We start from the raw sequence: 144179 nt of genomic DNA on the forward strand, positions 1-144179 counted from the left end.
CTTGTGGTATGTCACTGCAACTCACAGTGTGCTGTCCAATCTAGCACTGTAATTATGTCTGCAATATGTCATCCCACTGTTTTATTAAGCAGGTTCTTTCAAAATAGTGAGGTATATTTTATGATCAGTGAATCCCATAGGTACACAACTTATTCCCCTGCTCCTTTTGTTGTGAAGTGAGTTCTTTGTTCAGAAATTATGTGTGCTAGTTGTCTATTGCTGTGTAACAAATGAAACTCAAACTTGTGACTTAAAACAACATTTTTCTCACAGTTCTGTGCATCAACTGGGACCAACTGTGTGGAGTTAGGGATATGCAATTATTAGCAGATAATGACTGGGGTTGCAGTCATTAGAAGGCTCAATTGGCCTGGATATTCAAGATTGTTTCTTTATTCTTGTCTGGTGTCTTGGTGTTCTCTTCTTTTCTCTTTATGTGACATCTCCTACTCCAGGGCTTTTTATAATATGGTAATTTCAGGAATTATACACAGTAACTAGATTCCTAGAAACAAGAAGTCTGAGCACAGGCCAGTTAAAGGCATAGCATCAGTTTTTCAATATTAAAATGATCAAAACACTTGCTAGTTTTAAGGGAATTGAGAAAGTCTCATGAAGTATCAAGTTCATCTTGCAGAAGAGAATGTGGGATAGAAGATACTATTTTGCCTATCTTTAGAAAATAGAATCTATTACCAGTATTAAATAAGGCACCATGAAAGTAAATATGGTAACCAGTAATTTAGGATAGTAGAAGATAGGTCTTTGCTGCTGAAAGTTTGGGCACCTAGCATAACTCTGACCAGATGAGCTTGGGGGTGGATGGATGGAGTAAAAGCTGTGTTGTTAAATATAGGTATGTCTCTGACTACTTTCTTCATGAGTTCCTAGAGTAAGCATTATTATGGCTAGGGAAAGAGACTATTAGCTATAGAATGGAACATTTTGTCCTCTTGATTACCAAGGACTTTATTTATAGAACACAACACCAGAATCTACACCTATTCAGAGAAATCTTATCTCTTCCCCAAATCTCTTTGTCATCAATTTCTAAATTTTGATAATTCTTATATAATTTATTCACACATATACAAGTACCTGACTATCTTACCAAGCTATTTGCCACTGTGCATAAATCAGTATAGATCAACTCCTCTTGCTATGTCTTCTTCCAATCTAAACAAGCAACTAGATGCACATTCTGACATTTTGCCCATTTGGAGATTTCCCTTATCAATCTTTTAGGACCATTAAGAGTGAGGCTGAAATGCTAAAGTCATCCTCTTTTGGGTAATACCAAAACATTTTGAAGAAACATCTGGAAACAAGACAACTTTTTTTTTTCACAGTTCTAGGTCTTGTGTAATTCTCCATGAGGCCATAGGTATGGATATAGATCAATGCAGTACAAGTTACTACCATTGGTGTCTGAATCACTTACTCATGCAACTTGTGTCTTTGAGAACAGCTTGAGCCTGATCTCTATCCCACTTACAGAGCTGTGATCCTATGAGTCAGGGAACACCTTTAGCTTACATGACTACTTGGTGTCTCATAGTCAGATATTTCCCAAGGAACCAGCAGCAAGCACAGAACTATTTCTCAAAAGGATAATAATTATCAACAGAGGAAAGCTGGCTTCTTCCCCACAATCCTAAGTGCATTGGCATGACATTTTTATTTTTTACTGTGAGAGCATTCCTATCTGCTATTTCAAGGCACCATTTGGTCTGGTCTGCTGAGTCATATAGCCCAAGATTAGCTTGCATGGAAGCTTAACCCTGCTTTAGGTCCTCCAGTTGCTCTGGAATTCTTTCACAACTATGATTTACTCAGTAAAAGACTCAAAGAACATTCAACTTGAGTGTATGTCACTTCTGAATTCCAACTGGTCCATGCATTGTGATAGTGTGCAAGACGGAGAACTTCCCCTTCGCTTGGTAGAAATACCATGCCATGCCCCAGGCTAATGAATTCCTAGAAACTTCATTTAGGTGTTCCTGAATGTTTTAAAGGCTTATCTTCCATCCTGTCATACATGTGACTTAGCAAGGAACCTAGGGTGTTGCTACTTGTTGTACATGTAGTCAAATTCCTTGAAGGAATAAAAGACTAATTACACATTCATATAGTTCTACATATATCCATATAACTAAACAGTGTCTAATTCAATATCTTTATTCTTCCATAGAATGTAAAGTTCAGAAAGGCTGGAACTCTATTTGTTCCATGCAGTTCCCTGTGCTTTGCTTTGCATAGAGTGGGCTCTCAGTAGTTGAATGAATGAATGGTTGGAATGTATGTATGAAAGAAAAGAGTGATAAAAATATAGGGATAGATAGACTAACCATGATATAGTATAAATGTAATAAGGTAGCAGTACAGGAAGTCCCCTAGGAATTTAGCCAGAGGAAACTTCAGTCAGAGGAAACTTCCTAATCATAAGGAACCTTGAGGCTATGTTTTGGCAGTTGAAATTTTTTTTTTTTTTAGTTGAAATTTTTTTGAGAAGTTCCAGAGAGCCATTGGAAAGGTTAATGCTTCTTTACTGTTGAAATCTCTTTCATCAAGGACATTCTCATCACTTCATACTTTTAGTTGTTCATGTCATAAATTCACACACATATCTTTACATACATACTTACGAGTTTTATCAGGTAATAAAATAAGAGAATCTATTGATCTTTAATTTTTTCTCCCTAGTACCTAGCACAGTACCTGAACATAGTAAGCATTCAACACCTGTCAAATGGACAAATAAAGGACAGTTAAAATGACACCTCCACCTGGAAGCATTCTTTGATCGTCTGTGCTGGAAATGCTCTCCTATAATCTTAAACTTAATTGTGTTCTGCATGGTCTTTGACACTTTTAATGTATTGCCTTACAGTCATTTATATAAATCTCTTTTATCTTTTACTAAGTCGGAAGCAGTTGTCAAATTCATTTTTGCATTCCAAAAAAAATAATACATTTCCTTGTATGAGGCAGATAATTAATACATATTTTTTTGAATTAAAAAAAGAAAATGTATTTCTCTTTTATTTTTAATGCCATGGGTAGCAAAGAATTATACAACGAGAATAATAATTCTTAAAATTTGTCATCAGGTTGTTGAAATTTCTATAGATATATTTTATTCCAAAATTTTCTGTTATTCTCACGAATTGAATGAATGTGTAGAGTACAAGAAAACTTGTTTCAGAAAAAAAATTATCAATAATTATGTCTTTTCAGAGTCATTTTTAATTAAGATATTCACAAATCATAAAATTAATCCTTTTAAAGTGTACCATTTATTGGTATTTAGTATATTCACATGGTTGTTTATATCACCATCATTACTATCTAATTCTGGAATATTTATACTACTCTCCCACTCCCCATCGGATGCTTCCTTTGTCTCCTTAGACTCTGTTCTTGATTTTTAGTTAGCTTTGTGTTTTAGTCAGCTTTTTATTGCTGTGACCAAAAGATCTGACAAGAACAATTAGAGGAGGAAAAGTTTATTTGGGGGCTCACAGTTTTAGAGGTCTCAGTCAATAGAAGGCCAGCTCCATTATTTGGGGCTCCAGGTGAGGCAGAACATTATGGTGGAAGGGTGTGGCAGAGGAAAGAGGCTCAAGACATCACATCAGCAAAGAGACTTAGGGAGTCTCCACTTGCCATGGAATAAATATATATCCCAAAGCCATGCCCCTATGACCCACCTCCTACAGCCACATCCTACCTACAGTCACCACTCAGTTAATCTCTATCAGGGGATTAACACACTGATTTTGGGGGGGGGGCTCTCATAACCCAATCATTTCACTTCTAAACCTTATTCCATTGTCTCACACATGAGCTTTTGGTGGATATCTCACATTTAAACCATGACACTTTGTAATCTTTGGCTGAAAGTGACCATAATGTGTGGGATAATAGAATTTGAGGTAAATAGGTCTTTACTGAAAGGTTTTAATGTTAATCTGGCAGGAAGTTGGACCATGTTTGATTTTTGCTGTAGCTGTAAGTGCCAAAGGATTCTGTTTCTTCAAGTGTACTTGTATTTTTTCTCCCTATTATCTTCAAGTTTCCCTAAGAACACCTTCTTAAACAGAATCTGTGTCTTGTAGCTCTTTTGGTTGAAATTCTTTGGTATTATACTGGAGCCTTGTAGGTGTGGTAGTAACATATTACTTTCTCTAGTTTTAATGGACTATTTTATTTGATTTAATTTTCTCTCCTATTTTAGCATATTGTATTAGTTTGTTAAGTCTATCATAGTGAAAATACCACAGACCAGTTGGCTTAAACAGAAGGCTCCTGAAACTAGCAGTCCAAAATCAAGGAGCAGCACTGGTTTTCTTCTGAGACCTGTCTGCTTGCATGCAAATGGTTGCTTTCTTGCTGTATTCCCACATTTTTTCCCTGCTGTGTGTGCACATCCACATCATCTGTGTGTCCAAATTTCCTTTTCTTACAAAGACATTAGACACATAGATGAGAGCACACCCCAATTCCATCATTTTGCCCTAGTTACCTCTTTAAAGGCCCTACCTTCAAATACAGTTAGATTCTGAAGTACTGGGGATTAGAGCTTCAACATAAAGAAATTTGGGATGATACCATTCAGATTATACCATGTATCAATTGTAATTTTTAGACTTAAAAAAAAGGTTTTTTTCCTAACATATAGCATATGTATGTAGAACTAATGAAAGTCCATTTCCAAGTGATTCTATACTGTTGCAAGTGTGCTGGTATCTCATAACAATGTAGTCCTAATTCCTTCCTCCTGTGCCTTATAATATTGCTGTTATTCATTTCTCTTATCCATAAATGATAATCACTGAATACAATATAGGTACTATTACTTTAAATAAACTTATCTTTTACATCAATTGAGTATAAGAAAAACAACAGATTTATTTGAATTTCATAGTTTCCTTCTCGAAAGCTCCTTCTTTTTTATATAGATCCATGATCCTGACCCATATTTTACTGCTCTCTGAAAAAAACCTCTTTAAGCATGAAAAATTCCAGACATTTCTATTTAAATGAGAAAGTCTTTCTCAGCTTTGAAGGATATTTCACTGGTACAGAATTATAGGTTGGTGAGTGTTTTCTTTCAACACTTTGAAAATTTTGTTCTACTCTCTTCTCACATGGTGTCTGAGAAAAATGTGATTTAATTCTTCTCCTTACACTTCTGTAAGTAAGATGCTCTTTCTCCTTCCCCAGTTTTGTTCAGAATTTTCTTTTTGTCTTTGACTTTCTGTGGTTTGAATAGGAAATGCCTAGGTGTAGATTTTTTGTAATGATTCTGTTTGGTGTCCTCTGAGTTTCCTGGACCAGCACTTTTGTGTCTGCATCAGTATTGGAAAACTCTCAGCCATTTTTATGTCAGACTTTTCTGTTTTTTGTTTTTCTTACTCCTTCTGGTGTTCTCATGATGCATATGTTATACCTTTTGTAATTATCCCAAAGATCAGCATAATATTCTAACTTTGTAAAATGCCCAAGAAATATATTTTCTCAAGAATAAAGGAAACCCAAAATTTGGATTGAGGAACCTTTGTTCATTTGTTTATCTACTTATTCACTCACTTAATCTGTATCTTTGTTGAATTTCTACATTCCATCAGTTTTCCACATCTTTATTTAATAGGGTGGCTTTGTATGCATTATATTTCTTGAGCATTTCTCCGCAGTGACAACTTCATCACATGGGTAATGAACCAGGAATTAATAATTCAATTTTTTTATTGTTCACTTCCAGGACTTAATAGAAACTTTCAATTGGAAGAAAAATCATGCAGAAGCCTGCAATGACATTTTCAGCTTTTCTACTAGAAGAAATAGGTATAGAATTGATGATATTATTTACTATTAATGTGTTTTGTTTTTGAAGGAGAAGCAGCTTCTCACAAAAATCCATCAAAAAGTAAAAAATATAAATGACCATGTAACCTGCAAAGATTTTTTTTAATGATGAAGACATCCAATGAAGGGTAAATATGTTTATGTATTTTAATAACTTACCATTGAAAGGACCGGTTTAAATGAAGGAAATGAACACCACTACAGATGGCTTAATTTTACCCCCTGAACATGGTTCTTTTTGCCATATGGAGTCATGCATGAACAGCAGCTCATTCTCCAGTCTGTAATAATCCCACCAAAAGGGAAGTCTGAACAGGAACAACATGTATTAATAACAAATACAAATACAGAATTGCTAAATATTTTGACTTATACTCTTGGTTCCAACTTGCTACATGGGGACAGCTTTTAATATCTATGAAATCTATAAATATTCCTCCATTCTGAGGTTAAGTCACATGCCTAAAAATGGCTGTGTCTGTAGCCAAGAAAAAGAAGTTTGATTTTCTAGTGTTGTACTTTTCATAAGAATAGCCATGCAAATTTAGGCCTATCTTGCTTTGTACAACAACATATCTCATTTATCAATCTACTTCAATCCTTGTGTCTTCCTTTTCCTAATATTTAAAAAATGTTTTTATTTATCTATTTTTATGTCTGAGTTTATCCCCATCTCTTGTACAAACAGCGTACATATAAGAAAAAGTCTGAAAGGATACATAAGCTCCGTAATGTAAATAGTATTTATCTCAGAGGTTATTGTTAGATGTTAATTACATAATTGAACATAAGTATGTTATGTGTTAATGATATTGATGAAGATATTTAAAAGATGAAATACTTGCCTTCTTTCTTAGGCAGAATTCTTAGCCTGTTTCCCCTGTTCTTGATAAGATTGATAATATAGGTCATTCTTCCAGGCCTCACCCAGGAACAACTTTCATAATGGTTTTTCCAGTACACAAAAATGACTTTGTCAATCCTATGCTTAAAAGCTTTCAGTTGCTATTTTATTGTTCACTAAAAAAATATTTGGATTCTTCCTCCCAACACAAAAGGCTTTCATAGCCTATCCCAAGCTACTGTTTTCAGAGTTGCTCCTTAATGTCAGCCCCTGTGGTAGGATTGCAAAGAAAATGAGAAATGGGTTTTATAACCTTGGGGAATTCACAAATTGTGAACTGGTGCTGCTGCTCAGTAGCTGAAATGCTCTGGTTAGTACATAGAACAGGAATCATCTTGTCATTTCAGAATTCAGAGTAATTATGTCCAATGAACAATAAAGTCGTATTATTTGTTGCCTATTTAAGTGAAAATAAGGAAGGCTATAATTGCCCTAGGAAAAAAAAATGGTTATTTGGAAAGAGAGCCTTGAAAAACACTAGTATGAGAAAGAGACTCTGCTAATAGTAATGCCACCCTTATGTCTGCAGGTGGAATGATAAATAATGATATCCCATATTGTCTGGAGCTTGGGAATCTACAGACTTTTTTTATACAAAAAAAATGCCATCCCTAACCCACCTGTTTTATTTAGCCCTCAAAACAACTCTGTCATATCTCACTTCATGGGTTTGAAAGGAGAATGAAGAAAATAAATGACTGATTTAAAGTTACACAGCAAACTTAGTCAGAATTTCCTCTGAATTTAAATTGTATGATCATCATGGATAAAATATTAGTTTTATTCTCTGATCTAAGAGCAGGGAAGTGAAAAAAAAGTAGGATTCCAGTTTCTGGAACTGGAGCCATCATGAAGAAGCCTCTTGGAAATATCTGTCCTCCTTAGTGGGACAAAAACCATGGCAAGACAGGGTACTCAAGGAGGCTCTGGGATGAGGCTTCACAGATGGGAAGGGTTGCCCATGTAAAATACATGGAAAAGCATGGTCAAGAAGCACAGAACTGCAAAAACAAACAGTCTTACGTAGAAAAGAATCCGTCATGCTATGGGACCAGAAACGATGCCACTATGGTTAGTGTGAAGTGATGGGGGAGGTGTGGGTAGTACCAAATGGAGTTGGAGATATAGGCAGGATCGCATTTATATGTAAGGGCTTGTATGCCACAGAAAGAATTTAGATTTTATTGCAAGAGCCATAAGAAGCCATTGCAATTATTTTATGCTGGGAGATGACATACTGTGATTGTTGCCTTCTGATGACTTTGAGAAGACTGGATTATAATAGAAATAGTGAGAAAAATTAAGTCTATTGCCAGATAGGAGATAGGAATGATTGCCTTCATTGGAGAAAAATGGGCCAAATATGGATATATTTTGAAGGTAGGATGAATTGATTTACTAAGGAACAGTATGTTGGTCGTGTGATGATGAAATACTTAAACAAGTGGAAATATTGAAAATAGTAGGGCCGGGGGTTGTGGCTCAGTGGTAGAATGTTTGCCTAACACATGTGATGCCCTGGGTTTGATTCTCAGCATTGCTTGTTGTGTCTATCTACAATGAAAAGTACTTGAAATATTGAAAATAGAAGGTTATTATGTTATATTATAACTATAGTTGGAATGTTGTACAATAGATCTCTTGAATGTATTCCTCTTATCTAAATGAAATTTTATTTTTGACCAACATCTCCCCTATCCCATCCCTACCTTCACCCTCTGGTAATCATCATTCTGCTGCTATCTGTTTCTATGAGTTCAATATTTTTAGATTCTGAATATAGTAAATGTAATTGTGGAGTTCAGGAATTTTTGTTGCTATAATAAAATATTTGAGACTATGTACTTTTATTTAAAAAGATCTATTTAGTTCACAATTCTGGAGATTCAAAAGCATAGAGAGAGATATCACATGACAAGGCAGGAAGCGAGAGAAATTCAGGGTCCAGGCTTACTCTTTTTATATAACATATAATTGCTTAAGAAGTAATTCACTCTGTGAGACCAGCATTAATGGCTGAGGGTGGTACTGTCCTCTTATGACCTATTTATACTAGTCCTCATCTCCCAAAAGTTTCAATACCTGTCAACTTCATCATGCTGGGGACAAAATTAATGGAATACAAACTTTTGGAGAACCACTTAAACTATATTCAAATCATAGTAGGAAAAATGTCTATGTTGGATATTATATCTAAAGATGATATAAAATATTGGTTTAATTGTCCCAATGAATTGTCTGTCACTCTATTTGGTGTCTTTCTCTAATGAACATTTAAAATTTTCTCATTATCCTTGCCCAGATATTTTACCCCAAGGCCTCTGATACGTCCTGCAGAGGCTGAAATCACAACCTTAAGATTTTCTGTGTCACTGGTTCTTGGATTGCTTCTTTGTTTATAAAATTTTTAAAAAATTGCTCTTAGCAAAATTCTGGTGTATTATTGTGACTATAGTTGGCAAGAAGTAGAATGAAAAGATGGGCCAAAAGAGGGGTAGGGAAAGAATCTTAAATATAATACTCATAACAAAAGGAATACGAGGAATTAGCACACCCAGTTACTGCTGGAAGGATTATAATTTTTTACAAGCTTTCTGGAGGGCTCTTTGATAAAAGATCAAACTCTTAAAGATGTGCTTAGTTTTTAATCCATAAGTTCAATTTCTACATTATTATATGGAATTCATTTTATACACATGAAAAGATTTAGTTATAAGAAAGCTAATGGCTGCATTTATTATAGTAAATAATAGGAAATAACTCTACTCAATCAAGGATTCTCTTGTCATTAACTATTACATCATAAAATGTTCACTGACATGCAAAATATTAACATTGTTGATCAAAGAAAGTTACAAGATGTTGTATATATTGTGATTGCATAACAAAAACTAACAGATTGGAAGGTTTAATACCAAAATATTACTGTTATTAGCCAGGTGCAGTGGCACATGCCCGTAATCCTGTAATATCAGCAGTTTGGGAGGCTGAGGCAAGAGGATTGCAAGTTCAAAGCCAGCCTCAGCAATGGTGAGGCGCTAAGCAACTAAGTGAGACCCTGTCTCTATAAATAAAATATACAATAGGACTGGGGATGTGGCTCAGTGGTTGAGTGCCCCTGAGTTCAATCCCTGGTACCTAACAAAAACATCAACAAAAATACCACTGTTATTGGTATTGTGATTTTTCTTCCTTCCCTCCTCCTATTTTTCTTCCTCTCTACCTCCCTATCTTCTTTCCCTCCTTCATTTCCTCTTTTTCTTCCTTCCTTTCTTCCTTCTATGATGTACATATATATAAAACATAGATAAGATAATTTAACTTTGAATGATAAATTCCAAATCAATAGAATTGGGATCTCTGATAAAGATGATGACATAAATTTTAGCAACTGTGACAAATACCAAAGAATTGGCAATGCAGGGAGAGTAGACATTCATATTTAGCGAACAATTGTTTCATAAGATTCCCTCTAAATATATTTGTTGAGATATTTAGATCCCAAAGTTTTGAAAGTAGACGTCTAGACTGCACCAAGTTTCCACTAGAGTCAATCTGACTTGGGTCCTTTCACAAGGGAAATGAAGGAGAACAACAAGCAAAGAGGGATGTCGTGGAGCTAATTGAGCCTGTATAGATGTTGTTTGTTCCCTTCAGTACAAGACAACCCAGAATAAGGGTCTTAAAAAAACTCCCCTCAGAGAAAAATGACTGCTTCAGAGCCTTTCCCTCCAATAATCCATCTGTCTGTAGAAGCTGGAAGTTTGCATTTGAAATTAGATTAAAAAAAAAAAAACAAACTCATGAGGCATATTTGGAGACCTCTGGAAGCCACCATTGCTCTGTACCTTTCTACCTCCTTGCTTTTCTTATGCTGCTGTCTCTTCCAGGAATGCCCTACACGATTCCTGGTCCCTGGTTAAGAACTACTACCATACATGTTTATCTACTTATAAATTCTAGCCATGAGCAGAAGACAAAAACTTGATATTCATCCCCTAATAACCCCTACTGAACCAATCTGAGAAGCACAAAGTGCGTGACCACTGTGTTTACAAGTGTCACTTATAAGCTCAGACTGATGGGAAGACCAGACACATACTTCTTAGGTAGATTAAACATGGTCTAACTATCTAAATGATCTAAAAGGAACTCATTAAAATGAGTTATATATACATCACAGAGATCAGCTGCATCATTCAGAAAGATGGAGGTTCAGTCTTCCGAAATCCTCACCACAGTGTTCATAGTTGCACTGGACTACATCTGAGGAAAGCTAATAATCAGCCCTTCTAGAGGTTTAATGGCTCTTCTTTTTACATCTTGGTTTACATGCACAAGGCTATATCAGTTCTCTAAGTTTGCTAATCTTAATTTGTGCTGGGGACCACTTCATTAGAGCCAGGAGCACCAAATTTAAACCAACTTTTTACTGTGGAAATAAATGAAGACCAACAAAATGAGAACAAGCAAAGGCCATTTATTGAGAGCTTGCTATATTGAGGGAGTCAGTCACCATCATTTGCACTTTGTGAAGAGACTCTAAGTTAGGCATAGGAGTGGAGAAAAGAGAAGGTTTAAATTATGCCCTAATTGGAGGCTGCTGGCATGGGGAAAAGTAGGTTAGGAACAAAAAGTAAGGAAACTATCAGTTAATAATCAAGTCCTGGTCATTTGGAGTTGACAGGATTCATTGTCCTCCTGGACTGTCACTAGAGTTAGCAGTCCGACTACCCTACAAGTCTGACTTACAGAGGCTGACTTTCTGGGCTAGTTGATTTTCTGGCAATAATTCATAGTTCACTTCCATATTTAGTTTTTTAATATAATATATGTATGTATGGTTACAGGAGGCAATAAATACAGTATAGTAAACCCAGGCATGAACAGTCCCATTTGTCACCTTTGGTCTCCCTGAACTGCTGCATCCTGGTCCAAGTATACTTAAACTTGGCATTCAGAGCAAAAATAGGCGTCTTCCTGAGGCATCTGAGAGTCAAAGTCTGAGATCTGCTATAAAGCTTGTCTAGCAATTGGAAAAGTAATATTGGCAGGAAATGGAAGGAAAACAGAAGTGACAACTGTTTTTTCTCTCCCAAACCACCTTCATGGTCATATTTCATCTACAGATCTTAATGCAACCAGTGTGCAAGTCTTTGAAACTGCTTTCTAATGCTCTCAGATTTAGTGATTTAGGACTGTGTCATCCAAATAAAGCTATTAGTGCTGCTGTAGTGACAAGTCAGGCAACTCACTGAAGGGCTTGATTATGATCTATCATGACAGTCAAATTGCCTTTAGACAGCATGTCACATGCAAGACTCAGAGATTCTTTCTGGGAATTGTGGAGGTACTGCTATATTCCAGGCGTGGGAGTTTAGACAAGGAGGAAGCAAAAGACACTTCAGATAAATGAACCAATCATCTTCTCTTGGGTCTGGTTTGAACGGGCAGAGAGATTGATTGTCAACTATTGAATTGATTTTTATCCATATATTTTAAAAGGTAGCATTTGATGGCTCTCAGCCTCCCTCTCCCACTCCTCTTGTACAATAATGAAACTTTAGCAATATTTTCTTACCATTGATTTAGAAACATTTCTGCTTTCATTACCTGAGGCCATAGTTTTTTTTTTCTTTAAGCTATCAGAGATGTATGAATATATAATATATAATGAGATATAATAACCAAGATAAATGATTTAACCTCACCTGTGAAAACAAGGTTAACTATTTTCTATCTATAAATGAACTCCATCCTAAGTAACTCTTGAAGGCAGAGTACAAAAAGATAACCCAAGATACACCAGGAAAACACAAATAATCAGATGATATATTGTAATAATAATATCAAATAAGTATAATTCAGGTTCAGAAAAATTAAATGAAACAAAGGATATAATTTTATGTTGATGGAAACAATTAAAATGTTGGCAAAGATAGTGAGAGGTAGACTCATTTACTCTGCTGGGAGTATAATCTAGTAAATTCTTTTCAGCCCTTTTCCTACTATTGTCAGTCATAAGGGGGTCTCTTCTCAATGCATTTTCTTCTCATTGGGCATAGTTTCTTCACCTCAGGATTTTTTTTTAAAAATATGATCTTAAATATGTATTTTAGTCTCTTATTGCTGCATAACAAATTATCACAGATGTAATGGCTTAAAGCAATATCCATGTATTAGTTTACAGTTCTACAGGACAAAAGCCTGAGAAGGCTTTCCCTGATTAGGGCCTCAACAGGTCAAAATCAAGATGTAAAATGAACTGGGCTCTTATCTGGAAGTTTCAGATCTGACTTTCCCTGTACCACCAGCCAGAGTAAACTCAACTCTCAAAGAGCTCACATGATTGATTAAAACCGCTTGGGGTGACCTGTCTTTTGATTAACTCAAAGTCAACTGGTTAGTACTCTTAAATTACATCAGCAAAATTTCCTCTGTTGTGCAATGTGACATAATCATAGGGTGATATTACATATATCTTATTCATATTCCCTCAGATTAGGGCAGAAAATCTCAGGGTGGAGGTATGCATTTCAGAATCCTGCCTACTACATTACTAAGGCTTCTTTCCACTTATTATCACATGAGTCTCTCTCTCTCTCTTTTTTTAATATTTATTTTTTAGTTATAGATGGACACAATATCTTTATTTTATCTTATATGGTTCTGATGATCAAACCCAGGGCCTCACACGTGCTAGGCGAGCACTCTATTGCTGATTTCTCTTCAAATATGTGGAAGGATATCATGAGAGAACGAAATAAGACTTATCTTTTGTCTTGCAGAAACTGAACCAACAAGTGGATCTATCAGGAGGGTTCACTCAGCTCAACAGAACATAGAACTTGTACAAATGGGAATTGTCTGCCTTGGAAATAAAATATCCCTCCTGTGATCATGTAGATGCAGAAAAATATCCTCTGCATTTCAACTTTAGCTAAGATGCCCAGCCCACATGAGTCTCTTTAAAAAATATTTTTCATTGTAGATGGACATGATACCTTTATTTTATTTATTTATTTAGGTAGTGCTGAGGATTGAACCCAGTGCCTCACACATTCTCAGTAAGTACCACAACTAAGCCACAACTCCAGCCCCACATGACTCTTAAAGGAATACCATTTCTCAGCATCCTTTACAAATATCTTAGTTTCTCACTTAATTTTACCATATTAGAATTTTGTTTTCCACATGCCTTTTGGCTTTCCAAAATTTTTCTTGATGAAAAGACCAAACTGCAGGTTAATGTAGCCATGTTCACACTGAAAGTTTCTCTGATCATTTTTTTTTTTTCGGGGTGTGTGTGATGCTGGGGACTGAACCCAGGTCCTTGTGCATGCAAGGCAAGTACTCTACCAACTGAGCTATATCCCCAGCCCTTCTTTGACAATTTTTGATGGTGTTTCATTCCTTTACTGGACTGTTTTATTATTCCAATGTTTGTTTCTTTTGAATCCCCTTTCAAAGTTATTTTACATTCTGTGCCTAATAATTGATATTTCAGAGTTAGGAAAAGAGGGATCAAAATCCATTTCTGTGGTCTTGCTCACCCTAGCCTGTTTCTCTCTACATTGGGTAATATTGTCTGGTGAGGTATCATTTGTTAAATTTAATTGGGAGGAATCCTAAGAGCCTAACTTGGGGATATTTTGCTTCAGAGAAGATTTGTATTTTCAAAGCTCCTTCAGACATCCCTGGCTCAATGGTATAAGTCCTTGTATCTGCTAGAGGTTAAGAGCTTGGTCTCCTGGTTGCTCTGACCCTAACATTAGCCTTCATCTGTCTTCTCCTTCTTCCTTCTTCCTTTCCTTCTCTTGCTTCCATTCTCTCCTTCTTTCTCCCTCCCCGCTTAGTCCATGTTTATAAAAGTACAGGATCAGGTGTATGGGAGACAATGTCTCCACTGATCTCAATGTCATCAGTGTAAAATCAGTGCTCTTTTCTGAGAGATATTTTTAAGGAGGTCATGACCAAAGTGATGCTGCCCAGCTTGGAGCATCAAACCATAACAAAGACACAGAGCAGCCAGATTTGCTTACTTTATGTGAAAAAAAAAGAGGAGGTTTGTGATTTCTCTTCAAATATGTGGAAGGATATCATGAGAGAACGAAATAAGACTTATCTTTTGTCTTGCAGAAGCTGAACCAACAAGTGGATCTATCAGGAGGGTTCACTCAGCTCAACACATCATAGAACTTGTACAAATGGGAATTGTCTGTCTTGGAAATAAAATATCCTTCCTGTGATCATGTAGATGCAGAATAAATATCCTCTGCATTTCAACTTTGGCTAAGATGCCATAGAAGTGCATAGATTCAAGACTGGCTAGTTCCATGACTCATATTCATTTTCTCTCTCTCTCTCTCTCTCTCTCTCTCTCTCTCTCTCCCCTCCCTTTAAATAAGAAATTGTAGCCACCTGGAACAGCTACTTATCCCACATTCTGACTATGTGAAAGGAAACTTTATGTTATAGTATTGAATAAACCTTTCAAACCAGTGAATCAAAGTAATCATTAGCTTATTTTACTTCCAAACTAAACCAAGAAAAATAGGCAATTAATTTTTATGCAAAGTATTCCTCTCATGCATATATACATTGGGATAAAATGAGATGCATATTTCTATAATAATTGGTGAGGTTCAGTCAGAAATAGGGATTTGGTTTCTCTTAAAGTAGAACAGACAGTGATAAATGAGAAGAGATAACATACCATAAGCCATATAATGAAATCTAAAATGTGTTTCAGGGTTCAGGTATTTAAAAAAAAAAAAAAAAAATATATATATATATATATATATATATATATATATATTCTTGATAGAACTGGATACATGCTTTAGAATATTTTTGTATAAGACATTCAAATATTGTTAATTTTTTCCTTAGAATTTTATTTGAAAGAAAAATATACTTGTTCTGAAATCATAGCATGTGGGGAAACAAAGTATTTGATTTTTCACTGTGGAATGTAAGTTTATGTTGAGGTCTGGGGTTGTAGCTCAATGATAGAGCACTTGTGTAGTATGTGTGAGGCACAGGGTTTGATCCTCAGCACCACTTAAATATAAGTAAATAAAATAAAGGCATTGTGCCATCTATAACTAAAAATATTTTTTAAAAAGTTTATGTTGAAATGTTTTAGGAAACTAGATACTCCTTTTCATCTCTGGATTCTACAGTGACAATAGAACTCTGAGGAAGAAAGACTTGATTTCTCTAGTCCTTTCAGGGACAGTAGACACATTACAGGAGATAGTATTACCCAGAGAAGGACAATAAGCCAGACAGAGAGGATGGGAGCAAAGAAAGGCACATTGTAGGACAGATGTTCTTTGAGACATAAGGAAGATTTGATATTACTTGCTAAAGCAAAGGAACAAGAGACCCAAGCTTTCCTTCCTTCCTTCCTTCCTTCCTTCCTTCCTTCCTTCCTTCCTTCCTCTCTTTCTTTCCTTTTTAATGCAAGTCTTGGAAAATTAAATTGCATCATTTCATAGGAAGTTAACAAGGGAGGAACTTTGGAAACAGTGCTTGTTGGCCAACTTCCTCACACCTTAGGTGGAAAGTCATAACACCCAAAGGATAGAAAAGTTACAGGAGCAATGGTTAGGCTGAGGAAATAAACCTGTAGTTCTAGAGGCCAGATTCCTGCAAACTGAAGATTATATATACCTACACACCCCCCAACACACATATATTTATGTGTACATATGAACATACATATTTGTGTATAGTGTCTGTAATAGAAGAGAACATTGCTTGCAATCAGAAAATATGAATGTATATAATATTAGCTTTGCCTCTTAACTAGATATGATTCAGTTAACTTATCTTAGAAATGGAAATGACAATATATATGTGATGGTTAATTTTATGTGTCAGCTTGACTGAGCTAAGGGATCCCTTATTTCTGAGTACGTCTGTGAGGGTGTTTCTAGGAGAAAGTAGCATTTGAGTCAATGGGCTAAGAAAAGAAGAACCACCCTCATCAATGTGGGCTAGCATCCTCCAGTTCACTGACAGCTCAATTAGAACAAAAAGGTAGAGGAAAGGCAAATTCTCTCTTTCTGAGCTGAGACATATATCTTCTGCCCTCCGACATTACAGCTCCTGAAAGTTCTTCAGCTTTCATATTCTGAGACGTACACCAGAGGCCATCTCTGGTTCTCAGGCCTTTCATCTAAAACTGAATTACTGGGTTAGCTTTCCTGGTTCTCCAGTTTCTGATTGTAGGTAGTAAGACTTCTTGGCTTTTATACTTGCATAAGCCAATTCCCACAACAAATCTCCTTTTATACATTTATATGATTCTGGAGAACCCTAATGACTATGATAACCCCACGTATATTTTGGGAGGGCCAAGGAAGAAAAAATACAGTGATGGATGAGATGTCTTATTGTTATTGACAGGGGGAATCTGTTGTTTGCTTTCCCCTTATTCTGGAATAGCATTCTATCTTTCCCTTTAGTCCAATCTCATGCTTTTGGTTTAGATTGTCATCCCTAGAAGGGAGCCTATGACCCAGACCTAGCTAGAAGTACTGCATCACTCCTGGACCTAGTGATTTTTTTTTTCAGAGTAGATCATAAGAGTCAAGTCAGGCCAATTAGCATCCAGGACTTTTTGTTGGTTCTAGAGGAAAGGGAAGCACTGCATGCTACAGGGGGAGTGAGGGGACAGTGCATGTCAGTGGCCATCTTCGGGAGGGCTTGAGAATTAGCTAACTCAAGAAAGAAAGCAGAACCAGGAAAGAGTAACAGCATTCTGAAGGCATCTGTCAGCCCTGGGATTCAGATGTGCTTAAGCCTGATGTATCTGGAACTCCCAGTCATACGAGTCCCCAAATCCCTCTAACTGGTTTAGTTCTATTCTTTGTCATCAAGAGTATACTAGAGAAACTTTAACTAGAAATCATTAGTGTTACTTGGAAAATTCCTGAATTAAATTTACATTAAGGCTATTAGGTGACTACATGAAATTCCACCATGAAAAGCAGGGAAACTTTCAGTTCCTTCCATAGGTTTTTCCTTCTCAGATAAGGTCAGAAGGTTTTCTAGCTTATTCCCTGAGGAATTCCCCCATTGAACTCTTTTCATGAGAACTGCCAATGGGTAGCTAAATCATCTCATTCTTGCTGCTAATAAACAAGGAAGGTGACAAAAAACAAAGTAGTAATAGGGAGACTAGGAAAAAACCAAGGGCTCAAATAATTTCTGAAAAATGGATATTTACTTCTTTGAAAAGCTAAGGATATCCAATTTGTAGGATATTAAAGTAGTCCCTAATCTATTTATGTTAGAGCATGTCATTAATATCTAGGACATTGAAATTTTATCATAATAGTTATGGACAGTTCTGCCAAAGAATTTCACTTATTGCCTGGATTAGATACTGAAATAAGAAAAATGTTGAATTATGGAATACTGTATATTTAATAAGTTTATCTCCCCCATGAGTTCCAGAAAGAATGCCTATTACAGGTTGACACTTAATCAATACTAGTTAATGATAATGGTTTGAGAGCAAGTGGATGTTTGGTTCACAGTCCAAATTAAAAGCACAGAGGAATTGCATCAAGGTTTTAGAAAAGGCTGTCAGTAGTTATGGATAGTTAAAGGAAAGAAGATTAAAGTTCTTGCTGGAGTTGAGTTCGTAAGCCTGAACTTATTCATATAAATTTTGGCCCTTGGCTTCTAGGTCATTATTTTTCTTTTATGTTTTTTCATGCAACTTTGAATTGTGTCATATTTCATTGGGTGTCCAGCACAAGATTCTGCCTCCAAAATTCATATTCCTTCTCAAAGCAGTGGGGAAGAAAACAGGGAGAGACCAAAGGAGGAGAGAGAATAAAGGGAAAGGTGAAGAAAAGAGGTCATGGGAGAGACAGGAAGAGTGGGGAAAGGGAAAGAAAAAGGAGGAGGAGAGAAAAAAAATAGAAGTCTGGTGACATAGTGAAGGATCCGAATGAATAATAACTTCTTATTTTGATATAACAGGTGGACTCCAATTTTTTTAATATAACATTCAAAAGGGTACCCATGGATGAGTATATGGTTGGTGACAGGAGGTCCTTATTCCTGGAGAACTAAAAGTAATTCTTGATTATGATATAAATGCTTGGTTTTTAGCTTTTGAGTATTATACAATATAATACAAAATTATAATATATTTAAACAAGATTTGACATAGAGATGATAGAAATTAATTTTAAGTCATTTAAAAATTTTGTGTCTTAACTTAATTGAAAGACATCTGGCAAAGAGAAATAATTTTAAAAATGGGTTTTTGGGGGAGAACATCTGCTGGTGATTTCGGAAGGTCCCCAGCAGAGTTTTTCTGGGTATTGGGCACATGCATGGTCCTTAGGACAATAATGGAAAGAAGGTGGTGAAGAGGTTTTCCCCTGGGGCCATTTATGTCTAGTTTTTTTTTTCCTTTTTAAGTTTGCTGTCCTGCCCAGTTCTTGGCAGGCTTTTCAGGGATCTGATAAAACTAACAAGGAAATTTAGTATTGAGAACATAGCTCCATGGTAGAGTGTTTGCCTTGCATGCACAAGGCCCTGGGTTTAATTCCCAGCACCACACACACACTCCCTGCCAAAAATTACAATAGACTCACATGACATATTCCCATTTATCCTACAGAAAAATCCTTTTGTCCACCTGAGCTCTATTGCACTGAAAAGGGTTCATAAATGGAAGATATTGCTTAACCCTACACCTCAATGGTTTGATGAAGTTTGAGGAAAACAAGAATAACTCATGTTGAGGACCAATGGTTTCATATTTATAAAACACAAAGCTTAGCTATAGTTTTGAAAAGAGTCTATTGAATACAAAACCACTTCATTAACACTAGTAACATATCCAAATATCTTGCCAACATTTTTCTGATTCAGACGTACATTTCATGTTAAAATATGTTAAAAATCTTTCCTTTGATCTGCTTTGGTCAATTGTGGCAGCACAGAACTAGCATTAATTTACTTTCCATTTTCTGGTTGTTTTGTGAGACATTCTGGAGAAAAAAGGGAAAAGAAAGAAAAAATGATAAAAGTTATATTTATTTAAATAAATCTTATAAACAGATACAGCTTGAAAAGCAGTATAGAGAACTGTATATAATTATAAGCACATTTTAGTGTAGTTATCCAAATGATAAAGGAAAATTCATGATATATTAATAATAGCAGCAGGAGATGACATTCAATCGAGGGCTGAGCATTTATTACGTATTATTCTACCTGCTTTTGGTGTATTTATTATCTTATGGAATTCTCACAAAGACCCTTTGTAATAACTGCTGTTCCATTCCTATTTTATTGATAAGGAATCAAGAAACCAAAGAGTCTACAGAATGTATTGAGGTATACACAGAGAATGGAATGTATTTGAATTTGAGGATATCAGAATTAATCTCCTACATTCTAGCACAAGGATGTTGAAAAGTATTTGGTGGACACAAAGGGCAATAAATCTTAAAAAGTTGATACAGAAAAGAAAGAAAATAATAAAGAGGCATACTCACAGACTCAAATAGCTGTCGGCTTGGTTTAAGGAATTCTAAAATAAATGCTATGTCTGTTTGCTTGTTTTCTTAATTTACTGCTCCTTGATGTGCTGAAAACTTTCTAATCTCTGTAGTACTCCCCTCTCCCCCACATCAGAAAGAGTTTGGCACTGGGCAGCTTCCAGCTTTCAGTCAAATCATCTGTAAAGATCTATCACCTTATTTGCGCCTATATTATTACCACTTTAAACATAAGTAAAATGAATACACAAAAATACTAGTAATGGTGGTAATAGTTTTGGAGCAACAGCAATATGCTCTGCTTTGAACAGAATTGAACTTGATGTGGATCTTATTGATTTTTAAAATTAACTCTATTTTTCTTTTTCATTCCTTCAAAAAGAAAAGGGCTAAAATAGAAGTCAGCACTCTGCAAGCACTTAGCTTGTGTCAGTGAACTATTTATTTGGTTTTAAATAATGTGGTTTAACTGTGGCTGTTAGTGAAGGATGGACTTATACCACAGGCGCCCACACTCTGCACCACAGGCCACAGAAAATCACTTAGTAGTTGTGTGTAATCAAATTTGTGAAGTCTGATCCAGAAGGGTGCATGAGTATTTATAGGAACATTGTAATAAATCTTCTATAAATGAGAAAATCTATTATAATATCAATTATCTCTTAGTTCTTAAGTTTGTGTGTTTGTGATCTTAAGGTCAAACACTTCTAGAATCTGTGGAAGCCGAGGAAAATCTAAGGTGGTAAAAAAAATAACATTTGTTCATTCGCTGAATGCTCTGGAAAAAAAAAAAGCCATGTTCTAAGTACTTTGCTGGTTAGAAATAAATAAGTTTGATGATGTTCTTAAAGTGCTCAGTTAAGTTTGGGGAGGAGAGTTTGAATGTGTCAAATATTATTTTCTTGGGAAGTAGAAAATGAAATAAGCACCTTTCTATAACACAGCTATCCAATAACTTCTTGAAGGCAAGAACATAATCTTTTCTGGAATCTCCTTCCCACATATGGCACATAATACAATAACGTGATGAATTCATGCTCTCACAAAAAGTCAAAAGTTACAACAAGGAGAACTTGGCAAGTCTCGGGGAGCTGAATGCCAAGTCCTAAGTTGTGCCCAGAGGTGGAATCTTCCCACCTCACCTTCTGAAGGGACCTCAGATTCTTGTGTCCACCCTACTCCACGGTTATATTCTCTCCTCTGTTTTTTTTTTTTTTTTCCCCCCAGAGGACCATACTAGTGCTCAGAAAAGTTTAGAAAGGCTGAAACTGGAACCAAGCTTATTGATGCTCAACATATTCAGCTGGTTTCCATGATTCTGTGCCTCTTTCACAGGTTGGCAAGCTGTGTAGAAACAATTTAGGATCGGAGAAGGTGTTCTCTTGCTTCCTTTTAGTCAAACTTTGTAAGCAGGGTGGTGGCTACAGTTAATGGAAGCTAAAAAGAACTCAGCAAGGATAGTGGAAACAGACCCACTCAGGGCTCAGGGACTTTGCGCCCCTTACCTCCTCCTACCACTCCTAGGATTAGGCAGATCAGTGACACCGCAGATTGGCAAGCAGCCGCCTCCCATCCGTACCAACTGTCTGGGAAACTAGAGCTCTTAGGTGGGAGGGATCCGCCCCCCCATTGACTCCGCCCTTCCATTGACCCCGCCCCAGGTTGCTTAGGAGATGAGAGACGCCGAATCTTGGTTTTTGTAGCACCAGGCAGGACCTGTGCAGAGGGAAATCCTCTGTACTCACAGCGGCCATGCGGCTCGGTGATAGCCCCTGCCTGGAGTGGTACAACGGTAATCAATACTGGTTTGAGGTCGGACCCACGGACTTGTTCGAACGCAAGGGCTCCCTGACCCTCCGGTCCTATCACAAGAAATATTCGAAGCCTGTGTTGGTGCATTCCTGGTGAGCAAGCTAGCGGCAGTTTTCGGGTGCTGGGGAAAGGGAGAAGTGGAGTAGGGATGGAACGGGAGAGGAACAGAAAGGGAACAGTAGAGGAAAAGGGGAGAGGAAACCGAGTAACAAAAAAAAAAAAAAAAAAAAAAAAAAGTAAAAAAAAAGGTTAAAAAAAAGGGGAGAGGAAGAGAAGAAACAGAGTAACAAAAGAAGGGGAGAAGAGAAGAGGAAGAAGGAAAAGAGAATAAAGTGAGAGATTAAAAGTGAGGCAAAAGAAAGAAATGGAACAGGGTAGAAGAGACAGAAGGCCAAGGGAAACAGAGACCTTTCAAAGAGCTATGAACAGGGTGAAAGTGAATTGGGCAGCAGGAGGAGAGGCGAGTCTCTCCAGGAGTAGGCATACCCCAGGCCCAGCATATGCCAGGACCTGCTGCTGTTCTGCTGCCCTGCTCCCGGGGCCATCTGAGGATTCACAGCATCTGTGCAGAGAAAGCAGCCAGTGGTTTCAGAGGCTTGGAAATCACCTCCAGGACAAACACTTATAGAAGGCAGATGCTATTAGAAAGCTAGAGGTTCAGGCTGGAGGGTTCCAGGGAGATGTCCACTAGGGGACTAGCTTTCCTGGCTGCCTTTTCTTAGTGGTTTGGGGTTGTGGCACTGGAAAGAGGTCCTAAAGTATCCCCCAGGCTATTTACTGACTGTTCTAACCAGAGGTGGCCCACTGGAGTCTCCCACTGGGTAAGACCAATAGACATAGTTTGTTTGGCATGTATTCTGCTACATTTTTTTTTCTTTTTAAAGAAAAAGAAAAATGGCTATATTCAAAGCTAGGAAATTTGTGACAAAATCCAGGGTTGTGTTTTCTCTTGAAAAGTTGAAAGGCTGAGCAAGAAAAAGATTTCATTCCCCTGGGAACTAAGAATGCACAGGAGCTGAGCATTTTGCCCTTTAAGATGGAACTTTTTCTCTCTCTAGGAACCTTTACTCAGATTGTTTTTGCCTGATTCCAAAAGGCGTTTGGATTGCTTCCTGTTCTTTACAGTTTGTGCTTAGAATTCATTAGAGATTCTCTTCTTTTATAAAATATTGTAGCAACCACTAGCAACACCAAGATGTATAACTGGGAAAGAAGAGAAGTCTTCCTTTCTTTGTGGTCAATTTTCCTTCTATACAGTTGACAATAATTGTTTTTGAGTATTTGGAATATTTTGGGAACTGGACAGAAAGAAATGAAAATAAAAAATAAATTGTGTTGACTTTATGCTTTTGCCTTTGACAGGAGATGAATGATTTTTTACTCTAGCCCTACTTGCTTCTATTCATTCATGTGATTTATATGATAACCTGAAGTTTCTGTCTTGTGAGCTTTCTGAATCCTACTTCCCACTTTCCTACAAGCTCCCTCCTACCCTTTTATTTCTTATCTCTGAAATGGACTCTCTTTACTTTGAACTCAGTGTGAGAGGTTAGATAGATTTGGAATCCAAAGCTACATTGGAAACAGACAATCCTTTTTTTAGGTTCATAAAGTGCTTACTTCATGGCTCTCAAATAAAACACTTGGCTTTTCTGTGGTTCTGTTACTCCATAAGTATTTGGGTCATAATATAAATCACCACTAGAAGTTATTGTTAAAGAGCAAGAACTATTGCAAAGGGACACTACTTCTGCTCTCTTCTGCACTATGATTGCTTTGAAAAGCTGCCTTGTGAACATCATAGACATCAGTAGCAAAGCCACAGAAGAACATTAATGTGAAAGAGGAGAAGAACCTGGTGAGGGGAGATGGTAGCGGAAGACTCAGAGTAATTCCAGTGCTGCTGAAAATGTCATGCTGTTGGTTTTAGAAGGAAGATTTGGGAGCAGGAAGACTTAAAATATTCAACTTACCAAACACTTATGTGTTATACATTTTGCTACATGTTGGCGACATAGAGATAGGAACACACTTTTATCAATGAGATAATTTGTGTAAAGCATTTATCATCATGCCTGGAACATAAGTAGTAAATATATGAGAACTAGTATTATTTATTTAGCATAACATAATGATTGTTAAGCTTGGACTTTAAGTTGGAATACTAACTTTGCTGCTATTGATGTGGCAAGTGACATGACCACTCTGGGCCTCTGTCTTTAATGGCCTCTTTCCATTAGAGTGTGTGACACACACTTTAACATATAGTCTGGCAGATAGTAAGTGCAGTGAAGGTTGTATATGTGTTCAGTTTCACCTATTTACTAAAATCTGTAACTCAATATCAAGGCACTATTATGGTCACTTACAAACATGGCAGAGCAACAACAACAACAAAAAAAAGCCAAAATCAAAATTTTTTTCCCAACATGTGTTCCCAACTGAGGTTAAACAAAGCCATACTTTGCATTCTTATTTCTGCTCTCATACTGTAAACATGATCTATTTAATGCTATTTTTCTGCATTTCTTGTGTGTGTATGGTTTTATTTATTTGTTTTTGTTTGTTTGTATATGTGATGTTGTTGTTAAAACAGGCTTTAAGCATTGTACCAAGGTGCTGGCTAGAATGCCTAAGTGCAAGAGGGCTGTGATAAACTTTACAGAAAAAACATGTGTGGTAAATATGCCTTGTTCCAGTATGGGGTATACTGCTATTGGCTGTAAATTCATAAATCAACAATATATATTAAGTTGTTTTTAAAAAGAAATGCACATAAAGCAAGTTTATGTATTGATTGGTCCATGAATATATTGTGACTAGAGGTTACCAAGTATCTAATACTATTTCCTCTAGGAGAAATGGTTCAAAATTCACTAATGGAGTGTTGGTGGCAACTTTATAAAACATGTAAATAATGAGACTCGACTGTAAAATGTGAGAAATACTGACATTTTCTGCAGCTGGGCTGTACTGCTAACATACATCTTGTTTTTCTTCCATGTCCAACCAGTCACCAAGATCTGTGCTAAAAAAGCTGCATAAAATTCAGAGTATGTAAACTCTTGGAAGAACAGTGTCCTTGACCATTTTGTTTTTATGCATTTGGGTCATCATTGTTAACTTTCTAGTAATTTATTTTATAATATATTAAAACATTAAATTTTAATGCCTTTTATTAGTGGTCTTTTGTTTAATTGATAAACACCTGATATCTATAATAAATGCATCATTTAGGTGACTTCTCAACTGAACATTTTCTGAATCAAGTTACTGAACCTGTATATACACAATTCAGTCTGTAACTGGTTTACAATAAGCAAATTCTGATTTAATTCTGATTACACAGCTTAAACATTTGGATCTTTTTCTTTTTATCTGGTATGTAATAGAAATCTGCTTGACTTCTCTATATATTTTAAAATGGTTGTGTATGATGGACACCATAAAGTGTCCATCAACACCAGAATGGTTGTTTAGGGACATCTCAGATCTATAATTGGAGATAAGACATTGCCCAAGAGCTCTCTCTTTTAACCAGAGTGGTAAAGCCATTATCACACCTGAAGCTTCTGAATGAGAGTTGAATTTTCTAGAAATTATCCTTCACTACTCTTTCTGTAGCATTTATGGAACTTTATCCTCAGATGTTTCCATTAGAAACTGAGAGGAAATTAACTTGAGAGGAAATTTTCTCCTGGGGTATCTTCCCACTCACTGGAATAATGGAAAAATAAGAACCAGAACAATTTAGACTTTCCCTTAATGAATTCTCTTGTGATGCTATTCATTCATTCATTCATTCATTCATTCATCCTCATCTTTTCCTTGGCCAAACTGACAGTCAGTAGTAAGTGATAATAATTTAAAGCAAAAAAAAAAAAAAAAAAAAAAAAAATCATTCAGATCTCCATGGAGACAGTTCCTGCTCTAGTCTCCATGGTGACACTTAGTTTTAAGGACTCAGGTTAATTTTATGTATTTGTAATTTCAATTACTTTTCTTTCTTGCTAAGCCTCAAATTAAAGAACCTGGGTATTTTATTTTTCACACCTTCCCTCCTACCTTATAATAGGAAGAAAACAGAAAGAGAAAGGAAAAAAAGGAAGAAAAAACATGATAATTGTGAGGGTAAACTCATAATTCTAAAGATTTTCACAAAAACTCACTTGGGCATAGATAATAAATTAGAATTAAAGGTGAAAACTAATCTTTTCTGTGAAGCTCTTCTGACTTCTATCCTAATGTGCTCTTTAGACTGGGAGCTCATAAGTGTTTAAAGTACTCCACATTCATTGGAGAACCCAGTTCCAATCATTAGCATACTTAAATAGAAAATGGTGTGGATTTTCTAATTTGCTATGTCATTCTTCCAGTATTTGATGAATGATTTCCTTCCATACTGATTTAAAGTATTTAGAACTGCTCACATCACTAAGGGCCAAGACAGAGTCATGTATATCTTTGCTATCCTACAATCCTATCTCCTTATGCCTCCTGCAGACACACAAGAACTAGAATAAAAACAAAGCAAAGCAAAACAAAACAAAACAAAACAAAACAAAAACAAACAAAAAAAACCCTTACTAATGACACACTGCAGCCGCTCCCTTTGCTGAAATTCACAAGGACTTCCTTTCTTATCAAGCCTCCTATATTTAGCATGTACTTGGGCTTCAGTAGAAAGCTTAGTTACTCTTATTTTGTGTACATTTGAGACAGTTTGGTGACAGGATTTTCTTGCACACAGCATATAATTTAAATTGAAGGGAGAAGGCTCTCAAGGGCTTTTTAAGTCAACAGTGAGAAGTGAAAAGAGTAAGCCTCTAGATAAGGGATAAGAACACTGTGAGTGCTCACTGACTTGGTATTTATTCAATAATGAACATATGAGCTGGTAGAAAGAATACAGACAGAAACCCAAACCATGCTAGAGCAAAAACTTATCCATATCTGTATATGTGTATACACATACATATATTTATTTTATTTTTAGATGGGGTCTAGCTATGTTTTCCAGGATAGTTTCAAACTCACTAACCGCCTGCCTCTACCTCCTAATTAGCTGGGACTACAGGTGTGTTCCACTATGCCCAACTCCTATATTATGTTTTAAGAAGACCCTGAGGCAAAAGGCTACAACATAACAGAAGTCCATAACAATACCAGAGTCAGTTTCCATAGTCACGATCATGATGTGACAGGATGTATATTGGCCACCTCTGTATCAGTTGCTTTAGAATGGAGAATTTGAAAATGGGAGCTAGGATTGCACTGCTCCTAGTTGCAGTGTGTGACATCCCACCAGGGGCTGATAGGTACTTTTTGAGTTAATAGAGAGAGAAATGACATTTATCCTTTATAGAGGTATTTTTATTTCTTAACTTATAAAAGTTCCAAATTACAATATCCTGTGGGCTTTTAATATGATGAAATAGTAGAGTAAGGACATGAAAATATATTCACTGTCTAGGGGATAGCAGAATAAAAAAAAAATTGCATGCAACTCAGATGCATGTATAAAATTTATTTTCTGAAACTAATCCTTATAACTTTTCAACTGCTGGTTACTACAGAAAAATTCAACATGCCAATTAAAACTTATTTCTACCTCTTCAAGTTTAAGCAGATTGCTTTAGGTTAAAATTGTCCCTTTCAGAACAGTGCCCACTCTTTCCGAGTCCTTCCCTCCTCCATATTCTCCTTCCTCCAGTGCCATCTGTGTGTGAGAGCGACTGAGGTTATGTGATATTGTATGGGGGTGGAGGGACTCAGGCCTCCATATCTACGTGTAGTCCTTGTTCACGCTTACCTCAAACAGAGCCTACTGCTGTGCCTGCTGCTTGTGGATTTGTGGCTAAGATTGTTGTTTTGTTGAGGCCCGGGTGTCCCGGCCTGCACACTCAGTCCTTCTTGGCTCTTGCTGGTACTGGAGATCCCTATGTCAAGCTCATCCTCCACCAGACCCTGACTTAAGACTAGTCACCCCAAAGCCACTGTGGTATGGACACCACATCCTTCAACATGGTGGTCTACAGCCACACATAAACAATCAACTCAGCTTCCAATGAAGTGCCCCAGAAAGAGGGTAAGTGTAGGCCTTGGTGTGCCTGGGATAGTTTACTTCCATTGGCCTGAGACATATCAAAAGCCTCTCTTTCACTTCCTAAGTGCCCTTCTTCAGAAGATAAATCATAAGGTCATCCTAGCTCTGGTTAATAGAAGCTTAAGAAATTTGGTGGAAGACCTTTTTATTTCTCAACAACCTGTGACTTTCAAGAAAAATATCGCACCCAGGACTCAAAAATTTTATTTTTTTTTTCAGTCAGCAATTAATTAGCAATGCTTAATTTTTCTTCATTTCTTGTGAAATGGTCCCAACTCTTCCCAAGGCAAAGGTTATTTTAAAGGAAGTTCAGCGGAGTATAAAGATCAATATTGGAAAACGTAATCTCATTCCAAGTAGGTCTTAAAACACGCACATACTGCAGCCTTTGCAAAAAAAAAAAAAAAAAAGTCTATCTGCATTAAAGAGACTGGAGTGATATCTACCACATAACAGAAAATCTTTCTTACTGGGGTGGTGGATCACTGGACTTTTTGTCCTTTTATTCAGTCTCTCTTTGCTACTTCTACATTTTTCTATAAAGAATCTATATTATTTTCATTGTAAGAATAAAGTCAAATTACTTTAAAAATTTAATATCACTTTCTACAGCTTTCCCCTTGAAGCAAACATTCTCTAAATGATCAGAATGTAGACAAAATACTTCATTTCCTTCAGAGTCTGACTCACTCTCAGTGGCTTATTATGAGTCTTTTTAAAATATCTTTTTAATTGCTAGTTTAGGTTGGGTAAAAAAGATGATGCTGTGCACATTCATTTGGTTTAACCACCCTTTATTCTTGTCTGTGTTCTATAATGGTAGATTCTATGCCATGGTTATTTTTAATCTAGTCCTACGCTTTTATTCCTCAATATACACGTATATTACCCACAAGTGCTTTTGAATGGAGTAGTTTTTTAGGAGAAGCACATTATTTTCTATTTTTTGAGATAATATTCAGGAGACCCTGCCTCCTTTTTCCCTGTTCTCTTTCAATGTTCTCTTTTTTGAAATTCAGATTCCAATCAAATGCTTTCCTTTTTTTTTTTTTTTTTTGGTATCAGGGATTGAACCACTTAACCACTGAGCCCCATTCCCAGCTCTTTTTATGTTTTATTTTGAGACAGGGTCTCACTAAGTTGCTTAGGACCTCCCTAAATTTTTGAGGCTGGCTTTGAACTTATGATCCTCCTGCCTTAGCTCTGGAGGCACCAGGGTTATAGGCATGTGCCTCCATGCCTGACTCAAATACCTTTTTAGAAAACCGGTGGTTCTAGAATTGTGTTGCCACAATTTTCGTGGGAAGGTTTTCTGAACTTAGCTGACATTTACGAAAGTAAGACAGTTTTGCATGCAAGGTGAGCCCTTGGAAGGCAGAGAATCAGAACAGGGATTTTGCCACTGGGCGCACTGGGATTAGGAAACATCATTGCTGTGCCTAAGGGACTCTGCCTCAAACTAGTACCCTACCCTTATGACTGTCCAATAGTTGGGCTTTGGAAGCCACCAGAACCCTTTTGGCCATTGTAATGCTCCTACAGTCCTCTCAGATAGTCTCAAGGACATTTCCACCAAGAACCCCTTGTTTTGCCTCTCTGATAATCTCTTTCTAGGTAAGGGTTTGGGAGTGAGGGAGAAGGGGAGAAGAATGTAGGGCTTAGTGAGACTTCCAACAAGGGAGAGGTTCAGGCTATGGACATCCAGATACCCAGGCTCAAGGCTCAGGATTTTTTGTTTGTTTGTTTGTTTGTTTTACAGCACCAAAACTATTATTAAATAAACATTCCTGAGTTTGGCTGGTACCCTCTCCTTGGTACCATTTCCTTTTGGTACCAAACTCTTTTGGTTGCTAGTGACAGATACTCAGCTTGCACTAGCTTAAGAGAGTGAATTAACCTAAGATATTCATGAATGGCTGATCATTGGGTAAGAAATACAGAGGTACAGCTGGGCCTTAGAAACAGCCAGACAAAGGGATGCAAATGCTAATAGGACTTGCTGCATTTCTCTTCTTTCTTCATCTTATCATGGAAGACTATAAGAAACAAGGCTACTGCAGTTGAAGTTCACACCTTACATCTTCATCTCACAAAGAAATTTTGGCTTTAAGGTATTTTTCAGTTGCATATCAAAAAACTTCAGGTCAGATGCCCATTCCTGGGCCAAGATTCTATTTGGAGTCACCTGACTGAACAAGATCAAATGGAAACATGGCACCTGGCACCTGTCCAATAGTCATGGAGCAAGGTGGATATACCCAGGGCAAGAAGTGCTCAGGTGGTGATCCTAGAGGTAGTACCAGAACAGAGCAAGAATTCCAAACTCCAGATACCCAGTTTTATAGCAAAAGTTTAATAACCCATTAATACGTGGGCAATTTCCTATATTTGAAATTGTTTTGACTTTAAAGCCCTACTCAGTGCAGGTGTAAAAAAAATGAACTTAAATGTAATGGGCAGAAAAAAGAAATCTTGTGTAGAGGTTAAGAAAGCATATTTTTGTGGTGCTTTGAAAGTTAGTTATGAATAAATCTGATATTGTGTTGTTTTTGATAGACACTAATTATATATTGCTGTTTCCTTTGTTTCATTTTGAAATACAATTAAATTTTAATTGTTATTAGTCATGCTGTGTATTTTCTTTATTTTGATTTAACTAAGTTTTGATGCATTAATAAGGATAATTAATTGGCAGAAATATGATATGTTTCTTTAGTGAAGATATTAGATTCCCTAATCAGATTGTTCTAGGTTCAATTAAATGGAAGAATTAATATAATGTCATTAACGTATTGCAAAACAAATTTTAGTGCAAATAATCTAGCCTCCTTTTGTAGAAAGTGATAGGAAGAATATTTTAAAATTATAATGTAAGAATGAATAACTTGTCACAATTTTTAAACAGAAAAACTCTAAATTGCTCAGCTAGGAGTCAATCAGAAGCATTAAATGAGCTTTAAAAAAAACCACTAAGTGTTTTCCTCCAGTATATTCTTTCTAGATAAAAATATCTTCTTTGAAAAGTATTTATTAAAATACATTTATTGGGGAATAAGGTATAACTCAGTGGTATAGTGCTTATGTAGTATGTGTGAGGCCTTTGGTTGGATCCCTAGAAACACACACATGCACCCACATACACATATCACACACACACACACATGCGCACGCACACACACACACACACATACACACACACACACAGGTTGAAAACACATTTATAGAGCCATTGCTATGTCAAAGGCATTCTGCTAGGTCAGGAATTTTACAATGACCATCCTCCCTGCCCGTAAGACATGGAGGAGGGCTAACTGAGTGATTATAATGCACTGAGTCATTATAATGCACTATGAAACAAGTTATGATTAAGAAAAAGAAGGATATTCTGGAAGCATCTGGAGGAGCATTTAACTTGGCCTGTTGGACCAGATCAAATTTTCTAGAGGAGGTTCATCTAAACCATAGGATCCACAAGGAGAACCAAAGTGTGGTATGTTAGTTTTCAACAGAGGGCAGTGTTGTCCCTTCCTCCAGAGTCTTTCATTGGTTATGACTGATATCCTGTAATGTAGTGTACCATTGCATGAATTGCGACTCTTAGTCATGGGGGTGACCATATCATCTTAATAAAATTTACCCATCTATGCAATGCCTAATTTATGTATCTGTAAACCTACAATCAATGAGTGGAAACAGCAGAGGTATTGTGCATTTAGTTTTCATTTCTTTTAATATTTTAAATTATAGGTGGACACAATATCTTCATTTTATTTATTTTTATGTGGTGCTGAGGATTAAACCCAGTACCTTACATGTGCTAAGCAAGCAATCACCACAGAGCTGGATTAACTAGTTTTCATATATCTATTCATAGTAAGGGTAAGAACAGCAGTAACATCCCTAATAAATCCCTAATCATTTATACAGTCACAGAAAGGGATTTCCCCACTCATTATTATAAAAGATCCTGAGCATTTGGAGCTCTTGCTCTCTTTGCAGGGATGCATGCCAATAGAGTAACCACCAGGCTATTGCAGGTGATCTCCTAGAGGTTAAGATACTGTGACTTCCCACCCAGACCTCAAAAAATGTGCTGTGTGAATTGTTAGAAAAATATATTCTGGACAGATTACATGTTTTTTAGTTGAGATTTTTCTTGACATTAAACAGTTCTTGACATTAAACAGTTCTAATATAAGTTATTGGATGTGCTATCTTTGGTTGGTTGACACTTACGTCAAAAATCAGTGTGGTGAATGTCACAGGATAGGTCTTCCTCGTTGTCCCAGATCCTGTCCTGCAACTCTGACAAATAAGCTTGTCAAGGCATGTCAAATGTCCTCCTAGATATTTAGGCACAAATTGGAACTTTTCTTCCACTATAAACCATCTAGGTTGAATACCGTCTTGGGTAACAATTCTTTGCTCTTTGATAACTTCCTCTATTTCTTCCTCATAAATCATCTATTTTTAGACTTTTTGTCTCTACTGGGGAAAGTTTTGGTAAATTTTTTTACAAAGTTCTTATGTCATCTAACTTTCCAAATTTATTTGCACAAAGTTATATTTATAGAAAGAAGCATTCGATGTGTTAAAATCTTCTTCTATGGTTTCTTCAATGGTTCTATTTGTCTATTTTTTGAAATAACTTTATTAAGATATAATTTACATACCATAAAAACTTCTTTTTCAAGTGAAAAATTCAATGGCTTCTAGTATATTCACAGACTTGTGGCTCCTTATCATAATCAATTTTATAATATTTTCATTATCTCATGTAAATTCTGTTTCCCTTAGCTTTTACTTCTAAACCTCTTAAAAGTCCTAGGTAACTGATAATCTATTTTCTGTTTCTATATATTTGTCTGTTTTGGATATTTCATATAAATGCAATTATACAAAATATGGTGTTTTGTGACTTATCATGATATTTTCAAGGTTTATTCATGTTGTAGCATTTATCAGTATTTTATTTCCTTTTATTGTTTGATAATATTGTATTATATGGCTATTGTATTCCTCTCTTTTGTCTTCACTCTTTTTCTTGACTTATTAGATACAAGTTTATACCATTTACCTACTCATTTATTTCTTGATTTTACCTTTTTTTTTTTGTTTTCTAACTCATTTAATTCTGTCTTTATTTTAAGGTATTGATTTGCTTGTTTTTTTCTATGTTTGTGAATTTGATGTTTACTTATTTTCCTTGGTCACTTTTAGCATGATATAAGTACTTACAGCTTTGAAATTTTCCTTGGCTACTGCTTTAGCTATATTCTATGGATTCTTATAAGTAGTATTTTCATTTTTCTGTATTTTTGAGAAGTTCATCAAGTTGAGTCAGATCTATGACTCAAGGTATTTGATAGAGTGTTTAAATGTTTCCAGATTGAAGAAAGATCTTTCAAAATGTCACTAATTTCTAGTTTTATTGCATGGTGGGCAGAAAATATATTTTTCAAATATATTGAAATGTATTTTCTTAATTTTTATGAAAATTCCATATACTTTGGAGTTGAATTCTCTTTCTCTTCCCATATAAATTCTAAGCTCACCCACTTGCCCTAGAAAATGACTCAAATTCCATCTAGACTCAAAAGTCTCAGATCTGCTGCACATGCCAGAATTTCTTTACCAAGTCTAGATGTAGTTCTTCTTAGTTCAAAAACTTATGAGGAAAATATTTCATGGCCCCAGTTTATGAAATCTCTCATTTCTCTTTACTTTCTTTCTTTATTTTTAATTAAAAAATTTTGTAGTTGTATATGGGCAGAATGCCTTTATTTTATTTGTTTTATTTTTATCCAGTGCTAAGGATGGAACCCAGTGCCTCACACAGGCAATGGTCTGCCACAGAGCCATAGCACCAGGCCCTCATTTACCTTTACTTTCTTTGTGCATATCAGCCAACTATGTTCTGAATTCACCTCATTTTCTTTATTTGTTCTAATTAGTTATCCATGACAGTAAAATGCATTTTAATACATCATACATAAATGGAGTATAACTTCTCATTCTTCAGGTTGTACATGACGTAGAGTTCCACAGGTCATGTAATCATATATACACATAGGGTAATAATGTCCAGTTCATTCTAATATCATTCCTATCCCTATACTCTGTCCCCTCCCTTTACTCCCTTCTGTCTAATCCAAAGTGCCTCTATTCTTCCCTAGCACCCACACCTGCCCTTTATTGTGAATTAGCATCCGCATTTCAAAGAAAACATTCAGCTTTTGGTTCTTTGAGACTGGCTTATTTTGCTTAGCATGATATTCTCTAGTTCCATCAATTTACTGGCACATGCCAGAATTTCATTCTTCTTTAAGGCTGAGTAATATTCCACTGTGTATATATAGCACAATTTCTTTTTCCATTCATCTGTTGAAAGGCACTGAGATTGGTTCTATAATTTAGCTATTATGAATTGAGCTTCTATAAACATTGATGTGGCTACTTCACTGAAGTATGCTGATTTTTAAGTCCTTTGGGTATAAACCCTAGGAGTGGGATAAATGGGTCAAATAGGGGTTCCATTCCAAGTTTTCTGAGGAATCTTCATACTGCTTTCCATATTGGTTGCACCAATTTGCTGCCCAACCAGCAATGTACATCTCATTCTCTTTTAAAAATACTTTGTTAAAAACAGCCAGTAGCAATTCACACAGAGAACTAACAGTTTTCTAGAAATCTCTTTTCAGTCTCACTAGGTACATGGGTTGACTTCTGATATATCATTACTACCAAATGTTTGACTTTTCTAATTTATTTTCTTCTGTCCAGCTTTTGGCCAATGCCATATATTTTATATTTTTGTTATAGCAGTACCTGTTCTGCTTCTGGTATAAATTTCTTTGCTACCCTGGGCTAGGCTGAATTTTTGATAACCAATAATCCCCCAAACTCAGTTACTTATCACATGAAGGTTCATTTCCTATTCCTACACGTCCAGTGTGGTTTTTAATAGGGGTCAGGCACTCCTCTGGCACTCAGGCTGATTGAAGTCCTATCGTTGCTATGGTCTTAATGTTCCCTCCAAAACTCATGCTGAAATGTGATTGCCACTGAGATAGTGATGGGAGCAGGCAGCTCTAAGAATGGTCATTATCTTGGGAGTGAGTTAATTATGTCAAGAGTGGCTTTGTTATAAAGCAAGTTTGCTCTTCCTCTCATGTGATGCTCTTTTTTACATTATGACACAGCAAAAAAGGCCCTCATCAAACACCAGCACCTTGATATTAGACTGCACAATCTTTGTAGCCTTTTCTCTGTATTTACTTTGACCAATACGTTTCTTTATAAATTATTCAATCTGTGGTATTCTGTTAGAGAAGCAAAAAAGCAGGTTAAAATAATCATTTAGAAAATTCTCTTACTCTGACAGAAGAAAGAGTTGAGCATTGCACAAGAGCTTTCACAGTCTTACCCCCAAAATGGGGCATATAGTTTCTACTCAACTTTTTTGGGGCCAGAACTAGTTGAGTGGTCCTACCATGTAAAAGGACTGAGAATTTAGCCTTCTGTATTCCCAGGAGAAATTGTATTGGTCAACATCTGTCTCATGCAGAAGATTTGTAAAATTACCCTTCTAGGGTAAACTCTGGGAGACTTTTATGTCTCTAACTTTCAAATCAAGAACTTCTAGCCCTAAGCAATTGCCCATGAAAAATGTTGGCAAACGCCCTGCAGACATGAGCAGGTTTGGTGCTTTGAAGTTCTGCTTATCACTCTGGTTATAGAATTTCATTCAAAAATTGTCCTGGAAATTCTCCACTGGATTTTCAACTTTTTTTTTTTCAACTCTTAAATGCTTTTAATGTGTTGGAACCTTTAATACAAATATTTTGACTAGCATTTTTTAAAATTGTTTCTGGTGAAAGAATTTACCTGCATAATCACAGGTGATTTGGTTAGCACTCCCAGAGATGGAGCCTCTGGACTCCATCACTGGTGCTTCTCACCATAGCCTCTTTCAACTTGGCTTTAACTGGACCCTCGCTGCATTTGGTAGCCCTTGCATGTGTTATAATCTGGGGTTTTCTCATTTTGCCAAAAATTTAGTTTACTTTTAGTTTTTCCATTTCTTTTACTGCTTTTGCATGATTTCTTAGAAGAAAAGGGAAAAAATATGCATGTAGATGTGTTTGTAATGAGTGTTGTAAGTCTAGATTCTATCATCTATGAAGAAAGTTTGTTTCTAATATAAATAAAATTAATTGCTCTTAGACCATATAACCCTTGTGTTATTTACTCAATATTCATGGCTCATGGACTCACAGAAAGGTGCATTTAAATGGCAATTAAGCTCACATAACATAATCTTTTAATGTTATTCTGGGAGTGATAGTAAAACTATAGAGATAGGAGCTTCCATAGGTAATTAGGTGTTTGTTTGCTTTTGGTTTGCTGCAGGGAGGGGCACTTGGTTTCCATGTCTCTCCAAGCCAGCTCTACTACCAAAGTGTTCTTTGACTATAGTGATTATGGAAGTATAATACACTTAAAAAACCCCTCTCTCTTTAGTTCCACTCTTTCGCCACCAAGTGTTTTTTAAGATGAACATAATATCTTTATTTTGCTTAGTTTTTTTTTTTTTTTTAATGTGGTGTTGGGAAATGAACCCAGCATCTCAAGCATGCTAGGCAAGTGCTCTATCACTGAGCCACAACCCCACTACCCAGAGTGTGATGTAAACTGGTTTTGGAGGGATAGATCTAAGAAACCACAATAAGTGACCTAGAATTTGAAGGTAATTTAGATCCAGTTGTCTCAACATAGGGGACAGAATGTCTTTATCCTTGTTGACCAGGATAATTCTGACTGTGACACTCCTGGTGGACTTAGTATTTTATTTCCCTCTTAAAGTGTTCCAGGTGGGAATTAATTATATCATCCCCCTTCTTGATACATGTCCCTTCAGCTGCTTTCAAATCACGTGTTCGGGGCTGGGGCTATAGCTCAGTTGGTAGAGTGCTTGCCTCACATGCACAAAGCCATGGGTTCAATCCCCAGCACCACACACATACACACACACACAAAAAAAAACACAACAAATCACATGTTTGGCAGTTAATCAGACTGGCATTTACTTAGCTGTTAAGGTTGACAATGTCTCCAACTGATGTGTTCCTTTAGTTTCTTCCCAATATTCTCCATAGGGGCTACCATTTTTGAAGATTTTCCATAACAGAAAATTCATAATAAGTTGATAGGTTTTAGTTACATGCTGCTTAATAATTTATCTATAAATAATTTATCTATCTTTGTAAAATGTTTTTCTTTTGAGTGAAGTTTAACCTTTAAGTTCTGTGGCTTTGTGGTATAGATGCACAAATCACATACAGCATGAGACATATTGAAAAACAAAGTCCCTTTTCAAAAGTTGAAAATGACACTATTTCTCCCAAGAACATAAGATTTTCTTTATGACTCTGCAAATATATCTAAAAGTCTTCCTTTGCCAGTTTGATGAATATGCCATCAAGTAACAACTTCTTTGGCATGTAAATCTTTTGCCTGGGAAATCTTTAAAGAGGATTGTTAAACATTTCTTTGCAGTCTTTGCTTCTATTGGTTTTATTCTTCTAATGTGTCAGGGAATGTAGCTGAATCTCAAGGGTAATTTTCTTTTACAGTTTTAGATAGCAGATGATTATAAAACCTAATAGAGAAGTTATCTTTCTCTTCTCATTTGTGCCACATTTACATCAGAAAATACAATAGCTGACAGCCTGGTTGTGCACCACATTAATAATTCTAAGATTTAAAGTTAATATATTCTGCCATCTGGAGTCTTAACTAAACATTTTTAACATCTTTGAAATCTGCAAAGAAAATTTGTCTCTTGTTAAGTAACCAGAAACTAGAATCTGGCTCAGATTTTCATTTTTCTCGTGTCAGATATTGATGAGATTCAAATCCCTTGTAACAGTGTGATGCATATGTATATTGAGAATTTTCCCAATCAGCTAGTCAATTTATGATTCCTCTGGAGACAGGTTGGTATTGCAGAAAACCAGCTTCTCTCTTTGCACAACCATGCCCTCTTTATGTGTGCTTTTGCAGACTGGCCCAGGATACTCTTTGTTTTTATGACACATTTAAAACTCTCACTTTCAGTATTTATACTAAGGTGACAGCAAAAAAAAAAAAAAAGTAAAAATATTCAATCAATCAAGAAAAATTTAATGAACGCTTACAATGTGTTAGACTATGCTAGTCACTGAGATCATAAAATGAATAAAAAAAATAATTTCTCTGTCTAAGAAGCTATCAGTCTAGTGAGGAGGAGGATGTGTTAATGGATAATTATAACGCAGTGTGAAAGATGGGGTAGTAACAAAGATGTGGGTCTAGCATACCTCAACTCCACTTCTCCCACAGAGACATGGGACAACAAAAACCCTAGATGTGTCCCCTTTTCATTGAGGAGAATCCTATGAACTAACCCCACCATATCCTCCACCAGGGAGCTGAGCCTCTCTGGCCTGTGTTAGCCTGAGGGGAGATATAGGTCCTGTTGGCCCATAGCTCTGGAATTGAGTTTGTTCAGTCCTGCAACTCACTTGCCCATCTGGCAATACCTATATTCAAGAGGATATATGCAGAACCCACCTCTCCTGGAAGAAAACCCAGGCTTCTAAAAAGCTCCAGAGACTAGTTCAGCAGATTCCCTTGAAGTCACAGCTTGGGACTATACCATGTTTGGCCCCAGGTGGAGACAGGAAAATGAAGGTCTGGAGGGTCCAAAAGAATGTAGGTTTGGGGGTTGGAAGTGATTTACTACCCGTTAGTTTGGGTGTTTGTCCAGAATGAGACAAGCTTGTGCTGGTCTTTGTCCTATTGGTGTCTATTGCAGATAACTCTCTTTAAATTGTTCCAATTAGCATTTCAACAATAGGGTCAGAATTTCAGATTCCATTTTATGCAGTTTGAAGCTTGGATTCTCTCCCATCACCTTGTTCCACATTCCTAATTCTATGAATAATGTTAAAACGCAAAATTATAATAGATTCAGTTTAAAGGTCAAATTGGCTTTTATTTGTAATTCTAGAATCAGGCAATATCTTTCTCAATATCTTTCTAGGAGGTAGAATAACTGTTCCATTGAGCTGAGCAGAGGATTGTTTTTCTAGGCAGAAAAGAGTTGAAGAAAACAAAAACAGAATAAAAAGCAGATGAATCATTTCAAAAGTTACTTTCCTTATGGGGCTTAGACAAAGGGGACTCCCATGTAATGCTGACTCGGGTGGACTTGGAGTCCTCCTGTGTTTTCGGAAATCTGGCCGTTTCAAAGTTCAGTTGCATTATGTAGTGTTAAGCACAAGTGAGTCCATTCTAGATTGGCCTGGTCTGCTGGGGTTTGGTGCAGAGAGCTAATTCAAAACAATGGACTCTCATAAACTTTGCTTAAAAAATGATCATACTCTTTCTCTCATAGAAGGTTAGAGAAAACAAGTTTCATCTACTGGCCTTTCATGAAATCTTGGGTGAGGATTTATCTTAAGAAAAAGCCATCTCATTCTGCTCTGGGCTTTGATAGAAAAAGACTGTCAACAGAAGAAAGCCTGTTTCTCAAGGAAAATTCTGGTGCTATAGACAAGAAACCCCAAAGGCCCTCCTTCCAGCTAGAATGAGACCCTGTTCCTACCACCAGACCTCTAAGACACCATGCTTCCTCGGTAAGCAGCACAGAATACCTATATCCAAGCATCTTTGGCCTTGAACAAATTCTGACCAGCTCCTGTCAAGTTCATATCAGGATGAATTAACATCTGCAAAACACTGTGGACTTGACCAGTGATAGTCAATGAGGACCTTTTGACTAATCCAAAGTGATAAACCAGCTGTGATGACAATGTAGCACATTTTTCATATTGCTAGATTTATTCAATTTGAAGGGCGGTGGGATTGTTTTTACTGATATTTTATCATTACAGATCTTTTTATTAAAGGATAGAGGTGATTAGTTCATTTTGAATATTTTTGTCAAAACAAAAAGTTGGCAGCCTTATATTGGTCCCATCCATTTTAGGGGGAAGTTTGGCTGCTTGGTGAAGCACTCAGGTTTGGGAACCACTGATTCAAGTGTCTGAGGTGCCACTATTCTCCAGTGCTTTCTCAACCTCAGTACCATTGACACCTGGAGCTAGCTATGTGTGTGTTGTGGGTCGCTGCCTGGGCATTTTAGGATGCTTAGCAATATCATTGGCAGCTACTTACTAGATGCTGGTAGAAAGCTACCCAATTCAGCTGCTACAACTGAAAATATCTACAAATGTTAACAAATGTCTTTATTGCTTGAGGTCCATGGAGGGTATGGGTACAAATAGATCCCCATCCCAAACTCAACTGAGAACCACTGGTCTAGAACAATATTTTTCTAGAACTATGGTTTCAACCTCTTAATGTATCGTGAACTTCAATTTAGAGAATTACTGGAAGCATTAAAAATGAGAAAGGAGATGAGAAAGAACAGTCTTTTCAGTAAGGGAAAACTGGCTATCCACACGCAGAAGAACAATACTAGACCCCTATCGCTCACCAGTGGCAAAAATCAACTCAAAATGGATTTAACATTTAAATGTAACACAAGAAACTTCTAGAAGAAAACAGGAGAAACATTTCAGGACATTGAAATGGACAAGGATTTTTTTTTTTTTTGGACAAGACTCCAAAAACACAGGAAACAGAAGCAAATGTAGACAAATAGGATTACACCAAACTAAAAAGCTTCTACACAGCAATGGAAACAAACAGATGATGAGACAACCCACAAAACGGGAGAAAATACTTGCCAACTAAACCTCTAAGAAAGGTTACTATCCAGAGTATAAAAAGAGCTTTAAAAAAAACTCAATAACAAAGAAACAAATAGTCTGATTTGGAAAATGGGTAATAGATCTAAACAGAATTTCTCAAAAGAAGACATATACATGGCCAACAGATATATGACAAAATGTTCCATCTCATGAATGAATCCCTAATGGGAGACCAGGAAGGCAGAGGATACGTCCTCAGATGTAGGTGGGGAGAATCAGTGACAACGAAGATGGGGTTTTTGGTGTCACAGCACCACACAGAGATGGAAGAAATCCTGAATTGACCAAGATCAAGGTTTGCCCATCTGGCCCAATAAGAGCTTGGAAAGGAAATTAAGTTCACTTATGGAAAAAATAAAGTTGTAATTGTTGGGTACTAGATTTTGAAGCCTGATTAGTAGTCACTAGACACAGATGTTCATAATGCTTCATAGCATATAAGAACTTTTTCCTTTATTTTAAAATTTTAATTCTTATTAAAAAGTGAAAAGATATTGTTATTATTCTTGTAATCATTTTACAAACGTGAAAGTGAAAACATGGAAAAGTTAAGTGACCTTCCTAAGGTCATACAGCTAGGACCTGGCTTAGCAATGACTCAGACCCATGACTCTTCATTCTACCACTTTCTTCGCTAAGGACTTAAGTGAAAGCTTCCTGTTAGTTCTCATATAATGTTGTTAGGTTACTCAAAACCTTTTAGTGTTTGCAATCTGATGCTCAAATATGAGGACAGAAGAAGGCTCCCGTGCTGGCACTCTGCCTGCTGTGCCACCCCGGGCCTCCGGGCTGTGGGTTCTATGGCAGCACTCTGCTCTCATGCTCTGAGGTGGGAGCCAAGGCAGGAATGTGTGGAGAGCTCAGGACCCAAAGAGCATGGGATTGAGAGTCTCATGATTTGGGTGCTGGGTGCTTCCACACTCACCACATTGTAGACTTTTCTTATTTCATTGCCTCTGCTTCTGACCAGACTGTAAGTAACTGAAGGTAGGGACTCCGTCAGGCTTGCTCCTGTTACATCCCCTGCACTGTGCAAAATACCAGGCAAGTTGTGGTATCTTAGTTCATTTTCTGTTGCTGTAACAGAATATCCATGACTAGGCAATTTGCAAAGGAAAGAAGTCTGTTTAGCTCATAGTTCTGGAGGCTGGGAGTCCAAGATCAAGTGAATACATTGGCGAAGGCCTCGTGCTGCATAACGGCATAAAAGCAGAGGGGAATTGAGAGGCAAAACTCCAAAGGCAGCCTTGTCTTTACATCAGTTTGCTCTCTAGGAAACTAATCCAGTCCCTTGAGGTTGAGAATTCACTCACTGCTAGGAGAGAAGCATTAATCCCTCTTCATGATGACTTACCTCCCAGTTGCCACGGTGACTATCAGATTCCAATTTGAATTTTGGAGAAGATAAACAAACCGAAGCTCATAGATCCTTAAAAATATTTGCTGGATGAACAAATTGATGGATGGATGAATTCTTGGTGTCTCTTACACATTTCTAATCATGCATGCCTTAATAGAAGCCCCTTTGCCTTGGGATTGAACCCAAGGGTGCCCTCCTGAGCTATATCCCCAGGCCTTCCCCTCCCCCCACACCCTCTATTTTTAGACAGGATGTCACTAAATTGCTGAGGCTGTCCTTGAACTTGATATTTTCCTGCCTCAGTTCCCCAGTAGCTGGAATTACAGGCATAAAACTACACAGAGCAATAGGGCCCCTTCAGCGGGAGGCTTGGTCTTAGCTTTCTTTATTTTACCTAACAAAGTTTTATGAAAATAGCAGTTTCTAGTGGCAGCCAGGACACACCTCCTTTTCATTCATTATCCCAAGTTCCTCCTTTTTCATTATTCCTAGCCGCTCTTTTGGTCAAGACGTTTGGAATACTTTTTCCTCTCTTCCATGTACACGCACATTTTAAGATTATTTTTTTTCTTTTTTGCTTATGTTTAATTGTCAGCTTTCTCTAGATGTTCTTTAGAAGCAGGGAGTAAAGGTTATAAATCAATATGAGCAGATACTTTGCTATCTCATTTTGGAAAAAATATAATTAAAATTCATGGTAGAAAGAATTTCTAAAGTGGCAAGTTGCCTCTCCAAGATATTACCATGTCTTATTTTAGAATTTACTGTCGGTAACTAATCTACATTATTAAATAAGATTCAGTTCATTTGAGTTGCTGAATAATTACTGTGTTGGATAAGTAGTGCTTTTGCGATATTATTAGTTTTATCACATATGCTAAGTTGCTTTTTGGAAGTAGCCTCAGCATTACTTGAAAAGAGTTGGAAAATACTTTATTTGTCACAAATTCAATAAATTTGCAATTAAAATTATGCCACAAATATGGTAAAATTTCACTGGAGAACTTAAAAAAAAATTAGTGCAATGCATGATAAATAAGACTTATCCTTTAATGGACTCCTATTTTTTTTTTCCTTAAGGCAACATGACAGAGAAGCTTTTCCCAAAGATTATGATATAGAGGGTCCTGATAAAATAAAAAGGCTGTGTGCTTCAACATATTGTCGATTTGGAACTGAGGAACCTCCAGTAAGTAGTTGCTGCTAATTTCTTTAAGTCTTGTATCTTTCTCATAGTGAAACATGAAAATATAAGGGAAGGAATATTTTTTTTAGCGCTACCTCTAATCAACAAGATTAGCTGCTTAGGTTGGTGACTTAGACACTGTGCTTCAGCAAAATTACCTATACAGATGTACCTAATTCATAAGGTTTGGGGGGAATTAAATAAAATAAGTAAAGTACTTAAAATAGTGCCTGACTATATTAGTTACTTTTCTGTCACTATGATGAAGTACCTGACACAGGCTATGTATGAAGTAAAGAGGTTTATTTGGCTTATGGTTCTGGAGGTTTCAAGATTAAAATCAGGTAAATCCATTGATTTGGACCTGTGATGAGGTTGGGAGTATATGTTAGATCAAGCAGTCACCTTTTGAGTCAGGAAGCAGAGAGAAACTGAAGTGGCACCCTCTTTCTCCACAGAAAAGTCTTAACTGGGCTTCCCCAGAAATCTTCACCATGGCTGACTTTAGGACTGTCAGCAAAAGAGTCTCTGCAAAAGAGTTCAATGTAGATAAACTTCCTATTTTCGTGTTGCCCTATCTTACTTGGCCACTGGCCGAGAAGATACCAGCACTCCAGGTGCTAGACACCCCTTACTAGTTTTTTACAAACATATACAGTATAGTAGTTTGTAGAAATGTGCAAATAAGGCCTCTGGCCTTGAGCTGGGTTTCACAGAGATGTCTATATTTTTAAGATAAGTTACCAATTAAGGTTCCATGGTAACAGCTGGCAGGGGAGGAAAGAAAGGGGAGAAGAAGCTCTCCCCTTCTCAGGAGTTGTTCTTAAAGGGTTAACTTGACCAAAATAGTGAAAGAAAAAGCTGCTTTTATGTGAACTTCTGCAGACTGTGACTTCAGAGCCCCTTCTCTTACATGCTGGGTATAAAACTCTGAAACTCCTGAACTCAGGGTCCAGGGGATTAATTGATTACAACAAAAGCTGTGCCCTTTGAGCCTGGCTGCAGCCAAATAAAACTGTTTCCTGCTGTCTTCAGTGCCTTGAACTTGCCTCATTTGTCCCTACAACAAAACTGTTATGGGATGGATCTTAAATGTCCCCTAGAGAGTTCATGTGTTTGGTTCCCAGCTGGTGGTACTAGTGGGAGGTGGTAGAAATTTAAGAAGATGAGCCTCATTGGAGGAAGTAGATTATTAGAGGCATGGCTTGAAAAGTATATTGGGACTCTGGTCCTTTTTTTGGTGGGGGGGCAGGGGACGGTTTTGGGGCTTGTACTCAGGGGCACTCAACCACTGAGCCACATCCCCAGGCCTATTTTTTGTGTTTTATTTAGAGAAATGGTCTCACTGAGTTGCTTAGTGCCTCGCCTTTGCTAAGGCTGGGTTTGAACTCAGATCCTTCTGCTTTCTCTTCTTTTGCTAGCCTGCTGGGCTGCTATGAGGTGAACTGCTTTTCACTGCCATACACTTCCCACTGTGATATTCTGCCTTGGCTTGGGCCCAAAGTAACAGGGCTGAGTGACCAGGGACTGAAATCTCTGAAACTGTGAGCCAAAACAAAATTTCCTCCTTTTAATTTTTTCTCAGGTATATTGTTACAGAAAGGGAAAGCTAACTAACACAGAGACTGAAAGGCTGGGGTTCCCCAATCCCTTTTTCTTCTTCCTCCCCCTCCCTCCCTCCCCTCTCCCCCCCTCTCCCCCTCCCTCCCCTCTCCCCCTCCCTCCCCTCTCCCCCTCCCTCCCCTCTCTCCTCTCCCTCCCCACTCTCCTCTCCCTCCCCACTCTCCTCTCCCTCCCCACTCTTTCCCTACCTCTCTCTCTTTCTTTCTTTTTCTTGTTACTGGGGATTGAATCCAGGAGCTCTTAACCACTGAGCCACATCCCTAGCCCTTTTTATTTTTTGAGATAGGGTCTTACTAAGTTGCTGAGGCTGGCTTTGAATACCCCTGTCCCTTCTGATGGCATTCCCCCAGTGACTTCCACTAGGCCCTCCTCTTAAAGATCCCCAGTGCGTCCCAGTACTGCCATCCTGGGGATGGAGCTCTTAATACATAGGCCTTTGAGGGATGTTCAGTATCCAAAATATAGCACTGGCACATAGCAAGTGCTCAAGAAATTGTTATTATTATTTTGATACTGATATTGCTCAAAAGCATCTTGCTGGCTGCTTTCTTTGCCCTCCACAATAATCCTGTGAAGTGGCACTATCATCTCTTATTTTATAGAGGAGAGGAAAGAGACTCCTAGATGTTAAGCAACTTAAAACCAACACAGGTAGGGACTGGAAAAACAGGAGTTTGAACACAAGTCTTTGATCTCAAATCATTTGTACTTGTCTCAAGGTAGTGAAGTTGCAAGAAATTAAAACATGCTATTGATATTCTGATAATATCTTTAAGGTCCATTTACAAAAAAGCACATGCATTGCAAGTAATTCCTGTTTGAATTGCTGTGAGTGAGTTACTGCTTGGTTACTTGATTGAGGCAGGAGCTCAGCTTCTGAAAGACTCCCAAGTTGCCTTCTACAATGCCAGCAGCTTTGGAGCTAGATGAAGACCCAATTCAGCCTTAGAGGATGGCCTCTGGGCCTGAAGAGAAGGTTATTTGACAAAGATGAATGTGAATGTGCTAAGAAGACTGGGTTTATATCATTGTCTGCCCCCGAAAGGCTGGGCTACTCTCAGACCAGCTTTTGAAGTAGTGCTGGCCTAAGATTATCCATTTTTCAACACTGGAAATTGTTCTAGAAGATGCTTTGTTTTCCAGGGTGAGAGGAATGAATTTGCTTATTGTGGTAGTAATGTTTCCTCCCTTTCTCTTATAGTTAGAGTGGACAGAGAATGGTAAGAACAACCTGAAAAATAGGGATTTATTATAAAGTTATAGCTGCCCAGATATAGAACAAGGAAATTTATCAAAACCAAGAGAGGTCTAAAGCAAGACATTTTCCTTAATACTACACTTTCTTGGACACATACACAAACATATTGTCTTTCTTGGAATCTTTATCTGTGCTCAGGATTTTCTCTTGCCCTGTGGCTTAAATCTCAGGAGCAATCTGAGATTTGTCAGTTTCCACCCAACTTTCTTTCCCTTTGCACCAAGCTGCCTTGCTGGTCATTAGCTAGCATGTGAAGTGTTATGCTCAACTTAGTCAAGAGCCACCCTGCTTCACTCCCGCTCCTCCAAACCCATGCTTTCTTGAATGTGGGGCTGTGAGCAAACAAAGAGAAAGCTGGCAAGATAGGCATTGTCTGACATGTAATTAGGGTCTTTGGCCTTTAAAAATATTTATTTTTGCCAGGCGTGGTGGAGCCTGGCAAAAGGTGTTGTTATCCCAGTGTCTTGGGGAGGCTAAGGCAGGAGGATCTCAAGTTCAAAGCCAGCCTCAACAATTTAGCTAACAAGGCTGTAAGCAACTTAGTGAGACCCTATCTCAAGATAAAATATTAAAAAGTCTGGGGATGTAGCTGAGTGGTAAAGTGCCCCTGGGTTCAATTCCCTGTACCAAAAAAACAAACAGCCCCCACCCCTGCAAGACAAACAAACAAACAGAAACATTTATTTTGATTTCTACCTGGCTTCTGGGTTGTGGGAGAAAGTGAGATGAAGTGAAGTGTTGAAACCTCAAATATTTCTTCCCCCAGATTTCTATGCATTATAGTAGTCAAGCACTGGGTTTTTAGGAGGATGCATCAGTAGAGAGTAATGTTTACTTTTTCTATGTCTTTTTGTTGATGCCCATGAAAATCATGTCCTTCCTCTACCAGGTTTAATATATGTATTAGAGAGGAAGGGAACAGATCAAGGAGTGACTGTGTCAGATAAAATTGCTATTCTTGCATCTTAACAATAAGTTACATTTTTCTCTAATAGACTTTTTGTGCATTAAGTACTGTTCCATACATCTTCATTCTTGTTCTTTGCATCCGGGCTCTAAAAATTGGCAAGAAAGATATTATTCTTCCAGTGCTAAACCTAGACTTTCAGATCTTATCCAAGGTTCCAAAGGTACAGAGAAGGAGGGGTGGGGATACAGGTTTGGGACCTCCAGGCCTTCATACGACGGATGGATGAGTCCTTTTCCCTGTCACAGGTTCTGATAGAGGCCTACAGACTAGAACATTCATGATAGTTGACAGGAACCACACATCTAAAAGCAAGAAGCTGAACTACGTAGGCAGAAACTCCTGAGAGACTATCAGCGGGGTTAAACCAGTACTTAGCTCTTATGTTCTTGAAGGGTAGGGTCTGAAGAGTTGAAACAGGATTTATTTAGTTTTGAGTTTCATTCCCTTCTTTCCCATCTGAGAAGAGTTATCAGGGGAACAACTCAGAGAGATTATTGTGTGTCCCAGAATTTAGAGGACATTAGAAAGAGAGGTCAAGAGAGTCAGGGCCACTTAACACTGTGCCTTTTTACCTGATGTCTCCCTGTTTGCCCAGTTAGAATAGAGAGCAGTAGAGAGAAGCACAGTTGGGTAAAGCTCTAGCGGCGCAGGCCCCCAGGCCTAAAGCCACACCAAGCTGGGAGAGGGGGAGCTTGCATGGAACCCAGTTAGAAGCTCTGATCATTTCACGGGACTGGTAAATTTCCTAAATAGAACAAGATCCTCTAGCCCAGAAAAGCTATGAGACCAGCCTAGGATTTCCATCAAGCCAAAGAAAAGAACTAGCTAAGCATATGAGATGAGGGGCAACTTGTTTAAAATGAAGTTACTTCATGATTGCATCCCAGTGATGCAACTGGATCAACTCATTAAGGCAGTTAAAAATGCTCATCTCAACCTTTGGACAACTCTTCAAGCAGGTACCATATGTGACCCATGTTTGTATATATCACTATTCAAGGTTAAACAGCTAAAAAGTATTTTAAAAACTAAAATAAATTTTCTTCCTCTATCACTTAAATACTTTCCCAAACTGCCTCTTCACAACTAGTCCAATGGTTTCTTTACCCTCCACACTGCTTCCGGATAGTTTGTTGATCTGGCTGGAGTATAGTATACTTCTCACTTTGTATGTGTTGAGGTTTTGATTTCTCCTGCCTTAGCTATAACTTTTGTCCTATTTCCTTGAGTTACATCCACACACCTGCTGGCTAGCCCTTTCCCATCTGTTTCTCTTTCTAGTTGCCTTCTTAGCATTTTTGGTTTAGCAAAATTAGCAATTTGGTCTTAGCAGTCAGATTACTGCTGAGTGGCTACTTCTTATGTTCACGAGCATAGTATTTCTGTTTAAGTTATTGAAAGTCTCATTACACTTAAATTCTGCAGCAGGGGCTAATGTAAACTTCATTTATTTATAAATGAATGGGACTCTCTTTGTCTACATTTTGGCTAAAACTCCAAAAGATCAAAAATGAAATAATAATTTCACAAACCAAAGTGAAGTATTGGATCACTTAATGCCAGATCCTCAAATATGATGATACCATTAGGACCCCACTCAAATGAAGGATATAAGAGTATTAAAAAGTAAGAAGCCAAAAGAAGAGTTTGAGTGACAGTTCTGCCAAGCTCATCTGTAAAGCTTCTTGAGTGCCTGGTGATAGACACAAGGCTCTGGTGAGCTATCTAAAGAAGCAGAGCAGAAGGAGGCAGGCAGCCACATGTCTGCCAGAGGTTGAACAAGGATGTATGGATATGTGGGCCCAGATGTAGCTCATGTGAGTCATATGTGGGCCATGAGGAAGAGAAAGAGACCAGGGAACAGTTTCACAGCTTGCTTTCATTGTATGTGGGAAGAGGAGTGAATGGACTTCCAGGGTTTGAGGTTGGATATTTAAGTCCAACCAGAAGCATCCTGTGTCATGGAATATGCCATTGAGTCTTCCCAGAGAGTATGCCAAAGTCTACCAGAACATCCCAGGTAAGCCAGTTTCCATCAGTGTCAGGGAGGATCAAACATAAACATGCCCACAGGAAATCAAATGAAGATTGCTTTCTGCCCTGACTGTCTCTATCTCGTCTTCCTCATAACCCCACACTCTTGGCATCATTCCCCTAAGGAGACAGTGGGAGGTGGAGAGTAGGGAAGAATTCCAAGAGGGACAATTGAAAAGAAGCCAACTATGCTCCCCTATTCCCATTATAGTAGGCTAAGCCAGAGCAAGCCCAAGGTAGAGGAATGAAAATCTTCAACTTTAAATGAAGTTTGAAGTTTTGAGTATTACATGAGACTAGGCATTCTACTTACCTTCATGAGACTCTTCTTGGACCAAAACAGCCAGAAAATTTTTCCCATTATCTGAAGGTAACCAGAACATTCCTGGGGGTTTTCTGATATTGCATCAAAGATAAATGAGCAAGAACTAGCCTCTAGGACTGACTGTGGAAGAGCAGTTATAGAAGAACAGGTTTGTTTTCTGATTGTACCTTACAAGTACTTACAAGTCCTACTTGCTCAGTGGGCCAGTTACCCATTTGCATGTTAAAAAAAAAAAAAGCTCATTCTTATTTCCCCTGCTCTATTCCCTTTCCTTAGTTTAGTTTTCTTCATAACACTTACATCACTGGACGTTTCTTAGACTTTTTTAGTTGTTAACTGTCTGTGTCCCTTTACTGGGATACATGCTTCATGAGAGTAGGGACTTTGGTCTGTTTTGCTCCCTAGAAAAGTGACCAGCACATAGTGAGTGTTCAGTATATATATTTATTTATTTTTTTTGTGGAATAAAGAAAGGAGGGAGGGAAGGAAGGACAACATTCAACAAATATTTATTGAGGGCCTATTGTTTTGGCAGGCATTATACTAAATGCTAGGGTAAGAAACAATTCCAAACAAAGTCCTTGTACATAAGGAACCCACAGTTCATAGGGAAAATGAGGAGATAAAACCATAATGCCAAGGGGTCTAATGGGTGCTACGATAAAAAGATCAGGGTGCTGTGAAAGGCACCTGAACTGAAATGAGTTGGTTGAGGTTCGGGGATGGCTTCCTTTGAACTCCTGAACTGAGTCTTAAAGGAACCCTTTCTTGACACAATCTGGGAAAATGCTGCTTAGGTTTTGATGGTGAGATAAATGGTTTCCTACTCCATGGTTCTAGAGGTTTCAAGAGGCCAAGTGGACCACAGAGGATCTAGATTCACAGGGGAGAAGTAGTTCAAGGCACTAAGGTTTTTCTCTGATTGTCTATTAGTCTAAGTGATTATGAGAAATAGCATTTTGAATTATGATATTTGTTTTGGTATTTATTTGGACTTTATTAAAATGATATAACTCTACCAGAATGAATTCAGTGCAGAGTAAAATTATCAGGAGCACATCCATTATTGTTTTTTCAATTTGTTAAGCCTCTTTCCTAAGCATCCCCAATGCCACCAAGGGCTGGTGCCACAGTCACTGGTTGACCCCTCCTTGCATGTGAGACTGATGTCAAGGTGAGGGCTGCAAGAGGCTGAAGAGAGACCATGTCTGAGGAAGTGGTGCATGTTGAATCCCTAAAATTTATGACCTCAATCATAAAAAGAATTTTAAAAAGTCAAACTTTTTGGAGAAGAGAGTAGAATGGTGGTTACTAGAGGCCGAGGGGACAGGGAAGTGGAAGAGATGGGGAGAAGATAGTCAACTAGCACAGAGTTGTGGTTAGATAGGAAGAGTAAGTTCTGATATTCTATTGCACAACAACATGGCTATAGCTAATAATAATTTAAATTTTAAAGAGCTACAAGAGAGATTTTAAGTGTCCTCACTACAAAAATATAAAAAAAGTAATCTGAGGTGTTGGATATGCTAATAGCCTGATTTGATCATTGCACATTGTATGCATGAATTGAAACATCATATTATGTTCCATAAATATATGCAATTAGGGGTTGGGGAAATAGCTCAGTTGGTAAAGTGCTTGCCTAGCATACACAAAGCCCTGGTTTCAATCCCCAGCACCACCAACACACACACATACAATATGTGTATGTATGTGTGTGTATATATATATATATATATATGTATATATATACACACACACATATATATATATATAGTTGATTAATATTTTGTCAATTAAAAATAAAACAAAACTTTAAAAAGAATAGTTACATATAGGCCTAAATATGAGCTGTTTTGTAGATAAAATAGGATATTTTGAAATTAATGACTCTAAAAGGAATTTTAAAAGATATAAATATACTAGATCTAAGATATTAGATTATAATGTACTTAGTTCAGATATTTTTCTTTGATATAGTAGAACAGTGATTTAACCAGTATAATCTTAACAGATGCTCCTTGAATTTGCATCTAAGTACCTGAATGGAGCATATGGATCAAGTTTTTATAGATGGAATAATTTTCACTGCCATTTTAACAGTAAAATATTTAGGGGCAGAGGATTGCTGAGAGAGGGCTTCCTTTTCTTCCTGTCTCCATAGTCTCTGAAGTTGGAGTTGATGCCATCATTTTGAGCATCACTTCCTGGAAGTATTTTGGATTGTCTTTCAGTATCAGCATAACTGCATCTGCCTTTCCTGTTTCAGGAAATTCTGTATAAATTTTGGCCAATGAATGTACTTTGCTACATCTGTGGGGTCATTTATTCTAGCAAATATCTTCTCTGTCATTTCTAGGGATTTGGGACAGGAATGAAAGCAGGCCACACACCCTTTGAATCCCATCATTCTCTTTGCTGCTGCAATTATATGTCACTAATCATGCCCTAATTTAACTCTTAGGCTAGATATTAATTTTTCACATATATTAGTTTACTTAAGCAGGCATAACTGTTATGTTGAAGAAATGAAACTTAAATGGCCCAATCATGGGCATGTGCACACATGTACACACACACACACACACACGCCCATATTCTTTGCTTCCACTGTCTATTTACACTGCTCCATAGAGTTAGTTCTTCCTTTTTCCCTGGATAAGATCTTATACAGATACTATAATTTCTTTAGTCACTCTGAGGTAATAAAAAGCCTATTGCTCATATTTCAGTAATTAAATATCTCATCAAAATGATGATTTCATTTAAGGTTAAAACTTTTCTCCTCTACCAGCCAAAGCCTACTTCAGGCCAGTGAAGTCTGCAGAGGGAATTGGGAGGTGAAGGACAGGGTGAGGTTTGTTGATTTTCTATTTCTCCACCTGTTCTACTCTTTCCTTTCCCCAGACACTGGACAGCATGAATGTCCTTTTGTGATTATTTGTCTACTATTCATTATGTAGCCAAGACTGTTTTGTGACAAGAAATGGGTTTGTTACTTAGAGTAATCAGACAAAAAAAAATTGAGACTTGCTCAAGATTTATTTCTTCTAGGAACAGAAATTTAACCATCCTATAAAAGCTTGCTTGAATAGGCAGTGGGGAGGAAATTGAATTAGTTTTTTATTATACCTAGCAAGTCTCATTTGTTCAAAATAATGATGGTTGTATTTGTGGGGAACTCTCTGGGATCCTTTAAGACTCTGTGTGGCACTACTGAGTTAACCTAGATATGAAAAGAGGACCAGTATTTTCAAGGGCAAAACTACTGCTGAGAAATAAGAATGGCCTTTTTGATGACTTTTAAAGAGCAAGATTGCTAACAAAGTCTTGGGTGTTAACTGTTCTTGCAGCCGCTGATTTTTTGTCAATTATACAAAAATGCTATCCTTGGAGGAGTTGAGCTATTTGACACTAAAGACTTTTCTTTATTTTTGACTGAAGATCTAAGATCTACAATCTTCAACTTTACTTCAAAGTGAAGAGACAAACTAGTTAGGTGGAACATGCAAAGCATTTCGGCAGAAACTGAATTTCTTGGTCTTTCATTAACCTTGAAGATAAAAAGACAAACAATCAAAAAAAAAATTTTTTTTTGAGAAGACCTGGACAAAAGCATTTAGAATGTGTCAGAATCATCTGGAGGGAAAGTGCAGGTTGTGATCTCACTCCCAAAGGGTAGAGACAGGAAAGGTGTTCCTTCACTCTAAACCTGAAGAGTTAGGCCCTCACAGGTATCACCTAGGACTTGATAAGAGTTCCTTGGAGGTTGGGGGATTTGATGGACTGGGGTCTCCCTCATTCATGCTTGCCAAAAGACTATAGGCTAGAGGGTTTCAGAAGCAGCCTGTGGCATCCGAGGGAGAATTTGACTTGGCAAGTCTTACACTTTTCTTCAGTATGTGTCAGAGGAGTCTTCTTTTGAGGGGGCCAAGAAAGATCTGTCAATTGAAAGTTATCTAAAATGAAGCTTTCCATGATTTTTCCAAGAGGTAAGTCATCCTGGGGACAAAGATGCTGGCTACCTTAAATGTATAACTTGAGAGGAAGTCACAAGCTACTCTTCATTCTCTGTGCCAATTACCCACGTTATGTGTCTACTGGGTTTTCTTAAATGCAACACATATTGGGGTGGGGGGCGTTCATTCTAGAAGTTTAGAAACTGGGACTTAAAAAAAACCTGAGAGTCAAGAAAACAGGGAATAAGTGATATTTTGAAATGCACTGCCTATCCACATTTGATATTTTTTATATTACCATTTGACTCAAGCTGGATTTTATTATGCAAATTGAATGGAAATTTTAGTGATATTTTATGAGTGTGTGCTGTGTTAATTTAGCTATCTCATGTACCAAATTGCCAATCTCCAGTTTGTGATGTGTATATATATAAAACCCAAAAGACTTTTAAACATATGGAAGTGCTTTTATGGATCACCCACGCTTACGTCAGGTTATGAACATTTCTACACCAAAGTGATTTTCACATTAAGCTGGTGTAGGATTAGGTTTGCCTACATATACCAGAAACCAGAAATCAACAGAGGCTGTTCACATTAGGTTTTATTCTTTCATGTAAAAAGCATGGAGGATATCATCTTAAACCTACTATGAAGACTGGCACTGTGGGAATATATATGGACAAGTGAATGAATGAATCAGATTGGATGGGACTTGTACTTTCTAGCTGCACATTGCTTAATTCCTTTCAGCCTCAGTTTTCCCACCTGTAAAATGGAAATAAATTATGTCAAGAATTCTTTCTTTGCCCTCCTGTTCTATTTTCTAGCTTTCTCCACCAAGTGCCAAGAAGGATAACTTCTGTAGATTATACCCGTGAGCTTCCTTGCCCTCTAGCATTCTGTGGGGGATTGGCCTGCAAGAAGCACTGGCAGGTGATTAGAGGAGGGAGAAGAATGAGTGTGACTACTTATCCTGTGATTTCCTCCTACAGGACCATGATTTGGTGATCATTGTGTGCCTGTTCTGGAAAACCACAACTATTAGATTGCACTATCTTTATAGCTGTAGGTTTTTTTGGGTTCCGTAACTGCTCTACCATATGGCTCTTCTCTATGACTATTCTCAGAGTACTTCAACATTGTTGAGATCTTAATGTTCACCATACTTTTATAAATGGATCCTCATATTCTCCTCAGTTCCCCATTTGATTGGTCTTTTTCTTCTGAGGCCATGATGGGTAAACAAGTCACAGCGTTGCTCTTTGTATTCAGTGAAATAATGCATATACTAATGCTATTATTATCTATTTCCTTTTAATCCTGCATTATTTCATGTTTGGCAATATCTTGGCTGCACATAATTTCTGAAGGGTCAGTGGATTTATTGAAATATTTTACTGTTGAAAATGATCAGAACATAGCTCACGTCAAATTTTCAATTTTATACCTTCAAAAAAAGGTGGATGCTAATTGTTTCCCCAAAGATATTTTTTCTTCCTTTGTTGTTAAAATGTATAACATGAGGTCCCATCCAGGCTCCCTTAGCATTGACTGGTGAGTGGTGAAATCTTAGAGGAAGAATAGTTCACAGCTGGGAAATTGGGCTGGGAGACTAATGATTTTGTAGGTTGAGGTTTTAGAGAACAGTGGTCAGAGATCGGTGGTGTAGACCAGGGATCCAGGCCCAGTGACTATGGTTAAAACTATTTTGAGTTGGGTAGGATCCTAGTTATAGCAGAGCCTTCTTGCTAACTTGAAGTAGACCAAACCTCTTGGACTACAGCTGTGATACTACTGCAATTAGAGGCTTCAGGTTTCTAAAGAGTGGTAAGCCTTTGTGTGAAACAAAAATCTAGTGGGATTATTGTGTTCTGAGATTTCACTGAATGTTTGGGAGAACCTAGTCTTTGGGCTCAGGTAAAAGAGTGGGTTCTTTTGGTGATGAGTTCTGGTTCTCTGCTCTGAACCTCCAGATTCATGATCTAGAGGTTCATATGGGTGAAATACTGACTCCTTAGCACCATTTTTCTTCCCAAGATTCCTTAGATGCTACCTGTGATGCTTCTGCAATTGGTCTGAAAACATCAGTTTTCAGATTATTCCCTATAGTAATAATTGCTTGATATTTATCAAATTATCCTCCCTAATAAGGAATGGATAACAATGATGATGATGACAATGATGATGATACCCGAATTCCTTTTTTTTAAAAAAAAAAAAAGTTATTGCAACAAATGTTTTCTTACTTAGGGAAGTTAAATATACCAACCCTGAGAAGGATAAAGAAGGAAATAGAAAGTAGGTAAAAATTAGTATTTAGTTGAATGAAACACTTTCTGTTTCATAAAAACAACTAATTTAATTTTTATTTTTCAACAACACATAGTAAAAATTGCTATTTTTAGATATTCATGATAAAATAGTTTATGGCTATCTTATTTTTTAATATGAAGGAATCAATAACTAAAATCAGAATGCACTTCAATGGGAAAATATTTTAGTAACTGGACATTTTTGGTGATTCATTCATTTTTCTTACACGTGGCTTCTATTTTTCCAGATCTGGATATCAGAAACACACGAAGAGATGGCACAAGGTTTTTCAAACAAAAACTTCGTTGAAATAAAGAGCAAGCCCTTATTAAATGAGGAAACAATGTGCTCTGGGATTATCGAGAGGTATTCTAAGTACCTTCTTTTGTTTATGGGGACCTGAACATGCAGGAAAGGATTTGTATTAATAGTAATGTAGATGCCCCTCCTATTTTTTTTTGCCTCAAACTTTCTTCTCATGCTCTACCCCTTCTTTGGAATTCCTTTTCCCTCAATGGTTTACCAGTCAACACTTTCACATGTTCTTGGTCCAGGTAAAAATCTCATTTCCTCTTTATACATTTTCTGACTATCTAGGTTTGAACCCCACTTTCACAAATGTGAAAGTTATTTGGTGCATACAATCCTGTTTGTGTACCTATAAAATGGGAAAGACTAAACTCTTCACCTCAAAAGGTGGTCCAGAAGTTTAGGTGAGATAAAGTATGCAATGTATCTAGAAATATTGCCGGAAATGCTGTCAGAATTAGGTAAGCTGTCATTAACCAGAATTAATTGCTCTGGTGTCCCTGCCATTGGAGTATGTTATGTCCTACGTGAGAGCTGGACTTGTATTCTAGTTGTTTATATGCATGCAAGTCCTTGCCAGTGCCTCTTCATGGAAGAGCATGCCATCGACTTTGTCTTTTATTGTTATTATTGGAAAATGCAATCAAAGTAATGACAAAATGTTAAAATTTCCTTTTACTTAGACATTTATTTTTCAAAGTGGATAAACATTGAAAACATAAAACCCTGTAAAAATAATTGTAAACATTCAACCCTAAATTCATTTTATACAGCTTTGATAATTTATTTATGGCAGTCTGTCACATATTATTAAAAACTGCCATCCCTTCTTGTATACAGGGATACAGGGTTGCCTGCAACAGATTTTGGGGCTCTTTTTACCAGACATCCACCAGATTGGAACAAAATGTAAGTAGCCTCCGAACTGCTGCAGGTTGTATAAAATATTTATTGATCCAGAGGAGTGAAGGCATGAGGGTATGCCAAGGTCAATAAAATGACTGTTACATGACATTTTAGATTTTCTTTAACAAAAAATTTTTGTCAATCAAGAGGTATAACATTAATAATAACAACAACAATAATAAAAGGAATAATGCAAACCAATCCTCATTATTTGCACATCTGTATTTACAAATTCTCCTAACTCTCTAAAATTTACTTGTAACCTTCAAATTAATACTTGCGGTACTGATGCGGTTACTTGCAGACATGGGCAAAATGTTAAGTCACCTGATGTTCACACTTTCAGCTGAAGTAAAATATGGAGGTGATCTGCCTTCTTGTTTTAGTTCTCATGCAGTAAACGACTGTCTCTTCACAGTCTATTTAGTGCCATGCTTTTCTAACTTTTATGCTTTTTGTTGATCTCGTCGTTAAAATGTCCCCCAAGCATAGTGCTGATGTGCCATCATGTCCCTAAATACAATAAAGCAGTGATGTGCCTTTTGGAGAAAATCCATGTGTTAGATAAACTTCATTCAGATAATGATGATAGTGCTATTGGTGGCGAGTTCAATGTTGATGAAGTGACAATATATTCTAAATAAGATGTCTTTAAACAGAAACACGCACAAAATAAGGTCATATATTGATCAAGCAGTGACATGTCATGACCAGACACTTTCAGGAACCTAACCTTGTATTTCCCTTAAGAGCAATGGTGGTTCAATGCTTGCTAATTCAGGGTTTGCAACGACCTCTTGGAGCACTACTGTGAAAACAGAATGGACTGTAGAGCAAGAGATTGATACATTTTTACTGATAATAGAAATTATTTTGGGAACAGTGTTAATTACCACTACAAAAAAGTAAATTTCTTATCCACTCATCTTTCTAAAGAACACATACACCTGTAATATACAGGTAAGTGATATGGAAATATACTTACAAACATGACAAAATTCTTGATATTGGATTGTGTATTACAGGATTGTTGTGAGAACTAAGCAAATTAAGATATGTAAAACAATTAGAATAGCAACTGTGACTTCAGGACAATTTTCTTGATTTCTTTCATTCTTGATTCATTTTGTTTTCTCTTTCAGAAATTTTCTACTTGGATATTGGGTTGCTTGGCCTGATTCCTCGGATTTTCTTATCTTTTTTCTCTCTTTTTTTTTTCTTTATATCTTTAGTATTTACTTTGCTCTCTATTACTTCAATGCTACTAATGAATTTTGTTTTCTGAATTATACTGTTGTTATAAGATCCTTTTGGGGTTTCATGACCACAATATCTTCCCTTAACCATCAGGGACGGTTAATGATAGTTTGTTTTTCTTTGAATTTCTTCTCACACATAGTCTTCACTCAAAGCTGCTTTTTCTTTAGTTTTAGTTTTTGTTTGTATGGCATGTACCTTTGATGTGAGAGGCATTTTCCTCAGATGGCTGGGCATCAGTCCTTGGTTTTTGTTCATAATTAAACAATAAGGCTGGGAACCTATGGGCAAGCGTCATTGGAGGAATCTAGCTGGGTCAGCTTTTCAAAGCAGCCTTAGTGTCATAATTTCAGGCTTCCCTCTTAGACTGGTCAGATTACCAGAGGAGGAGCTCCAGGGGAAGTTTACCAGGGGAGGTGCAATTGCTCTGCAGTGGAGGGGAGGACCTTTGGAGCTCTCACTGCTTCTTGAATAGCTCTGCCTCAGTCACCCTTTGATATCTTAGAATTTGGCTTTCTACTACCTTATCCATCTTCCTTTATGCTTCCAAAATTTGTTTCTCTCTTCCTTTCTGTTCTATCTATTCTTGTGGATTCTAAGGTTCTAATGAAATTTTTGAGAAGCTCTTGAGGAAAGCAAGATTTGATATGCTGTTCAACTTTAACTCTGAAGTTGGCCTCCTGCAGAGGACCTTCCCATACCTAACACCCCTATTCCCATGAATTCATAGACCCCTCTTCATGGCTGTTCATAGCGCTGTGTGCTTCCTTTATACTAACACTATTTATTTGCTTTTGCCATTACTTCCTTTTTTTGTGTTTCTTTCTGAATTCAATGCTCTGAGGGGCAGGACTGTCACAGTTCCATCCCCAGTGCCTAACATAGTGCCTGACCCATAGCAGGTACACTATGATTGTATTTGAATGCATAAGTTAATTACTTCTGATGTTGAACAACAAATTATAATAAAAGGGGGGTGTATCTAATTTCTTATTTGATTTAGGAATTTGAGACCTGGAGAACACAATGATGTCTTCAATTCTATTTTGATAAATGCATTAGAAGACATGGTGTTTCAGAAAACCAGCCCTTATTATTAATTGGAACTGCTAGAACTTCTTTGTGTTATTTGATTTATGAGTATTAGCAAGGAAATAAACACATGAGCACCTTCAACTGTCCTTTGCTAATTCCATAAGTAATTCTTTCTTTCAGGTAATATACACTAATTAAAGGACAGTCCACATAATAGAATGCTGTGGGGGTTTAGAATCTGCTGTCTTGAATATTAAATATTCTTTTGCTTCTTGCCAGTTGTACAGCTATGGAAGTTAAATGTCAACTTTAAAAGGCAATGAATAAGAATGAGTTTGCTCAATGGACCAAAATAATGTGCTTCAACTTATAAAAGAAAGGCTGTAATCATAATGTAAATTTAAACTTCAGGTTACCTCTTAAGGAAAAAAAATCAGAAGAAAGGTATAGCTTTGTTATTAAAGAGACATTAGTCCAATGCAATGATCTTAATTTTTTGAGATAATATCCATTATATTGTAATGACACTAAACTATTTGTTTCTTTTTCTCATAACTCAGTCTTTGGTCCACTTACTTCACTTGGGACCAAGATGGAGAAGACACAATACTTACACAAATTGGTGGTACATATCTCAGTGAAACAGATTGAAAATCAGAAGAACTAGAATGCTCAATACCACTCGTAACTTGTCACTTTGGTCAAACTTGTCACTCCTGACTTTCACTAGAGAAAAGGGCTCTGTGAACAATTTCTTCCTTATATGCCCCACATTGAGATATATGGAAAAAATTTATAATATAGGGAACAAATAGGCAGAGATGAAAATTGATAGCAAAGTCTTAATATAAGATTTATAGACTTTGAGTCTGGATTGAGCTCATCTAGAACTAGATATATTGTTTCTCTTGAGGGTTGGCTCCATTCCCAAGGACTTGACATTGGCCAGTGATGGAAAAGTTGAGTCAAGGAGGTTCAAAAATCTCTTAGTAACAGTGCTCTTTTGATCTCTGATCTGCTTGCCTGTGTAAGGAGTCTCCAACATACATTACTTTTACTATGTAGATGTAGACAGTCAAAACATAGAAAAATAAAGGGGAGGATGGTTTCCTTTAAGGCATATAGGAACAATGGATGGAAATGTGAATAGAGTGAATGGGCTAACTTAAGCGTCTTTCCTTGCCCTCTTATCTGATTCTCAAGCATCTCAAGTAAGTTTGACTCAATTTTGAAAGACTTTTTATGAGGCCTAGAAAACGAAATCATAACTTATCAGAGGGGTTCTATATATCTGATTATCTAATACAGAATAATTTCATGATTTGTTCAGACCCAGATAGTCATAGCTAATTCATTTCAGGAAGTAAGGTTTTCTGTATAAAAGTGTCTGAATTGTATCTGTGACCATTAAATGAACAGCTAGAGACAAAAACAATAGAATAAACAACAACAAAAACCATATCAACAGATTCAATTTTAAAAGGGAAATTTAGCAAGAAATATAATTTTATGTGAGGTCTTATTTCTCAGAGTATTAAATATTGATTTGATAGTAACTTAAATATACTCATGTAATCTTTTGTGATCCTAGGATAAGGGTCCACAGAAGAAGTCAGTTTTTTTTTTTTTTAATAGGGAAAACCCCAATTCTGGTAGAGGGTATTTGCCATGGGAGAAGCAGTTGCTTAGGAACCGGGATCAGTTTAAGAACAGTCGGGAATACTGAGCACTAAGCACCCACTGGAGAATGGAGAAATAGCCAAGGTAGACCTCATACAAGGTCAGCCCTAAATATTGTATACTGTCATTTTTTTACTGAAACTTATTGCCTTCTGATGGTAGTGATCAGTGTATATTTGTTAAAATTTTATGATTTTAAGTGTGTCATGTTTCCCAATTCATCAAAATACTTATATGATTCTCCTGGTGGGAGAAGAAACAAATTAATATTGACTGGATAACTTTTTTATCACTGGATAACTTTTTGACATTGTGTGTTTTTTGAAAGAGCACAGTATGGGAAACTAGGAAACCTGGGATCCACTTCTTGGCCTACGTTAAAGCTACTAGGTGACCTTGTGCTGGTTAATAACTCTCTCTGGACTCCAGTTGTTTCCATCTGGAAAATGAGGGGATTGGATCAAATGATCTGTAAAGTCCTTTCCCATGCTAAAATTTTATGGCTCCGAGGAGCAAGGCATCTATGGTCGTGTAAATAGGCAAGTTAAATGAGGCCAAAAGTAGTTCAGGCAGTTAAGTTTTCATTGTTGGCAGACAGCCGTCATCCATAAGTGTGAGTGGAGTGGTCATTTCACAGTAGCCACAGCACGCTGGGCCACAGTTTATTCCTCTCACTGGGGCATTTAGCATCTGTAAAACCTCTGTACTTTTCAAAGGAAACATACTGCATATAAGTTGTTAGAGGACCCCCGCCCCTTTTTCAAAGTACAGTGCAAAACATTTGTTTTCTTTTCTACTTAGGCACTCCTATGGTGTTTTTCTCTTGGTGGAACACTAGTCAGTTGTTATGAGAGGGACCTGAATTCCATTCCCGATTCTGCATCTTATTGCAGGACATTTAGTTTTTGTGTGACCAGCTTTTTTTCTTTGGGGCCAACATCCTCTCTTTCCCTCTGTGTAATTCAGCTAGGTCATATGAATGAAGGGCTGATTCTGTTCCCCATTCCCATCTCCCCATAAGCCCAAGTGTTGGGTACCTGATCCAGGCCAGGCCAATCAGAGAACATGCAGGGGTGGTAAACATGGAGCGGAGCATTCCTCCTCTACTCCCAGATTGCAGGTTCAGAAGATAGCTTCCTTCTGGGGGAGCATCTGTCTGTGCATTGAGTTATGCAGAGGTATAGAAAAGGAATGATCTGATGACCTCCTGCTTCTGTGAGCTGGTATTTTTCTTTCTTATTCAAGTTTGAGTTGGGTTCCTGTGCTTTAAAACTATATTAGAAATACTAATAAAATCAAATATTTACATGGAGCTTATATGTGTCATATTTTTATGTTCCCTACAAGAACTTTGTAAGTTGGTTCCATCATCTGCATTCTGTGGAGGATAAAACAGAGCACAGAGAAGTAACATGTCCCAACTCTCATAGCTGGTATGTGATAACAAGTCGGAATTTTAACTGAGACAGTTTAACATTAAAACTCATGATCTTAGACACTCTTGTATGCTATCTTGCCAACTAGGAGACCTAGGATACATACTTTAGTTCTCTGAATATTGCTTTTCTCTATAAAAATGGATATAACAATTACTACATTTAGGCAGCTAGGTCCAGTGCACTTTAGCATTATATACATATGGTATTTTATTATGGGAATTGGTTCATACAATATGGAGGCCAAGAAGTCCAAACATCTGTTGTCCACAAGCTACCAGGAGAGCCTTTGGTCATTCAGAGTCTAAAGGTCTGAGAAACAGGGGAACTGATGGTATAACACCCACTTCAACTCTGAAAGCATGAGAACTTGTGGAGTAAAGGGCTGCTGATATAAATCCTAGAGTCCCAAGAACTTAGAAGCTCTGATGTCTGAAGGCAAGAGAAAATGGATGTCTCAGCTCAAGAAGAGAGTGAAAATTTGCCTTTCCTCTGCCTGCTTGTTCTATTTGGGTTCTCAGTGGTTTGCATGGTGCCTCAGTAGGTAGAAGTAGGAGGAAATGACAGGGACATCAATATCAGCACAATATGATATATATTTTTTAAATGATGGTTGCTCTAAAGAATGGAACGGAATTTCCCAGAATGGTCGTAGTCTTTCCTCCTTCCCCACTGCAACATAGATATTGTGTGGGCCTCTGTGACTGGACTTGTCTTAATAATGGATGCTGTTCTACTGCTTCCAGCAATGAGATTAATTTCAAATTAATTTCCTGCTTATTTGAGTCTCTTACACAGATTCAGATGCCTAGATGGGACCATGTGATTTGGTGAGTAGATGTCACTCACCTTTGTCATGACTGCCAGGGTGTTGGGTGAGAAAATATCTGTCTTGCCTCTAGACACAACAGAAAAGAAACAGCTGACCTTTAAGCTTCTTCCAAGTTTAAAATTAATCCACTGTGACTCTTTGGCTTTGGGTATATCATCTTGTCACCACTTCACACATGTTATCACTGGTGTTTTTACAGGTATAGCTACTTTAACACCATAACTCTAATGATAACTTGAATATCAGACTTCTTTCTCTTTCTCATCTTACAAAACACCTTTAGTTGTTCTTTATCTTGAAAGTTGTCTCATAGCTGCACCTGTTAAAGGTCGAAGAGGGCATATGTGACAAATGGTGGGAGGTGCTGGGTGAAAGCCAGCTGTCTAACGTCCAAGCATCCTTACAGTGTGGCATTATCCTGTGAGTTTATCAGCATCTGGTCTTCGGTTTTGCATTTCCAGAAAGATCATTTTATCTTTGCTTCAGAATTTATCTGACTCATGGAGACTGACTTGTGCTCATTAAACTCATAAGAAAAGCCAGAATTCTAATTAGTTAATTTATAATGAGAAATAAAAATTTCAAGCACACTAGACAGTCATGTCAGCCTAATAAAAGCATTCTCTCTGTGTAAAAAACCATATGGGAAGCCAGATTATAATCAGAATGTGGTTCAGTGTTTGGAATCTGAGCCAGGGGAGTTGGTTATATGATTATAGTGATTAATGACCTTAGACTCTGATTGTAATAGGACTCTTTCAGTTGTAGGTGACAGAAACACATCATCATGGGCAAAAGAGGGGTTTATTAAAGTACTGGAATGCCTCATGGAACTATGGTGAAATCTAAGGTGAAACCTGGCTCCAGGGTTGACTGCAATCAGGAGTAAAATACCTCCAGGATTCTCTTCCTGTTGGCTCTATTTGCTCCCTCCTTTTTGCCCTCAGAGTGCCTCATTTTTTCCCATTCGTCCTCCCATTATCAATCAGCAACCACTTGTCAGAGAGAACATTCAGTGTTTGGTTTTTCAGGATTGACTTACTTTGCTTAGCGTGATATTCTCAACTCCATCTATTTACCTGGAAATGCCATAATTTTATTCTTTTTTAATGCTGAGTAATATCTAATGGATGTGAAATGGTACTTTATTTTGCTATACTTTGCATTTTATTAATTATTGGATTTACAACAGAATTTTAAGACTGAATTTATTTCCAAATAGTAATTAGCCATACTGGTTTTTTACATTGTGAATTGACACTTAATAGCCTTTGTGCATTCTCAACTGAGATTTTTGTCTTGTTGATTTGTGAAAGTGTTTTAAAATTTATTCTAATAAATACAGGTACTGATCCTGTTTTGGTTAAATTTATAATGAATTTCTTCCTCCAGTCTATGACTTTCCTTGTAATTTTATTTTTGATGTCTTTTGATCAACACAAGTTTTGAAGTATTAGTCAATACTTCAATATTAAATATCAAACTATAAGCTTTTTTAAAATTACACACACATACATATACATGTATATGCACATATACATGTATATGCATGCACACGTGTAAATGCATTCACACGTGTATATACATATACGCATATACATATATGTATACACACGTGTCATGCATATATACACGTGTATGCATATATACATATGTAACATGCATAATATATGAATTCATATGTAACATTTTTGTAAGACTAACCAGTTAGTCCAGTACCATTTGATCCACCCTTCCCTTGCCAATTAACAAAGTCATTCTATCATATGCCAAGTTCTCATATTAAACAAGTCTATTTCTGAGCCCTAGAGCTTTATATTCTACTCTGTTGGTCTATTTGTATATTCTTGCACTGATACAACACTGTATTAATTACTACATCTTTATGCTATGTCTTGATATCTGATAGTGGGAACTTAACCCTCATCTTCCTTTTCAAAGTCATCTCCTCTGTCCTTGGCATTTTTATGACTCCAAAAAGTTAAGATTTTTTTAACAAGTATCATGTAACACCTTGCTTTTGGGTTTGGATTTTCTGTTTATTTAAATATGCTGGATTTTCCTGGACTAGCAACAACCATAGGTAATTCTACCAAGGGGAAATAAGTTTGGGCAGTTTGCTCAGTATTTTAGTTTAAGAGTGCCCTCTTCTGTTAGGATATTGAAGTCAAGTTAATTTAATTGGTGACACTTAACTGGATGGAGGGTAGAAGGTGGAGGGAGGAAGGAGGAGGGGTACTGATAATGTGGTATCATCTTACAGTTCCATGATCTTTAATTTCTGGTATTTGATTTTTTTTCCCACCTTCCCAATTGCCCCCATTTTCCCCAGAAGCAATACCTTCCCTCTACTGCTCTTCTGGTCCTTGGTACTTGGCAAATCATGGTCCAGATCCTCTCATTTGAGACTATTCTCAGTATCTCCCCACATCAGGGAAAGATGCTCTCTTTCTGGAGAAGATGTCATCTGTGTCCTACCCCTGCCTCACAAGGGACCGACTACCCTCTGCTCTCTTCCATGTAATCCTGCCTGACTCTGTCCCAGCGTGGGCTTTGATCTGACTCTGCACGTTGATTGTGGATTGTTCCGCCTGCCTACATGTAAATTGAAACTTGTAATGTCAAAAGAAAAAAAAATTATAACAAATTTAAAGGTCTTAGTTGGCTTTTACTTGCAATTCTAGAGTCAGGTATCACTTCATCCTATAAAATAAAATGAGCTGGAAAGAGGAGGTTGGTTTTATAGACAGAAGGCTGAAGAAACAAAGAACAAAAAGTGGGTTGGTTGTTTCAAAGAACAAAAAGTGGGTTGGTTGTTTCAAACTTGTTTTCCTTGCAAAGGGTAAAACAGAGGGACCTCTCCCTTGTTATACTATCTAAAACTGGTTTTCTAGGAGAGATATGGCTACCATCTCTCTCTCTCTCTCTTATTTCTTGGCGAGTCAAATAAACAACTTGGTTTTGGCTTGGTGGCATGGAAACTCAGCATGAGATTCCATTTTGATTTGTTCTGTTGGGCCTACTGCCAGAGCTCAATTCAAACCAATGATTTCTTATATATTTTATTTAATAATATAATTTTCTATCCTCTATTATGTTTGAATTATAGGCATGTGTATGATTTAATTTTCTTTGTTGTTGACTTGTAAAGCTTGGAGGATATAAGTACAGATTCAGATTTAAGCAACCAAAGGGCGAAGAAATGTGTTAAAATCTTCCTCTATGATTGTACATCTTTCATTTCATCTTTGTGATTCTGTCTTTTTATGCCTTATGTATTCTATACATCATTTATATAAGTTTATTGACTTAGGACTATTATATATCATCTTGGTGACTTGTCCCTTTAATCAGTTGGTAAAGATCTCTTTAACTAGTAATTTTTGGCTCTAAGTCTTATATTTGCTGTTAGTATAAGAATATAATTTCTTTTAGAAAAGTGTTTTATATATTTATAGATTTATTTTAAAGCTTTCTTTGAAAACAATTTAATGTTGAGAATTAAAACACATATTTGGACATTCAAAAATAATTTGATGTTCAATTTCAGTCTGAGAAAATGTCTTCACTAATGAGTTTAACCATTTTACTTTCGTGTGGCTGATAAGATATTTTATGATTTTAATTTGTCCTATGGGTGGAAATCATTTTTTTCCCAATTCCTTTTATTTTTTTCTCTTTCTGCAGATGATGTCATCTGTGTCCTACCCCTGCCTCAATCTTTTTTAAAGATTGGTTTTTCTTTTTAAAATCTCATTTACCAGTTTGAAAGTTACACATCCAATTTTTCTTTTGACAATCAGTGCTCAAAACACTGGTGTGCAACAGGAGTCACCTGGCAGGATTGTTACACTACACTTGCTGGGCCCCATCCATGGAGTTTCTAATTCAATGGGCTTGGGGTAGGACCCAAGTGCATTTGGCCCTCCATATCCACAGTTTCCCATCTGCATGTTCAACCAGCTAGACTGAATATATTTTTAAAAAGTGTGTCTATACTGAACATGTACAGACTTTTCTCTCTTCAGTATTCCCTAAATAATGAAGTATAAGAATTATTTATGCATCATTTATATTGTATTAGGTATTATAAGTAACCTAGAGATGAATTTCAGCTCATAGGAGGATGTGCACAGATTATGTGCAAATACTACATCATTTTAAATAAGGGATACAAGCATCCACAGATTTTGTTATCCACTGGGGTCCTGGAACCAGTTCTTCTGCAATACCCAGGGATGACTATATTTGCATTTTTGTCATGTTCCCTGGTGCTACTGTTGGGGACAACACCTGGAGGTAGGAGTTGGTGGTCATCACCAGATTAAATACTAACAACTGTAGCTGATAACCCATTTGAGTTGGACTTTGTTATTTTAGAATTCTTGTTAAAATGTCTTACTTTCCAAAGAAATTAGGTGGTTTCCTTGACCATTTAGTCCTGTAATATTGCCAGGAATAGAAGTAGGGTTGTAATTGCTTATAGGAGAAAATTTCCCCTTATCCTAAGCTCCAGGAGGAGACTTTCTTGCAAGTGTCTCTGGGCTGGGACCTGTGGTTTCTCTGGTCTCTTTTATGTAGAAGTGCAGACTTTACAGATTCTCAGCTGCAAACTGGAGTTTAGCTCTTTGTCTCATGTGAAGCTAAGGCTGTTTCTCTTGACCTGAAGTTAAAACTCCCCCTCCAGGGCTGGGCCAACAGCTTTTATGATTTTCCCTTGTAGTGAGCGTCCTTTTCATTTCTCACATCTCTGTGTTTCCCTTTTGAGCTTGGCTAGGCTTGTCCTTTTATGTGTGTGGAAGTGTTCCATCCAGCATTTCTGTGTGTTTAAGGGGGTAGGGGCTGGGTATACTCAGAGTTCTCAGTTTACCTAGTTGTCTTCTATTATCTCTTCAGCTGTCATCCTAAAGAGAATGTGGAGAAAAGGGCCAAAAAGGTTTCAGAATCAAGTAGAGAGTAGTAAAGAGAATTCCTGGAATGCAGAACACCTGAGTTCAGGGACTTGGGAGTTGGTAGCCACAAATTTTATTCACATAGAAGAGTAGTAGGTGGTGCTATATTGAAGTAATGGAAGGAGGGATACTTGCTGGTGGTGGGTGATGCTATAAAAAGAGCCTGGGGCAGTTGTGGGGTTTAAATATTTTGTTGGGGCCAGTCTATCCTGATGTTTTTATTTCATGCAAAGTTTATAGCACTAACATTTTAAAATTTATTCTTTTTTGGAATCCTTTTATCAGATGTTGACTTATCCCTTTTAGGTATACAATGACAACATACGCTGAAGATTATGTTCCACCACATGATTATCCGCCACGTGTGAGTACAAGAACCACAATCTAAAATTTATGTACTTAAAATGACAGATTGCATCTAGTATAAACAGTTGATCTTGTGAAGAAAAAAGAAGTTGCTGAGATTTATGATGTTTTATATTTATTTAGATATATTAGCTGTTTGTGAAAGTCAATAGAATATTTTATGGTTATAATTTATTTTTGGAAGCTTATAGATTTTAGGGTGGAAAATATTGCAGTGTCCAAAACATATTAATCACTTTCTTTCTCATCTAGTTTATTGCTCCCATCTTAAACTTAATTTATTTGGAATGAGAACCTACCTTTTGTTTGTATCTTATGGACACAAGAATATGTGGCTTAATTTAGCTCTGGGAAATGTGTATGTTGATTTTTAAAAAGTCCGGTTCAAACTTAAATATATTTGTACTTTAAGAACTATACAGTAGGGCTCAGTTGTATAGCTCAGTGGCAAGGTATTTGCTTAGCACGTGTGAGACCTGGGTTGATCCCCAGTATCAAAAAAAAGAAAAAAAGAAATTATGCAACAGAATTAGCTTTGCTTAGAAGTTTTAACCAATAAACATGAGATAGAAAAAAGATATTTAAATATTGATAAAAAGAAAAATAAGACATTGTTATGTTCAGATTCTGTGATTATCTACTTAGGAGAACCAAGATATTAAAACTAAGGAATAATTAGAATGAATGAAATAGTTTTCCTTCATATCAGTACTAACCAGCTAGTAAATTATAAAGGAAAAAAAACATACTAATTATTACAGTAACACAGATTTTAAAATACTTTTATGAAAAAATATTTACCAAGGTTAGTAAAAGAAGATGTGATGTTTCATCTCCAAAGAAATCAGAGGCTACTTCTCCATCAAGAGGTGATTGATTGTCCCTCTGTCTCTTGAATCTGGACTGTCAGTTGACTGATTTGGTTAGTAGGGCATTGCAGAAGTGACCCTGAGTCAGCTGTAAACCTTACCTTAAGAACAGGGCTTCTGCCTCTTGAAATGAATTACCATGTAACAAATCTAGGCTACTCTGTTAAAAAGAGAGGCCATAGGGAGGAACACCCAGGAGCTTGTCTTAGAAGTGAGCAAGTCATCTTGGACCTCCAGCTTGTATGAGACTGGACTCTGACTCCAGCTAACCCTGACGGGAAACCCCCGAGAGAACACAGGGGCAGAAGCTACTAAGTTCGTTTATTTATTTTTTAAAAATCAAAAAATAACTGAGACAGAAATCTTGAATGAAAAAGAATAGCTACCATTTAAAGGAACTGAAAATTAATAATAAATTAAATTTATAAATTTAATATAACTCCAGTGGTTTGTTTTCCATCAGAATTTAGGATTCTAAGAATTACTTGAAGAAACAAATAGATGAGAATAAAATACATATAATAATTTTAAGGAAGTAAAAGACTTATAATATTACCTTTAGTATATATTATATTCTTATTTTAAAATAGCATTCAAACCATAAAAACAGCAAATACAATAGTTTAATATATTGATAAACTCAATACATACAGAACTCATACTTATGGCAAGGAAAATGTTAAAAACTTTAGAGAAACAATCAAAGGACATATAAAGGTAACTTACAAAAGTATGAAATATAATTAACTAATAAATATAGGTTATAAACCAATTTACAAATAATAAAATACACGAGTTACAATAATAAGATTTTTTTACAAAATATTGGCAATATTTTTAAAAATAATAATCCTCAGTGAGGTGAAAAATGGCGTGAGATGTGTATTTTATCTGTTGCCTGGAAAACTAAATTGTTTCAATCTTCCTGGAAAGGGATTTGGCAATATGCATTAAGATTCCATTTGACCTAATAATTTTCCTTCTAGAAAATCTCCCAATGAACAATTAATCAAATGAGAAACAAAAATTTATATCAAAATATGCTAATTACTTGGGAATATGTAAATATTTCTATTAGGAATGGTGTTAATTATAATCATATGATGAGATATTGTGCAGTCTTTATAATGTCCATAGATAGTTCTTAGTGTCTTAATAAATCTTCATTGAAGGTTAAAAAAATTAAGATGTGAAATTATGTATTAAGTTTACCCTAAATGGTTAAAATATAGAGGAAATTTAAAAACTGAAAAAAATGTTCAAATACTAGTAAATTTGGCCATTGAATGTTGAGATTCTAGGTGATTTTCTTCATCTTATTCCTTTTTAGAATTTTCCCATACAATAAGCATTATCATTAATAATTAGAAAATCATAAGGAAGTATATTATTTAAATATACACTTCAGACCTATTTCCTTACTTATAATGGCCTTATCTCAATCCTTGAGCAAAAGGAAGTTGCATGACACCTAACTAAACACAAAAGGGGCTGGGGCTGTAGCCCAGAGGCAGAGCGCTTCCATAGCGCGCGTGAGGCACTGAGTTTGATCCTTAGCACCACATAAAAATAAACAAATAAAATAAAGGCATGCTGTCTATCTACAACTAAAAAATTAAAAGAAAAAGAAACGCACAAAATTCAAAGAACTAAATATAATAAATTTAAAGAATGTGAGCTTTATTTTCAGGGCACATCAATTTTTACCCATTATATTTTATGTTCCTGTTTTTAATATTTTCAGCATTGTTTCTAATATTTCTCGCTTTGCTTGTTCCCACATCAGTAGCACAGCATGCTATAGCAGTTGTTTAGATTTATTGCAGACTTCTGTTTGTTCACTTCTAACTTCCGTGCCAGAGTAAATGATTTCAAGGCATACTTTTAGCACTGCTTCTAATATCCACATTTAATGAGTGCTTGCATTATATTGTTACAGGATACAAAAAATATTTTAAATTATAATAATTGTAGATGGTTAAAACCCAGCAGTGTAGTGATGGAACTCTGACAATGAAGTTACCATGCATGAAAATGTATGACTCACAAAATATTAAAAAAGAGCATATTTGTTGACTTCCTAGAGTCATGGCATGTGGCCTTAGCAGAAGTTAGTTTCACTACTCATTCATCCTACTATGTTTGCCATTATGTAATTCTGGAAGAAATATGAAAGCATTTGGATGCCTATTATTTCAAACATGCATGAACCTATCCTTTAATTTTCATATTATGTTCTGTTACATTTTCTTAATTCACTTTTATATAAAGTGGGAAAGAATTATTGGAGATAAAGGGAATGCAAGTTATCATCTCATAGCTCTAAATAAAGACAAGGAAAGATAGATAAAGACAAAGAAAGCTAATAAGTCATTTCCAAGGAAAGGAATGGAAAAAAAAATTGTGAGCTGTATCTTCTGAACTCCATTTCTTAAGCTGGAGGCTTATTAGCTCATCTCAATTTTGCTTACAGATATCTTCTCTTAAAAGCTTCTCCATATCCTAAAGAGCTAGGACAGAGATTAAGTTACAGAGAAGGTATATTAGAGAATGGGTCCAAGGCTGATGGATTGATGTGCAAGTCCTTAGGACAAGGCAGCAAGCTGAAGATAATAGTAGAGAGTTTACTGACTCTAGTGAGATAAGCAAGGAAAAGAATTAGTTTGGCTCAGGGACTGGCAAGCTCAGGAAGTTAAAAGGTCAAAGACACAAAAATATAGATTAAAAAAAACCCAACAACTACAATATGAGAGCAGCTACAGGAGTGAGAGAGCTAGAAGAGGTCATGATTGGAGAGAGGTGTAGAATTTACTCTATTTCAGAGGTAGGACAGTTCTGGAAAATGACAGAGGATAAGGTGTGGCCATGAGAGTGAGTTTCTAACATGTATCAAATTCATTAATTTGAAAAAGTGAAGGCATGATAAACCAGGATGTTGGCTAGATCCAAAGTATGGATGTTGGAAATTAATATACAAGAGGGCAGGACAGAGGGCAGGGCCAAAGACTGTGAGTCAGATGACCAGCCCCCAGTGAACTTCAGCAGCACCTGAAGTTCAGAAAGCATCAGAAAGTTGGTGGCTCTTTCCAGCCATGCAGCTATCAATCATTCAGTCACAAGTATAAAGCATCTTTTTGTCTTTTTTACTGGAATTGCCTTTTGAATTGTCTTTCTAGGTGTATGAGTATTTCCAAACCAAAAATTGTTGTATAATCTAGTTAATTTATAAGTAGAAAGCTGAGGAAGTTTTCAATAATTATGTTTTAAAAGTTAGCCTGCATTCCAAATGGACCTCAGCACTGCATGCACTGTCTTACAGTAAAGAAAAGAAGCTGTTCTGTTTTAGAGTTATTTATAACAAAAGCAGGATTGGCCTGCCCTACCCCTGGGTCTCTGTGCACTGGGATGCACATAGCATTGTTAAAATACTGTATTTCTGTGCTGATTGGAAATTATCTGTGATTTGAAATCCTCCAGGATCCTGCTGGCCCAGACCTATCTTGGAATCTCTGCATTCAGCAATGCATGATGATTTTCCTTGGCCTGAAACACTTTACCTTCATAGGCGCCTCCCTCCATTAAAATAAATAGAAAAATATATTTTTGATTGAGTTGGTATAAAGACAAATATAATTCACTTGGATTTTTTCCCCTGGGGGGGACATTTAAAGCTTATTAAATAAATATATATTTTAGGCTCTATTTCTCATTAGCATTTTTGCAGAGAACCCCCCCCCCCTTTTTTTTAAACACTGCTTGAATCCTTGCCTATTTGTATTGTGAGGTTTTTTTGGTTTTTTTTTTTTTTTTTTTTTTTTTGATACCAGGGTTGTGAGCCTCGGGGCACTTAACCACTGAGCCACATTCCCCTGCCTTTTAATTTTTTAATTTTTAGATAGGGTTTTGCTAAATTGCTTAGGCCTTCCTAAATTGCTGAAGCTATATTTTAATTTGTTATCCTCCTGCCTCAGCCTCCTGAGCCACTGATATTACAGGTGTACCACTGTGCCTGGCTCTGTATTGTATTTTTATAGCTGTATTTGTGAACCTGTTATTGTTAACCTTCCTGAAATTGTTACCAATGTACCTACCAGTAAGTATTTTTGCATAAAACTAAAGTACTTAACACTCACTTTTTCCTGGGAAGTACTTTTTGACTTTTATATCTTATTTTAGGCAAAAATTTCTATATAATAGCTACTATCAATGGAAAACACAGCTCTTGCTCCTTAGGAAGTAAGTTTATTCAGGGTCAAATATGAGGGACCGGGGCCTGGGAACATACATGTTACCATACATAATATGTTTTGTAATGGAGAAGGTTACATGAACAAAGAAAAAGTCATAAATTGACATATTTGCCATTACATGGGTGGGGGCTTCAGGTAGGGGGCTGGAGCAGGGCAGGGCATTTCTTCTATAGGTTTCTGCTGACATCTTACAGCCTTCTTAGCTATAGGGCTGCTGGAGGCTAGGAGTTGCTAAGCTTAGTGATGTAGTCCAAGAGTTTTACCTAGTGATTATTAGGAAGTTAGTTCAGAAACAGAGACTGGAAGATCATTTTGGTTCTTGAGCTGAAACATTTCATCTTTCCACAATTACAGTGTGTTCTAATCAACCCAGGCCAGCCTGCAGGATCTTTTTTAAAAATTTCACTTATTTATTTTTATGTGGTGCTAAGGATTGAACCCTGGGTCTTGCATGTGCAAGGTGAGTGCTCTACTGCTGAGCCACAACCCCAGACCCCCTGCAGGATCTTTAATATAGAGGGGCTACTTCAGAGAACTTCAGTACACACTGCCATTGGTTTTTGGCCCTGAGATGTTTGTGGATATTATATAATCACCATGATTTTCTAGTTTAATGATCATTTGGTAGAGTTTGTTTTTTAAAATGGCACCTGCATTTTTAGATTGTGGTAAAATATACATTAACAAAATTTACCATTTCAACCCCCTTTTCTTGTATAATCCAGTGGTATTAAGTGCATTCCCATTGTTATATTCTTTTTTAAATTCTGATTTTTAAAAGCCATTAAAAAACTTTATGGGCCCCTAGAAGTTTCATGGGCCCTAGGCACTGTGCTTCCTATGTGATGTCTACCTGGGCCCAGGCTGGACCTCCAAGAAGCCAGGTCAGTACCTGGATGCCTAGGAACCTCAGGACTTGCTCAGTCAGACTGGATGGTAAATATTTTTCATATCATCCAGATCTCAGTGCTTCTTGGCTACAGACAGAGGTGGGCATGGGGGCAGCACCACTATGGAGCCCTTTATTAATTAGCCTCATTCACAGTAAAGGAACTTCCTGAAGAATGGAATAGCTTTTTTTTTTTTTTTTTTTTTTGCTTCTTAAAAAAGGATGCCTACCTGGGGCCTTTAAAAGAAATCAGGAATGACTCACAGAAAAACAAGAAGAACTGAGACAAAAAATGAATTTGGAACAGGGTAGAGCTCTATAGGAAGCATCACTTCTCTGAAATAAATTAGCTGTCAATGCCCAGTTCTTTCTAAGACCTTTAAATTCTATCTTTATTCTTGGTCCCTCTGGTTTTCCCTGGTTTCATTTCAGTATAGCCAGGCCTGTTATTTTCCTTTTTTTTTTTTCTTTTTCAGCTGTTTTAAAAACAATAGAATGGGAAGTTGTGTGATATAAATTTGTTCACATAAAATAATCATGTATAAACTTTGTAATCTGGGATAAATGTGGTTCAGCTAAACTTGTACCATGGAAATTAAGGCTGACATTTGAGTAGATAATGTTCTAGGCTCCATAATGTGTCTTCATTGCTTTTTATTTCAGTTCTACTTTTATTTGAACAGCATCTGAACATATTCACTATTTAATTTTCCCCTTTTTTTCCTATTAAGTTCTGACTCATTATCTGCTAACAAAAGAATAATTGCCAATTACTTAGTATGCTTATTTATCTTTTTTATATTGAATGAAAGGAATGAGATTTTTAGAATCTGTTAATGAGGTAGTGATGGGGGTGGAATTGGAGAAGAAAGAGGTCATGCAGTTGTACCTCCCGTCTTATTATTCATGTCAGAGTTTGTTTTTTAACATAATGCTTGTTTCCTCTATTACTTGGATCCAGAAAGATATGGTGGTCTTCCTGAACCTAAGTATTCTGCCCGAGAGACCTCAATGTGTGTTATACATATGTGTGCTGATCTTGTAGGTATGTGTAGGCATATTTTTTTGTAGCTTGATAGGCAAATGATGCTGACTCTGAGTCTCATGTCATTCTGCCAGTACCAAGGACCACATTTCTAGGCCACAGCTGCAACCTCAGGATCTGCTGGTAGTTGTTCATGTAGCTCTACAGGGCTTCTATAACGTCCCCTTTTGATTGGGATACAATAGGACTTGCCTTCCTTCGTACAATATAGAGTTGCTGGTGGATAACACAAAGGAAGAGGAAATGAAGGAAAGGATAGAAGAAAGATGGGAGAAAAGAGAAATGGAATAGCATTTGTTGAATGTCTACTATGCTTCAGGCACTGGCCTGGTTTTCTTACCTGCTCAATTAACCCTCACAGTTACCCTGGGAAACCATCCCTGTTACAATTATGTATTAGAGAACCTATTCAATAAAGAGTAGTCATGACATAGCAGATGTGTCCAAAGTGAACTTGAGCCTGACTGCAGATGGCAGGCTTTCATCCATCCTTGTACAAACTAGACTCAATTGCATAATCCAATGCTGTAGGCCTTGGTGGTCTGAGTGGAAGATTAGTGGGTTGGACAGCCATAATGATTAATTTTCTATGTCAACCTGGTTAGGCTGTGATGCCCACTTTTTTAGTCAAATACTAGCCTAAATGTTGCTATGAAGCTATTTTGTAAAATGACTAATATTTATAATCAGGTGATTTAAAGTAAAGGAGATTATCCTCAATAATGTGGGTAGGCTTCATCTAATCAGTTGATAACCTTAAGAGCAAAACATTGAGGCTTCATGGGGAAGAAGAAATTTAGCCTCAAGACTGCAGCATAAAAATCCTGCCTAATTTTAGCCTGCCTGCCTGCCCCAAGGATTTAAGATTTGCCAGCCCTCACACTCATGTAATCCAGTGAGCTAGTTCCTTAACATCTGTCTCTCCCATTGTTTCTGTTTCTCAGGACAGAATGATCTTTACAAGTCCTTTTACTCTCAAATTCTAGTCTTTGATTTGACTCTATCTCATTGATTCTGTTCCATTGAAACTGCTATTTATTTTATGACCAAGTAATCTTCTTGATTAAAGTCCTTGCCAGACATTTAATTGGAGGCTGCTTGAAAATTAGCAAGTAAATATTTTTAACTCCCTATTCATCTCATGTATCACCAACAGCACTGAAATTGTGGAGTATCACTTCTCAGGTTGTATTTTTTAGTGTTGTGTCTTTTCAGTAGAAATATACTGTTTCTCCTGAAACTTTACTTTTTATTTTATTCCCCTCCCTCTTATTTTCCCCAGTACCACCAATCCAGTTCAGGACCTCCCATGTACTAGGCAGACACTCTACCACTGAACTACATCCCCAGCTTTCTTTTAAATTTTTACTTTTTGAGACAGGATCTTAAATAAATTGCCTGTCCTGGCCTTGAACTTGCCTCAGCCTGCTGAATAGCTGGGATTATAGATGAGCACCACCATGCCCAGCTACCTTTGTCTGACATCACCTTCTGAAGTTAAATAACCAAGCTCTGCTTTTTTGTATATGAGTTAGGTCATACAGCTCATTTCTACTTCAAAGAATTTGGAATCATGAGAGATTTTCTTTTCTTCTCTTTTTGATTACGCTTAATTTCTACATTGAACATATTTGACTTTTGTAAAGAGAAAAAAGCTTTTAAAATCAAGAAAGCTAGGTCTCAGATTTAAATATAACCCATTAGAAATATAAATCAGTGACAGAGGCAAATGTCTTAATATAAATTGAAGAATAAGAAAAATGATATTTGGGGCTGAGGGGTGGCTCAGTGTTTGAGTGCTTGCCTAGCTAGCACATATGAGGTACTGGATTCAATCCTCAGCAGGACAAAAATAAATAAAATAAAGGTATTGTGTCCATCTACAACTACAAAAAATATATTAAAAAATGGTATTTGTATTTTATATGATTGAAATGATAGGACTAGTCAAACTTTGTGCATTAGAAAGAAAAAAATATGTTAGTATCTAATGTTTGATAGCACTTTGTTTAGTTTTTGAGCTGGCCATAACTAAAATTTGTGTGATATTAATCTTTTAAAGTCATCTTATTTTGTGGCAATTTTGTTCATATGAAACCTTATTATATTGACAAGATTTATCTATGCTATACATACTTATATTTATACCCACAGACTAAATTTCTTTGTACTTTCCATGACTATTTTTCTATTGATGAATATGTGTAATTGTTACAAATTCTTTCCATGGTAAATTTTATCAAGTAAGAAGTAGTATAGTAAATGTATCTTAAATACATAACAAAAATATGTATCCCATTAGTTGCATATTTATTTTTGCTACATTTGGCAAGTATTCTTGTATTTGTAATGTAATCATTGGGAGAAAAATATCCAATAAGAATAAAATCACTTGAAGTTTAGTGAAGGATATGAGTATGGAGATCTGTCCCCTGATGCTCCCCAGGTAGATGAAGATAGATGTGGCCATAAGAGAATCGTTCTTTTCCTTCCACACCATTTTACATGTGTGCTTAGTAGAAAATTATCAGGGGAAGACAGGTCTTTAGTCAACTGCCTATAAGTGGGAAAATCTTCATACATGAGGTATACTGAAAATAATGAAGGGAAATAACACAGTAAACTATTTTTACATCCACTTTCATTTTATCCAATGTGACATTCACATAAATAAGTGTACTGCTTCAGATGCCATTTAAGAGTAAATGAAGTACCTCAAATGATTTTACTTCCAGCTGTATTAGGGAGGGGATGGTCTTTGCTGTACTATGGCCAGGTGGCTAATAGCTATCTTTAATGGTGGACACAAGGTTAGTTCGCAGTGACTGATTTGGCCAGGAAACAACCCATTATGCATTTTTATGGATGAGCTAGATGAAAGAATTGAGACTATGCTTTCAAATTGTCTTATAATATAAATTAGGCAGAGTTACTGATGTTCCAGAAGGCAAGTCTAAAACTGAAAATGACCTTGAAAAAAATAAAACTACCAAAAGTTAAAAAGTCCTAATGAAAGAGGATGAAACCAAATAATAAATGTAACCAGGGAACTGCCTACTGAAAGACTGGGTGAAGACTGAGGATACATTGACTAAGAAACTCAGTGCCAGTTAATTCTGAAAAAAAAAAAAGATGCAGGAGATAATGGTGCTGAGAATAAGAATACAGCAGTGGGGGTGGAGTGATGTGGGCCTCGTCCAGCCCATCACTTAAAGACACATTGATATATTTTACAGATTGGAGTGGGGAAAGGAGTTAAACTGGTCCTTCATAATGAGGAAAGGGCAATTGGGAAACCTACTCACTAATCTGTCTTACCATGATCTATTAAAGAAAAAGAAGGAAGAGAAAGAGAAGAAAGTTTTCTTAACTGGTTTTCTGAAGGCTCTCTTTCTCCTGCAGTGATTCTCTGGCTGCAAAGTCAGGCGTTCCTGTTTTTGCAGGGCCTGTTTTGCCCTCAGTGTTCCTTTCTCTGGCACTTTCTTTTCTGCCTTGTATCGGCTTGTTTTATTGAACTCCCAACCCTCTTCTGAAGCAGCGCACTCAAAGGCAACTAGAGATCGATTTATACTGTTGCATTTGGTCGGGTCTTGCTCGCTGTCATGTTTCCTTGGAAGTTAACATTATTGGCTACTGCTGCATTCTTCAACCTTCCTGCTGCTGCAGGACCTACAACATTGCAACATGCTCCTTACATTTCTTTCTCTGTCCTTCATGGCTTCTTTATGGCTCCACCTCTGGGCATCCCCAATATTTGGGCTCCAGAACCATGCTGCTTCCACTTTATATAATTTCAGGGAATTCAGCAACTCCCAGGGCTCTGCATCAACCATCATTTTCAGGTTACAACTTTTTATTGTTATATAATTTTAAATTTACAAGAATGTTGCAAGAATTACACAAGGAGCTCCTATATTAAGCAGTTTCCCCTGTGAGAGAAGACTAGATATTTATGCTCCTTTACTCTAAATAGACCAATGTGGATTTCTTAAGAACAAGGACACATAGCTCTGGTACATTATTCAACCTTAGGAAAATTGATAGAGTACAATTATGTAATCCACATGCAAATATAATGCATAGTACCAATAATGTTCTTTCTATTTTTTCTCTGCCAATGTTTACTGCTGGGCATGGGGCATTGACTTCTCTCCAGGCCTGGGCCATCTGTCCCATACCACCACCTTCCAAATAAACATTTTGTACTGATGTCATCTCAAAATAAAAAAGTCTAAAATGTGACTCATCATTTCCCCCTCTGAAAGAAGTCCTCCGGCACCCCCCCCCCCACCCCAAGTCTTTCTTTTTTCTTTTTAGTAACATGATAACTCAGCCAGCCGTCCAGATTTGAAGTTGTGAATCATCTTTGGTTCTTCATCCCTAGTTAGTCACCTAAGTACTCTAAGTTCTTCCTGTGAAATATGCCTTTACTCTGGTTCTGCATAAACCTTTGAGTGCTAATTCCGACCCATTGCCCAAATGGACAATTTCTTGGACAAATTCTTGCATTTACTATCTCCTATCTGAAGGGTTCAGAAAAAGCTTGCAAATGCCTGCCTGACTTTGAGTAAACTGTGACAGAAATCCAAAACTGAGTAGCACCAAATAGTGGGCCAGTCACTAATGTGTAGTATTTCACAAAGTTGTCTCTGTACACAATTTCTAAATACTTTTCCCCAGTCCATTATATCCTGAGTCTTTTTTTCCCCCCAGAACAGCTAAGATTTAACTATTAAATTAGGGCATTGAGCAACTTCCTGCTTCTGTCGGCTCATGTATGTAGAGGAAGTATGTAATTAGCCTTCTTCCCAACCCACCTGCAGTAGGAAAACACTTAATTCTTTCCACCAAGTAATGCTTCCTTTGGTTCCACAGTAAACTTTTCTCAGTGGAAGTGTTTAATTTCTTTTAAAAAATATTCTCACTTCTCCCCATCCCCTGTGTGCAGTAAAGAGCTAACATAGCAGAACTGAGATTATTGTCCTTTAAAAAGCCTGATTGCAAGGCTTGTCTGACATCTAGAAACTTGGCTTTCAGGATAAGTATTCCATGAGTAGAATGGTTCACTGGGTATAATCTATTCGTGCAAATGATATGGTTTAGCCAAACATGTTTTACTTCTGGGAGTCTGAAATTTTGGGATATGTCAGGCTGAGGATGCCTATGTGACCAGTCCCGAATAAAAACGTTGAGCACTGAGTTTCTAATGAGCTTCCCTAGTAGGGAGCATTTTACAATTTAGTGTTGGGGGAATTATATTTGCCTGAGACTCCACTGGGAGGGTGTTCTTGGAGGTTTGCACCTGGCTTCCATGGACTTCTGCCCATGTACCTTTTCTCTTTGCTGATTTTTCTTTGTATCTTTTTGTTGTAATAAAGCATAGCCATGAGTAACAATTGCATATATATACAACTGTGAATCTTCCCAGAAAATAATCAAACCTAGGGATGTTGATATATCCTACTTTTCTCTCTGAAAAGAAGAGACAAAGTGTGTTTTTAAAAAATGGCTGCGATTTGTGCTCCCATCCCATTTGATCTTACAATGTAATTTTGATACTCTTTCTACTGAGAGGCAGAGTCTATATTACCTGCCCTGGAAGTGATGCTCTGTGGATTTGGGAGCTGGCTAATAAGAAGAAGTGCACCTTCCTCCTGATTCACTTTGTGGTGCTTATTCTCAGAACTTAGTTGCCATGTTGTAAGTAAGCTCAAGCAAGGACATATATATGGTTGTTCTACCCCACAGCCCAGCCAAGATCCCAGTGGACAGCCAACATCAACTACCAGTTGGAATAGGAGATGTTTCCAGCACCTCGCCTTCCATTTGCCCCAACTTTCAAGTCTTCACAGCTAACCCCCTTAGATGTTGTGGAGCAGAAACTCTGTATTTGCCATACCCTGCCAAAGTACCTGACCCCCAAAATCTCAAGACATAATAAGATGGCTTTTGTTTTATACTATGTGTGGGGTGGTTTGCAGCAATAGTAAGAGAAACTCTCCCTAAGAGGATATTCAGCTTTAGAAGAGGGGGATGTGACATAGAATCCTGATAACAGAGGGAGGGTGGAGTTTACCTGTCATGTTCTTTGCCTCTTCTGGGTATCTCTGGGGGTTGCTGTGCTCTACCTGGTGCTTTTTTCCTTGCTGGCATTAATGGCTAACATGTGCACATTGTAATTGGCAGGTTTTTTTTCTCTCTCTGTGGCCGTGTTTAGAGCCAAGAAGGTGTATTCAGAAAGACTTAGCCTTCTGTGACCCCCATCCAGCCTCAGTTTCAATGTTCAACTCTGTAGCCCCTTTCTACAGACTAGCAGCTACTTTCAGATCTTGTTTATGAAACAGGATATCAAAGATGGTTCAGGATAGATGACTTTGAGAGGGTCCTTCTGCTTGGTCATGGCAGGCAATTGAAAGGTGATCTGTTACTCAAGTTTCCCACAGGGATGTGGCCTGTTGGCCCCCAATGTCTTTCTGCCACCCTCCTCATTATTTATCTAATGTACTTCTTTCTGCCCAGGACAAAGGAACTTTGATTAAAGTCCAGGGATGGGAAAGTTGGCAATGGACCTTTTCTGGTTTTCTTAATTTTTTCCTCTCTGCAATTCCCCAGGTAGATAGATACTTCCCTATAGTCCTCTTAACTCTTCTCTAAGCCATTAAAGCAAAGGATATTTTCCCTACACATTTGGAGAACTCCACGATTTGACATTTGATCATTGACATTCTGAAATATTCAAAACTGTCCATTGGATTACAAGACTTACTGTACCAAAAAAAAAAAAAAAATCCTATTTTTCATGTTAGAAGCTGACATTACTTTACTCTTTGGTTGGCATATTTCTGAAAAAAAATTTAATCTACTTTTGGGCAAATGAGTGGACCATACATAGAAAGGGGAAAATATATGAATAATTTTCAAATGACTCCCCATTTCATGGGTTTGACTTTTTTGTTTGCTTTGTTTTTAGAATTGCTTTACTGATACATCACTGATAAGGGGAGGCACTCAATGTCATCTGTATGAACAGGCAACTCTTTCTTAACTAGTTTTTCTAACTTCAGAATCACTACCCTCAATGCACTTATTCTTTTTTTCAATACCAGCTTTATTGAGATATAATCCCACATACCACAAAATTCCCCCTCTCAAGTGTACAACTCACTGTTTTTTAGTATATGACATGATTGTATAATGATCACCACAATTTCCAAACATTTTCAATTTTCTTTTTTTTTAAATTAATTTTTATTGTAGGTTGTTCAAAACATTACATAGTTCTTGATATATCATATTTCACACTTTGATTCAAGTGGGATATGAGCTCCCATTTTTACCCCATATACAGATTGCAGAATCACATCAGTTGCACAACCATTGATTTACATATTGCCATTCTGGTGTCTGTTGTATTCTGCTGCCTTTCCTATCCTCTATTATCCCCCCTCCCCCCTCCCCTCCCCTCTTCTCTCTCTACCCCCTCTACCCCCTCTACTGTAATTCATTTCTCCCCCTTATATTTTTCCTCCTTTCCCCTCACTTCCTCTTGTATGTAATTTTGTATACCCCTGAGGGTCTCCTTCCATTTACATGCAATTTCCCTTCTCTCTCCCTTTCCCTCCCACCTCTCATCCCTGTTTAATGTTAATCTTCTTCTCATGCTCTTCGTCCCTACTCTGTTCTTAGTTACTCTCCTTATATCAAAGAAGACATTTGGCATTTGTTTTTAAGGGATTGGCTAGCTTCACTTAGCATAATCTGCTCTAATGCCATCCATTTCCCTCCAAATTCTATGATTTTGTCATTTCTTAATGCAGAGTACTCCATTGTGTATAAATGCCACATTTTTTTTATCCATTCGTCTATTGAAGGGCATCTAGGTTGGTTCCACAGTCTTGCTATTGTGAATTGTGCTGCTATGAACATGGATGTAGCCGTGTCCCTATAGTGTGCTCTTTTTAGGTCTTTAGGGAATAGACCTAGTAGGGGAATAGCTGGATCAAATGGTGGTTCCATTCCGAGCTTTCCAAGAAATCTCCATACTGCTTTCCAAATTGGCCGCACCAATTTGCAGTCCCACCAGCAATGTACAAGAGTACCCTTTTCCCCACATCCTCGCCAGCACTTGTTGTTGTTTGACTTCCTAATGGCTGCCAATCTTACTGGAGTGAGATGGTATCTTAGGGTGGTTTTGATTTGCATTTCTCTGACTGCTAGAGATGGTGAGCATTTTTTCATATACTTGTTGATTGATTGTATGTCCTCCTCTGAGAAATTTCTGTTCAGGTCCTTGGCCCATTTGTTGATTGGGTTATTCGTTATCTCATTGTCTAATTTCTTTAGTTCTTTGTATATTCTGGATATTAGGGCTCTGTCTGAAGTGTGAGGAGTAAAGATTTGTTCCCAGGACGTAGGCTCCCTATTTACCTCTCTTATTGTTTCTTTTGCTGAGAAAAAACTTTTTAGTTTGAGTAAGCCCATTTGTTGATTCTAGTTATTAACTGTTGTGCTATGGGTGTCCTATTGAGGAATTTGGAGCCCGACCCCACAGTATGTAGATTATAGCCAACTTTTTCTTCTATCAGACGCCATGTCTCTGATTTGATATCAAGTTCCTTGATCCACTTTGAGTTAACTTTTGTGCATGGCGAGAGAAAGGGATTCAGTTTCATTTTGTTGCATATGGATTTCCAGTTTTCCCAACACCATTTGTTGAAGATGCTATCCTTCTTCCATTGCATGCTTTTAGCCCCTTTATCGAATATAAGATAGTTGTAGTTTTGTGGATTGGTTTCTCTGTCCTCTATTCTGTACCATTGGTCCACCCGCCTGTTTTGGTACCAGTACCATGCTGTTTTTGTTACTATTGCTCTGTAGTATAGTTTGAAGTCTGGTATAGCTATACCGCCTGATTCACACTTCCTGCTTAGCATTGTTTTTGCTATTCTGGGTCTTTTATTTTTCCATATGCTTTCTCTATTTCTACAAGAAATGTCGTTGGGATTTTGATTGGCATTGCATTAAACGTATAGAGAACTTTTGGTAATATCGCCATTTTGATGATGTTAGTTCTACCTATCCATGAACAGGGTATATTTTTCCATCTTCTAAGATCTTCTTCTATTTCTCTCTTTAGGGTTCTGTAGTTTTCATTGTATAAGTCTTTCACCTCTTTTGTTAGGTTGATTCCCAAGTACAAATCCTCTGAAATGGAAATGTGGACAACCACCCCATTCATTTTCAATTTTCAATCATTTCAATGTATGCTTAGACCCCATTTGTTTATTGGTCCATCAACTGATGATGTGAGTTATTGAGATCCAATTCTCAGCACAGTTTTGAATCCAGTCCTTTCCATTTCTAGTCTTTAGTACTTCTACTATTAGAATCATTTTCTGAAATATAGCATTTCATCTTGTTGCTAATCTCACAAAAGCAGACCCTACTGTCTACCAGTGAGATGCTAAAGAAACACATTAATTTTGCACCTGAAATTCTCTTGAGTTTGACCACAATTGGGATGGGAACTAGAAGGTCCCATCTCCTTCTGATGGTATAGTTTGAAACATTGTTGCTCAGATCTCATGGAAAGTACCTCTACCTAAACCACTAACCATTCAATCAACCACGATAGCCACAACCACCAACAACGGCAACAGCAAATAAAAACAAAAGCAAAGAAATAGCCCATTGGCAAAAGCTAAAGTCCAAAATATGTAAAATAATGACATGGATGTTATGTAGCTGTATGATTTCATAGTATATATATATTTTCATCTCTTAATTATAAAAGGTTTCTAGTGGGACATTGGGTCTTTCCGTCAGTCACACCTAGTTTGTAGTCCTGGTTTAGTTCCCTATTATTGGCTTTCTTTAAAGTTTCTCCTTTTGAGATCTTAAGCAATTTGTCTTATGTGTGAAATAGGAGTAGTAATTCTTACTTCAGATCCCAGTGAGGGACCGAAAGATAAAAGCATTCAAGTACTGTGCCCAGCCCATAATAGACACTCAATTGATAAATGGACACTATCATGGTTGAACATATGGTTAAAATTTTCAATTTTCAAGAAAACCCATCTAAGATTGGAACTACTTTGGTGTTATTCATTGTTTTATAGCTTTGGCAATTTAATTTCAATATTGTCCTCGTGCTTTAAAATTAGAGCCAATTTAAAGCAGAAATTAGATAATCAGTTAAAAGGCTTTATGTTCCACGTCCACCATCATGCCGGTGGACTACGAAAGAATCAATATTTCCTTTAGAAATGGTCAACGATAATGTCTTGTTTTATTACAGTGAAGCTTTTATGAAGTAGCCTAAGGAAAAACATCTTACACAATACTGGGTGATGTTGAGGTCAATTTCTCATAGGAATGAATCTAGACTGTGGCATTTACCATTGTGGGAAGTCTGACTTGGCAGCGATTATTAAAGATGCAACCCAAGATGATGTTCTTTGAAATGGTTATACATATATTAACAACAATAACAACAATGAAACATGTTGAATGGTAGTTAAATTTTAATGTTTCGTTTCATTTGGATGATCATAAAACTTCAATTGCTTTTTATGCCATGTACTCAGAATTTAGAAAAAATTTACTTGCATTACAATTTACCTTTTTACTTTTATAAAAAAATAAACTGGATTTTTCTTTCTGATTTTGAACGACTTATAAAGGCAATAGTCATTTGCTGGAGGCATTTGTTGAGAGAATAAATTTATTAATTGTTAAAAATTTACTTTTGGTTATAAGAATAATATATCAAGATCAACTTTTGTAGATCATTTGTCTTTACATATTTTAGACATTCAATGTTATTTCTCTTTTTAGATATTCAATGTTATTTCTCTTTTTCTCATAGATTCCTCTCTGTCAAGATGATTACTCAATAGTCCACAGAAAATGCCGTTCACAGTTCACAGACCTAGATGGTTCCAAAAGATTTGGCATCCACACTTGGCATGATGAGAGTGGGATTTATGCAAATTCAGATGTAAAACAAAAACTCTACTCATTGACTGTTAGTCCTATTGTACCCTTTTTAAAATAATGTATTGAATCAGTTCTTTGGATGATGAAAGAATAATGGATATAACAGTTGATGATTGCCTGTCTTAATAAATGCAATGGAATTAGGTTCCTTTAAACCCAAATTCTTGTATTCTAGACCAGTGTGTTTATGACTTTATTTTCATAAGTTACTTTGTCTTTTCACCAAGTTTAGTATTCATACCACTCAGGGTATGAAATTCTAGATGGTATTTGTGGCAATTTTACTTTAATTTATTTTGTTTTAAGTACTGTGTATTTCTTTTAAAATTTATTAGAATAAATGGATAAAACTACCATAGTCAAGCTTATAATTACCTATAGGTGGATAAGTTTTAAAAAGTAAGCCAGCTTAAATTTTATTTGATGATTTTTTTCATTTTTTGAAAAACATTTTGATTGACATAGTAATTATACTTATTCATCTTGTTCAGTATGATGTTTCAATATATAATAGATCATAATCAAATCAGGGCAGTTAACATTTCTGTCACCTCAAACATTTATCATTTCTTTGTGTTGGGCATAGCTATTTAGCTATTTTGAAATGTACAAGAAACTGTTGTACTTACCTTTCTCTGCTATGGAACACTGAAACTTACTTCTCCTTTTTAACTGTATTTTGATACTTGTTATCCAACATCTTTCTATTCTCTCTCCTCTTCCCCTCCTACCCTCTGAGACCACCGTTTTACTCTCTTTTTTAAAGACAAATTTTAAGTAAATAAAAATACAGGTGATAGATTTGACATAAAACTCAAATGGACAATGTCTGAGCAACACTAGCCCTATAACAACATTCAGAGTGTGTGTGTGTGTGTGTGTGTATTTATGGACTTTATCTATGGTAGCTAGTTACACAGTATTTTTTTCCTTATTCTGGATGAAATCTTTTGGGATATGGGATAGCAGGGATACAGTGGGTGTAATTTCAGTGAAACCTGAGGGATTTGATGGGAATTCTAGTTATCTAGTGTGAGATTTGGAAGAAATCTGGACTTTTTTTTTGGTTGGGGCTTGGGATTGAACATAGGGCCTTGTGTGTGCCAAGCAAGCACTCTACCAACTGAGCTACATCTCCAACCCTTATTAATCATCAAAAAAAAAAAAATGAACTAGAATTAAAGTGTTAAAGACATAAGGATACTACAGATCCAGAGAGTTTCAAAATATAGAACTGTGACTAACTTTCACTATTTTGAGAAATACCTTGCCTCTCAGGAATATTCCCTGGTTTTCCTCTCAAGTCCAGAATTAGCTGTTCCTTCAACTGCTTGTGCTTTTTGCATCTGTCTCTTATAGCAATCTTTTAGTTGTCTTACGGCCATGTTGCATGAGTTCTTAGAGAGTGAGGACCATGTCTACTCATGTGAGGGTCACCAGTGTCAAAATCACAGTGGGCACTCAGAAATGTAGAAGGAATTAATTAACATGAAGATGTCTGTCATAATCACATGCTGGTATGAGTGGGTGCTTGGGTAATTGTTTTGGTAAGCTTTTTCGTCCTTATGACAAAAAGACCTAACAAGAATAATGTAGAGAAAGAAAAGTTTACTTGGCACTGTGGTTTCAGAGGCCAAGTACATTGCTCTGGGTCCCAGGTGAGCAGAACATCGTGGTGCAAGAGTGAGGAGGAGGAAAGCAGCTCAGGATATGGTAACCGGGAAGCAGAGAGAGCTCTGCTCACCAGGGACAAAATATAAACTCAAAAGGCCTCTCCATGCCCCCGCAGCGACCCTCCTCCTCTAACAACTCCTCACTTAACTACAGTTAACACCAAATTAATACATATCAATGGATTAATTCACTGATTAGGTTATAACTCTCACAATCTAGTCGTTCCACCTCTAAACAATACTTACATTGTCTCATGCGTGAATTTTTGGGAGATATCTCATATCTAAACCATAACAGTAATTAATCGTATGCAATCCATACTATCAGAATGGTCTTGGTTTAAAGACTCAGATAATTAGAATTCTTGTCTCATCAAGGGCCTCCCTGATAATCTTGCAAAAATCTGGCAAAATTAGCTTGTAAAAAATGTAATGTAAAAATTTTAGAAGTTAAACTATTTTTTGTAATTACAAAATTAAAATTTAGAAGTTGTCTATGTCTGTCATTTTCTGCTGCTATAACAATATCACAGACTGGATAATTTATAAATAATAGACGTTTGTCTCAAGTTTCTGAAAGCTGACAAGTCCAGGATTATGAAGCCAGCATCTGGTGAGGGCTTCCATGCTGTGTCATAATATGGTGGAAGGGCAAGTGAGCATGTCTGAAACACAGAGAAGAGAAAAAGGTGGGATAAATTACCCCTTTTATTAAAAAATCACTCTTGTGATAACTAACCCACTCCTGTGATAACAACATTAATATATTCATGAGAGCAGACCATGCTCATGATAATGACATTATTTCTGAAAAGTCTCACCTCTTAATACAGTTACCATGGCAACTGAATTTCAACATGAGTTTTTGCAGGGACATTCAAACCATAACTTTGAATAGATAGTGCAATATGTAGCAAGAAAAGACAGGCAGTGTACAGTCTTTATATATATATATATATATATATATATATATATATATATATATATATATATATGATGTTTATAGAAAGAAGTTATAATAATCAACTCTGAAGATTCTAGAGAATAAATTAGTTATCCTGTTCCCCTGAGTTTGTTAAAAGAAATGAACACTCTGGTTAAAAGGTAAATATGAAATCTTAAAAGTATTGTTCATCTACATATTTCATTTTCTAAATCTTTATTTTTCTAGAATGTCTTAAGGGTATTCAGGACACCAACTAGAGAAAAATAGATGATTTTTTATGTAGGTATGTCCCATGCCACATATAATATAAATAACTTAAGGTTACCTGAAATTCAAGTTTAACTGGGTGCCTTGTACTTTGTCAGGCAACCTCACTCTGGCTTCCCACCCAGGAGTCAGTGGGAACATCCACAGGTGATGCAGGAAGGAGGGTCAGGACAGAGTGTTTCCCCATCCTGCTCCTGGCTGGCTGGGTTGACATAGCTTGTTGCAGCCCCTTGCACAAGGTCACACCTCCTGTTTGTTCTCTAAGTCTTTGGGTTCGAGGAAGCTCTCCTTTCCCAAGTTTCTTTTAACCTACGGGTGCTAAATACTTCTCCAACATCCACACTCTGTGTCCCTTTTTAATTGTACCCGGGCACTGCATTAACTGTTGTCATTTCCCTACTTCTTTCTTATACTTGCTGCACTCTTTTAGTAATGACTTTATTAAATGCTTCCCAAATAGCTCATATTGGCATGCTATCTGCTTATACCCCAAGACAAGAACTCTTAGAGATCTGTTCTTAGAGCTGTCTGTTGAATGTTGACATCCTTGGTTGCTCACACCTTGAGCAATGTTGACTCTCAGGCTTTGTCTGTGAGCCTTGATGGACTGCTCTGTCCTCTCCAGAAGCTCCATCACTGTCTTCTCTTCCATTTCCTACCTGCAGTTAGCCAAGTATTTCCCAGGGTTTGATCCTTCTCTCTTTTCTCTTCTGTCTTGGTTTTAGCTATTGCCTTTATGTAGAATTGTGATTTTGTTCTTTTATTTACCATGACACCCTTGAGAGAAAATATTCATATGTATGACACAATGCCTTGGTATTCCCAGAGTGTGATGAGGTCCAAAGAAACTGGTTAGCAAGTAAAACAATGCTCATGATGGTTAATTGTACATGTCAATTGGCTAAGCTTTCGTGCCCAGATAGTTCAACATTACTCTGGATGTTTCTGTGAGGGTGTTTTGGGATGAGATGTATTTTTAAATTGGTAGATTTTGAGTAAAGCTGAGTGGCCTTCATAAAGTGGGTGAGTGGGCCTCAACCAGTCAGCTGAAGGTCTGACTTGGACAAAAGACTGACCTCTCTCAAGCAAGAGGGACAGAAGGTCAGATGCCACAGATGGCCTTTGGACTTGAACTGAAATATTAACTCACTACTTGGCCCTGCCGATTTTGGAGTTACCAATCTTTCATGAACCAATTCTTTAATCTTTTACCCCTCTCAAATTTTACAGATGTCTAACATAGATTAGATTGACTGAAGATTATAAATTATTTAAGCTGGACTGTGCATGGTAGCACACACCTATTGCTTTAGTCAGCTTTTTTGCTGATATGACTAAAGGATCTGACCAGCACGACTGTAGGGGAGGAAAAGTTTATTTGAGGGGTCACGGTTTCAGATGTCTTAGCCTGGAGAAGGCCAGCTCCATTCCTTGGGGCTTGAGGCAAGGTAGAACATTATGGCAGAAGAGTGTAGCTGTGAGCCAATCATCAACTGGCAGTCTGAAAGTTTGCTGGGGCCAGCAACATCTAGCTGATTGGCTCCTCTGCGGTGATGCTAATTGGAGATGCTCATTGAGCTGTTTCCCTGCCCTTTCAGGCCACGGAGCTGCTCATTGGGGTACTTTTTTGGCTCCGCCCATGCGACCCAGCCAATCGGCCTCAAGAGCAGGAGGATTGTGGGAGGTGGAGAGGCTGGTGGTTGGGGGAGTGGCTTGTGGGAAGACAGTGGTGGCAGTTGGGCTCTGAGGGTTTTTCCTGAGGAGCTGTTTTGTTTATCTTGTGTGGTTCTAAAAATAAAGTTATTTTCTTTTGACAAGTGGCTCCTGAATTGTGCCCAGCCAGACTGCGGCATTTGGTGGTTCGCACAGGGAGCGGCTGAGGGTAAGTAAACTGCTCGCCCCTGAGGGCAGGGTGAGAGGATGGGGAGCCATTTTAAGATTCCTCTTTTGTTTTGCTTCATTTTTGTTTTAAGTTGCCTGTCCCTGGAGATGAGTGAGACGGAAGAAAAACTGCTCACATCTGAGGAAAAACTATTTACGTCTGAGGAACAGATAGGGAGAAAGGACGGATGCACATGTCAGGAGGATAGAAAGGCTATAATGAATTTTTGTTGTTCCCTTTTTGTTTCATTCTGTCTCGGTTTTGTTTGGTGTTATCTTGTTGGGTTGTATTATAGTAGAAATACGGGATCAGAAACTAGTAAAAAACAAACCGAAAGATTGTTAAGTAAATTGTTAGAGGAAGGAGGCATCCCAGTAAAATCAAGAGCAGTCAGGGCATACGTTGATACAATACAAAAATGTAGCCCATGGCTTTTCAAGGAGGAGTTGTTAAGTATATCACAATGGAACCATCATGGTGAAGATTTAAAAGGAATAGAAAAGAACAGCCCAGGAACTCTGCCAGTTGGCATATTGCCATTGTGGACATTCGTATCTGGTTTGCTTAGTCCAAAGCCTTCAATTCAGACAAAGGTAGAGGAAGGAGAAGACATATTGATTCAAGTAAAAGAGAAGGTCTCTCAAGTTAGTCAGAAAGAGGAAAAGATTCAAGTAAAAGAGAAAGTCTTTCGAGCTAGTCAGACAGAGGAAGGAAGTTTAGAGCAGAAAAAGCCATCAGGGAAAAAGTTACAACAGGAAACTGCTACTAACACCTTTCTATCACCAGAGGGCTTAAGTGTCCAACCAACAGCACCACCTCTACAGGAGACTGGTACTAACACCTTTCTATCACCAAAGGGCATAAGTGTCCAATCAACAGCACCACCTCCATATGCTGGGAGGCTCCCAACCCCGGAAGTTGATAGTTGGGATCCTGAGACAGGATCTCAAGTATTAACATGCCCTGTATTTGAGGTAGGAGGGCAGCGAATTTACCATGCTTTAAATTTCAAAATAGTGAAGCAGCTAAAAGAGGCTATAACAACCTATGGTCCTCAAGCACCCTTCACTGTAAGCTTGGTTGAATCCATTACCAACTTGAACATGACTCCAGCATATTGGGCTAATATGTGTAAAGCTGTGCTAAATGGAGGGCAATACCTGTTATGGAAGGTTGCCAATGAGGAATTTTGCAAGGAGATGGCTAGGCGAAATGCAGCAGCTGGTTATCCTCAGAGAAATCTAGATATGTTGTTAGGAAAGGGACCTTATGAGGATCAGCAGCGACAAATTGCATATGATCCTGGTGTATATTTACAAATAGCTGTAGAAGCAGTTAAGGCATGGAAGACTTTACAAGGACATGGAGGTTTACAAGGTCAATTATCTAAGATAATACAAGGAGCTAATGAATCTAACGCTGAATTTGTAGATAGGCTTATTCAAACAGCTACCAGAGTTTTTGGGAATACAGAACAAGCAATGCCATTAATAAAACAACTGGCTTATGACCAAGCGAATCGTTGGTGCAGAGATATCATTAGACCATGGAAACATGAAGATTTAAACACATATATTAAATTATGTAGAGACATTAATGAACAAGAGCAAGTCGTGGCAGCTGCAGTAAAACAGGCTTTAGATGCCAGAGACATTAATGAACAAGGGCAAATTGTGGCAGCTGTAGTAAAACAGGCTTTAGATGCCAGAGACATTAATGAATAAGGGCAAATTGTGGCAGCTGCAGTAAAACAGGCTTTAGATGCCAGGCCAAGAACATGCTACAATTGTGAACAAACAGGACATTTTAAAAGGAATTGCCCCATAGGAGGAGGGTTTAACAAAACTAGGTATCAAAGGAGTAGAATACCGGGTATTTGCCCATGATGCCGTAGAGGGAGACATTGGGCTAATGAATGCCATTCTCAAACCACCATAGAGGGTATTCCATTATCAAAAAACAGGCTTCGAACAACAATTTGAACAAGGACCAAGTGTTTATCCACGATATCGTGGAGAAAGGTATTGGGCTCCATTGCCAAAAAATGGACAGGGGGGCCCAATGCCCCGGGGCCCAAAACCACAAATATACGGAGCACTGGAGGAACCCAGAAACCCCATCAGGGTAGTGCCCAGGACACATTGTCCATCAGATCCCTCATCAGACAACCAGTGGGAGCACAGGGTTGGACATCTGCACCTCCACCAGATCAGTACTAACTCCAGAGATGGGAGTTCAAATCATTCCCACAGGGGTGAAAGGACCTCTTCCCAAAGGAACAGTAGGCTTATTATTGGGACGCAGCTCTTCTACTTTAAAAGGACTTATGATAAGTCCTGGGGTAATTGATCCCGATTATGAAGGTGAAATAAAAATTATAGCCAGTTCTCCAAAGGGCATATCAGTAATTTCACCAGGAGATACAATAGCACAGTTACTAATAATACCAAGCCTACATGATAAATTTTCCAGTCATGCTGTAGAAAGAGGTTCCAAGGGATTAGGCTCCACAGGTGTAGATTGGGCTATGCTGTCTTTAAATTTAGATTCTCGCCCCATGCTAAAACTAAATATTCAAGGGCATGAATTTAATGGGCTACTGGATACAGGTGCAGACCTTAGCATCATCTCTCGTCAAGAATGGCCAAAACATTGGCCATTACAACAAGCCACTCAAACGCTTCGAGGCCTAGGAGTGGTGACTAATCCCCATAGAAGTGCAATGGTATTAGATTGGAAGGATCCTGAAGGATGTGAAGGAACTATACAGCCATATGTATTGGATCATCTACCTATAAATTTATGGGGACGAAATATCCTAGATCAATTAGGTTTGACATTAACAAATAACATCAACCAAAATGCACCCACTATTATGACTAGACAAGGTTTTAGGAAAGGAAAAAGATTAGAAAAACAAGAACAAGGTATAGCAGCACCAATACAAATAGATCAAGGAACAGACAGACATGGGTTGGATTTTCAGAAAGGGCCACTGAGACAATCAAAATTACTTGGAAATCAGAAAGACCAGTATGGGTTCCTCAGTGGCCCCTGACTAAAGAAAAGATAAAAGCAGCCCATGACCTGTTCAAACAACAATTAGCGGAAGGACATATACAACCTTCTGAATCTCCCCATAATACTCCCATTTTTGTCATCAAAAAGAAATCTGGTAAATGGAGATTATTGCAAGATTTAAGAGCCATTAATAATGAGATGGTTATTATGAGACCTGCTCAATTAGGGATTCCTCAATTGTCTGCTTTGCCAAAAACTTGGTATGTTTTAGTTATAGATATTAAAGATTGTTTTTTTTTTCAATTCCAATTCATCCTAAGGATAGTCCACGTTTTGCATTTACTATCCCTGCACTGAATCATGAAGGTCCTGATCAGAGATATGAATGGAAAGTACTCCCTCAAGGGATGGCTAACAGCCCAACTATGTGTCAAATTTATGTTAACAAAGCAATCCAGCCACTTAGAAATCAAAATCCTGAACTACAAATATTTCACTATATGGATGATGTATTATTAGCACACAAAGCTAAAAACACATTGCTAGAATGTTATGCCACACTTACAAACTTATTAAAAAATTATAATCTAGAGATAGCAATAGGTAAAATACAATTAAATTTTCCAATTAATTATTTAGGAGTTCTATTATCCTCAACCATGGTCCGTCCACCAAAAATTCAAATACGAGTAGATCAACTCAAATCACTTAATGACTTTCAAAAGTTATTAGGAGACATAAATTGGATAAGGCCTTATCTAGGTATACCAACGGGAGAGTTGGGACCTTTCTTTGATATTCTAAAAGGTCCATCAGATCCAAATTCACCCTGAATGTTAATGCCTGAAGCAAGAAAGGCATTAAAAATCATTGAAACATATATGGAAAATATGCATTTGGATAGAATTGATATAAGTTTGCCTTTATTATTTATTGTACTACCAACAAAAAATATTCCTACAGGAGTATTTTGGCAATAAGGTCCATTATTATGGATACATTTATCTTATTCTCCTAACACTATTCTTACTAGGTATCCTGAGGCTGTAGGACAATTAATACTCAAAGGAATAAAAGCAGCAAAGGGAGTGTTTGGAATTTCTCCCAATAAAATTATTACTCCATATACTATGAATCAAATTGATGAGTTAGCTAATGAGTTAAATACTTGGGCAATAATCATGTGCAAATCTAATGTTTCATTTGATAACCACTTACCATCTAATCCTTTATTGTCTTTTTGGTCATGGCATCCTGTAATTTTTCCAAAAATGCTCCAAATATATTCACTGATGGATCAAATAATGGTACAGCAGCAATAGTTACACCTGATCAAACTTTTACATTTTTAGTACCCAAACAATCAGCTCAAAAGGTAGAGCTTAAGGCAGTATTACAGGCTTTTGTGATGTTTAAAGATTCTGTATTTAATTTATTTTCCGATAGTCAGTATATAGTTAATGCTATAGTATCCCTTGAAGATGCTGGTAGGATTTCCCCTTCCTCTACTGTTTTCTCTTTGCTTTCCACTATACAAAGTCTAATCTGGGACAGAAAAGATCCATTCTTTATAGGACATATCAGGGCACATACAGGATTGCCTGGAGCCCTTAGTTTGGGCAATGATTTAGCAGATAAAACTACACATGACATACATATTTTCTTTACACTAGAAGAAGCTATAAATTTTCATAAAAATTTCCATGTCAATGCTAATACTTTACAAAAGCGTTTTAAAATAACTAAGGAACAAGCTAGACAAATAATAAAACAATGTCAAAATTGTGTGACCTTTTTACCACAAGTTAATTTTGGAGTCAATCCTGGAGGGCTGATACCTAACCATATTTGGCAGATGGACGTCACACACTTGCCAGAATTTGGAAAATTAAGATATTTGCATGCATGTTACAGTTGATACTTCTTCCAGATTTTTGATGGGCTCCCTTCATGCCGGAGAAAAAACTAAAGATGTTATAGCTCATTGCTTACAAAATTTTGCCACTGTGGGCATTCTAAAACAGTTAAAAACAGATAATGCCCCTGGTTATACTTCTACTTCTTTTAAACAATTTTGCTCATCAATTGGCATTACTCATATAACAGGAATCCCATACAATCCACAGGGACAAGGCATAGTTGAAAGAGCTCATCAAACTATTAAAATGTACTTATTAAAGCAAAAAGAAGGAATTGGGAAGGGGTATATATTCCCCAAAGATAAACTTAAAATAACCCTTTATACTCTAAACTTTTTAAATTTGGATTCATCAGGGCTTAGTGCTGCGGAAAGGTATATGTGTCCAAAAAATGTACATAAGCCCAAGGTACTTTGGAAGGATATTCTAACATAACAATGGAAAGGTCCTGACCCAGTAATTGTCTGGAGTCAGGGGTCTGTTTGTGTGTTTCCACAGGGAGAACAGCAGCCGATTTGGATTCCAGAGAGATTAACTAAGGTCCTGACCCAGTAATTGTCTGGAGTCAGGGGTCTGTTTGTGTGTTTCCACAGGGAGAAAAGCAGCTGATTTGGATTCCAGAGAGATTAACTAAAGCGATTTCTACAGACCAAAAAGAAGATTATTTGGCTCAAATCGATAACAACTGATATACAGAACTCCAGTTTGGTTATTCTTACATCTGCACAGAACCAGAATGCTTTTTTCAATATCTATTTTATTATTGCCCTTTCCCATATCATGAAGTTCTATTTTGTTTTTTGAGCTCATACAGACCTAGGTTAATGTTTTGCTGATCAGTTCTATTTTTTTGACTATAGAGTTTTTAAACATTACAATGGAGATTTCACCTGTAAAAAGTTATAAGGCCTTTACTATTATGTTATGTGTTGTATGTATTATATTATGTTGAGAGCCATAGCCGAAGGGGCCCCAGCACTATACAATCTGGAAAATAAAGTTGATCACACAGTGAAGAAAGTTAGAAATCATGAACAGAACATCCAAGAACTATGAGACAGCATCAAAAGACCAAATCTAGGAGTTATTGTGATAGAGGAAGGCACAGAGTTTCAAACCAAAGGAATGCACAATCACTGCAATGAGATAATATCAGAAAATTTCCCAAGCTTGAAGAATGAATTGTAAAACCAATTGTATAAAATTACAACATATCTCCACCAAGGCACACTATAATAAAAATTCCTAGCATACAGAAGAAGGATAGAATCTTAAAAGCTGCAAGGGATAGGAATAAGATCAAATATAGAGGAAGACCAATTTGTATCTCAGCAGATTTTTCAAGCCAGACCCTCAAAACTATGAGATCGTAGAACAACATATACCAAGCTCTGAAATAAAATGAATGCCAACCAAGAATCTTATATCCAGCAAAATTAAGCTTTAGATTTGATGATGAAATAAAAACCTTCCATGATAAAAGTTAAAAGAATTTACATCTAGAAAGCCTGCACTACAGAACATCCTTTGCAAAATGTTCCACGTAGAGGAAATGGAAAACAATAATGAAAATCAGCAGAGGGAGGTATTACACTAAAGGAAAAACTAATCAGAGGAGAAACCAAGTCAAGTTAAATACCAAAAATAAACAAAAATGTTTGGGAATACAAATCATGTCTCAATAATAACCCTGAATGTTAATGGCCTAAACTCACCAATCAAAAAACATAGACTAGCAGATTGGATTTAAAAAAGACCCAACAATATGCTGCCTCCAAGAGACTCATAAGAAAAGACAACCACAGACTGAAAGTGAAGGGTTGGAAAAAATCATTCCAGTCACATGGACTGCGAAAGCAAACAGTGGTTTCCATCCTCATATCAAATAAAGTAGATTTCAAACTAATGTCAATCAAAAAGAATAAAGAAGGACACTACATACTGCTCAAGGGAATCATACACCAACAAGACTTAACAATTATAAATATATATGCCCCAAACAACAGAGCAACTATGTTCATCAAACAAACTCTTCCCAAGTTCAAGAGTCAAATAGACCACAACACAATAATTTTGTGTGACTTTAACACACTTCTTTCACAAAAGCTGAACAAAGAAAATATGGAACTCAATAATACAATCAATGACTTAGACTTAGCTGACATATATAGAATATTCCAAACTTCAACGAGAGACTATACTTTCTTCTCAGCAGCATGTGGATCCTTCTCTAAAATAGACCATATACTATGCCACAAAGCAACTCTTAGCAAATATAAAAAAGTAGAGATACTACCCAAAATAAAATCCACTCCAACACCTTGAGACTAAATAATATGCTACTGAATGAACAATGGGTTACAGAAGACATCAAGGAGGAGATTAAAAAGTGTTTTTTTTTAAATTAATTTTTATTGTTGGTTGTTCAAAACATTACATAGTTCTTGATATATCATATTTCACACTTTGATTCAAGTGGGATATGAACTCCCATTTTTACCCCGTATACAGATTGCAGAATCACATCAGTTGCACATCCATTGATTTACATATTGCCATTCTGGTGTCTGTTGTATTCTGCTGCCTTTCCTATCCTCTACTATCCCTCGTCCCCCCCTCCCCTCCCGTCTTCTCTCTCTAACCCCTCTACTGTAATACATTTCTCCCCCTTATATTTTTCCCCCTTTCCCCTCACTTCCTCTTGTATGTAATTTTGTATACCCCTGAGGGTCTCCTTCCATTTACATGCAATTTCCCTTCTCTCTCCCTTTCCCTCCCACCTCTCAACCCTGTTTAATGTTAATCTTCTTCTCATGCTCTTCGCCCCTACTCTGTTCTTAGTTACTCTCCTTATATCAAAGAAGACATTTGGCATTTGTTTTTAAGGGATTGGCTAGCTTCACTTAGCATAATCTGCTCTAATGCCATCCATTTCCCTCCAAATTCTATGATTTTGTCATTTTTTAATGCAGAGTAATACTCCATTGTGTATAAATGCCACATTTTTTTTATCCATTCGTCTATTGAAGGGCATCTAGGTTGGTTCCACAGTCTTGCTATTGTGAATTGTGCTGCTATGAACATGGATGTAGCAGTGTCCCTATAGTGTGCTCTTTTTAGGTCTTTAGGGAATAGACCGAGTAGGGGAATAGCTGGATCAAATGGTGGTTCCATTCCGAGCTTTCCAAGAAATCTCCATACTGCTTTCCAAATTGGCCGCACCAATTTGCAGTCCCACCAGCAATGTACAAGAGTACCCTTTTCCCCACATCCTCGCCAGCACTTGTTGTTGTTTGACTTCCTAATGGCTGCCAATCTTACTGGAGTGAGATGGTATCTTAGGGTGGTTTTGATTTGCATTTCTCTGACTGCTAGAGATGGTGAGCATTTTTTCATGTACTTGTTGATTGATTGTATGTCCTCCTCTGAGAAGTGTCTGTTCAGGTCCTTGGCCCATTTGTTGATTGGGTTATTTGTTATCTTATTGTCTAATTTTTTTAGTTCTTTGTATATTCTGGATATTAGGGCTCTGTCTGAAGTGTGAGGAGTAAAGATTTGTTCCCAGGACGTAGGCTCCCTATTTACCTCTCTTATTGTTTCTTTTGCTGAGAAAAAACTTTTTAGTTTGAGTAAGTCCCATTTGTTGATTCTAGTTATTAACACTTGTGCTATGGGTGTCCTATTGAGGAATTTGGAGCCCGACCCCACAGTATGTAGATCATAGCCAACTTTTTCTTCTATCAGACGCCTTGTCTCTGATTTGATATCAAGTTCCTTGATCCACTTTGAGTTAACTTTTATGCATGGCGAGAGAAAGGGATTCAGTTTCATTTTGTTGCATATGGATTTCCAGTTTTCCCAACACCATTTGTTGAAGATGCTATCCTTCCTCCATTGCATGCTTTTAGCCCCTTTATCAAATATAGGATAGTTGTAATTTTTGTGGATTTGTTTCTGTGTCCTCTATTCTGTACCATTGGTCCACCTGCCTGTTTTGGTACCAGTACCATGCTGTTTTTGTTACTATTGCTCTGTAGTATAGTTTGAAGTCTGGTATAGCTATACCGCCTGATTCACACTTCCTGCTTAGCATTGTATATGCTATTCTGGGTCTTTTATTTTTCCATATGAATTTCATGATTGCTTTCTCTATTTCTACAAGAAATGCCGTTGGGATTTTGATTGGCATTGCATTAAACCTATAGAGAACTTTTGGTAATATCGCCATTTTGATGATGTTACTTCTACCTATCCATGAACAGGGTATATTTTTCCATCTTCTAAGATCTTCTTCTATTTCTCTCTTTAGGGTTCTGTAGTTTTCATTGTATAAGTCTTTCACCTCTTTTGTTAGGTTGATTCCCAAGTATTTTATTTTTTTTGAGGATATTGTGAATGGAGTGGTTGTCCTCATTTCCATTTCAGAGGATTTGTCGCTGATATACAGGAATGCCTTTGATTTATGCGTGTTGATTTTATAGCCTGCCACTTTGCTGAATTCATTTATTAGCTCTAATAGTTTCTTTGTAGACCCTTTTGGGTCTGCTAGGTATAGAATCATGTCATCTGCAAATAGTGATAATTTGAGTTCTTCTTTTCCTATTTTTATGCCTTTAATTTCTTTCGTCTGTCTAATTGCTCTGGCCAGTGATTCGAGAACTATGTTGAACAGAAGTGGTGAGAGAGGGCATCCCTGTCTTGTTCCAGATTTTAGAGGGAATGCCTTCAGTTTTTCTCCATTCAGAATGATGCTAGCCTGAGGCTTAGCATAGATTGCTTTTACAATATTGAGGTATGTTCCTGTTATCCCTATTTTTTCTAGAGTTTTGAACATAAAGGGATGCTGTACTTTGTCGAATGCTTTTTCTGCATCTATCGAGATGATCATATGGTTCTTATTTTTAAGCCTATTGATGTGGTGAATAACATTTATTGATTTCCGTATATTGAACCAACCTTGCATTCCAGGGATAAATCCTACCTGATCATGGTGCACAATTTTTTTGATATGTTTTTGTATCCGGTTAGCCAGAATTTTATTGAGGATTTTTGCATCTAGGTTCATTAGAGATATTGGTCTGTAGTTTTCTTTCTTTGAAGTGTCTTTGTCTGGTTTAGGAATCAGGGTGATGTTGGCCTCATAGAATGAATTTGGAAGTTCTCCCTCTTTTTCTATTTCCTGAAATAGCTTGAAAAGTATTGGTATTAGTTCCTCTTTAAAGGTTTTGAAAAACTCTGCTGTATACCCATCCGGTAAATGGGCTTTTCTTAGTTGGTAGTCTTTTGATGATTTCTTCTATTTCCTCAATTGATATTGGTCTGTTTAGGTTGTCAATATCCTCCTGAGTCAATCTGGGCAGATCATATGACTTAAGAAATTTATCGATGCCTTCACTATCTTCTATTATATTGGAGTATAAGGATTCAAAATAATTTCTGATAATCTTCTGTATTTCTGAAGTGTCTGTTGTGATATTGCCTTTTTCATCCCGTATGCTAGTAATTTGAGTTCTCTCTCTTCTTCTCTTTGTTAGCATGGCTAAGGGTCTGTCGATTTTATTTATTTTTTCAAAGAACCAACTTTTAGTTTTGTCAATTTTTTCAATTGTTTCTTTTGTTTCAATTTCATTAATTTCAGCTCTGATTTTAATTATTTCTTGCCTTCTACTTCTTTTGCTGTTGTTTTGCTCTTCTTTTTCTAGGATTTTGAGATGAAGTATGAGATCATTTATTTGTTGGTCTTTTCTTTTTTTAAGGAATGAACTCCAAGCAATAAATTTTCCTCTTAGAACTGCTTTCAGTGTGTCCCATAGATTCCGATATGTTGTGTCTGTGTTTTCATTTATCTCTAAGAATTTTTTAATTTCCTCCTTGATGTCTTCTATAACCCATTGATCACTCAGTAACCTATTGTTCATTCTCCAAGTGATGCATGATTTTTCCTTACTTCTTTTATCGTTGATTTTCAATTTCATTCCATTATGATCAGATAAGATGCATGGTATTATCTCTACTCCTTTATATTGTCTAAGAGTTGCCCTGTGACATAATATATGATTTATTTTTGAGAAGGATCCATGTGCTGCTGAGAAAAAAAGTGTAACTGCTTGATCTTGGGTGGTATATTCTATATATGTCAATTAAGTCTAGGTTATTAATTATGTTATTGAGTTCTATAGTTTCCTTATTCAACTTTTGTTTGGAAGATCTGTCCAGTGGTGAGAGAGGTGTGTTGAAGTCTCTCATGATTATTGTATGGTGGTCTATTAAACTCTTGAACTTGAGAAGAGTTTGTTTGATGAACATAGCTGCACCATTGTTTGGGGCATATATATTTATGATTGTTATGTCTTGTTGGTGTATGGTTCCCTTGAGCAGTATGTAGTGTCCCTCTTTATCCCTTTTGATTAACCTTGGCTTGAAATCTATTTTATTTGATATGAGTATGGACACTCCTGCTTGTTTCTGAAGTCCATATGAGTGATATGATTTTTCCCAACCTTTCACCTTCAGTCTATGTATGTCTTTTCCTATCAAATGCATCTCCTGAAGGCAGCATATTGTTGGGTCTTGTTTTGTGATCCATTCTACTAGCCTGTGTCTCTTAATTGGTGAGTTTAAGCCATTAACATTTAGGGTTATTATTGAGATATGGGTTGTTCTTCCAGCCATATTTGTTTATTTATGTTACTAAACATGGTTTGTTTTCCTTTCTGATTATTTTTCCCCCCTTTACTGTCCTACCTCCCACTGTTGGTTTTCATTGTTATTTTCCATTTCCTCTTCCTGTAATGTTTTGCTGAGGATGTTTTGAAGACATGGTTTTCTAGCTGCAAATTCTTTTAACTTTTGTTTATCATGGAAGGTTTTAATTTCATCTTCCATCCTGAAGCTTAATTTCGCTGGATACATGATTCTTGGTTGGAACCCATTTTCTTTCAGTTTTTGAAATATGTTATTCCAGGATCTTCTAGCTTTCAGAGTCTGTGTTGAAAGATCAGCTGTTATCCTGATTGGTTTACCCCTAAATGTAATCTGCTTCCTTTCTCTTGTAGCTTTTAAAATTCTCTCCTTATTCTGTATGTTGGGCATCTTCATTATAATGTGTCTAGGTGTGGATCTCTTATGATTTTGCACATTCGGCGTCCTGTATGCTTCTAGGATTTGGGATTCTGTCTCATTCTTCAAGTCTGGGAAGTTTTCTCGTATTATTTCATTGAATACATTGCTCATTCCTTTGGTTTGGACCTCTATACCTTCCTATATCCCAATGACTCTTAAGTTTGGTCTCTTTATGTTATCCCATATTTCTTGAATGTTCTGCTCATGGTTTCTTAACAGCTTTGCTGAGCTGTCTATGTTCTTCTCCAGTTGAAATACTTTGTCTTCATTGTCTGATGTTCTATCTTCTAAGTGTTCTACTCTGCTGGTAGTATTCTCAATTGAGTTTTTAAGTTGGTTTATTGCTTCCTGCATTTCCAGGATTTCTGTTTGTTTGTTTTTTATAACCTCTATCTCCCTGTATAATTGATCTTTTGCTTCTTGGATTTGTTTATGTAATTCATTGTCGAAGTGGTCGAAGTGGTCTTTCATTGTCTGATTTTGCTGTCTAATGTCTTCCTTGGGACTCCAGATCATCTGAAGCATGTATATCCTGAATTCTTTATCTGACATTCCATCTGCTGCAGATATTACCTCTTCTAAAGTTGAGTTGACCTGCATTGCTTGTGGTCCTTTCTTTCCTTGTCTTTTCATACTGATCGCGTTTCTTTCTGCTTGGTGAAACTGTTGTGTTATTGATTTTTCCCCCTATATATTTATATTGCTCTTGTATAGTTGCAAAGTCTCCCTCGCAGGCTTTGGCGGTGGTTCTGCCCCTCCTTCAATTGGGGCAATGTGCCTACCACGCCGGCAGGCCGCTGGGCCTGTACTTTCGGTGGGCCTGTTCTTTCGGTGGTCGCAGGTCCGCCTACCTTGCAGGCGCGAGCAGCGGCTCTGTCCCTCCGCTGGCCGCTAGGCCTGTTCTGTCTGTCGGTTGCAGGTCTGTCTACCTAGCAGGCGCTGGTGGCAGCTCTGCCCCTCCCCCAACCGGGGCGATGTGTCTGGTGGGCCACTGGGCCTGTTTTGTCAGTGGTCACGGTTCCGCCTACCTTGCAGGAGCGTGGGGCAGCTGTGCCCCTCCGCAGGTTGCTGGGCCTGACCTGCTGGTGAGTCGCAGGTCTGCCTACCTTGCAGGCGCCCGGCGGCTCTGCCCCTCCCCCACCCGGGGTGGGGCGATGTGTCTGGCCGGCCGCTGGGCCTGTTCTGTTGGTGGTCACGGTTCTGCCTACCTAGCAGGTGCGTGGGGCAGCTGTGCCCCTCCTCGGGTTGCTGGGCCTGACCTGCCGGTGGGTGTCAGGTGCGCCCACCTTGCAGTCATGGGGGGTGGCTCTGCCGCTCTGCGGATTGCTGTGCCTGTTCTGCTGGTGGGTCGCGGGTCCGCCTACCTTGCAGGCGCCCGGCGGCTCTGCCCCTCCCCCAACCGGGGCGATGTGTCTGTCGGGCCACTGGGCCTGTTTTGTCGGTGGTCATGGTTTCGCCTACCTTGCACGCGCGTGGAGGAGCTGTGTCCCTCCGAGAGTTGCTGGGCCTGACCTGCCGGTGTGTGTCAGATGCGCCTACCTTGCAGGCGCGGGGGTGGCTCTGCCGCTCCGCGGGTTGCTGGGCCTGATCTCGATTAAAAAGTTTTTAAAGGTGAATGAGAACACAGATACAACATATCAAAATCTCTGGGACACTATGAAGGCAGTTATAAGAGGAAAGTTCATTGCATGGAGTTCATTCCTTAAAAGAAGAAAAAGTCAACAAATAAATGACAACACTACATCTCAAAGCCCTAGAAAAAGAACAAATCAACACCAAAATCAGCAGAAGACAGGAAATAATTAAAATCAGAGTTGAAATCAATGAAATTGAAACAAAAGAAACAATTGAAAAAATTGAAAGAACAAAAAGTTGGTTCTTTGAAAAAATAAATAAAATTGACAGACCCTTAACCATGCTAACCAAGCGAAGGAGAAAGAAAAATGAAATCACTAACATAGGTGATGAAAAAGGAAATATCACAAGACACTACAGATATACAGAAGATAATTAGAAATTATTTTGAGAACCTGTACTCCAATAAAATAGAAAACGTCGAAGGCATTGACAAATTTCTAGAGTTATATAATTTGTCCAAACTGAATCAGGATGATATACACAATTTAAATAGATCAATTCAAGTGACGAAATAGAAGACACCATCAAAAGTCTACCAACCAAGAAAAGCCCAGGACCAGATGGATACACAGCCAAGTTCTACAAGACCTTTAAAGAAGAATTAATACTAATATTCTACAATTTATTTCAGGAAATAGAAAAAGAGGCAGCACTACCAAACTCATTCTATGAGGCCAATATCACTCTGATTCCAAAACTAGGCAAAGACACATCAGAAAAAGAAAAGTTCAGACCAATATCTCTAATTAACATAGATGCCAAAATTTTCAATAAAATTCTGGCAAGTTGAATACAAAAACAAATAAAAAAGATAGTTCACCATGATCAAGTGGGATTCATCCCAGGGATGCAAGATTGGTTCAACATATGGACGTCAATAAATTTAACTCATCACATCAATAGACTTAAAGATAAGAATCATATGATCATCTCAATAGATGCAGAAAAAGCATTTGACAAAATACAGCACCCCTTTATGTTCAAAACACTAGAAAAACTAGGGTTAACAGGAACATACCTCAACATCATTAAGGCTATATATGCTAAGCCCCAGGCCAAGATCATTCTAAATGGAGAAAAATTGAAGGCATTCCCTCTAAAAACTGGAACAAGACCACTTCTATTTAACATAGTTCTTGAAACACTGGCCAGAGAAATTAGACGAAAGGAATTAAAGGGAAACACATAGGAAAAGAAGAGCTCAAAATGGCACTATTTGCTGATGATATGATTTTATATCTGGAAGACCCTAAAAGTTTCAACAGAAAACTCCTAGAACTAGTAAATGAATTCAGCAAAGTAGCAGGATATAAAATCAGCACCCATAAATCAAAGCCATTTCTGTATATCAGTAACAAATCCTCAAAAATGGAAATGAGGAAAACTATCCCATTCTCAATAGCCTAAAAAAAATACTCAGGAATCAAAGAATGAGGTGAAAGATCTATATAATGAAAATTACTGAACCCTAAAGAAATAAATTAAAGAAGACCTTAGAAGTTGGAAATATCTACCTTGCTCTTGGATAGGCAGAATTAATATTATCAAAATGATCATACTTCCAAAAGCACAATACAGATTTAATGCAATTCTGATCAAAATTCCAATGACGTTCCTCATAGAAATAGAAAAATCAATCATGAAATTCATCTGGAAAAGCAAGAGACCCAGAATAGCTAAAGCAATCCTTAGAAGGAAGAGTGAAGCAGGTGGCATCACTATACCTTAAACTATACTACAGAGCAATAGTAACAGAAAACATCATGGTATTGGCACAAAAACAGACTGGTAGATGAATGGTACAGAATAGAGGACACAGAGACTAACCCACAAAACAACAGTTATCTTATATTAGACAAAGGTGCCAAGAACATGCATTGGAGAAAAGATAGCCTCTTCAACAAATAGTGATGGGAAAATTGGAAATCCATATGCCACACAATGAAATTAAACCCCTATCTCTCCCCCATGCCCCAAACTCAACTCAAAGTGGATCAAGGACTTAGGAATACAACCAGAGACCCTGCATCTAATAAAAGAAAAAATAGGCACTAATCTTCATCATGTGGGATTAGCCCCCAACTTCCTTAATAAGACACCTATGGCACAAGAATTAAAATCAAGAATCAATAAATGGGATAGACTCAAACTAAAAAGCTTCTTCTCAACAAAAGAAATAGTCTGTGAAGTGAATAGAGAGCCTACCTCTTGGGAGCAAATCTTTACCCCTCACACATTAGATAGAGTACTAATCACTAGAGTATATAAAGAACTCAAAAAGCTAAACACCAAAAAAACAAATAACCCAATCAATAAATGGGCTAAGGACCTGAAGAGACACTTCTCAGAAGATGATGCACAATCAATCAACAAATACATGAAAAAATATTCATCATCACTAGCAATTAGAGAAATGCAAATCAAAACCACTCTAAAATTTCATCTCACTCCAGTCAGAATGACAGACTATTAAGAATACAAACAACAAAAATTGTTGGAGAGGATGTGGGGGTAAAGGCACACTCATGCATTGCTGGTGGAACTGCAAATTGGTGCAGTCAATCTGGAAAGCAGAATGGAGAGTCCTTGGAAAACTGGGAATGGAACCACCATTTGACCCAGCTATCCCACTCCTCAATCTATAGCCAAGGGACTTAAAAACAGCATCCTTGGGCTGGGGATGTGACTCAAGCGGTAGCACGCTCACCTGGCATGCGTGAGGCCCGGGTTCCATCCTCAGCACCACATACAAACAAAGATGTTGTGTCTGCCAAAAACTAAAAAATAAATATTAAAAATTCTCTCTTTCTCTCTCTCTCTCTCTCTCTCTCTCACCCCCCCCCTTAAAAAAAAACAAAACCAGCATCCTACAGGGACACAGCCACATCAATGTTTACATCAGCACCATTCACAATAGCTAAACTGTGGAACCAACCTAGATGTTCTTCAGTAGATTAATGAATAAAGAAAATGTGGTTTATATACACAATGGAATATTATTTCAGCATTAAAAAAGAATAAAATCATGGCATTTGCAGGTAAGTGGATGGAGATGGAGAATATAATGTAAGTGAAATTAGCCAATCCCCCAAAACCAAATGCTGAATGATTTCATTGATTTAAGGATGCTGATCCATAATATGCTGTGGGGGGTAGGGATGGGAGGATTAATTGATCTCTAGATAGGACAGAGGGGAAAGGGGAGGGAGGGGAAGAGAGGGTGCATGTGAGTAGGAAAGATGGTGGAATCAGATGGTCATCATTACCATAAGTACATATATGAAGATAAGAATGGTGTGAGTCTATTTTGTGTACAACCAGAAATATGAAAAATTGTGCTTTATATGTGTAATATGAATTGTAATGCATTCTGTTGACATATATAACAAATTAAAATTAAAAATAGTCTTTTTTACCTTAATGTTTAATGGAATGCATATAGGTGGCTCCCAAGTATCCTTTTATTAGAATATTAGATTCTGTGGGAAAGATTCTTAACCTCAAGACTATTAGAAAAAAAAATTGCATTTAATTATACTTAAGTCTGAACAAATATGTAGAATCATCAAATGGAAAAATCACCAAATCAAGCAAGTTGCTGCCTGCCAGACTCCAATTAAGTGTATAAATAAAAGGTAATCCTTCGGGGGCGGGGGTGGCAAATTAAAAGGGGTAATGTGAAGCAAATCTAGAAAGATGTAGGAGAGGAGAAATTGAAGTTATATTTGGAAAATGGAGAGGGTTAATGAATTACATTAAGAGTGCTATTCAATACTCTCTAGATGGATTTGACTCCGATTTTTATTAAAATTCATAAAACTCCCAACAGATTGACTTTGGTAGAATGTTGACAATCCTGGTAATTACAGTTGACTGGGCTGTTTTTATGAGACCCAAGGGTTGTCACAGAAAAATCCCTCAGTCACTACTTAGAAAACAAAACAAAAAACCCCACACATGTATATTGTGGCTTTAAAAAGTTGAAGGTCAAAGTACATCATATAAGGAAATATCTCTGAAAAAGCTCAAGCAAATATAGAAGTCAGAAAAGATTTCTCTGTGTAAGCCAGCTGAAGAAAAGAACACAGGAAATCATAAAGAGTATTTCTTTTCAGGACGCCTCTTTCTCATAAGTACTGTAAAGTCCAATCGAGTGTACAGAAAGCTCGATTATAGCACAGGAAAATAGAAAAAGAAGCTGTTGGCATTTCTGGTTTCTATTGAATAGCAAGACGGTGACTATGAAAGAAAAGAAAAATCTCAAGGAAATGGGTAGTTGAAAGGCATGATGAGGCGATAAAATAAAGCAGTTGAAGTGAATGTGGAGGCAGGTTTGAGAAAACGATCTCAAGAGATCACCCAACAGATGGCATGCTGAAGACGGCGGGTTTCTATAAAGAAGACAGGCGTGCCTCAGTGAAGTCCTGGAGCGGGGAAGGGTTTTTCTGAGTAGATGATAACTGGATTGTCTCCTCTCTCGAATGCAGCAAATAAAAAGTGTAGGTGGTGATTTTTCATGAAAATAAATCAAGGATGAAAATTTATAAAGTTTTCTAGACTTTTAGAACTAGAGAGTAGAAAAGGTACATCAGCTACTCAACTTGAAGTGATACCTGTCTGCCATGGTTTGGATTTGAGGTCCCACCCCCAGCCAAAAAAACAAAACTCCTGAGTTAATTCAGAAATGTTCAGAGATGAAAAGGTTGGATTATGAGAGCTGTAACCTAATTGGTCCATTCTACTTTGAAGGACTGACCGGGTGGTAACTGTAGGTAGGTGGGGCATGTAACAGGTACTTGGACCATGGCTGGAAGAGTTGGTCCACTGTGGGAATGCCCTGGAGGGGCGCATCTTCCCTATGGCCCTCTCCCCTTTCTCTCTCTGCTTACCGGTCATCATGAGGTTAACGTTTTTCTCTGTCTTGTGCTTCTGCCATAACGCTCCACCTCATCTTGGGCCCAGAGCAACAGAGTCAGCCAACTATGGACTGAAATCTCTGAAACTGTGAGAGAGGGAAGATGGGAGGGGAGGGGAGGGGGGATAGTAGGGGATAGGAAAGGTAGCAGAATACAACAGACACTAATATGGCATTATGTAAAAATGTGAATGTGTAACCAATGTGATTCTGCAATTTGTATTTGGGGTAAAAATGGGAGTTCATAACCCACTTGAATCTAATGTATGAAAGATGATATGTCATGAGCTTTGTAATGTTTTGAACAACCAATAAAAAAAATATATTTTCCTCCTCTCAGTTGTTCTTGTCAGATATTTTCGTCATGGTGATGTAATGCTGACTAACATACTGTCTTAAAAGTGTTTGTGGTACTAGGAAGAAATATTTAATTCTGAGATGTGGCAGGAAATATATAAGATGAGCCAGGGTCATCTTGTAATTACAGATGGTAAAGACGCCCACATACACACCAGCACAGTGTTAGGGAGATAATGTCAGAAGATCACAAGAGTGACTGAAAGGGTTCTAAATGGTCCTACTTGAAACATACTTTGAGTAACAAAATAAATAAGATCATATTGGTTTCTAGTCAAAAATATACTATACTGTTATATTTTTACTAATTAAATAAATTTTTGAGTACATACCTAAATGGAAAAGAAGTGACAAATTTCCCTAGCCTTGTGCTGTGGAACTTCTTGTTGTTGTTTTCTCACAAGTAGTTTTCTTGGGTGCAATATCTTATTTTTAAATTGGGAAAACACTATATCAAGTTAGCAAAGTTAGTGGTTCCAAAAAACCTTTGGTAGGAAAAAAATGAATAACGTGATCATTAGGCTCCATAAATGCAAAAAGTTCTATGTGATTTTATTTATTAAAAATTCAAAATATATAATTAAGGCAAACTAATCTAAGATGTTAGGGATTGAATGGTGGTTCCCTTTGTTGGGCATAACTGTAGAGCTTCTTCATGGGGCTATGATGCTCTTTTTCTTGGTCTCAGTGGCACTTTGTGTTATAAGCTTATGATTTTTTTCTCTTTTTTTATATGTGTATTATATTGTAATAAAAAGTATATAAAAGAAAAATATGGAACTTCAGAACTTTGCCAATGTGTTTTTTGAAATTTATTTAAATATGGACTACAAATGCTTTCTGAATAGTAAACATGCTGCATTGTTGTTAAAAGTGTATGTTGTCCATTTATTCATTCACTCTTTCACAAGTATTTATTAAACTTTTAGGGCTGGTACAGAGAATGGACTTCCTGTCTCTACAACCATAGATTAGATTTCAAATGGACCTAGAAACAGACAACTGCAAAATATCAGCATAATTGCTTTCATGTAATATGTGCAAATACAAAGGATTCTAGAGATGTTCTTTGGTCCCCTAGGGGAAATCAGTTTCTCAACAAAGGAGGGATACCTGAGTTGATATATGAAGAAGTCATTACATGAAGTCTGTGTGCTTGAGTGAGAGGAAGTGGCAATGGGTACATAAGTCAGGTGGGACGAGGAAAGAATTCCAGACAGAGGTGACGGCTAGAGAAAAGTCATGGGGCATGATGCATATAGGGAAGTTTCTAGAGTTTGGGGAGAGGTAGGAATTGGCACTAACTGAGGTGACAGAGGAAGGCAGGAGCCACCTTATGCCAGGTACATCTGCAGAGACTCTATTCAGGAGGTGGTGAGCATTTAAGATGTTGAACAACCTGGCAAGAAATAGGAATAGAAATATAACTTGAAGCTAGCTTGGAAGAATGCTTGGAGAGGACATGGCTGAAGAAGAAAGACTGTGAAGAAGCTACCATCAGGGTGCAGGAGAGAGACCATGGCAGAGTGGACAGAAAACAGCAAAGATGTTTAGTGTTTAGAGTTGGCAGGTCTTGGTGATTAATTAGATGGGTAGGGGATGAAATAGGAATCCATGGTGACATCATTGGTACCATTAGTGATGTTAGAGGACACATGAGGAAAAGTGAGGGTATGGGAGAAGGTGAGTTCTGGCTGGGATATGAACATATGCTCACTGTAGGTGGGGAGATCTAGCAGGTAGGTGGATGTAAGGGGACTGGGGCCCAGAAGAATGGTCTGGCGCTATGGGACTTTTCTGTCACAGGCACGTAACTGGTAGTTAAAAGGTCTGAGTGTGCCTGTGAGAGTAAGCATAGAGAGAAGATCATCACGGATGAGGTTGTGTTGACAAAGGGGTTGAAGAATGGGAGTTACTAGAGGGTTGTTCAAGTGATTCACCATCCATGGGTCCAACTCCTTATGAAGGAAAGTGTGGTCAACTGTGGATACATGGTGTCACCAGGATACTGGAGGTCCTAAGGAGGTGACCTTCTGAGATTCAGAGTAGTGAGGAAATGAGAAAACAGGGAGGGCATGAGCTTGTGATAAAAGCACATTATCAGAATTTAAGATTGTCAAGCTGGGCCATTTCTGAGTTACAAAGAGAATTTAGGTCCACAGGGCCTAAATTCATGGTCATAGGTGTTGTTCAACACCTATGACATATGGTAGGTGCTCAGTAAATATTTGATAAATGAAGCATTGATGAAACAGACTGAATGGGAAGTTAATGAATCAGATAAGGCTAAGGAAACTTCTTAAAAGTTTTAGAAAACTTGGTTAAGTGACTTTGATTTGTGTTTGGTAGTGCATGTTTCATACCTCCCTTTGTAGAAAGCAAATAGTAGATACATTCAGAAAGTGTCTATTGCCTGGAATATGATCATATTCAGAAAACATCTTTTGTTATTTCCTTCTTTAAAGAAAATGAATATATGATGTACACAATAGATTAACTGTCTACATTCTGTTCTTTTCAACAACATTCTACTTTTGAGGATTTTACCAGACTACCACTCAAAAATGTTTGGTATGAAATATGTAGACTTGTCAATGACGCAGTCTAGTTAAATGTTTAGCTTGAATACATTAAACTGTTGGTTCTTTCAGTTTGTAAGCAACACAAAGGAGATAAAAACAGACAAAATGACACCACATGGAAATACTCAGATAAATATAGAAGATGGGACAGTCTGTAGAACAGTTGGCCCAGTTGATTTAACAAGCCAGTGAGATTTGAAGGAGAAAAGGGGTGATTCTGCATGATTAGAAGAGGGAGCTTGGACTGGATTATTGTTTGGACCAAGCAATTATAAAAACATTTTGTCACACTTGAAAGAATTAGACTGTGAACTGGACAAGAGAAAAATGAAAGCTTATTGATGTGGAAAAGTGTGGATCAATTAATGAATAAAGCAGGATATTGAGAATATAATATGATTTTGGTAAAAATTTCACCCATTTTTTTTTAAATGTATAAGAATACCTGAAAGGGAGCTGGGCACAGTGGTGTACGCCTGTAATCCCAGAAGCTCGGTAGGCTGAAACAGAAGAATCGTGAGTTCAAAGCCAGCCTCAGCAAAAGCGAAGGGCTAAGTAACTCAGTGAGATCCTGTCTCTAAATAAAATAAAAAATAGGGCTGGGGATGTGACTCAGGGGTTGTGTGCCTCCCGAATTCAGTCTCTGGTACAAAAAAAAAAAAAAAATACCTTAAAGGGAAGGTACTGGGACATGAGATTGACCAAATCATGTTATGCATGTGAACAAATAGGGCATAATGAATCCCACTATAATTATAGTGCAGCAATAAAAAAATATCTGAACAGATTCGCAGTAAACTTTTAACAGAGGTAAGGTCTGGTTTGTGGAAATGTGATGATTTTATTATTCTTTACCAGTACCTTCTAACTTTTACAATGTATTTATATGTCAATGTAATATTAAAAGATTACTTTTTTGTTTTAAACATTAAAATGAAAAGAAACTGAAGATGAAGTTTAGAAAGAACATTTTCATTCTAAACATCACAAGAGAATGAAATAACTTCCTGTATTAGTTTGCTACAGCTGATGTATCAAATATTACATACTTAGTAGAATAAACAACTGAAATTTATTGTCTCTCAATGCTGGATTCTGAGAAGCAAGTGGCTGCTTCCTCCAAGAGCTGTGGGTGAGAGTCTGGTCTATGCCTTTTTTTCAGCTTCCAGTGGTTTGCTGGCCTCATCCTTACTTCTGCCTCCATTGTCTCCATATGCCCTTCCAGTGTGCGTATCTGTACCCAACCCCTCCCCCCACTTTCATAAGGACACCAGTGCTGATGGGTTAGGGGTCCAGCCTACTTCAGTATGACTTATCTTAACTAACTCTACAATGACCTCGTTTACAAATATCACCACAGATTCACCTCATCTTATTTGAATTTGAACTCAGAAACCCAGAGACTAAATATATGTTTGTCTATAAAAATCCTGGGAAGGAATAAGATTTTTAGGCTGGGCCATTTCTGAGTTACAAACTCAGAAATTGAAATTGACAGAAAAAGTTTTTTTAAAAAAAGTACAATCATTTATTACTTGGAAAAATATTGATTTGGAGAATCAGTATTGATCTCATAAACAGCTTTTGATTATTATATAATACCATAAATGAGGATGCAGTATCAAAAACATATTTTCTTTTCCTACATCTGGCAAACATTGCCAAGGAATGTTAAATTTTATTGTTTGGTCTGGTCAATGTTTAAATCTGGCTCCCTCTACTGGAGGATATGATATTTTTCCTCTTTTCTTAACTGGAGTCTAAAAAGAGTATACAGAATTGAAATTCACTGCTCAGGGATTTTGATTCTTCGTTTGTATATGGGTATTGCTTCATTGGCAAACTTGTGGTTTATAATGGGGAAAAGCTTGTCCATCTCATTTATAGATCAGCCACTAACTACCCACCACCTTCTACCTCAAACAGAGCTAACATTTAACTCAGTCCCAAAGGTAAGTAAGTACACGAACTTGACTTTCAATCTTATTGGGACATAGTCTGTGGACTGAATTTAGGCTTTCAGAACTGGAAGGAACCTGTAGAGATCCTCCAATCCAACTCCTCTTTGCCAGGTGAGAAAGCACAGGTGCAGTGAGAAAGTGATTTCCCTAAGTCATGTGATTATGAGAATTTCGGTGTGGGTAAGTCACAAATTATGTACTATGTGCTTCTCTAACACTTTACAGCAATTAATGCATCAGTCTAAAGGGATATTTCTTGATTTCCTACTGCATGTCAGACACTCAGATATATAAAAATGTGTGAGATAATCTTTGCTCCTCAAAGAGCAATATTAATTAATTGTATGAATGGTGATTTTAGGTTAGACACAGTTGCCAGGTCTGCAGCTCAAAAAGGCCAGTTGAATGATGTTTTTCACATTAATAAGCACTAATTTTTGACAGATGACTGATAATTTCTTTGCATAGCCCATTAATCTTCTTGATTAAATGTTGGCCCCTATACAGCTGGCTTTGGGGCTTGACTTTTTCTGAACTGAAAATTGGTGACTTTGAATAGAAATGATGGAACCAAATGCATGTTGAGGTTTCAAATATTTTTTTGTTTGTTAATGTGTAAAGTGATTTGGACTTCTCAGGTGAAAGTTGATTTGGGGTGAAAATGTCAGAATCTCCAAAAATTCACTTGTTCCCTGGAAAACAGTTCAGTAATCTAGTGCTACTTATGAATGCAGCTGTCTCAACACTAATTCTTTTTCTTTTTTTTTTTTATACTAGGGATTGAATCTAGGGATACTTTACCACTGAGTTACCTCCACAGCCCTTTTTACTTTTTATTTTGGGACAGGGTCATGTTGAGGCTGGCCTTGAACTTGTGATCCTCTTTCTTTAACCTCCTGAGTCTCTGGGATTACAGGCATGTGCCACTGCATGAAGCAACCTTAAGTCCTTTTCATAATGCTAAGATGCTCATGCAAGTCTTTTGTAATCACTGTACTACTGCTTTTATCTGTACACTGTGATAACGTAATTCTTCCAAAACCTATATGTGTATATAGACCCTCACAAGAGTTAACTAATAAGCAGAGAGAATGGAGTCATGAAGCCATTCTAACTTTATTGCTTGGACCATTCTACTAATCACTCATTTTGCTGCCCAAAGAAACAATAAGAAGCATTGTGCACACAGAGGTGGCACATTGTAATGATTGCCAGAGCCTCAGTCTTTGGCTCTGCCATTTGCTAGCTATGCCACCATGAAGAGTTTCTTAATCTCTCTGTGCCTTATATTCCTCATAAGGTTGTTGCAATGATTAATGAATAAATATACATGAGTCTGGAGAACAGAACAGATCTTGGAACATAGTAAGTATGTATATATCTTCATGGACACTATTAATACTTGATTTGTATGTGTAAGGATAATGATTATGGTGTTCATGGATTCCAAGAAAGCTTTCAAAAGTTAATTTCAAAATAAGAGCTAACTTGGTAAATACTATTTCATACTAGTTCTGCACATAGATGTAAGGGTTCGCTAGGCAGAGTGCCCTTTTCCAGAACCCATCACCAGGGTCATAAATATTAGTTCCAATCTAATGAACTAAATGTCAATCACCTTCTGTTCATGCATCTTCTGCTTAGAAGATATAAAAGTACTAACGAAATGATTTTTAAGTTCATCAATCAGGGCGCGGGGGTGGGGTGTCCCCTAATGTTGAAAGTTAAAGAAGATGTATTTGAGCACATTACATCTCTCTTCCTCTGGAAACATCTTTAGAAATCACAGGCTTTTCTATTTCAAACTCATTAGTGATTCTTGGGTTTTAGTATCAAAGGAAGGTACATTTGTAACAAAAGAACTTTATGTTCTAAATATTCACCCTGTAATAGCAGGTACTTTGCTGAGTGCCTCTCTGAAGACTTTATACAATATGAAATCCCTTCCAGAACTGAGAATCATTCTGAGGTTCAGCACTACCTCATTTTCATCAAGGTAGATGTAAATGCGATTATTGCAAATGACTAGAGCTTTTCTAAGCATTTAACTTTTAAAACTCAAATGAGACTTAATCAAGTATTTCCCATTTTATATCATCGATGTCACTTATTCTGCACAGCCCAGAAATCAAGCTGAGTTTGAATTAAAATCCACTTTCCAGGCTGCTTCTGAAAGATAAAAAAGACTAATTGGTTTGCAGCTCCTTCAAAGCCCGTACAACAGGTTGAGTTTTAGATATTTAAGTCATTTGTGGTACTGTAGAGTGTCTATCCAATCACTGACAAACCCAAACCTCTTATGAACTGTTTTCTCTCAGTGCCTGTGATCTCCAGAGCAGACCACAGGCTTCCCCATAAGCAGCTTGTCATTATTAATTGCGGATCTTACATCATGCCACTGTTGCTGCAACCCCATTTAGCATTAAAGAGTGAATGACATCAATGTCATATCACCCCTGCTGTAAGTTAGCAGGACTTCTACATTACTGCACTAGGAGCTCTGCTGACCTGCTGCACAGAGAAACTAGTGAGAATCATTAAACATAAATAACAAACTCACCCTCTGGAAGTGGTCCTAGGGAGGAACAGCAAATGAAAAAAATATATATCTATTCAAGAAAATCTACAAAAAATTGGTAAAATTTGTGACAGTCTATAGTATCTGAACCAAGACCACTCTCTCTTTCCCTTTCCCAGCTCAATGAGGCAGAAACACTTGACAAATGAGGAATGGAACAGAATTTCCTCAACCTGATGAAAAGCGTCTAACTGGATATGGTGGTGTTCTCTAGGGAGAGTGCCCTTAGCTAACTGGATGTGGTGGTGTAATCCCAGCTACTTGGGAGGCTGAGGCAAGACAATTTCAAGTTAGGGGCTAGACTGGACAATTTTATGAGACCCTGTCTAAAAATTGAAAAAATAGAAAGAAAGGGGGGTATAGTTCAGGGGTGGAATGCCCCTGAATTCAAGCCACTGTGTTGTGGGAAACAGACTGGTCAAGAAGCAACAAGCAGGGGCTGGGGATGTGGCTCAAGCGGTAGCGCGCTCTCCTGGCATGCGTGCGGCCCGGGTTCGATCCTCAGCACCACATACAAACAAAGATGTTGTGTCCACGGATAACTAAAAAATAAATAATAAAATGAGAACTCCAAACTTTACCTTACACCAGAGCGCCCAGAGGAAGGTGAAACTCCAAATTCTGAGCCCTGATCCATGATGTCTTACAACATTTATAGGTTAGTGGGCATTATCTTAGACCCATGCTATCATTGGGATATTTTCCCCCTTTTGATTCCTAATTTACACAGCTGAAGGCATGCTTACAGAAACAACAACAACAACAACAACAACAACAACACAAAACTCTTTTCACAGGCATCTGTTACATTTCAAGAGGGAGTAGTCATACTCCTAGGACAGTTATTTACAATCCAAAAGGTAGGGACTCATGGTTAATTAGGTTTCCCAGAAAAATGCTGAGAGAAGGGAGGGGAACTTACCCTTTCCTATAATTTCATTTCACAGTCAGGTCTGGTTTTGCCATCACACCAGTACAGAATTTGGAGGGGCCTCATAGCTATCACACTTAATGGTGAGGTAGTAGATACTTTCTCCCCAAGCTCAGAATGGGACAAGAAATCCTCTTTCTCCACTTCTATTCAACATTTTATTGAAGGTTCTAAGTAGGGAACTTAGGCAAGAAAAAAATAAGGCTTCAATTTTTAAAAAAATTTTCTAATTATAGATGCAATTTTTAATTGAGAGTTAATCAACTGATGCCCATTTTATATCATTGATGTCTCTTATTCTGCACAGCCCAGAAATCAAGCTTAGTTTGAATTAAAATCCACTTTCCAAGCTGCTTCTGAAAGATAAAAAAAAAAAAGACTAATTGATTTGCAGCTCCTTGAAAGCCCATACAACAGGTTGAGTTTTAGATGTTTAGTCATTTGTGGTTTTGTTTATCTTTATGGGTGATGAGGATTGAACTGAGTGCCTCACGCATGCTAGGCAAGTGCTCCAGTGTTGAGCTACAACCGTAGTCCCATTCAAATTTGAAGAAGTAAAATTCTCTACGTAGAGAAATCGTGCTCTTTGTATATAAAAATTCTAATGAATCCACTAAGAGTTATGAGAACTAATTTTAAAAGTTCAGTGAGGGATTTCAAGATTATAAAATAGAGGAGGTCATCTGGCTCCTCCTGTGGCAAGAAACCAAGAAAACAGATGGGCAGCTTCTCAGCAAGGTGAGTGAATAAGTAAGTAAGTAAGTAAATACATAAATAAATAAAATGGAGGGGATTTTAAAACTGGACACTCAAATCAGATGAGGAACTCAGAAATTTAGATATGATAAAATAAGGAATAAATCCCCAGTGGCACAGCTGATGCTGTGACTGGTCCCGAAGCACCAGCAAGAGCGGTCCCCCCATGAGCAAAGTAAAGGATAAGGGGATTACAGGAAACCATATTTTTAGGAGGCCTGAGGCATATCTGGGTAAAGATCAAGGACGTGGCCCCACTAGTCTGAAACGTGATCTGCACAATGTGGGGGAGGGGCGGGCATCATCTCTACAGGCAGCATGTAGAGGGCAAAGGAAGGGACCATTTTGTAACCAGAGCCTGGGGAGCCAATTGGCCGAGGGAGCCAATTCCTGGCAAAACCAAGTTTGGCTTGAAATATAGGCCTAGTAAATATACAATGCATGACATAGAACATGCTTAAATGTCCTGGAGAAAATCAAACCCAGGAAGAGTTTTATGCAGGGGTCAACTAGTCATGGAAACCCACCTGGCCCTATCCCTCTCCTTCCAATTCAGCTGCATGCAGAATCCGCTGGGAGAGACTCCTCTGCCAGGAATTCAGAAGGATGGTGGTAGGAGAGATTGAGTTTGGAGATGGAACCCAAAACCAGAAAATGTCAGGTCTGAAAGTGTTGTAGGGGACTAAGAATTGGCTCCCCCACCACACAAGTGGAACCCAGGGGAGTGAACCCAGTTTTCAGCATGGACTGGCAATGAATGGTCCCTGGAGATGTGCTGACTTAAAATCTCCAAACCAATTGTCATTCAGCAAAGAGACTGGAGCCCACCTAAAACTACATCCTGACTCCAGGAATTCCACCTACAGGATTGCCTTTCTCACTCTCGCAGTCCAGAGGGTGGAGCATCACACTCCAGATGAACCCACCTGCCACTACTGAGAAGAGAAGCTGAGAATCTTTGAACTCCAACAGAAAGAATTCTTTAACTTTTCATGAAGATTTTTTCTTTTTTCTTCTTTTCTGTTTTCTTCTTTTTTCTGTATAATTGTGATCTTAATAGTTCATGGACATATTTATGTTACTCATATTTGTTTCATTTCTCACTTCCATCATTTTTGAAGCCAGTTATTTTTTATGGATCAGTTTTTGAGAACTAGAATGTTTAATTATATTTTTGTTTCATTTATTTTTACTTTCAATTTAAAAAAAATTACTTTATATATATGTTTCTCTTACCTGTTGATTCACTTTATCTCTTTTATTCTGCTAACAGCAAATTTTTATTGTTTTCTCTTTCACTCTTTCTTTAATTTTTTACTTCTATCTTCTCTTCTCCATTCATAATCATCTCACATCTCATATCACATCTGCTCTTTGTCCATTATTTGAAATTGTAAACTCTTTTGCAAACTTGCTGTTTTTATTGTAGGCAATGACTGATTTTATAATTTCTGTTTATTGTGATAATTAGCATTGTAGACATCATAGTAGAAACTATTTGGTTTAGTGCTGTATATTGTTTGCATTGGTTCTTATTATTTGTCTCCCCAAACAGTAAGGTGCTGGAAACTTTCAGGGACACAACACATCCACAGGGTATAAACTTTATTACCTTAGATCCATACTGTTAGATGGGTAGAAACACAAACAACATGAAAAAGCAAGGGAACAAATCACCACAAACAAACCAAGGTACTTCAATAACAGAATCCATTGACACCACAGTAGAGGAAATATCAGAGAAGAAATTAGTATGTACATATTTAAACTGATCTGTAAAATAAAGGATTGTATAAGGAGTATAATTAGAGAGAACTATAGGAAGTGAAAGATCACTTCAAAAGAGAGATTCTGAAAAAAAAGCAGAAATCCTTGAAATGAAAAAATCAATAAACCAAATTAAAACTTCCATTGAAAGTATCACTAACAGACTAGATCAAATGGAAGACAGAGTTTCAGGCAATGAAGACAAAATATATAATCTTTTTTTTTTTTTTAAATTAATTTTTATTGTAGGTTGTTCAAAACATTACATAGTTTTTGATATATCATAATTCACACTTTGATTCAAGTGGGATATGAACTCCCATTTTTACCCCATATACAGATTGCAGAATCACATCAGTTGCACATTGATTTACATATTGCCATTCTGGAGTCTGTTGTATTCTGCTGCCTTTCCCATCCTCCGCTATCCCCCCTCCCCCCTCCCCTCCCCTCTTCTCTCTCTACCCCCTCTACTGTAATTCATTTCTCCCCCTTATATTTTCCCTCCTTTCCCCTCACTTCCTCTTGTATGTAATTTTGTATACCCCTGAGGGTCTCCTTCCATTTACATGCAATTTCCCTTCTCTCTCCCTTTCCCTCCCACCTCTCATCCCTGTTTAATGTTAATCTTCTTCTCATGCTCTTCTTCCCTACTCTGTTCTTAGTAACTCTCCTTATATCAAAGAAGACATTTGGCATTTGTTTTTAAGGGATTGGCTAGCTTCACTTAGCATAATCTGCTCTAATGCCATCCATTTCCCTCCAAATTCTATGATTTTGTCATTTCTTAATGCAGAGTAATACTCCATTGTGTATAAATGCCACATTTTTTTTATCCATTCGTCTATTGAAGGGCATCTAGGTTGGTTCCACAGTCTTGCTATTGTGAATTGTGCTGCTATGAACATGGATGTAGCAGTGTCCCTATAGTGTGCTCTTTTTAGGTCTTTAGGGAATAGACCGAGTAGTGGAATAGCTGGATCAAATGGTGGTTCCATTCCGAGCTTTCCAAGAAATCTCCATACTGCTTTCCAAATTGGCCGCACCAATTTGCAGTCCCACCAGCAATGTACAAGAGTACCCTTTTCTCCACATCCTCGCCAGCACTTGTTGCTGTTTGACTTCCTAATGGCTGCCAATCTTACTGGAGTGAGATGGTATCTTAGGGTGGTTTTGATTTGCATTTCTCTGACTGCTAGAGATGGTGAGCATTTTTTCATATACTTGTTGATTGATTGTATGTCCTCCTCTGAGAAATTTCTGTTCAGGTCCTTGGCCCATTTGTTGATTGGGTTATTCGTTATCTCATTGTCTAATTTTTTTAGTTCTTTGTATATTCTGGATATTAGGGCTCTGTCTGAAGTGTGAGGAGTAAAGATTTGTTCCCAGGACGTAGGCTCCCTATTCACCTCTCTTATTGTTTCTTTTGCTGAGAAAAAACTTTTTAGTTTTAGTAAGTCCCATTTGTTGATTCTAGTTATTAACTGTTGTGCTATGGGTGTCCTATTGAGGAATTTGGAGCCCGACCCCACAGTATGTAGATCATAGCCAACTTTTTCTTCTATCAGACGCCATGTCTCTGATTTGATATCAAGTTCCTTGATCCACTTTGAGTTAACTTTTGTGCATGGCGAGAGAAAGGGATTCAGTTTCATTTTGTTGCATATGGATTTCCAGTTTTCCCAACACCATTTGTTGAAGATGCTATCCTTCTTCCATTTCATGCTTTTAGCCCCTTTATCAAATATAAGATAGTTGTAGTTTTGTGGATTGGTTTCTGTGTCCTCTATTCTGTACCATTGGTCCACCTGCCTGTTTTGGTACCAGTACCATGCTGTTTTTGTTACTATTGCTCTGTAGTATAGTTTGAAGTCTGGTATAGCTATGCCGCCTGATTCACATTTCCTGCTTAGAATTGTTTTTGCTATTCTGGGTCTTTTATTTTTCCATATGAATTTCATGATTGCTTTCTCTATTTCTACAAGAAATGCCGTTGGGATTTTGATTGGCATTGCATTAAACCTATAGAGAACTTTTGGTAATATCGCCATTTTGATGATGTTACTTCTACCTATCCATGAACAGGGTATATTTTTCCATCTTCTAAGATCTTCTTCTATTTCTCTCTTTAGGGTTCTGTAGTTTTCATTGTATAAGTCTTTCACCTCTTTTGTTAGGTTGATTCCCAAGTATTTTATTTTCTTTGAGGATATTGTGAATGGGGTGGTTGTCCTCATTTCCATTTCAGAGGATTTGTTGCTGATATACAGGAATGCCTTTGATTTATGCGTGTTGATCTTATAGCCTGCCACTTTGCTGAATTCATTTATTAGCTCTAATAGTTTCTTTGTAGACCCTTTTGGGTCTGCTAGGTATAGAATCATGTCATCTGCAAATAGTGATAATTTGAGTTCTTCTTTTCCTATTTTTATGCCTTTAATTTCTTTCGTCTGTCTAATTGCTCTGGCCAGTGATTCGAGAACTATGTTGAACAGAAGTGGTGAGAGAGGGCATCCCTGTCTTGTTCCAGATTTTAGAGGGAACGCCTTCAGTTTTTCTCCATTCAGAATGATGCTAGCCTGAGGCTTAGCATAGATTGCTTTTACAATGTTGAGGTATGTTCCTGTTATCCCTAGTTTTTCTAGAGTTTTGAACATAAAGGGATGCTGTACTTTGTCGAATGCTTTTTCCGCATCTATCGAGATGACCATATGGTTCTTATTTTTAAGCCTGTTGATGTGGTGAATAACATTTATTGATTTCCGTATATTGAACCAACCTTGCATCCCAGGGATAAATCCTACCTGATCATGGTGCACAATTTTTTTGATATGTTTTTGTATCCGGTTCGCAAGAAGTTTATTGAGGATTTTTGCATCTAGGTTCATTAGAGATATTGGTCTGTAGTTTTCTTTCTTTGAAGTGTCTTTGTCTGGTTTAGGAATCAGGGTGATGTTGGCCTCATAGAATGAATTTGGAAGTTCTCCCTCTTTTTCTATTTCCTTAAATAGCTTGAAAAGTATTGGTGTTAATTCCTCTTTAAAGGTTTTGAAAAACTCTGCTGTATACCCATCCGGTCCTGGGCTTTTCTTAGTTGGTAGTCTTTTGATGGTATCTTCTATTTCCTCAATTGATATTGGTCTGTTTAGGTTGTCAATATCCTCTTGGCTCAATCTGGGCAAATCATATGACTTAAGAAATTTATCGATGCCTTCACTATCTTCTATTTTATTGGAGTATAAGGATTCAAAATAATTTCTGATAATCTTCTGTATTTCTGAAGTGTCTGTTGTGATATTGCCTTTTTCATCCCGTATGCTGGTAATTTGAGTTCTCTCTCTTCTTCTCTTTGTTAGCGTGGCTAAGGGTCTGTCGATTTTATTTATTTTTTCAAAGAACCAACTTTTAGTTTTGTCAATTTTTTCAATTGTTTCTTTCGTTTCGATTTCATTAATTTCAGCTCTGATTTTAATTATTTCTTGTCTTCTACTTCTTTTGCTGTTTTTTTGCTCTTCTTTTTCTAGGATTTTGAGTTGAAGTATTAGATCATTTATTTGTTGGTTTTTTCTTTTTTTAAGGAATGAACTCCAAGCAATAAATTTTCCTCTTAGAACTGCTTTCAATGTGTCCCATAGATTCCGATATGTTGTGTCTGTGTTTTCATTTATCTCTAAGAATTTTTTAATTTCCTCCTTGATGTCTTCTATAACCCATTGATCATTCAGTAACCTATTGTTCATTCTCCAAGTGATGCATGATTTTTCCTTACTTCTTTTATTGTTGATTTTCAATTTCATTCCATTATGATCAGATAATATGCATGGTATTATCTCTACTCCTTTATATTGTCTAATAGTTGCCCTGTGACATAATATATGATCTATTTTTGAGAAGGATCCATGTGCTGCTGAGAAAAAAGTGTAACTGCTTGATGTTGGGTGGTATATTCTATATATGTCAATTAAGTCTAGGTTATTAATTGTGTTATTGAGCTCTATAGTTTCCTTATTCAACTTTTGTTTGGAAGATCTGTCCAGTGGTGAGAGAGGTGTGTTGAAGTCTCCCATGATTATTGTATGGTGGTCTATTAGACTCTTGAACTTGAGAAGAGTTTGTTTGATGAACATAGCTGCACCATTGTTTGGGGCATATATATTTATAATTGTTATGTCTTGTTGGTGTATGGTTCCCTTGAGAAGTATGTAGTGTCCCTCTTCATCCCTTTTGATTAACTTTGGCTTGAAATCTATTTTATTTGAAATGAGTATGGACACTCCTGCTTGTTTGCGAAGTCCATATGAGTGATATGATTTTTCCCAACCTTTCACCTTCAGTCTATGTATGTCTTTTCCTATCAGATGTGTCTCCTGAAGGCAGCATATTGTTGGGTCTTGTTTAGTGATCCATTCTGCTAGCCTGTGTCTCTTAATTGGTGAGTTTAAGCCATTGACATTTAGAGTTATTATTGAGATATGGTTTGTTCTTCCAGCCATATTTGTTTATTTATGTTACTAAACATGGTTTGTTTTCCTCTTTGATTATTCCCCCCCACCTTTACTGTACTACCTCCCGCTGTTGGTTTTCATTGATATTTTCCATTTCCTCTTCCTGTAATATTTTGCCGAGGATGTTTTGAAGAGCTGGTTTTCTAGCTGCAAATTCTTTTAACTTTTGTTTATCATGGAAGGTTTTAATTTCATCTTCCATCCTGAAGCTTAATTTCGCGGGATACACAATTCTTGGTTGGAACCCCTTTTCTTTCAACGTTTGAAATATGTTATTCCAGGATCTTCTAGCTTTCAGAGTCTGTGTTGAAAGATCAGCTGTTATCCTGATTGGTTTACCCCTAAATGTAATCTGCTTCCTTTCTCTTGTAGCTTTTAAAATTCTCTCCTTATTCTGTATGTTGGGCATCTTCATTATAATGTGTCTAGGTGTGGCTCTCTTATGATTTTGCACATTCGGCGTCCTGTAGGCTTCTAGGATTTGGGATTCTGTCTCATTCTTCAAGTCTGGGAAGTTTTCTCGTATTATTTCGTTGAATAGATTGGTCATTCCTTTGGTTTGGACCTCAATACCTTCCTGTATCCCCATGACCCTTAAGTTGGGTCTCTTTATGTTATCCCATATTTCTTGAATGTTCTGCTCATGGTTTCTTAACAGCTTTGCTGAGCTGTCTATGTTCTTCTCCAGTTGAAATACTTTGTCTTCATTGTCTGATGTTCTATCTTCTAAGTGTTCTACTCTGCTGGTAGTATTCTCAATTGAGTTTTTAAGTTGGTTTATTGTTTCCTGCATTTCCAGGATTTCTGTTTGTTTGTTTTTTATAACCTCTATCTCCCTGTATAATTGATCTTTTGCTTCTTGGATTTGTTTGTGTAATTTATTGTCGAAGTGGTCGAAGTGGTCTTTCATTGTCTGATTTTGCTGTCTAATGTCTTCCTTGAGACTCCAGATCATCTGAAGCATGTATATCCTGAATTCTTTATCTGACATTCCATCTGCTGCAGATATTACCTCTTCTAAAGTTGAGTTGACCTGCATTGCTTGTGGTCCTTTCTTTCCTTGTCTTTTCATACTGATCGCGTTTCGTTCTTCTGGTAGCCACGCCCCCGTATCTGGTGCAAGAGACCTCAGTTGTCAGCACTGGTGGGGGCTGTAGCTGAGAGACCCGCGCCGCGCGGCTCCCGCCGGCTCCTGCATCAGCGCCGCCTCAGCTCCCGCCGGTTCCCGTGCCGCTTCCGCGGTTCCCGCCAGCTCCGTCCGGCTCCCTCGCCTCTCCTGCTAATTTAGAGTCCGCTGGGAAGGAATCTCTTTGGCCGATCTTTGGTGACTTCCCCTCTCTGCTATGGCGGGCCCCTGGCTCCTTGCAGGAGTGACCGAAGGGAGAGGTGGAACTGGCTTGTCTCTGGTCTGATATAATCTCTGGTTTTAGATCCCAGTTCGCTAATTCATAGAGGCTTGGTTAGATTTCCTTCCCATCCTCTCAAGGTGGGGAGCCCTTTCCTGGGTGGGCAGGGCCGTTAGCAGAGCCGGAAGGGCACGTGCCTTCTGTCGGGCCAGGCGGGGACCCTTCTGGCTGCGCTGGGCCGCCGGGGGCTCCCTCAGCGCCAGGCAGATGGCGCCCGCGTGGCTAAGAGCCGGGTGGGGTAACCCTTCGCAGAGCGGGCGGGCCGCCAGGAGTGCCGGGATGGTGGGAGCTGTCTGCCGGCCGGGCAGGGACCCTTCTCGACGAGCAGGGCCGCTGGGGGCGCTTGTAAAGCCGGGCGGCTGCCGCCGCGTGTCTAAGACCCAGGCGGGCGGGGTGGCTGTTTGCAGGGCAAGAGCGGGACCGGCAGGGTAGCCGGGATGGCGGAAACTGTCTGTTGGCCGGGCAGGGACCCTTCTCGCCAAGCAGGGTTGCCGGGGGCGCTTGTAAAGCCGGGCGGCTGCAGCCTCGTGGCTAAGAACCAAGCGGGCGGGGTGGCTGTTTGCAGAACGAGAGCGGAATGGCGGGAGCTGTCTGCCGGCAGGGCGGGGACCCTTCTCGCCGAGGAGGGTCGCCGGGGGCGCTTGTAAAGCCGGGCGGCTGCAGCCTCGTGGCTAAGAACCAAGCGGGCGGGCTGGCTGTTTGCAGAACAAGAGCGGAATGGCGGGAGCTGTCTGCCGGCAGGGCGGGGACCCTTCTCGCCGAGCAGGGCCGCCGGGGGTGCTTGTAAAGCCGGGTGTCTGCAGCGGCGTGGCTAAGAACCAGCCGGGTGGAGTGGCTGTTCGCCGGGCGAAAGCAGGGCCGCCAGGGTAGCCGGGATGGCGGGCGCTGTCTGCTGGCTGGGCGGGGACCCTTCTGCCGCGCTGCTCTGGGCCGCCTGCCGCTTGCAGAAGCGGCGGGTGGCCGCGGGATTGGACTCTGAGCCCGCGCTGCCAGTCAAGTTTCACTTGTTTGGGGCAAACTGTCACGTCTAATAAACTTACTAATTCTCGGCAGGTCTCCTTTCAACGGAATTTTGCTAGAAGATCCTCAGTAGGTAGAATGTAGCTGTTTTAATTGGTGTTTCTGATCCCGTTAATGTGGAGATATTGAAAGTGCAGCTTCCTCGCCGGCCGCCATGTTGGATCCCCGAGCAAAATATATAATCTTGATAACAAAGCTGACTGTAGGGAAAAGATGTTAAGAGATCATGAGCAGAACTTCCATGAAATATGGAATAACCTGAGAAGACCAAATTTAAGGTTTATTGGAATAGATGAAGGCCTGGAGATATAAATGAAAAGAATGCACAATTTTTTTCAATGAAATAATATCAGGTAATTCTCCAAACCTAAAGAATGAAATGGAAAATCAAATGTAGGAGGCTTACAGGGCCCCAAATATATAGAATTACAAAAACCCACACTAAGGCACATTATTGTGAAAATGCCTAATATACACAATAAGGATAGAATTTTAAACACTGCTAGAGAAAAATGACAGGTCGAATTTAGAGGGAAACCAATCCAGATCTCAGTTGATGTCTCATCTCAGACACTCAAAGATAGGCAGTCTTGGAATAATATATAACAAGCTCTGAAAGAAAATGGATGCCAGTCAAGAATACTCTACCCAGCAAAATAAAGCTTCAGAATTGATGAAATAAAAACCTTCCATGATAAATAAAAGAATTCACAACTAGAAACCCTGCACTACAAAACATATTTAAAAATATTTCATAAAGAAGAAATAAAAAATAAAAGTGAAAACCAGCAAAGGAAGGAACTACACTAAAAAAAACAGTGAACCAATGGAGAAACAAGTTCAAATAAAAAAACAGAAATATATCAAAATGACACTGAATAAAAATTATATCTAAATAATAACATTGAATATAAATGGCCTACACCCATCAATCAAAAGATGTAGACTAGCAGATTGGATTAAAAAACAAGACCCAACAATATGCTGTCTCTAAGAGACATACCTCATAGCAAAGACATCCACAGACTGAAGGTAAAAGGATGGGAAATAAACATATCATTCACATGGATCTCATAAACAAGCAGGGGTTTCCATCCTCATATCAGATAAAGTAGACTTCAAGCCAAAGTTAAGCAGAAGGGACAAAGAAGGACACTTCATACTGCTTAAGGGAATTATACATTAATAAGACATAACTATCATAAAAATTTATTCCCCAAACAATGGAGCATCTGCATATATCAAACAAACCCCCCTCAGTTTCAAGAAGCAAATAGACCACAACACAACAATACTGGGTGACCTTAACATACCTCTAACTACTGGATAGATCCTCCAAACAAAAACTAAATTAAAAAATGATTGAGCTAAAAAATACAATTAATAATTTAGACTTAACAGACATAGAATATTGCATCCATTAATGACTGAATACACTTTCTTCTCAGCAACACACAGATCATTCTCTAAAATATACATATGATGGGCCGCAAAAGAACTCTTAACAAATACAAAAAGATATAGATAATACTTTCTATTGTATCTGATCATAATTCAATGAAATTGAAGTCAATTATAAACTGAAAACTAGAAACTACTCCTAACACCTGGAGACTAAATAATATCCTATTGAATGATGAATAGATAGCAGAAGAAATATAGGATGGAATAAAATATACTAGAGGTAAATGAGAATAGCAATGCACTATATCAAAATCTCTGGGTCACTAGGAAGGCAGTGCTAAGGGGAAAGTTCATTGCACTGAGCTCATTCATAAAAAGAATAGAAAGTCGGGGGCTCGTTGTGGCTCAGTGGTAAAGCACTTGCCTCCCATGTGTGAGGCACTGGGTTCAATCCTCAGCACCACACAAAAATAAATAAAGGTACTGTGTGTTCATTTACAACTGAAAAATATTTTTTTAAAAAAAGAATAGAAAGTCAACAAATAAATAACAACCTAAATTACCTCTTAAAGCCCTAGAAAGAAGAACAAATCAATACCAAAATGGGAAAAAAATAAAATCAGAGCTGAAAACAATAAAATTGAAACAGAAGAAACAATTAAAATGTTGACAAAGCAAGAAGTTCGTTCTTTAAAAAAATCAATAAAACGAATAACCCCTTAGCAAGCTAATGAAGAGAAAGAGAGAGAAAACACAAATTACTAAAATTCATGATGAAAAGGATATATCACAATGGATACTACTGAAATACAGACAATACCCAGAACCTATTTTGAAAACAAAATACTCAAAACCTGTTTTGAGATAAGAATCTCATAATTATCTCAATAGATCCAGAAAAAGCATTTTTTCTGGATAAAATATAGCATCTGTTCTTATTCAAAACACTAGAAAAATGATGTATAGTAGGAACATATCTCAACATTGTAAAAGTTATATATGCTAAACCCGAGGCCTGCATTATTCAAATTGGAGAAAAATTGAAAAGCATTCCCTTTAAAAGCTGGACAAGAGAATAAGACAGGGATGCCCTCTTTCACCACTTCTATTCAACATAGTCCTTGAAACTATAGCCAGAGTAATCAGACAAAAAAAATTAAAATGATACAAATAGGAAAATAACTCAAACTGTCCCTATTTGCTCACAACATGATTCTATATTTAGAAGACCAAAAAAACTCTACCAAAAACTTCTAAAACTCATAAATGAGTTCAGCAAAGTAGCAGGATCTAAAATTAACATCCATTAACCAATTGTGCTCCTATACATCAGTTATAAAATCATCTAAAAGAGAAATTAGGAAAACCATCCCAATCACAATACCCTCAAAGAAAATAAAATATTTGGGAAAAAATCTAACAAAAGAGGTGAAAGATCTCTACAATGACAACTACAGAACACTAAAGGAAGAAATTTAAGAAGACCTTAGAAAATAGATCTATCATGTTATTGAATAGGCAGAGTTAATTGTCAAAATGGCCATACTACCAAAAGTGCAATATAGATTTAATGCAATTCCTATTAAGGTTCTGATGATGTTCTTCATAGAAATATAAAAGCAGTTGTGAAATTCATTTGGAAAAATAAGGGACCCAGAATAGCCAAAGCAATCCACAGCAAGAAAATTGAAGCAGGAGGCATCACAATACTGGACCTTAAATTATTCTACAGAGCTATAGAAAAAAACCCCAGCAGGTATTGGCACCAAAGCAGACATGAAGACCAATGGTACAGAATAGAAGACACAGAGACAAACCTACCTAAACACAGTTAATCTCAATTAATCCCTAGACAAAAGCATCATAAACATACATGTTGAAGATAGCCTCTTCAACAAATGGTGCTGGCAAAACTGGTAATCTATATGTAGCAGAATTAAATTAAACCTCTATCTCTAACCCTGCACAAAACTCCACTCTATGTGGATCTAGGACCTAAATATTAAATGAGAAACCCCATGCCTACTAGAAGAAAAAGTAGGCCCAAATCTCCATCGTATTGGCTTAGAAACCTAATTCCTCAACAAGACTCCTAAAGTGCAAAGAATTAAAATCAAGAATCAATAAATGGGAAAGTGTCAATTTAAAAAGCTTCTTCACAGCAAAGGAAACAATCAGAACATGAACAGAGAGCCTACAGAATGGGAGAAAAGTCTCTACCACCTGCACCTCAGATAGAGTATTAATCTCCAGGATATACAACGAACTCAAAAACTTAACGTCAAAAAATTAAAAATAACCCAATCAATAAATGGACAAAGGAACTAAACAGACACTTCACAGAAGAAGAAATAGGAATGGTCAACAAATATATGAAAAAATGTTCAACATCATTAGCAATTAGAGAAATGCAAATCAAAATTACATTGAGATTTCATCTCACTTGAGTCAGAATGGCAATTATCAAGAATACAAATAAAAATAAATGTTGGCAAGGATGTGGGGGGAAAGGTACACTCATACATTGCTGATGGGACTGCAAATTGGTGTAACTACTCTGAAAAGCTGTATGCAGATTTCTCAGAAAACTTGGAAAGGAACCACCATTGGACCCACTTATCGCCCTCCTTGGCATGTACCTGAAGGACTTAAAATCAGCATACTCTAGTGACGTGGCCACATCAATATTCATGGCAGCTCAATTTACAATAGCTAAGGTATGGAACCAACCTAGGTGCCCTTCAATAGATGGATGGACAAAGAAAATGTGGTACACATATATAATAGAATATTACTCAGCCATAAAGAAGAATGAAATTATGGCATTTGCCAGTAAATGGATGGAACTGGAGATTATAATGCTAAGTGAAACAAGTCAACCCCAAGAAACCAAAGGCTGAATGTTCCCTCCAATATGCAGATGCCACTCACAATAGTTGGGGGAGGGAGGAGTGGAAGTTCATCTGATTGGAGGGGGGGACTGGGAACAGGGGGAAGGGAAGGGAGATGGGAATGGGAAAGACAGTAGAATGAATCTTACATTAATTTCCTATATTTATATATGAACACATGACTGAGAATTGCAAGTTCACACCATGTACAACTACAAGAATGTGAAGTTACACTCTATATGTGTATGATATGTCAAAATACATTGTACTGTCATATACAGCTAAAAAGAACAAATTTTAAAAAAGAAAAAAATCAGCAAGTTTTCAGGATACAAATCAACTGTATATTTTTGTATATATGCAATGAACAATCAAAAACTGAAATTAAAAAAAAAATTCTATTCACAGTCATGTCCAAAAGAATAAAATGTTTGGAAACAAACAACAAGAGGGCAGAATTTACACCTAGAAAAACTACAAAACATGATTCAAAATAATTAAGCCAGTGCTAAAATTCATATGGAATTGTAGGGGACTCAAAATAGCACAAGATATACAAATAACCAATAAGCACATGAAAAGATGATTAACGTCATTAGTCATTAGGGAAATGCAAATCAGAATCACAAGATGACATGCCTCCCAGGATGGCCAGGATAAAAAGGTACAGAATAAGTGCTGCTGAAGATGTGGAGAAACTGGAACTCTCATTCAGTACCAGTGGGGTTATAATATGGGGTAGTTGCTTTGGAAAATGTCTGGCAGTTCCTGAAGTTATTAAACATAAAATTACTATATGCCCCAGCACTTTCACTCCAGTTTCATACCCAAGAGAAAAGAAAATATATATTCAAATAAAAACTTACAGATGAACATTCATAACAGCATTATTTGTGAAAGTCCAGGGGTGGAGGCAACCCAAGTGTCTATCAACAGATGAGTGAATAAACAAAATGTGGTATGGCTATACAGCAGATTATTATTCTGCAAAAAAAATGAGGTTCCATAAATGCTACAATTCAGACAAAGATGGCACTCACAATATGTTAAATAACATATGATTCCATTTATGTGAAAGTTCAAATAAAGAAATTTTTAACATAAAAAGTGGATAAGTGTTTGCTTAAGCTGAAAAGGAGTTAGTGGACACGAGGGTGATAACTAATGGGTATGAGGTTTCTTCATGATGTGATAAAAATGTCCTAAAATTTATTGGGGGTGAGGTGGGGCTTACACATATCTGTGGATATACTAAAAACCAAGGTGTAGGTTTTACATGAGTGATTTATAGGGTATGTGAATTATATCTCTATAGCACAATTTTAAAAATAAATGGAGAGCTGTCAAAAGAGGGAAGGGAAATATAGGAATAGAACATGTACAATAATGTAGTACTCACACTTAGGAATATGTTGGTGGGTATGGGTTTTCAAGTGGCAGTAGGGGAAGGATGTTGGTCATTCATTAACCAGTGTGTTGGTTGATGTGCTGGAATCACATTGAAAATGATAAACATGCTTGAAGATTTTTCTCTCTAATAGTTTAAAATAGTAGAAATCAGAGAGACTATGAAACTTTCCTGTACTGAATGGCCCTCAGTTTTTCCAGGGTTCCAAAGAATTTGCACATCCAACTTGAAACTCATGCTGAAACTCATGCTGTCTCTTCTAAGTCCAAAGGTAATGAAGAATTGGCTGCTATATTTAGAGAAAGGAGGCATAGAAAATTTATGATTTACCCTGCCTATGTTTCTAAATATTATTTTATTTAACAAATTTATACTATTCCCCTCTAAAAAGTAAACTCCGTAATTCTTTCATCTCACAAATGTAGCATTCCAAACACTGTTCTAGGAGCTTGGGAGTACTTCTGAAAGCAAAACACAAAATTTTATGTCTACATAGAATTTATATTCTGCTAAGGGGAAACAGACCATAAACTTTAAAAATAAGTAAATATTAGGGTGTGTTTGAAGGTCCTATGGAGAAAATAGACCATAAGCACATTGACTTACAATATTTCTATCTGTGTCAACTCTGGTGCCTAGAAGAGCTCCTATTTCAGGGAGAAAGTGAATATTGATTGAATACACAAGTAAATGAATGAATGAATTATCATAGTTCAAACTGTATATTTGGTTTCCATAGTTTTTTGGTTTGTGCTTTGGAACTAGTTTCCTCTTATTTATTTAAAAAAAAATCACTGCAGCTATGGAAAGATTTTAACATCTGTCTCCCTTTCTGTTCAGCCTTGCTTTGTTTCATATATGTATTGGTACATTATAGTAGTACATAATAACACGATTTGTTGTTACATATTTGTGCATGCACACGATATAACCATATAATTTGGCTAGTATCAATCCTCAGCACTTCCTTCTTCTTTCCCCCACCCCCAACATAAGTCCTTTCTTCTACTGATCTCCCTTTGATTTTTAGGAGATCCACCCCCAGCTTTCTTTTTCTTTTTCCTCTCTAGCTTCCACAGATGAGAGAAAACATAGCACCCTTGACCTTCCAAGTTTGATTTATTTCACTTAACATGATGGTCTCTAGTTGCATCCATGTTTTTTAAGAAGAGGTATAGTGTATTGGCAAAGCATAAAATTCTCTGGAGCCAGACCATACATATGGATTAATGTGCCAGCTTTACTACTTCTCTCTGAACACTTTAATTAGTTGTATCATTATTTATACCAATTTCTAATTGTATCATTTTACTTATAACCGAAGCCTTTCTGTTTTGAAGATCTCTCTGATATAGATAATTTTGATATTATATGTTAACTTCATCCCGATAATTCCCTAGGATTCTTATAGTCAGTTGACATTTATTATTTGTTAGTTGTTTGCAATAAGCTGTACTGAATCCTAAGAGTATTAAATAATTACTTGCCCATCATAAGTGGATGTTAATGATCCTTCACTGCTATCAATAGGAATTAGATGCCGAGATTCTATGAAAGATTCATCTTTATCAGCTGGGACTGTCTGATTCACATCCAGCATCTTCAGAACCTTATCCAGTGACTGGCATATATAGGTACACAGCATGTGTTTGACAAATGAACAAAAAGTTATAATCCAGAAACAGCTTTCAGGTATACATGCCAAAAGCACACAGTTGCAACTTCTTGGATATTCTATTCAGAGTATCTTTGGGCTGTTTGTGGTTGGTGCCTTATCTGGTCTCCCTTTCAGGCCAGCAAATTCTGCACAGAGGACCATGTGCCTGTAGTTTGTCAGCCGCTTAGGAACATGTTCTGCCTTGGACATCAGCCAGTCTGGGGTGAAGTTCAGAAAGCAAATCCCTTCTTCTTTGGAAGTGCTATTGCAACCATGTTCAGCCTCAGTCTCTAGTTAACTGGGTTTTCATTCCTGTGTTTTGGTTACATTTTTATTATTCCTTCCTTTTGTTGGTCTGTTTTAAAAGTAAAGCAATAGTAGGGTTTGTTAAGATGTCTCATTCAAATAGTAATTTATTACCCATAATAAGGATATTAGGAAGCAGCAAGCTCTTTGGCTGTTTATTTTCCTCCCTGTTGGTGAAAAGAAGTATGGAGATGTCTCAGTTGCTATGGATACCAAGTAATAGATAATAGAATCCTTTTAACAAAATCCAGTTCAGTTAGATTGGCTTCTCTCTTGAATATATCTATTCAACATATTTTTATTCAAACAAAAGTTATATCCTGCATTAGGAAATGGTGGTCTAATTTTTTCTCCAAATTTGCTTGGAAGCTTTTGTTTTTCCTAAATCCCTTCATTCTTACACTAAATGAGGTGACAGGGAAAAATTAAGTATATCTCTGGGGTTCCTTCTATCCCCACTGGGAAAATGACTTACTTAGTTCCACAGAATTATATGCAAGTATCACAACATAAATGACTCATTTTCCACTTTTCCACTCCGTCTTTAAAAAACATGCTCATTATAAAAAGGCACATGATCACCTCTTTCACATTTCATTGGTTCATTGAATTAGATTTCCTTAAGTTACAATCTTTTTAAGATATATAATTTTGAACACAGCATTAAGTTAATTGATTGTTGTAGATGGGGAAAAAGTCACAAAGTCTTCAAAAGAAAACTTAGAAAGTGACAACTCAGTCAAGGATCTAAGAAAAGTCAATTCCCACGTGTGAACGTAGCTGGACTCCTCGCTAAGAATAGACATTTTGAAAGTTAAAAATTCTAGCTAAATCACCATTCGTCTATTTTTCAGAGGAATCATTTTGGAAGATTTATAACACCATCATTTTTTGAACTCTTGCTTTGGTCTCTCATTTCTAATTCTAACTTGTATCTACAGAGAGGGGTTGAGTTCATTACATAAACTGAAAATTCTGGGCAGCAAACATTTTTCAGGACTGTTTTGCTGTAGGCTGCCATGATGGAGATGAAAGGGCCAGCTTATGAGTCATGAGGCCTGGAATGTAGTTCCAACTCTGCCTCTAGTTTTGTGTTTTCAGATGAATCATTTAACCTCTCTGGTCTTAATTTCATCATCTGAAAATTAGAGGTCAGACTACATTATTTTCCAAAGTCCCCTGACATCCTAAAATATCTACATTGCTTTGAAATGTATTCACATCTCCAATTGATATCAGCATCAGGGTTAAAAACTAAGTAGGCTTATTGAGTTCAAAACTAAATGGAAAAGATAAAGTTTTAGAATACAGACCTGCCGACAACCTTTTTGCTACCTGGCACTGCATTTAAAATAATTTTAAATTTGTAATGGAAAATAAGAAAATAAGTGAAAGTTAAAAATTGTAACTTGTATCTGTAGAGATCTGGGTGGATTGTTTTGAAACCTTTATCGCTGGTGAGACTTTGTCTAGATGTAAAGTAAGTATATAAAAGTCATCCTGGCTAATACCAACATCTCTTTCCTTTATACATGCTCCACACTTTGTTAAGTGTTTTGTGTGGTTCAACTCACTGATCCTCACAGCAAACTATATGGTGGATATTGTCCTGTTCATTTTACAGATAAAAATGGACATAATAAAGAATAAAACAGGTTAGGTTTTTTTTTTTTTTTTGTCACAAGTGCCTCAACTAGCAAGTGGCAGAGCCCAAAATCTCCACTGCCAACTTTGTATTTCCAGGGCATATAAACATTATAATGCAGGCTTTCCAGTTTTCTGTGTGTATGGTTTATACATTCTTTATGTGACTGAACACATACTTATTATCTCCCTTGAATTCCCCAACCCAGCCTTCTCTGCATGCCTGATCTCAATGGAAGGCACCATGCTTACCAATTACAAGGCAGAAAATTAGAAATAGACCTGATACAGCCCTCCCTCACTTCACCTATCACCTGTGCCACTCTTGCTTCATTCTGTCAACTTAATTTATTAAATAGTTCTCAAAAGTGAATGTGTCAGTCATAGTCCCAGAGCACACCTGGTATACGCTAAGGGGCTTTAACAAAGGAACCATTTGTCAGTTGTGAGAAAACTCAAGGTGATCTACAAGAAATGGTGACACACCAGAGGACTAGCAATAGTAGATGCTGCTGGCATGTCATGGGCTGAATCATGTCCCCCCAAAGGACATATCTTGGAATCTTCCCCAATACCTTTGAATGTGAGCTTATTTGGAAATACATAGTTTTTTTATAGAGGTAATAAAATTAAAATGAGATCATTAGAGTAGACCCTAATCCAATAGGAATTTTCCTTATAAAAAGGGGAAATGTGAACACACAAACACACACACATATACAGGGTCAAGGCCATGTGGACACAAAGGCAGAGATGGGGTGATGCTCCTTCAAGCCAAGGAACTCCAAAGACTACCAGCACACCCAGACAGGAGAGAGAATGGAACAGATTCTCTCTCACAACCCTCAGAAGGATCACACCCAACTAACACTTTGATCTCAGATTTGCAGTTTTCTCCACAACTGTGAGATAAGATAATTCTGCTGTTTCAGCCACTCAGTTTGTGGTACTTTATCACACAACCCTAGCAAACTAACACAGCGTCCTTTGACTTGAAGGTGCTTAGAAATATTTCAAGAAACAGGTGAGAGTTATGGCTACAGATAAGGGACTGCCTCCAGGTAACTGTAGCCACAGGGAAATACAATTCTTCCTGAACTTTTAAAATTTATTTATTTATTTTTGGTTATAGATGAACACCATTCTTTTCTTTCATTTATTTATTTATATGTGGTGCTGAGAATCGAACCCAGTGCATCATACATGCTAGGCAAATGCTGTACCACTGAGCCACAAACCCAGCCCTCTTTTTGAACCTTTGTTCTACTCTTTTCTTACCTTGAATAGTAGAGTTTATACAGGAAAGATGCAACAAATTCTTGACTCTTTTCCTTTGTTTACTAGTTTTCAGAATAGTGGCTTGTTTTTCCAACAACCTCCAAAGAGGACTAATTTTCTTCTGTATTATGAACTCGCAGATTTTTAGCATATTTGATGTATTGTAATCTGTTGCAGGCTGTGTTTGTAGTTTTTTGTTGCTATAATGAATACTTGAGATAATCAGCTTAGAAAGAGGAAAGGTTTACTTTGGCTTACAGTTTCAGAGGTTTCAGTTCCTTTTTAGTTGAACATTTTTTTTTGAGGGCTGTGGTAAGCAAGAAGTACATCATGGTGGGAGCTTGGGTTGGAGGAGGCTGCTCACCTCATGGTGGCCCAGAAGCAAAGAGAGGAAGGGACCAGGATCCCAGTATCAAGGGCACACCCCCAGTGACCTAACTTCCTTCCAGGCGGCTCCACCTCACAAAGGTTTCATCATCTCCCAACAGTCCTATGGGCTGAGGACCAGGCTTTTAACGTGGGCCTCTGGAGGATGCTTACCTAAACTTTAGCACAAAGGTTACATGTTTTGCCTTGTTTATCTTAGTTTGGGCCCAAAGAGCCTCTGCAGTTTAGCTCTTTTGTCATTTCCTATGCCTCCAGAGGTGTCTGACAACTTTCTCAGTCTCCGATGACAAGATGCCCTGGCTCTGCTTGGTTCTTTTTAGTGGGAAATGGCTGAGACCATATAGTATAGCCATTTCCTGACTTTTTTTTTAAAAAAATTATTTTTATTTTTTAAATAATGACAGTGGAACGCACCACAATTCTTATTACACATATAGAACACAATTTTTCATATCTCTGTTTGCTTATAAAGTATGTTAACACCAATTTACGTCTTCATACATGTACTTAGGATGATGATGTTCATCACATTCCACCATCGTTGCTAATTCCCTGCCCCCTCCCTTGTCCTCCCACTTCTCTGCCCTATCTAAAGTTTGTCTATTTCTCTCATGCTCTTTCTCCCTACCCCACTATAAGTCAGGCACGTTATATCAGAGAAAACATTCACCATTTGTTTTTTTTTTTTTTTTTTTTGGAATTGGCTAACTTCACTTAGCATTATCTTCTCCAACTGCATCCATTTACCTGCAGTTATTATGAAGACAAACAACAATAAGTGTTGGTGAAGATGTGGGGGAAAAGGCACACACATACACATTGCTGGTAGGACTGCAAATCGGTGCAGCCAATATGGAAAGCAGTATGGAGATTCCTTGGAAATCTGGGAATGGAACCATCATTTGACCCAACTATCCCTCTCCTCTGTCTATACCCAAAGGACTTAAAAATAGCATCCTATAGGGACACAGCCACATCAATGTTCATAGCAGCACAATCACAACAGCTAAACTGTGGAACCAACCTAGATGTCCTTCAGTAGATGAATGGATTAAAAAAATATTATACACAATGGAATATTACTCAGCAATAAAAGAGAATAAAATTATGGCATTTGCATTTCCTGACTTGATGGAGCTTCATTCTTGAATCCTTTGGAAATGGTAATTGCTTCTTTGGGCGGTGTCTGGTGGGAGAACACTGGTAGATGTGGAGTTTATGTGACTTTTCCTTGTGATTTTGAAGGATACACACCTGCTCCTACCACTGAATTGCTGATTTATCTTGTTTGCCTTTGCTGATACCAATGGGCTAGGTCAGGAAAAATAGAAGTCTCTGAATATTCCAGGTAGGATATATTTTAATAAGGAGATATTATGAACTTAATTTTGTTCCCCCATTCATATATTAAAGCCCTGATTTACAATGCAATAGTATTTGGAGGTAACCTTTGGGAGGAAATTAGGTTTAGATAAAGTAATAAGGGTAGGACCTTCATGTTGGAATTAGTGCTCTCAATGACACTCCAGAGAGTTTATCTTGTTTTTCCCTCTCAACCTAGATACGCTGAGGAAAAACCAGCTAAGGACAGAGAAGACAGCTATCTGCAAGCCAAGAAGACAGTCCTCACCAGGAATTGAATGGGCCAGTACCATGGTTTAGTTGGAGGTGTGTTTTGGAAATGCAGTAAGAAAAGGAACGGGAGGAAAGGTGATTTCATACACTCAAGGGCATATATTATTTTATAAAATAAAGTGAAAAAATGTACGATTGATTGAACCACAATTTCTATAGAGAAACAGATGGAAAAGGAAATAGTGTTGGAACTGGGAAATGGAGGAGTCTGGAGCTTCAGGGCTGGCTTGTTTTTCCTTTTCTTTCCCTTTTCTTCCCACTTCTATCTTTGATATTCCAGCGAGTATCAACCAAATGTAGTTCTGGAGAAGCAGCCTGGGAGGAAATGAACTAGAAGAGTCTTCTTCTGAGGGGCTTCCCACAAGATTTCTACAATAGCTGCTATAACCAGAAACCAAAAATCTTTACATGTGACTGTTGAAAAGCTGTGTATAGATTGAGTGAGTAAGATATGGACCCTGCTCTGTAAAAATTCACAGTAAAAGAATGAGCCTTAACTGATACTCTACCAGCAGAGTTGAGCTACTGTTACCCAGAAACTAAACGGTCCCTGATGTGGTACTGAGCTTGGTAAATGCTAATGACTGGAAAGAAGCTGCAGCATGGTGGATATGAAGAGAAAGGAGAGAGTCTGAAGGTTAAGCAGAGGACATGATATACAAGGCTTTTTCAAACCAAGATAAAAAGTTTGGATTTTGTTCTAACTGCAATGGACCACCATTGGAGTATTTTAAGCAAGAGAGTGATAGGATTTGACTTATACTTTGAGCAGAACTCTTTGGCTGCCATTTGGAGAATGTGAAAAGAAGAACACCGTTCAGATGGGTTTTGCAGCTGAGTGAAGGTTTAGGATTCTCTAAGCTAAGGTGGTAACTAGGAAAATGGAGAGAAATGGTTTGATCAAGAATGTCCTTTTGAGGTAGTGTCCGTACTTCCTAATGGGTCAGATGTGAGGGTAGGGAAAATGGAGAATTCAAATGAAGGTGACTTTCAGTTTCCATCTAGAGGATGGAATGGTGATGCCATTTACTAAGATGGGGAAGGTTAAGGGAATAACATATTTGGTGGGAAAATGAAGAGATCTCTCTCTTGCCCAAAATAGGTTTGAGAGACCTATGGGACATCTGAGTGGAAATGTTGTCGAAATGACCCTGACTGGGCTCCTGGGTTCCCAACTTGGTTCTAATTACCTCCCCTCCATTCTCTTCTACAAGTCTATTCATCCTTCTAAAGCTTAGCTGGGGTGATGCAACCTCCATGCTTTAAAACTTCCAGCATGCCCTTGATGCCTTCAGAATCACGTGTGCATATCAGCCTGGTCTTCAACCCTTAACCTCTGCTCAGAGCATCTCCTTTCATTCTTGTCTCTAGTGCAATATCTACCAAGTGATCTACCTAAACTAGATGACTTCTGTTCCCCAAACACACCTTGTACATCCTTGCTCTAGACCTTTACTCAAGTTCTCCTCTCCGCCTGGAAAATTCTCCTTCTCTGTTTTCCAATTAATCCTGTATTTCAAATTCATTTTGATTGATGGTAGCTATCATTAGACTTCTCTAATTGCCATGGTCAAATGGGATTCCTCTTTATATCCTTTTACAATGCATTGTTTAGATATTACATGGTGTGCTAAGATTCTACAGGGTATTGGAGTTAGTGGTTTATTTACTCACCATTTGCCCAATTTAATAGAAAGTTCTGTAAGGACAGAGACTATATTTTCTTCTCTGCATTCCTTGATTGTCAATGAATCTTGTATAATTAATTAAATTAATATTTTCTGACCAGGGCCAGTGACATGTGCCTATAGTCCCAGCTCTTGGGAGGCTAAGGTGGGAGGATCATTTGAGCCCAGGACTTCAAGACCATCCTGGGCAACATAGTGACATCTTATCTCAAAATAAAAAACAAACAAATGATATTTACTTAACTGAAATGAACCAAATTGTCATTTGACTCAATAATACATTTTTCAGACAAAAACATATAACACACCAGGGTATCAATCAATTAAACATTTTTTATGATTATGAGAAGAGCAAAAAGCAAATTTATAAGCTGATATAAAAATTTTATTTATTAAAATCCTGCAGACAGCTGATGAGTGTCAAAAAATAATTCATACAATCCAAGACATGAGGTTAGAAAGTCCAAATCTCATCTAGTCCCAAATGGATACCCTAATTGTTCTGAACAATTTCAGAATGGATTATTCACTTCCTGTGGGTTATACCACGTGTACCAACAAATAATCTTATTGGTTAAAAAGTTCTTTTCTCTTATCAGCTCAAACCTGCCTCCTAATTATTTCTAACTATATGCCTATTTCTGTTAATTCCTACCGCTGAATGACCAATCCCAGCACTTAATGAGTTAAAATAGGGACCATTTTGGTTTCTCAAAATTCTGTGGTTTGATGGAGTTCATCTGGTAGTTCCTCAGCTTCACATGATATTAGCAGTAGATGCAGTTATCTGAGTGAGGGCTTGTCTAAGCTTAAACACTCAGAATGGCTCAGTAGTATAGCTGGTCATTGTCACTAGCTGTTAGCTAGGAACTCAGCTGGGGCTGTCAGGTATAGTGCCTTGGTCTTCTCCATGTGCCTTTGGCATATGGGTTTTTTCCAGGCCTTAGAGCAAAATAATCTAGGGTCCCTGACTAATCTCTAGAACATGGTTTTTAGAGACTTTGCTAGTGCCATTATCTTCCCCTGAAACCTTTCCAGATTATTACCCCTAACAAAGTAAGTTATTTTAGACTAGACAACATAATCTGTACTAGAAGATTCCATAGGTTTTTTTGTAACCTGCATTAATACAAATACTTTCTGTCTACCAATGAAACTTGAAGGGGCAAGAGATGATAAAGTACCTGTGCCTATGTATAGTCAATGAATTTAGCTGGCAAGTAGGCCCATATCCCACAGGCTTTATTTTCATTTTTTATAACTTGCTGTGGATTCATCAGAAGTTGTTATGAAGAAACTAGAAGTTAAGAGTAACTATTTTGCTCCATGTTTCCACTGTCTGCAGAGTTGTTAAAATGGCATTTCATGCTGTCCCTGATGGTCAAAGCTAGTTGCAGCTTTGGTGTATTAACCAAGGGACCTCATGACCAACTTTATCTGAAGTGATTACCTTCTGGATAGAAAATGACTGGAAAAGATCCACTTAAAGTAGGCAAGAGCCATTCTCTTTTCTAGTCCCAGAAAAGAGGCTATAAGGTGACCAAACTTGAATAAGTCACTTAAGCTCAAAAGACTCAGTTTTCTTCTTTTAAAAAAAATTTGTTCTAGTTAGTTATAGTTAAACATGACAGTAGAATGCACATTGACACATCATACACAAATGGAGTATAGCTTCTCATTCTTTGGGTTGTATATGACATAGAATCACACTGGTCATGTAGTCATATATGC

At 37.4% G+C, this 144179-nt stretch overlaps 1 protein-coding gene across 1 annotated transcript; it reads left to right on the forward strand.

Moving 5' to 3' along the window:
- Positions 1 to 22062: 22062 nt before the first annotated feature.
- Positions 22063 to 86962, forward strand: Cfap95 (cilia and flagella associated protein 95). Its single transcript, XM_076841496.1, has 6 exons — positions 22063 to 22214; positions 43490 to 43598; positions 56328 to 56446; positions 57230 to 57298; positions 68794 to 68851; positions 86774 to 86962. Exons 1-6 carry the CDS (start codon positions 22063 to 22065, stop codon positions 86960 to 86962), a joined length of 696 nt encoding a protein of 231 aa, XP_076697611.1.
- Positions 86963 to 144179: the final 57217 nt, after the last annotated feature.

The sequence above is a fragment of the Callospermophilus lateralis genome, chromosome 2, assembly GCF_048772815.1.
Source record: "Callospermophilus lateralis isolate mCalLat2 chromosome 2, mCalLat2.hap1, whole genome shotgun sequence".
Lineage (NCBI taxonomy): Eukaryota > Metazoa > Chordata > Mammalia > Rodentia > Sciuridae > Callospermophilus > Callospermophilus lateralis.

What these genes read in the sequence shown, in the direction of transcription:
- Cfap95 (XM_076841496.1), top strand. Translation starts at nt 22,063, where the DNA reads ATGCGGCTCGGTGATAGCCCCTGCCTGGAGTGGTACAACGGTAATCAA. An exon ending in CCACCAGATTGGAACAAAAT is followed by an intron (nt 57,299 to 68,793) that starts GTAAGTAGCCTC and finishes TATCCCTTTTAG; the next exon opens with GTATACAATGACAACATACG. An exon ending in CACATGATTATCCGCCACGT is followed by an intron (nt 68,852 to 86,773) that starts GTGAGTACAAGA and finishes TTTTTCTCATAG; the next exon opens with ATTCCTCTCTGTCAAGATGA.